Source organism: Bufo gargarizans, chromosome 5 (genome assembly GCF_014858855.1).
Source record: "Bufo gargarizans isolate SCDJY-AF-19 chromosome 5, ASM1485885v1, whole genome shotgun sequence".
Taxonomy (NCBI): domain Eukaryota; kingdom Metazoa; phylum Chordata; class Amphibia; order Anura; family Bufonidae; genus Bufo; species Bufo gargarizans.
Window position 1 is genome coordinate 480,069,369 of NC_058084.1, and position 103,171 is coordinate 480,172,539.

Below are 103,171 nucleotides of genomic sequence, written 5' to 3' on the forward strand. Positions count from 1 at the left end.
CAATAGGAGGGTGATGCAGAACGCAAGTCAGGAGTATTCTGATTTTCTCCTGGATAAGGCCCAGCAGAGGCTCTTTTTAGGGGACAAAAAAACTTCTGCGAATCTGGACGTCCAGGAAAACTCCTAGCTAAGGTGATATCGAATCAGGATCCAAAAGAAGAAGTAGCCAGCATTCGGTTAATTGACGGTACAATTATTGAAAATCTGGAAAAAATAAGGGGAGCTTTTATAAATCACTTCTCGGAAATATATAAAACTAGTAATAATATTACCGATGAAATGGTGGATGACTACCTGGACTCCATCAATTTTTCGGTTCTTACAGTAGCACAGAGGGAATCCCTGGAAGTGGAGTTTTCCCTAAGGCCTGTTCGGGAAACTCCTCTCCGGGTTTGGATGGCTTTCTCTATGAGCTTTATTGTAAGTATGGTGATGTTATTCTCCCACGTTTTTTGAGGGTAATTGTCGAGTCCTTGGTGGATGGTACCCTATCTGAGTCAATGGCAGAAGCTGTAATTGTACTAATATAAAAAAAAAGGAAAGGATCCCCTAGATATGGGGTCATATAGACCAATATCGCTCCTGAATACTGATGTTAAGCTTCTGTCAAGGATGTTGGCCACAAGGCTCTCTAGAGTTATCTCTTCGATTATACACTCTGATCAAAACGGGTTTATCCCCAACAAAGGCACTCATTATAACCTTCACCGTCTTCTTGCGAACATACAGTCAGGTCCATAAATATTGGGACATCAACACAATTCTAACATTTTTGGCTCTATACACCACCACAATGGATTTGAAATGAAACGAACAAGATGTGCTTTACCTGCAGACTGTCAGCTTTAATTTTAGGGTATTTACATCCAGATCAGGTGAACGGTGTTGGAATTACAACAGTTTGCATATGTGCCTCACACTTGTTAAGGGACCAAAAGTAATGGGACAGAATAATAATCATACATCAAACTTTCACTTTTTCATACTTGGTTGCAAATCCTTTGCAGTCAATTACAGCCTGAAGTCTGGAACGCATAGACATCACCAGACGCTGGGTTTCATCCCTGGTGATGCTCTGCCAGGCCTCTACTGCAACTGTCTTCAGTTCCTGCTTGTTCTCGGGGCATTTTCTCTTCAGTTTTGTCTTCAGCAAGTGAAATGCAGCTCAATCGGAGTCAGGTCCGGTGATTGACTCGGCCATTGCATAACATTCCACTTCTTTCCCTTAAAAAACTCTTTGGTTGCTTTTGCAGTATGCTTTGGGTCATTGTCCATCTGCACTGTAAAGCGCCGTCCAATGAGTTCTGAAGCATTTGGCTGAATATGAGCAGATAATATTGCCCGAAACACTTTGGGATTTATCCTGCTGCTTTTATCAGCAGTCACATCATCAATAAATACAAGAGAAGCAGTTCCATTGGCAGCCATACATGCCCACGCCATGACACTGCCACCACCATGCTTCACTGATGAGGTGGTATGCTTAGGATCATGAGCAGTTTCTTTCCTTCTCCATACTCTTCTCTTCCCATCACTCTGGTACAAGTTGATCTTGGTCTCATCTGTCAATAGGATGTTGTTCCAGAACTGTGAAGGCTTTTTTAGATGTCGTTTGGCAAACTCTAATCTGGCCTTCCTGTTTTTGAGGCTCACCAATGGTTTTTATCTTGTGGTGAACCCTCTGTATTCACTCTGGTGAAGTCTTCTCTTGATTGTTGACTTTGACACACATACACCTACCTCCTGGAGAGTGTTCTTGATCTGGCCAACTGTTGTGAAGGGGTTTTTTTTCACCAGGGAAATAATTTTTCGGTCATTCACCACAGTTGTTTTCCGTGGTCTTCCGGGTCTTTTGGTGTTGCTGAGCTCACCGATGCGTTCCCTCTCTTTAAGAATGTTCCAAACATTTGTTTTGGCCAGGCCTAATGTTTTTGCTATCTCTCTGATGGGTTTGTTGTGTTTTTTTCAGCCTAATGATGGCTTGCTTCACTGATAGTGACAGCTCTTTGGATCTCATCTTGAGAGTTGACAGCAACAGATTCCAAATGCAAATAGCAGACTGGAAATGACCTCTGGACCTTTTATCTGCTCATTGTAATTGGGATAATGAGGGAATAACACACACCTGGCCATAGAACAGCCGAGGAGCCAATTGTCCCATTACTTTTGGTCCCTTAACAAGTGGGAGGCACATATGCAAACTGCTGTAATTCCTGCACCGTTCACCTGATATGGATGTAAATACCCTCAAATTAAAGCTGACAGTCTGCAGATAAAGCACATCTTATGGACCTGACAATCCACTGGGGGGGGGGGGGTTCCCGCTCCATCCTGTCTTTGGACGCCTCTAAGGCATTCGATAGGGTGGAGTGGAAATTACTTTGGAAGGTGTTGGGAAGGATGGGATTTGGACCGAGACTTATAAGTGTGGTTAGGCTTTTGTATAATTCCCCTAGTGCGAGACTGAATCTTAATGGTAGTCTGACCCCCAGTTTTATGTTGACCAGAGGTACCCGTCAGGGTTGTCCACTCTCGCAATTACTGTTTGACATCTATATTGAGCCTCTAGCACTTAATACTAGGCAAGATACAAGTATTGAGGGTTTTGGAGTATTGGGCCCGACGATCGGATCTCTTTAAGAGTTGCTTGCATAGTTAATTCCTTTGGGGAAGTCTCTGGTCTAGATGTTAATTCATCAAAAACGACCGTTATGTTAGTGGCTCATTTCGAGTATTTGAGTGATGGGTCTTTGACAATGTTAACGGTTGTTGATTCTTTTGAATATCTTGGTATGATGATATCGCCTAGGATTGAGGATTATATTCAGTTTAATTTGATTACATTGATAAGGAAGTTGAGATAAAAAATTACTATATGGCTTTGATTACCGTTATCTAGAAATGATAGAATATCTTTGATCAATATGGTGATTTTACCCCAGCTCCTTTATACCATCAGGAATTCCCCAATGTGGATCGAGGATACGTTTTTAAACTCATTGAGAGGATGATCAATGATCTACTTTGGGGAAGAAAGCGACTGAGGCTAAAATTGGACCATTTTTATAAACCGCTGGAGCAGGGAGGGTTGAATCTTCCCTACTTCTTGCATCTATATTTATTTATATAAGGAGATATATAACTCGAGTTTGACCGCGACGCGTGGTTGCGTAAGTGTGTGACTTAAGAGTAAGTGACTTTAGATTCAGGGACTTCAGTGGGGGACTGTAATTAGCCAGTTTCTTAGTACTACATTATACTGTATTTTTTACTTTGCTGGTGTAATCCCCATTTAGTATGTGTTGCACAATTGACAACACAGTCCAGTGCACATCTTGCATGATGTATGCAGTCCTGGAACAGCCGTTTGCATATCTTTGTTCAAGATGTGAGCAAATTACCCGTTTGGAATCGCTAATCGAGTCTCTAAATGGGCAAGTTGCAACACTGAGAGGCATTGACAATTTGCAAAAGAGTTTGCTTCTCACCGAGCAAGCACTCTTTGGGGTAGATGAGGGGGAGGGTGACAGAGAGGAGGCTGAGGAAAGTGCGGTAGCTAGCTGGGTAACAGTTAGAAAGCGGGGTAGAGGGAAGAGTGCCAGGGAGGCTAGCCCTGATCTGACACACCCCAACAAGTTTGCACGTTTGGCAGATGAGGGGGATGTCAGTCCAGGGATGGCACTGCCGCAGCCGGACACTTCCTCTGCCAGTCAGGGGAATGCCAGCACCGGTAAGCAGGGGACCAGGAGAGCAGGGCAGACAGGTGCTGGTAGTGGGAGACTCAATTATTAGGGGAACAGATAGGGAAATCTGTCACAAAGACCGTGATCGCCGAACAGTGTGCTGTCTTCCTGGCGCTAGAGTTCGACACATCGCGAATCGGGTTGACAGATTACTGGGAGGGGCTGGAGAAGATCCAGCGGTCATGGTCCATATCGGAACCAATGACAAAGTTAGGGGTAGGTGGAGAGTCCTTAAAAATGATTTCAGGGATTTAGGTCAATAGCTGAGGGCAAGGACCTCAAAGGTAGTATTTTCCGAAATACTACCTGTACCACGGGCCACACAAGAGAGGCAGCGGGAGATTAGGGGGTTAACAAGTGGCTCAAGAACTGGTGCAGGAAGGAGGGGTTTGGGTTCCTGGAGAACTGGGCCGACTTCTCTATCGGCTACAGGCTCTATCGTAGGGACAGGCTGCACCTCAATGGGGAAGGGGCAGCTGTGCTGGGGGAGAAGATGGCTAGAAGGTTGGAGGAGTGTTTAAACTAGGGACCGGGGGGGAGGGGAATTATGTTATAGGATGGGAAGATAGTGCAGATAGAGACCGGGGGCGAGGTAGTGGGACTGGGGGAGGAACGGAAGGAGGGACTAGAACAGTTCAGAAGGAAAGGTGTAGAGTAAAAAATATACATAAACCTCTCAAATGTATGTATACTAATGCCAGAAGCCTGACTAATAAACCGGGGAACTGGAATTAGTGATGTGTGAGGAGGACTATGACATAGTGGGAATAACTGAGACACAGCTGGATGATAGCTATGACAGTGGGAATAACTGAGACATGGCTGGATGATGGCTATGACAGTGGGAATAACTGAGACACGGCTGGATGATAGCTATGACTGGGCAGTTAATGTACAAGGTTACAGCCTGTTTAGAAAGGATCGTCAAAACCGGAGAGGGGGGGAGGGGTTCTGCCTTTATGTAAAGTCCTGTCTAAAGCCCACAGTCCGGGAAGATATAAGTGAGGGACATGAACATGTGGAGTCACTGTGGGTAGAGATACATGGCGCTAAAAACAATAATAAATTACTAATAGGAGTTTACTATAAACCACCTAATATACCAGAGTCCACTGAAAATCTACTACTAAACGAGATAGACAAGGGGGCAAATCATAATGAGGTGGTTATTATGGGGGACTTCAACTACCCAGATATAGACTGGGAAACTGAAACTTGTATATCTCATAAAGGAAACAGGTTCTTGGCAATAACCAAAGACAATTACCTCTCCCAACTGGTTCAGGACCCGACTAGAGGGACGGCCATTCTGGACTTAGTATTAACCAATAGGCCTGACAGAACAACAGACGTGCAGGTTGGGGGACACCTGGGAAATAGTGACCACAAAGTAATAACCTTCCAATTATCATTCAAAAGAGCGTTTCTACAGGGAGGAACAAAAATACCAAACTTCAAAAAAGCTAAATTTAGCCAACTAAGAGAGGCCATAGTCCTAACTAAATGGGATAAAGTCCTCACAAATAAAAATACAGCCACAAAATGGGATATCTTTAAAAGCATCCTAAAATCTCATTGTGAGAGGTACATACCGTATGGGAATAAAAGGTTAAGGAACAAAAAGAAACCAATGTGGATAAACAGAACTGTAAAGAAAGCAATAAAGGACAAAAAGAAAGCATATAAAACACTAAAACAGGAAGGTAGCACGGAAGCACTGAAAAACTATAAGGAAAAAAATAGAACATGTAAAAAACAAATAAAAGCGGCCAAACTAGAGACCGAGAGATTAGTTGCCAAAGAGAGTAAAACTAATCCTAAAATGTTCTTCAATTATATAAATGTTAAAAAGTATAAATCTGAAGGTGTCGGCCCGTTAAAGAGTAATGAGGGGGGAGTCGCAGAGAGCGACGAGGAGAAAGCAAAGCTGTTAAATATTTTTTTCTCCAATGTATTCACTGAGGAAAATAAATTGTCAGATGACATGCCGAATGTTGAAATAAATTCCCCATTAAAAGTGTCCTGTCTGACCCAGGAAGAAGTGCAACAGCGACTTAAAAAGATTAAAATAGACAAATCGCCAGGACCGGATGGCATACACCCCCGTATCCTAAGGGAATTAAGTAATGTCATAGCCAGACCCTTATTTCTAATATTTGCAGATTCTATATTGACAGGGAATGTCCCACAGGATTGGCGCATGGCAAATGTGGTGCCAATATTCAAAAAGGGTCCAAAAACAGAGCCTGGAAACTATAGGCCGGTAAGTTTAACATCTGTTGTGGGTAAACTGTTTGAAGGTTTTCTGAGAGATGCTATGTTAGAGCATCTGTACGGAAATAAGCAAATAACGCCATATCAGCATGGCTTCGTGAGGGATCGGTCATGTCAAACTAATTTAATCAGTTTCTATGAGGAGGTAAGTTCTAGACTTGACAGCGGCGAATCAATGGATGTCGTGTATCTGGACTTCTCCAAAGCATTTGACACTGTACCACATAAAAGGTTAGTATATAAAATGAGAATGCTCGGACTGGGGGAAAACGTCTGTAAGTGAGTAAGTAACTGGCTGAGGGATAGAAAACAGAGGGTGGTTATTAATGGTAAATACTCAGATTGGGTCCCTGTCACTAGTGGAGTACCTCAGGGGTCAGTATTGGGCCCTATTCTCTTCAATATATTTATTAATGATCTTGTAGAAGGCTTGCATAGTAAAGTATCAATTTTCGCAGATGACACTAAACTGTGTAAAGTAATTAACACTGATGAGGACAGTATACTGCATATATATACTACAGAGGACAGTATACTGTATATATATATATATATATACACTACAGAGGACAGTATACAGTATATATACTACAGAGGACAGTATATGGCTACAGAGGGATCTGGATAGATTGGAGGCTTGGGCAGATAAGTGGCAGATGAGGTTTAACACTGACAAATGTAAAGTTATGCACATGGGAAGGAATAATGCAAGTCACCCGTACTTATTAAATGGTAAAACACTCGGTAACACTGACATGGAAAAAGATCTAGGAATTTTAATAAACAGCAAACTAAGCTGCAAAAACCAGTGTCAGGCAGCTGCTGCCAAGGCCAATAAGATAATGGGTTGCATCAAAAGGGGCATAGATGCCCGTGATGAGAACATAGTCCTACCACTTTACATATCACTAGTCAGACCACACATGTAGTACTGTGTACAGTTCTGGGCTCCAGTGAACAAAGCAGACATAGCAGAGCTGGAGAGGGTCCAGAGGAGGGCAACTAAAGTAATAACTGGAATGGGGCAACTACAGTACCCTGAAAGATTATCAAAATTAGGGTTATTCACTTTAGAAAAAAAGACGACTGAGGGGAGATCTAATTACTATGTATAAATATATCAGGGGTCAGTACAGAGATCACTCCCATCATCTATTTATCCCCAGGACTGTGACTGTGACGAGGGGACATCCTCTGCGTCTGGAGGAAAGAAGGTTTGTACACAAACATAGAAGAGTATTCTTTACGGTAAGAGCAGTGAGACTATGGAGCTCTCTGCCTGAGGAGGTGGTGATGGGGAGTACAATAAAGGAATCCAAGAGGGGCCTGGATGTATTTCTGGAGCGTAATAATATTACAGGCTATAGCTACTAGAGAGGGGTCGCTGATCCAGGGAGTTATCTGATGCCTGATTGGAGTCGGGAAGGAATTTTTATTCCCCTAAAGTGAGGAAAATTGGCTTCTACCTCACAGGGTTTTTTTGCCTTCCTCTGGATCAACTTGCGGGATAACAGGCCGAACTGGTTGGACAAATGTCTTTTTTCGGCCTTATGTACTATGTTACTATTTCAAGGGTTATTTTATAGCCGGGCAGCTTTGGTTATATTGTCATTGGGAGAAAAGTGCTCTGTGTAAGACTTTGTTTAATTGATCCCCATATACAAGAGTATAGCGTGACTGGGAAGTTATTCTTTAGATCTTGGACTACCATTAGAAAATGGATGGGGATAAAGGGATCCTTTTTGTGCACTCCTCTTTGGCAGAATTTTTATTTACAGGAGGTTGATAAATTACTTGGGGATAGGTTTTGGCAAAAAAGTAATATTTTGTATCTTTCACAGGTGGTGAAGAATGGAGAGGTATTAGCACAAATGGGGAATTTAGGTAATTTAAGTTGGTTTAGGTATTTTCAGATAGGTTCTGCTCTCTTTAGTGTAAAAGAGGTTTCACTTTTAGAGATAGACTTTTCTTCACCTTTGAATGTCGTCTTGGGAAGTTAAGGCCATAAGGGAAAGATCTCCCAATTATATAAATTATTAATCAAGGCACTTTTTGATAAGGTGGTCTCTCCGGGTCAGAGGGCCTGGGGAATTGACTGCCGAATGGTTATGTCACAGGAGTGGGGAAATATATTTAGTAATTTGAAATTAGTATCGCACAATTTCAGTCATATATTGATACAGTTTAATATTTTACATCGAGTGTATATCATGCCGATATGGCTTAATAAATGTGGTTTATGAGAATTTTTGAATTGCCCTTGGTGTGTTTCACAGTAGGCAGATTTTTTGCATATCTTTTGGTTGTGTCCAGATCTAACACTCTATTGGGGTTCAATTCATAATTTTATTGCTCAAAAACTTATAGTAATGTCACGGCTGTGTCACGGTTTTGTTGCTGTACGCTGTAACATGTTTGCCGTGCATGCTGTTGCCAGGGGAAACGTGTTGTTTTGCTGCATGTTTGGCACTGCCCCTCATATTATGGTTCCTCTATGTCTGGTGCTGGAGGAGTTAACTACCTGGCTGGGTGTGGCCACGAGGTTTATTTAGCCTGGGGCCTTTAGGCTGGAGTCAGTTGTCCTCCAGCTTTTTTTGGTGCTGGAGCTTTGCTTATGTCCGGCTTATTCCATCTGCCCAGTGCTTGAGGGCCACCTTGTGGAACATCAAGGTCTTTAGCAATGTCTCTCCCATGTTATCCCAGTATCTCCTTCCCTTCACTACCCTACGTTATGTGTGGTGTCGTTTGTATGGGTTGGTATTATGTCTGGTTGTTGCTACATATCTGGTGGTGTTAGTTGTCCAGCAGGTTTGCTAGACATTCCCCTGACTATCTGTGTCCTCCAAAAGGGGGTGTCAGGGTTCCCCGGAGGGGAAACTACCAGTCTGTATGAAGCTCTGCCTGTGGCCGCCATGCGTCCTGTTTGCATGGGGGTCCAGGTGGTAACTGGTGTGCTAGATATCGGAGTGTGGTTGTTTGTACTGTGTCCTGTATGTGTGTGGGCACCAGTACTGATGCATGAGTTCCAGTTGTGGTGGCTGCGGCAGGTGTGTTGCTCGGTGTGCTTACCTGCCGATCCAGTTGCTGTATACGGTCTCCACAGTTTCCTTGCAGCTAAGCCGGTGGGAACTCCTGTTCATCTGTGTCTGGGATGAACAGGTATTCTCAGCCCTTTCTCTATCTGACGGATTATCAGGGCGACTAAGGGTCCTAGGTTCCTGGGTATGAGCCGTCCTACCAACCAGGTCCGCTCATACAGGTAGGAGTTAGGGCAAGGAAGCATTAGGAGGTGACCTGCTCCCTTATCCCATCCTCAGGCTTAGTTGTTTTCCCATCAGGTTCACATTGTACGGTGGGGAGTTTCCCCCACTCCCCACAGTGACAAGTAATCCCGCTTATACCAGAGTGCTGGATATTGAGTTACATATCTAAGGTAAATTGTCATAAATATCAAAAGATCCTTTGGGGTAAAATTATGTTTTTAGCCAGACTCTTAATTATTCGAGTCTGGATTTCACATAACACTCCCAAGTTAAACAAGTGGCTACATCTGGTAAACAAGGTTAAGAGATATGAGAATGTTTTATATAACCAAAGAAATTCCAAAGAAAAATGGTCTAGGACATGGGGAGATTGGAAGTGGTAGACTTTTTTTTTTTTCAGGGACAGGGATCCCCCCTCTTTCCATTTTATTATTTTTCTTCATTTCTTATTTTATTTTTTTTCCTCCTGTTTTTGGAGGGATTAGAGACACATAGCTAGTGAGGGAGGGTAGAGTTGGGATGATTGGGTTGGGAATGGGGAGGAGAAAAAAAAAGGGGGGTAATAATTATGTATTATGTTGAATTTTTAATAAAAATTGTTATAAATAAAAAAATCAATGGCCACAGTAGTGACCAGTCTCAGCCGGTGAGTGGCTAAACAGTCATTTCCTGCATGTCGAGCGGGATCAGAGGGTAGGACCTGGAAACCAGTGGAATGAGAGCCATCAGTAAGATGTTGCATATTTTAATCCAATCTGGGGTACGTAACTCCTACTTGGACTGTAAATGCAAGAGCGTGAACAAGCATAAAATAATTAAATAGGAAAACCACACAACAAAATAAAGTTGTCACTTACAGCAAATTTTCAAATGTAGTTTTTATTTTGTCAAATAACTTTTATAGCTACTTAAAAATGAGAACTTTTTTTTTTCAGATTGGCAATAGGTAAGTGGTTTAGATTCCAAAATCCCCACATACATCTGTCTAAAGTTGTGCTCTGGACATAGAGTTGATATCACTAACACTTTCTACAGCTACGTTGCGGATCTTCTACCTCTTCTAAATGTCTTTCCACTTGATAGCACTAGAAGACATGAAAACCGTAATGTCCAATAATACAGTGAGACAGCAAAAAGCTGTAAATATAAGCATACGATATAGTGGGGGGAAAAAAAGTTCCGTACAGTAGGGAAATATTGACAAAATGTCTTTTCAACCATATCTAGTGTTGCTGAAATTTTTTTTTTATCTACAGGAGAGCAAGTCGAAAGCTGAAACTCCATGCCGTGGTGCGTTCCTTCTGCACCTATTCCCAGAATGCTTTGCATTTGGTAAGGCCAAGAGTCCAAGGACCAGCTTCTCAAGCTCTGAAGGTGCGGAGTGTCGATGCTCAGAAGTCTGCTTGTCGCTTCCAGTCCATATGAAACGATGCTAAGAAAACATTTCGCCCACCCAGATTGGCCTGCATTGGGCAAGGCACGGTTACGCAGGATAGGATCGGACCACCTGGGGCGTGCGCACTATCACAACTGTTCTACGAGATACAGGACGGACCTCCAACATGCACAGGCTCATGGATAAAAGTTCCCGAACAGAAGAAAACTGTGGTGGCAGATCCAATTGCTGAATTGTAAGTCTGTCCCTTTTTAGTGATCGGGAAAGAACAAAAAAAAAAAAAAAGCAAAAACATCATCTTCAATGACCTTTAATCCTAGCAGCGTAAAGCCAGGAACACATAATATGAATTGACAAGACAGAGAAAGAGGAGGGAGAACTCACTTTCCAGCGCTGCTGTGGTAACAAGAGGTGAACCAAATATAGGATATTTACACGGGAAACCTGACACCAACATCACGGCATCCCCAAATACATATAGCTATACCCCAAATACATTAGTGCAATACAGATTACAGCTCTCTTTAGCGGAGTTACCAACCCTGGCTCCATGGGGTGTCAAGAAATATAACCAAAAAGTTCATGTATTGTAGGGTCTCCTTTCATAAATTTTATGGGGTCACGGTTTTGACCGATAAAACATATATTTGCCCTAGAACACTGAATGTATAAGACGTTACATTTTTGCATTCTCATTTTGGAGACCATGGGTGTTTCGCCACCATCGAAAGTGATGGCATATGCTAGCTGTACCCCCACCAATCTTTATAACGAAGGGGCCACAGCCCTAGTTAATCCCGCAGCTCCAACTGTTCCGTACACAGCGATATTCCCAACCGCCAGATGTTCAGGGACTGCAGCACAGCCTCACTTACTTGAACATAGTCGTGGTGCAGGTGACCAGGAGACACAGGATTAAGCAGAAGTTACAGGGTCTCAGAGTTCAGACCTCCCCTCTCAACGATTATTATGGGAAAGAATAATTTGGACTGCTTACTCAAATCAAGACCAGCCTCCCACAGTTTTATAATCAGTTTCACAATTTTAATTTTCCACATTTCTAAGAGCTTAAGAGAAAAAAAAATTGTAGTACCTCTAAATGCCTGCTGGCGGTGTAGTGTACTTAATCTACGGGCAGCTTTTTGGACCAAAATTTCATTACAGATGTGAAAAACAAAAACTACATTGAGCGTGAACACAATGAATGGAGAGAATGAAGACATTCACAATATAACTGAATGATATAGTTACAACGCACAGCCTAGTAAATGTACTTAAACGAAGTCAACAAGAGAAAGCAAGCCGGGAACTCTGCTTTTGGCCGATCCTTCTTATATCTATATTACAGCCACAGCACCCCCTTCCATCATCTAGTTCTACTAAATTGAACTTAGATGATCCCCATAAAGTTCAACAGTTTGGCAGATCAGCAGGGGTGGAGGTTTTGGGGCCACACAAAATGTGAGCTTATTACAGACGCACAAAACCGGCCTTTTAAAGTGACGTGTGACAAAAGCACTGTGGTGATTCCTACAGAGAGGGTCCCCTTAAAAAACACGACTCAATACCCAACTCCATGTCCTTCCCGCTGGACCCAGCCACCCAATAAAGACAGGAACTGGACACACACACAAAAAAAATGATAACAATACTAAACAGAATGTGCGTGATCACCATGTAACCAAGGGCCATGAAAAATGAGTGGAAGATGGAAGGAAGTACAACTCGGTGGCAACATCTACCGAATACTTACCGCCTAAACTTAAAGGGGTTGTTCAGTGGATTAAACAAAGTCTCAGAATGGTGTAAAATTGGTCACACCTTACCAATCCTAAACCACTCCATTCCCGGTTCTCCGCTTTGCACAGGAAATGCCTGCTGCTGAGCCAATCACTGGCCACAGAGATGACCCGCCTCAGTCAGCGATTGGTTGAGAGGTCATTTCCTGTGCATTGAGAGGGAACTGGAAGTGTCAGAACAGGAGTTTTAGAGATTAGTTTAAAAAGCTTCTCAACTAAAGACGACTTCAAAACATGCTAAGAACATCGAGGGTCAGTGATGTGAACTGCCCCAAAAATGTCTGCATGGCGCGAATAACACGTGTAATGAAATATCAGTAAAAGATACCAGAATTCCTCTTTAAGGGGCTGTAGAAGATTAGAAAAACATGGCTGCTTTCTTCCAGATACTGAGCCACTCCTGTCCGGTACTGCAACTCGACTCCTTAAAGAGGTTGTTTCATGAAAAATATTCTAGTTTTTAAACCAGCACCTGGATCTGAATACTTTTGTAATTGCATGTAATGAAAAATTTAGAATAGCAACTGAGTTATTCAATAAAAATGTATCCGTATGGCGCCACCTGCTGTTAGTTTTTTTTTATTATTTCTTTGACTATTTTGATTATTTCATTGACAAGGCCGCACATGCTCCGTTTCATACTTCAACTGCTTCCTGAGCTGTGATAAGGACAGCTGGGACCAATGTAAAAAGCTAAAATCGGACATCATATAGGGCATGACAACCAAAAAAAGCCAGAACCAGCCCTGTACCTCACAGGGATCCAGAGATTTCCACATTAATTGCTCTGCTAGATTTATATCAAGCTGACAGTTCAAGGGGAGTGTCTTTTCTGCTGGAGCTCAGGGGGCGTGTCTCAGCTCTCCCTATCACAGTTCAGGAGGCGTGTCTATGCTCTGCCTATCACAGTTCAGGAGGCAGTTGAAGGCTGAAACTGAGCATGTGCGGCCTTCTCAGTGAGCAGGTCAAAGAAATATGAAAAAAAACAAGCAGCAGGTGGCGCTATACAGATACATTTTATTGACTAACTAAGTGGCGATGCTGAACTTTTAAATACATGCAATTACAAAAGTATTAAGATCCATGTGCTGTGGTTTTTTTTTCGTGGGACAACCCCTTTAAAAGGGAGTCTTTCACCTAATCTGAGCGTTTTAGACCGCTCAGATCAGGTTATAGACTCTTTGACCCTCATTACAAATCGCCGGCCGGCTGTCTTTAGTTGGCCGGCGCATTCGTAATATGAAAAGCTGTTCCTCTGCTCATAATGGGCAGAGCAGTGCGCAGGTGCGGGCCAGTTCCCAGCCCGCCGTCCTCTGGTGCCGCTCGTGACATCCACCGGCTGGAGGTGTGTTTTTCTGGGCACATGGTCCAGTATCGGCGCCCCTGGGCACCTTCAGAGGCTCATTGGCATAAGTTTAAAAAGTGTTATTTTCATGATCTGGACGAGGGACGCAGAAGAGAAAGGTACGATTGTAATGAGGGTCAAAGAGTCTATAACCTGATCTTTCACGCTCAGATTAGGTGAAAGACTCCCTTTAAGTGCAGGTTCCACTTTTGATTTATACCGATCTCACACCTCCAAGTATCCTCCTGCTGCTTCAGTGTCTTATAGACAACACTCTTCTACTTTGCGTTCTAAAAGGCATAGTCCTTACAAAGCACACTAAGGTTTGGTTCACATCATGTTCATGGCCTCTGTGTAACGTATATGCCGCTATGTTGAATAGATGCGATGGAGGCCATACGGTGACATCTGTCACTAATAGAGTCCCAATGGCGAAAAAAAATAAAAATACATTTGGACACTAACTAGATATCAATGAATGAATAGTGAACGCTCTACTACGCTATTACATCCTCTTTGTTTAGCGGTATTCCAGGGTATACCAACCAGACGGAGGCAAAGAGGACTGTCTTTTGCTTTCAGTCCGGCAAAAGTAGTCCTATGGACACACTTAGCGTGTATGTCAGGAGCTGAACATACATGAAAAACATGATGTCAACCAAGCTTAACCTGCCGAAGGACCCGCCCCCGAGGAGCTCATCAGCTCCCTCTAGTGGTGACTGACAGAGCTCTGCACCATGAAAATACATAAATACATTTTTGTAGTGGAGAACACTGCACCATGGGATATGGGCTTAGTTTTCAGTGGGGTAAGGGAGCACGCAAATATATATAGAGTTTAAAGGTGAACCTACACTTAGGGTGCCTCCTTGACGGATTTATTTTTTATTTTTTTAAAGAAATTTAACACATTGTACAACAGAGAAAGAAAAGAGTTCATTAAGTGCTGTCTATCTGCACGTCTCCTCCAATCTATAAGACATCTCCCATAAGATCAGGTCCCCCCTTACATATTGTACAGCTGAAGGTCATACATCATTCAGCCCCTGTATCTGGGCCCGCAGAATGGCACATAACACCCATTATTGCAAATATGTTCCCTGAAAAACATTACAATAGCGAAAATGGGGACTTTGGCATTTATTCATTTTTGTGAGAGCGGCACACGGTACAAAAGGTGCTTGGGAGGGGGCGGAATTGTTCAGTTCTCGGACTGAGGGAAAGACAACGCTATGGAAGCTTATTAGAAAAGGCCTGGGGGCAAGAGTCATGGTGTCAATCTAGACTGTGATACACCACCTATAAAAGAGCAGCTGCCATATTAACCCAATGCTTAAAGGGTGTGTATGCTATAGGAACCGGCATTATTTACTGCCTCAATGCATCAAAAAGCAAAAAAAGTGCAACTTTGCAAAAAAATCTGCTGCTTTATGCATGCAGCTCCTATGTGAAACTGTCTCTTAAAGGAGTTTTCCAACTTTTATACTGATGCCCTATCTTCAGAACAGGTCATAAGTAACTAGTCAGCGGGGGGTCTGACACTCAGGACCCTTCCCCATCAGCTGTTTAATGAGGCCGCAGCCTTCTCATAGCTTACCTTGAATAGGGCAGAGCTGTAGGATCCGACTACACGGGGATTGTGTGTAGTCTGTAACCATGGAGATCTGTACAATGGAGTTTTCATCGGGACTACTTTCACAGTTGTTTTGAGACACACCGGAGCAGGTTGCAAAAGTATATACACCCTTTAAGGGGGTCCATCTGTGAACCATGTACAACTAACCTGTCATAAGTAAAGACTCCGCCCCCCCCAAAAAATGGCTAGATGAATTGAGTTGGCAGGTAGTCATCCCGTCATTTTACAGAAACACGTCTACTTTACACAAATTCAGATAACAGATCTTGCACGTTGTTCACATGGTGTATGCACAGCACTAATGATCAGGTCACTATTGATTCCATATTTGTGCTGGATAAAAAAAAAAGCAACTTTTTTAAATAAGGTCAGAAAAACCCTCGCTTAATAATTTTTTGTATAATATTATGGACAGACATATCTAATAATGATAAAACTGTGACTACCTACAGCCACCACAAGGGGGAGCTTACAACATCCTGTTTATACATTGATCTCTACAGTAACAGTATGCAGTGAGCTCCCCCTGGTGGTGGCTGCAGGAACATCAAATTTTATCATGTATATCTGTGTAGGGGATTTGGGGTTCTGTATCCGAAAAGAAACAGAGCTCCAGCGCCTATAAAGATAATATAAAGGGCAGAATGCTGGATGTTTTATAGGAGATTTGTTTTAATGACAGCCAAGAAAAGAATGGACAAACCTATTCTATATGCTGGCAGAAGGAAGCATGCGGAGAAAAGCAAAACATGGAGAAAACTTCCATTTGCATTTTAACAGGAAGTAGTTTGCGCATCGGCAAATGCTTCCTCCATGTTCCACCTCAAGTAATTGTATTCTGAGTTCCTGTAGATTTCTGAATGATAAACTTGTATTTCTGCAATACTTCCCAAGGCCCTGTTCCCATTACATTTGTGCCTACCATTAGAGATGCATGTTGGGAGGATTTCGGGACACACACCTCCAATGGAAGGCCGAGACAATATGGCGCTGTACAGGCTTACAGTGGCTGCCCAAAGAACATGCAAGACAAGCATGTCATAGCATGTAAAATGAACACGCCAACCCCAATAAGAGGAGGAGAAGTATCGGTAGGCCATGTACTGATCAGATAGGGAGGCACTTCCTGGGCGAGGGGGTTACAAATCCTCTCACGATCGATAGGGTGGAGTCTATCCAGGAAGTGGGAGGTGCCCCTTACCGATTTCTGCCCATCCTATTTTCCAGTCATTATTCTATGCTACATTCACACTGGAGAAACTTTTTGATAAATTTTGGGCCATAAATACAACACCCCCCCCCCCCATTTATATAACAGGAATAGCCTCCATCAATCACATATTGTAAGATACTAGGAAGCAACCAACGTAAGTCATGATGAAATGTTGCGGACACAGTCAATATGGCGGCCACCTTCATGAACCATTATTTTTTGTGTTTTTGGGGGTGCACTGGTTTATTAAACCAACATACAGACTTGGGGGTGAAACAGCTTCTATATTACTACTTAAAATATATCTCTGCTTCCTCGACGGGGGATTCGCCGCCACCCGATAGATTTAGGCAGGGTAGCCTACAATTCCTGATCGTACTTTTTCCGCATCTGCCAGGACGTCCACGTCTTCCATGAGTCTGGGTGGCGACCCTACACCCCACACAACTGTGTGGCCGGGGGTGGCTGTGCATATATAGGACCTCTGCGCTACGGCGCAATGGGCTTAGTTGGGCAGCTTTAAATAAAAATGATACAAAGTTAAAAGATAATAAAAATCGGAATTTCCCATATTAACATTAATATGTACTAAAAACAAAAAGAGCACAGTAGTGAGAAGTCTGCTTGTAGCGGTGTCCTCACCACTGTATCTTAATGCTGCAAGCATGTGCAAGAGCGCAACGATGGCGGAGAATGAGCCGGGACGTCCACCTCCTTCCCCCTCCACATCTGAACAGAGACGGACAAAATGTAGAAAAAAGGAAACTATTCGGCCATGATGCCACAGCGTTGTCTTGGAGGGAGCACTTCTGAGCGGTTGGGCCAGTCTTAGCTTGGTCTAGTTGATGTTAGAGTTTATACGGCCGGCGGGGAAGAGAGGGGGCGGAGGCGGCAGATGGTGCGATGGCGGAGGCATGCTGTGTGGGAGAGAGTGCAGGAGGGGCAGAGAGAGAGGATGCTGGGGCAAAGTGGGGGAGAGGCCGGGGCTGGACTGGCTCGGTGAGTTGCCGCTTTGTGATGAGGCGGAGAGACTCGCTGCTGTTCCAGGACTCCCGGGAGTAGGGGGGTTCCCGCCTTGGAAGCACTTTTCCCTGTGAGCTTTGAGCATGTTGGAAAACCGGAAGCGCTGTCCGCACACGCTGCAGGGGTAAGGCTTCTCTCCAGTATGCGTCCGGCGGTGGCGCTTCATGTTAGGCCGACTGGTGAAGCTCTTGCCGCAGATCTCGCAGATGAAAGGTTTCTCTCCTAAAGTGAAGAAAACAGGGGGATAACAAAACCCTGGGAAGACCATCACAATCGGTGACCCCCTACACCCAAAGGTGGAGAAGTTAAAATGTACAAGAAAGGGGTTAAATAAAGTAAATTAATTACAAAAAAATCTAAAAGAAAATAAACCTACATCCAGAGCTGCATTCAGAATTCAGTGCGTTGTGGGATCTCAGTTTGGGTCAGTTTACTGACTTCAGAGTAGTCTACATTGGTCACATTTATTGTTAGTGCAGCTCTGGAGCTGACTGGAGTAGAAGACAGAATGAGACTCATTTACAGCGGTGGTGTTAATTCCGGGTTTGAGATCCGGGCCATTTAAGGCTACTTTCACACTAGCGTTCTGAACGGATCCGATCATAATAATGCAGACGGAGGCTCCGTTCAGTACGGATCCGTCTGCATTATTTTAGCATATAAAAGCTAAGTGTGAAAATAGCCTCGTACGGATCCGTCCAGACTTTCAATGTAAAGTCAATGGGGGACGGATCCGCCTGAAGATTGAGCCATATTGTGGCATCTTCAAACGGATCCGTCCCCATTGACTTACATTGTAAGTCTGGACGGATCCGCACGCCTCCGCACGGCCAGGCGGACACCCGAACGCTGCAAGCAGCGTTCAGCTGTCCGCCTGTCCGTGCGGAGGCGAGCGGAGCGGAGGCTGAACGCCGCCAGACTGATGCAGTCTGAGCGGATCCGCTCCATTCAGACTGCATCAGGGCTGGACGGCTGCGTTCGGGTCCGCTCGTGAGCCCCTTCAAACGGAGCTCACGAGCGGACCGACGAACGCTAGTGTGAAAGTAGCCTAATACATCAGTTTCGGACGGATCCGGTTGTGTTAAATCAGAGATGCAAAACCTGCAGCCCTCCAGCTGTTGCAAAACTACAACTCCCACCATGCCTGGACAGTATACAGCTATTAGGACATGCTGGGAGTTGTAGTTTTGCAACAGCTGGGGGGGGCGGCAGGTTGAGCATCCCTGTGTTAAATGAAAACTGAACAAACCAGATCCAGTATAAAAATCATTAAGGCAATGGCCGCAGGTCCAGATTTTTTGGCAACAAAATGGATCAGATTTGTTCCGTTCCGCAAATCGGACACAAAACTCGCAGTTTGCATAAATTTTGTGTCCAGCACCAAATCAGATGCATATTTACCGTATGCGTTCCTGATCAGTCTTGTCCCCATTGACAATGAATGGGGCGGACAAAACTGATCTGTTTAATTCCAGTTTTGAGACCCTCAGCCGGATGTCCAAACCGGAATTGACAAAGCAGATGTGAAAGTAGCCTCATCTGCCAGGGTCAGCGATGACTTCCAACTGAGAATCTGAAGCAAATATAAAAAACAGTGGCAATTTTCCAGAGCCCTGGTCTCACACTTGTGGCTTTCCATCTATTACATAACTACATCCCCTAAAAGACCCTGACAGCTGCAGGCTGAGAGTCGTAGTTTTATAGTTTGGACACTACTCCCTAGGTAGACATTTGGTGCACGCCGCTCTGCTAGCGCCTTGCATAAATAGTACAAGGAACGATGTGAAAAGATTCTAGCTTCCTGCAGCCACCACTAGAGGGAGCTCACTGCATAAAGTTTATCCATTAACCCCTTAGTGACCAGCCTGTTTTGGACCAAGCGTTTTTCTTCCTTTTTTCATCGTTGCGTTCCAAGAGCTATAACTCCTTTTTTTCTGTCTATATAGCTTTATGAGGGCTTGTTTTTTGCGGGAAAAGTTGTAGTTTTTAATGGCGCCATTTTGGGGTACACAACTTTCTGATTAACTTTTATTAACTCTTTCTAGGAGGGAGATGGAAAAAACAGCAATACTGCCACTGCGTTTTTACGTTTACACATTTTATGGTGTTAATTTTTGGGTATAAATAACATAATATCTTTATTCTCTGGGTCACTACGATTACAGTGATACCAAAGATATCTTTTTTTTTTTCCGTTTTACTACTTTTTTGCAATAAAACCCCCCTTTTTTTTTTAAAAGAAAAAAAAAAAAGGTTTTTGCATTGCCGCTTCCCAAGACCCATAACTTTTTTCTTTCTATGAAGTTGTGTGAGGACTTGATTTTTGCGAGACTACTTGTATTTTTCATTGGTATCATTTTGGAGTAAATGGCGCTTTTTGATTGCTTGTTATTATGTTTTTTCGGTGGCAACTAAGAATAAATGAGCAATTCTGTCTTTTTTTTTTTTTTTAAAGGCGTTCACCGTAGGGGATAATTTACGGGATATTCATGTAGTCCGGGTCGTTACGGATGCGTCAATACCAAACATATGGAGGAGATTTTTATTTTGCTGGTGCGAGCTGTTAGAGCCGGGCCCCCGCTCCACGCAAAAAAGCGGCGAAATAGCCTAATGCCCCTTAGTGACTGCCGTAAAAAGGCGTATGGGTGGTCACTAAGGGGTTAAAAGGGAACCTGTTGCAATGAAAATGCAATGTAAGCGACAGGCAGCATGTTACAGAGCAGGAGGAGCTGAGGAGATTGAAATATAGATTTATGGGAAAATATTCAGTATAAGTTTAAATTTTAATTCCTGCTCATTCTGCGCTTTGAAGTCCAGGAGGCGGTCCTATCAGTGATTGACAGCTCTATCTGTATACACAATCCTAGAGGGCAGGCTGTCAATCACTGATCGGACCGCCTCCTGGACTTCAAAGCCCAGAATGAGCAGGAATATAAATTAATAAAATACCAGTTAGGGCTCCTGCATACGACCGTATGTATTTTGCGGTCGGCAAAAAACGGATCCACAAAAAATATGGATGACATCCGTGTGCAACGGAACAGCTGGCCCTTCATAGAACAGTCCCATCCTTGTCCGGACAATAATAGGACATGTTCTATTTTTTGCGGAACGGAAATATGGACATACGGAAACGGAATGCACACGGAGTAACTTCCATTATTTTTGCGGACTCATTGAAATTAATGGTTCCGCATACGGTCCGCAAAGAAAAAACAAAAAAAAACAACGGAATGGAGCCCTTATACTGAATATTTTCCCACAAAATATATATATCTATATGATAGTAAATCTACACGGTAGGGAGTAGAAGACAGCGGGAAGGATGTTACTGAGAGGAGGGTGATGAAGGTGAGAAGGCGGCCATCTACAGGGTGAGATATGAGAATTAGGGGAGGGCTAATGAGAGGAGGGGGAAGGATTTTGGAAGGTGGGGCACCAGATGGACAGAGTCACATAATTATGCTAGGAAACAGAAGGATGTACGCTGGTCTCTGTACAGTTATAGGGACATTCTGGTTGGGAGGAGTTATCCCCTATCCACAGCATTGGTGGGGGTCCTACTGCTCACGAAAACCCCTCGGGGCCCCCCGAAATGAATAAGGAGGCAGGTTGGGCATCCACATGTTTGCACAGAAAGAAAAGGTTTTGTGCCAGCGACTTGCGAGTATGACGTCTATTGCTCACTCACGTACAATACTGGCACAAGTGTGACAGACTGTCAGCGCTGGGGGAAGCGTGGACGTGTAGCTGCTGCAGGCGACTGAAGTGCTTCATATTACATGGGCATGCACATTGCCACTCCATTCATTTCTATACGGCAGTGATGGCTAACCTCCGGCACTCCATCTTTGGTGAAACTACTACTCCCAGCATGCGCCATTCATTTCTATAGGGGTTCTGGAGACAACCGAGTACAGCATAGCAATGAATGGAGTGGCAGCGCACATGCCCGACCTGACGCCCCATTCATTTTAGGAGGTACGGGGTATCCATTCTTGTGATCGGTGGGGGATAGAAGATAACTGGAATACCATTGTAATAAACATTTCTATAGATGAAGATCCTCCTCCATCCTCCATACACTTTCTAGATAAAATAAGCAAGAAGTGACGCAAGGACGGCGCGGGGCAATATACAGAATCTGCCACCGCTGCCCTAGAAAGCTCCTCCAGAGCCTAGGAAATGAGCCGCGATATAACAAAACAGGAGATGAATGGGGGTTATTAAGATCATATTTCTATATAAAGGTCACGCTAATCCCCCCCCTCAGGCGATTCCCTGTCCTCATTAGACAGATGCTCGCTCTCCACCGACTGCGCCGGAGTGCTCCATACTGCAAGACGGGGGGTGTACAGAAAAACGCAGCACTTAGAACATGTATCTCACATTATTACCAGAAGATGCAGCATAAAGGATACAGAAGGAGACGGAGGGACAGGGTAAAGATGGCGATGCAGAGGTGAGGGGGCAAATACTGGGAAGAGAGGACAAATGAGCCCTGCTGTACAGGGGTAGGAATGGGGCAACAAAACGGACAAGGGCACAGGGCTGGAGAGCGGCATCTATCACTCAGGTGTGACCTGCGGGGTGAGGAATGGGGCTGTGTATGCAGAGTAGGGATTACACAATGATTATGCATGATACTGATCCCTATGGTGTTTATACAGGCAGTGCACACGGCCACCCATGAGGAGCGGCCAGCGCTCACGGCCACCCACAAGGAGCGGGCAGCATGCAAGGGCACCCACAAGGAGCGGGCAGCGTGCAAGGGCACCCATGATGAGAGGACAGTGCGCGCAGCAACCCACGACGAGCGGGCAGCGCACACAGCCACCCACAAGGAGCGGGCAGCTCTGGACGAGCTCTGCAGACATGTCATGAGGGCGGATGGTCCCTTCTTGGCAGGGGTGCAGTAATAATTTGTATCAGGACACTTCTTACCGGTATGGGTCTTCATATGTTCATCAAAATACTGTTTCATGTTGAAGTCTTTGCCGCACCACTGGCACATGAACTGCTTGTGCCCGATGTGTATGCTCATGTGCGACCGCAGCTGGTACTTGTACTGGAATCGCTCATGGCAGTTCTGCAGAGAAAAATAAAAATAAAGAAAACAATATTGTAAGGTCCCAAAGACGCAGTGAAGTCACAGCACAATAGACGCGGAGCCTCTGAGCTAAGAAAAAAATTCTAATAGAAAACTCTTCCAGAAACAGTGCCATTCTTGACCATAGGTCATGTTTGGTACTGCAGCTCAGCCTCATTCAAGTGAAAGTATATGAGCTTCCACACATGACCGGAGGACAAGAGTGGCCCCATTTATGGAAGAAAGCAGCCATGTTTTTCTATCCTCACAAAACATGAAAGAAAACCGCTATCTCCACCTTTGCAACCATTCTTTATCGTTTCAATCCATCTAAAATGAAGAATGGAGCACCTTCGCACCCAGTCTTAATGCACTGGCCTATGCATCTCCGGTGGTAACAGAAAAAGAAACCCAGTGAAGTTCTGACCCTGTGGTCATCTATACGTCCCCTACATGACTTCAGGATCAGACTACACAGGGTATGTTTGTAGTCTGTTACCATGGAGATGCATAAGACTGCAGAGCTGTTGCAAATGCAAAACAATTTTGTGCTCCGAAATTTTTTTTAATTTACACAATTTTTCTAAGCGGATTCATTTTTCTTTCAATTATTTTTACAAGGACATAGTAGGAAGGACTTCATAGAAAGGGATGTTTCAGTGGCATGAACTAGATTAATAAAAGGAGGAGAAAAACTGGGGTTGACAGTCTCCACAGCCTCCTCAAACAGCTGATCAGTGGGGGTCCCGGGTGTCAGACCCCAACCAATCAGATACTGATGACCTATCAGTTTAAAAATAGCTGGAAATCCCCTTTAAAGGGATTGTCTTTTTTACATTTTTAACTTTTCACTCAGACACCGGTAGCTGTGAAAAATCCCTACTTACCTGCCCCCCCTCCCCCACACCGTTCCAGCTCCATGGCTTCCAGACTCTGCCAACTTCTGCACAGTCCGCTACACTGCTGCAGCCAATGACTGACCTCAGTGGTGACCTGACCCCAAGCGGCACATCACTGCTGAATCAAATGCTGCTTGGGAACACGTCACCACAGAGGCCAGTCATTGGCTCCAGCGACACCGGTCTGTGCAGAAGATGACAGACGGGGACCGGAAGTCCAGTGAAGAGGGGTAGAATAGAGCAGCAGGGAGCGGGAGAGTATGGATTTCTCCACAGGTACCGCTGTTTGGGTGAAAAACCTAAAAAATAAAACTTGGAGAACTCCTTTAATGTAGAGTAATGCCCATAGGAAGACGTACACAACAGTAGGATCAATAACGCTGTGAAATACTCTGTATTTTTTGCGGACAGGACACAGTGTGCTGTCAGCATCTGTGTGTCTGTTCTGCAGCTCTGCATGTCCTATTCTTCTCCGTTTTGTGCACAAGAATAGGCATTGTTACAATGGGTCCACAAAAAGAAGGATCCCACACGGATGTCATCTGTGGACCACAAAATGCATATGGTCGTGTGAATGCACCCGAATCCATATGTTCTAGGTTGTAAGAGCAAACAAGCGGAGGAATCCTCATAGGAAGGTGTTCTGTCCGGTAAGAGGTAACTCTTTAAGAACAGGCGCTCAACAGTAAGAGTGGTACCGCTCATTGGAAGGGTTCTTTACAGTACTGTCATTCTGAGGAATACCTTCAGGAAGAGTCCGATTCTAGCCGCAGATTATCCCTAGGAAGGTGTTCTTTACTGTAAGCGCGCAATTCATTAAGTAATTATTGCAAAATCACCACAAACAACCGCCCTTCTGGTGATGTCTTCAGAAAGCTCTCGCCACTGAAGTGAACAAGCGTCTATAAAATATATTAGCACAAATGTCAGATACTTTGGAGTCTCACCTCACATTTAAAGGGTTTCTCCCCGGAGTGCTGCAGAGAGTGGACCTTCAGAGACATGCTACGTTTAAAGGATTTCCCACAGGTTTCACAGGTGAAAGGCATGTCCTTCGTGTGAGCTGTCAAAGCAGAAACAAGACCATCACTGTCATATTTATTGGGTTAGATCAGCAAAATTCTTACATTTTCTCAAAATCCTCATCCCTCTTATAGGTTGCAGATTTTCACTGAAGGCTAGGTGGCAAACGGAGAGGGCAGCCGGAACGGTCATCTGTCCAAGTAGGGGTATGGGGGGGGGGGGGGGTAAGTGGTGCATTAATGAGCAGTTTATGGAGCGCTGACCACAAACAATAGATGGAAATCCTATCTATTCACCAGAAATGAGTCCAGCGTTCTCGGGTGAGTCAGGTCTAACCACGCCCACGGACATTTGATTGACATATCGCCTGACCTGCCCACTTCCTTCCGAATCCCGCGCCTGTGCAGTATATACATTTCTTTGCATTGTAATATAATGAGGCTGGAAAGGAGAGAGCGTGCTGGGATGAAAGCGTGCATGCGCAAAATTAAGGGCTGCCATCCTGCCTACGTTGTAAAGGAAATGTATCGTAAAAAAATAAATAAATAAAATTACCTATTGTAGGTCAAGTTTTTGTTAAACATTTTCTTCTACAAATATATGGCTATTCTTTTTAGTTTCCATGTAATTATAATAATAAAAAAAAAAAAAAATACTGAAATCCTGCAGTTTTAATTCTGACCACTGAGCCTCAATCATAGGCCGACACTTCCAGCCCGTAGAGATCACTGGCAGCACTACAATAACAAACAACACCTATATATAGATAACACAGGATCTACCATTCACAATAGGTGATGTCAGAGCGTATGTATTCTCACTCCCTGCACACTGACCTCTACACAGGTCACGCAGCCTGCCCACAACACCCTCTGCACAGGTCACGCAGCATGCCCACAACACCCTCTGCACAGGTCACGCAGCCTGCCCACAACACCCTCTGCACAGGTCACGCAGCATGCCCACAACACCCTCTGCACAGGTCACGCAGCATGCCCACAACACCCTCTGCACAGGTCACGCAGCATGCCCACAACACCCTCTGCACAGGTCACGCAGCATGCCCACAACACCCTCTGCACAGGTCACGCAGCATGCCCACAACACCCTCTGCACAGGTCACGCAGCATGCCCACAACACCCTCTGCACAGGTCACGCAGCATGCCCACAACACCCTCTGCACAGGTCACGCAGCATGCCCACAACACCCTCTGCACAGGTCACGCAGCATGCCCACAACACCCTCTGCACAGGTCACGCAGCATGCCCACAACACCCTCTGCACAGGTCACGCAGCATGCCCACAACACTCTCTGCACAGGTCACGCAGCATGCCCACAACACTCTCTGCACAGGTCACGCAGCATGCCCACAACACTCTCCCAAAGTAGCGAGTGAGTCCTCTCCAGAACACAGATGTCTGTGGTCCATGTGACTGCTGTAACGCAAATCTCTGAATGCTGCTCACAACAGCTCACACCCCCATAATCAGGTACAGAAAAAAAAAAAATAAAAAAAAAAAAAAAAAAAATCTACCATCAAAATATAAAACAGATTAGAAGAAAAAGTGTGTCACTACCTTGTTTTAGCTGGTAAAAAAAAATAAAAAAATGTAACCTTTAAAATGCATTTGTAAAAGTAGATTCAATTTAGAAAGAAAATAAAAGATGGTGTTCTTTTTAGGGTACTTTTACACTAGCGTTAAAGTTTTGCGGTATTTTCTCCGGCCAAAATTCTGGAACACTTGCCGGAATGTCGGATCCGGCATTATTTTCCATTGAAATGTATTAATGCTGGAACCGGTACCAAGTGTTCCAAAAAAACTGATCAGTTTTTCCGGCCTGCGCATGCGCAGACCCTCAAAAATTTTAAAAAAGTCAATATCGGATCTGTTTTTCCAGATGACACCGTAGAGACTAGGGATCGACCGATATTGATTTTTTAGGGCCGATACCGATAATTTGTGAACTTTCAGGCCGATAGCCGATAATTTATACCGATATTCTGGGAATTTTCATTTAAAAAAAATAAATAAAAAATTCCCACAAACCTGCTGAAAATTAATGTTTATTGTTAATGTGTATTTATTTTATTTTTTGTAAATCTTTCTTTTTCATTTATACTTAATATTTTGGTGTTTTATTTTTATAACTTTTTTTTTTTTTGTTTGTTTTTTTACAAACTTTTAGCCCCCTTAGGGACTAGAACCCTTGTCCTATTCACCCTGATAGATCTCTATCAGGGTGAATAGGAGCTCTCACTGTCCCTGCTGGTCTGTGCTTTGTGCACACAGCAGCATGGAGCTTACCATGGCAGCCAGGGCTTCAATAGCGTCCTGGCTGCCATGGTAACCGATCGGAGGAGCAGGGGAGAGGGGATCCTGTGGGGGAAGGGGGGGGCGCACTGCGCCACCAATGTTTTTAATACTGGGGTGGGGGTGCGCACTGCGCCACCAATGCTTAATACTGGGGGGAAGGGGGGGGGGACTGCACCAATGTCTAATACTGGGCTTGGGGGGGCGCACTGCGCCACCATTGAAGCTTAATCTCCAATTTATTCATATACAGGAGGCGGGAGCTGGCTGCAGTATCACATAGCCGACTCCCGACCTCTATGAGCTGTAGCTGCGATCCGCGGCACCTGAGGGGTTAACTACCGCAGATCGCAGCTACAGCTCATAGAGGCCGGGAGCCGGCTATGTGATCCTGCAGCTCCCGCCTCCTGTATATGAATAAATGAGAGATTAAGCTTCATTGGTGGCGCAGTGGCCATAGCTCCTCCCCTCCTCTTGTCCCCTGTCCTTTCATTGGCGGCAGCGGCACAGGGGGAGGAGACACTGCTCCTTCTCCCCTGTGCTGCTAAGGGGAACACGGAGAGCGCTGTCAGCAGCGCGATCTGTGTTCCCCATACGCTATCGGAATATCGGCAAAATAAATGCCGATACCGATATCGTTCAAAATCCTCAATATCGGCCGATAATATCGGTAAATCCGATAATCGCCTGCCGGATTCCTCTAACGCAAGTGTGAAAGTACCCTTAGCAGAATTTTCTAATTTCAAAGAATTAAAAGGAGTTGTCCAGAATGTCACCATTGATGGCCTATCCTCGGGACAGGATATCGATACTTAACCCTTTCACGTCTGCAATCTGTATATATACGTGATAGTTGCACATACCCCGTGCAGCTACCACGTATATATACGTTCTGGCAGCTCTTTAATCCAAGCGCTGCAAAACGCTTGGATTAAAGCTTCTGCCCCTGCCCTGTATGCTGTCACGGACAGCATACAGTGCAGTAATGCCGGCAAGGGACCAATCAGAGTGGCCCCTTGCCGGCAATCGATCCGATTGGTTAGTCTGTGCAGACTAACCAATCGGATCGCGGCAGCGTTAAAATGCCGGTTTCAGGCTCTGATCTGCGCTCTGCAGATCAGAGCCTGAAATCGGTAAGGTGTCCTCGTGCCCCCCGATCCTCCAAGCCTTTGGTGTGCCTCTCTGTGGTCCCCCCCATCTGTGCCCCGCTGACCTGTGCCACCATGGAGATCTGTGCCTCCTGCGCAGCTGCGCTGATCTCCTTCCTGCCCTGATGCGGTCCACCCCCTCCCCGCCCCCTGCATTAATTTTCTGGCCGCCCCCCCCCCCCAGCGCTGCCCCCGATTCCCCATTCTGTGTGCGATGGCGGCGGCTCCATTCCTGAGCCGCCGCCATCAGCAGAGAGTGTCAGCTCTATGCTGACACTCTCCTGTAACCCGATAGATGCTGCGGTTGCGGCATCCATCGGGTTAACAGAGGGAGGGGGCTCCCCCTCTCCACCATCGGGGCTGCAGCGCTGTGATTGCAGCGCCCGATGGTTGCCATGGCAACCGGACGCTTTGCAAAAGCGTCCGGTTGCCATGGCAAAGGCGTCCAGTGCTGCCACCTACAGGCAGTCTGGAAGTATTATACTTTGCAATGCAAGAGCATTGCAAAGTATAGTACAACTATCAGCCCCACTGGATCTTCAAGATCCAAGAGGGAACTGATAAAAAAAAAGTGAAAATAATAAAAGTAAAAATAAATCAATAAATAAATAAAAATGTAAACAAAAAAAAAGACATTGCCTTTTCCTATAAAAAAATGAAAAAATAAAATAAAATACACATATTAGGTGTCACCGCGTCCGTAACGACCGTCTCTATAAATATATCATGTGATGGACCCCATCCGATAAACACCATAAAAATAAATTTAAAAAAAACTGTGCCAAAAAAGCTATTTTTGTCACCTTACATCACAAAAAGTGCAACAGCAAGCGATCAAAAAGGCTTATGACCCCCAAAATAGTATCAATCAAACCATCACTTCGTCCCGCAAAAAATGATACCCTATTTAAGACAATCGCCCAGAAAATAAAAAAGCTATGGCTCTCAGACTATAGAGACACTAAAACATCATTTTTTTGGTTTCCGAAATGCTATTATTGTGTAAAACTTAAATAAATAAGAAAAAGTATACATATTAGATATTGCCACGTCCGTAACGATCTTCTCTATACAACTATCACATGACCTAACTCCTCAGATGAACGCTGTGAAAATGAATAAATGAAAACTGTTCCAAAACAGCCAATTTTTGGGTCACCTTGCCCCATAAAGTGTAATAATGAATGATCAAAAAATCCTATGTACCCAAAAATGATACCAATAAAAACCTCAACACTTTCTGCAAAAAACGAGCCCCTGCACAAGACGATCGGCAGAAAAATAAAAAACATATGGCGTTCAGAAAACCAATCCAGCACAATCTGCCTTCCAAAAACCGTATGGCATTCCTTTCCTTCTGCGCCCTGCCGTGTGCCCGTACAGCAGTTTACGACCACATGTGGGGTGTTTCTGTAAACCGCGGAATCAGGGTAATAAATATTGAGTTTTGTTTGGCTGTTAACCCTCAATGTGTTAAAGAAAAAAAATATATAAAATGGAAAATCTGCCAAAAAAGTGAAATTTTTAAATTTCATCTCCATTTTCCTTTAATTCTTGTGGAACGCCTAAAGGGTTAACAAAGTTTGTAAAATCAGTTTTGAGTAACTTGAGAGGTGTAGTTTCTATAATGGGGTCATTTATGGGGGTTTCCACTATGTAAACCCCACAAAGGGACTTCAGACCTGAACTGGTCCTTAAAAAGTGGGTTTTGGAAATTTTCTTAAAAATTGTAAGAATTGCTTCTAAACTTCTAAGCCTTCTAACGTCCTAAAAAAATAAAATGACATTTCCAAAATGAGTCCAACATAAAGTAGACATATGGGGAATGTTAAGTAACAAATATTTTATTAGGTATCACTTTCTGTTTTAGACGCAGAGAAATGGAAATTTGGAAAATTGTGAATTTTTCCTAATTTTTGGTAAATTTGGGATTTTTTCATAAATAAAGGTGAAATATATTGACTCAAATACATGACTATCATGAAGTACAATGTGTCACGAGAAAACAACCTCAGAATGGCGTGGATAAGTAAAATTGTACCAAAGCTATTACCACATAAAGTGACGCATGTCAGATTTGTAAATTTTGACCTGGACACTGGGGCATCAATGACCCTTGGTCATGAAAGGGTTAATTGGCAGGACCCACAGATCATCTGTTTCAGGGCATCACAAGTGCTGATACAGTGAAGCGGATGGAGCTGGTTACTGTAGTATGCGTTTCCGTGGGGGCAGCGCTGCAGTACCCAGCTCTGTCCACTACAAATAGATGGAGCTGTACTTCCAGCACCAAAGCTACTGCAAAACAGCTGATGGGCAGGGGGTGCGGGGCGTCGGACCCCCACCAATCAGATATTAATGACCTATCCTGAGGATAGGCCATCAATATTAAAATCCTTTATAGGGCTAGTCTCATCTGAGACACTGGTGGCATATCGCTAGGATACACAACCAATGTCAGGTATGTGCAGTTCCCAGAGGTGGGACCTACACCTATCCCAAGAACTGGCCCCCGAAAGTGGAGGAGAACGCACAGCACACGTGCGGTGTTCTTTCCAATTCTTTTCTATGGGAGTTCTGAAAATAGCCGAGCAAGCGTGCTCAGCTATTTTCGGCAGTGCCATAGAAGTGAATGGAGAGCGCACTGTGCAAGCGCTGAGAACGCTCCATTCACTTTTACAGGACTGCTGGAGATAGCTGAGCCAGTACCCGGCTATCTTCGGCAGTCTCATAGGAATGAATGGAAAGCGCACTGTGCAAGCGCTGAGAACGCTCCATTCACTTCTACAGGACTGCTGGAGACAGCTGAGCCAGTACCTGGCTATTTTTGACAGTCCCATAGAAATTAAGGCAGGGCGGCTGGGCATGCACATCTGCTCTCCGCTGACTTCAGGGGTCTCGTTCTGGAGACAGGTGCTGATCCCAGAGGTAGGCATATCCAAGCTATGAGACTACAACTATACCTTTAATTGTAGGCCCCCTCCCACCCTTTTCTTCTCAGAGAACACCCCAGTTCACCGCTTATATAGATTCCTTTGCTCTGAGATCGAGAACTAATAGGTGACAGATTATCAAATATTTTCGATCTAGGAAAAGTATGTAAACCTTACTTGTGCGAGTTAAGAACGCTCATGTAGAAAGCCCAAAAATAAAACGTCAGCACAAAACCTATATAATTTCCTAACTGCTTCCCTCTGCTCCGTCTTCCACAGTTTATCGTAGGGCTGGATTATCAGATGTCAGAGTAAAGGAATTCTGCCCCCAGCAGCACCGAGCACTCAGGAACTCCTAGCGCTGTACAGGAATGAGCACCCGATCACCCATCAACCCCGGGCAGGAGACGCAATGCTGCCACACGGGTCACAAGCCAAATGATTCACGTCATATGTCCAGGAAAATGGGATCAGGCCTCAGGGTGACGGTTCCCGAGGTCATTACTCACCGACAAGGTGCTTTCGTACGTGAGCCATCGTGTAGAATTTCTTCTCACAGATGTCACAAGAAAATTTTTTCTCTGCGTAGCCGTGGACGATCTTATTGTGTTCATGGAGGGACCAGAGCTTCTTAAAGGTTTTCCCGCATGTTAAACACTGCAAGGCAAGGAAGACTGTTGTCACACTACTTCACAAGCAAGAAAAAAAAAAAAAAATATACTATATAAAGAAAAAAATAAAAAATAAATTAATTATATATATTATACACACACACATATATATACACACAAATATAAAAATATAAAATTAAATTATAGATTACTAAAAATTATATATAAAATTATAAATACTAAAATGATAAATACCGTAAGTATAAGAAAAATGCAATATTAAAAAAGTTAAAAAATAGCAAAAATCTAAAATTATATGGAATAAAATTGTAAATAAGTTGTAATATATAATTTTATTTGGTTTATATTTTCGAATTATAATGTAAAAATAGAAAAAATCTGATCTAATAAATTTATAAAGTAAAAACTATATAAACTGATCTATACAAGTATAAACTGATATATAATAGTATGAAAATATATAAAATTAAAAGCAGAAATCGAAAATTATAATATAACTAAACAAAAATTTATATTAAATTATTATATTAATAAAATAGGAAAATAATATAAAAATGTAAAACGTAATAGCAAAAACTTTTTCTTCTACTTTTTGTAATTTTTGCACATGGCTGCAGTTCTCTCTTGCATACACAGAATACACACAAATATTATGGAATAACACAGTCCTGACGCCTTCTGTCCATTTTGCACCTGAAGTACATGTTTTGTGACCAAATACATTAAATCCTGGTAAGAATTATTTGTACAGAGGTCGTATTGAGGTCGGCCAATTTGCAAAGGCCTGGAAACAAAGGCGCCTAAGTTTTGGGTCTATTTTTATTGATGTCTATACAAGGTCGTTTCAGAGTCTGCCCATGTATATACCAGATTCCTACTTTTTAACCATCCGTAGGATTTTTTCGGGGTTCATTTGGAAGCGGGCGAAGCCTAGACTGGCCTATTCCTTGCTCACACTCCCTAAAAACAAAGGGGGGCTTCGGCTTACCCGATTTAAAAACGTACTACAAGTCAACTCAACTGACCCTCCTCATTGAATTAAAGAATCCTAATGTCACTAAATTAGGTTGCCAAATAGCCCGACATATCCTTACACCATCTGAGCAGGCCAAACTTTGGATCATAAAACCTGGTCTTACTTGGGGCGTTGATTTCCCTCTATCACTTAGCAGCGGCCCTTTCATTCAACTTCCCAACTACCCCATCTCCCCTCCTGCGTCTGCGTCTCCTGCCTTACTTTTTTTATTTAAACTATTCAGGCGTTTTGGGTGTATCCTTAACGGGTGATATGCTGAAACTTCAAGAACCTCCTTCTCTGCAGGACCTCCAGACTTCACATTTAGCTATTAACTGGACATCCATACATTACTCTCACTTCTCCCTAATATGCCAGAAGTATACACAAGTTGCGCCTAGGAACTACACCCCTTCTTGGTTGGATGTATTAACTATTTCAGATAGACCGATTAAGAAGATTTTATCCTTTATCTTAAGCTACTTAGTCTTGGGGCTACCAACAGACCGGCTTTTATACAGAAATGGGAGAAGGATCTGGGCTTAACGCTGTCTGACGAAACGGTATCCATTATTCTCAAGAACTCCCATGGGTTCTCTAGGTGTATAAGAGTGCAGGAGAACTCCTACAAGCTGTTAACTAGGTGGTATCGATCTCCAGATGTCATCCAGAGAATGGATCAAAACTCATCTGGGGTGTGTTGGAGATGTCAGGAGGAGAGGGGAACATTGTACCACATTTGGTGGTCTTGTAGGGAAATAACCCCATACTGGTCTGTTATCGCTGACGCCATCCTACACATATGCCCTCTTTCGACGCCTATTAATCCCTCCTCTTGAACATCCCTACCTGTGGTTTTCCTTTACACAGACACTCCCTGTTAGCCCACCTGGTTTCAGCGGCGAAGCTAATAATCCCTATGCACTGGTTGTCCCAACAAGCCCTCTCCATGGAAGAATGGGTACAGAAGGTAAATGAAATTTACAGATTTGAAGAACTATCCAGCTGGGAGACACTCTCCCATAATAAATTTGTGGCTATGTGGAAGCCATGGCTGGAATGGTTGGGCAATAACAGGGCCTGATTTTAGCACGGATTGAAGCTCTATTGACCTGTGACTTACCTTCTCTACCCTAGCGATTGTTAGCTTTGCCCTCTCCGTCATTGCAGCTCTCCATTAGGGGAGTCTTTTGTATGCTTCTTGCTGATCCGTAATCTAATTTTTGTGCTTATGTCTACGCCGCGCACATGTCTTCTCCTGTTATGTAATGTTAATGTAACTCATTTCTCATTTCTGCTCAAATTGTCCTCATGATTGTTAAGGGCGTGTTGCCCTGCTTTGCTTACAATAAACAACGATTTGAAAGATGTCTATACAAGGTCTTATTTCCGGGCCATGAAGAGGTCCCACTGGCCCGATGGACGGTACGCCCATTCCCAAGCTAGTCACTTGTGTTTCACATACCCTGGGCACCATAGCCTGTGTGCTACCTCTATGGCAGACCTACATATACTCTCTGGATGGATTTATATAGACCTAAGATGCAGACTGGACCCAACAGATATATTTTTTAGATATCCATGCTGTAACGCCGTATTAAAAACTTTTCATTACGCCATATTTATTTTATTTTATCAAACTGGGGCCTCATTACAGATAGGAGGAAAGTGAGCTGCCTCTGTAGTGCCACCTAGCGGTGACAAAGGGTGTCTTATAGGACAGGCTGCCTCCTAATATCCAGGGCAGCAACCTCAGGCAGCAGTTGTGAAACTACCACTCCCAACATGGAAACTTGTTCGGTCTATCTTGGAAGTGCCACACAAGTGATTGGAGCATGCTGGGTGTTGCAGTCTCCTGACAGATGGAGCACTGGTGGTTGCAGATCCCCGTCTTAAGTCAAGTTGCAAGTCCTGTTAAAGGGATGGACACAGATTATAAGGTAGCTACTTCCACTAGGTGGCGGTATAGAGACACAGCTAATTTGCATATCCCTTTCCCAGGGAGCACTGCATGGCCTATAAGACTCTACAGGAATTCTGGGCCTCTCCAAAAGACAAACAGTAGTCACACCACCACCGAGCCCTAGAGGGGAACATGGCAGACAATGATGCGTGTAAGGCACCCCTCCCCCATTGTGCTCTATCAATCAAAAATATCATAGTGGTACCGTCACTAGCTCAACGTATCACAACTTGTGCTACTCCGCTAGTCAAACCCAAGAGCGCTGCCCCAACCATGAAACAATCGTTAGATATCTTTAGGCAAATATATAGAAAACATTACAGATTGGAGAGCACTGGTCTTAAAGGGAACCCGTCAGTAAGTTTTCATCCTTAAAGGGAACCTGTCATGTGGATATTTGATTATAATCTAACTAATTATATACAATCATTGACTACTAAAACGTGCCTTAGATGTATTCACTTACTGGTGTGACAGATGGTTACCTCATAATATACACACAAAGATGCCGCATGCTAATGAGCTGATTTGAGTCCAGCGTTATGTCATTGAGTCCAGCGTTTAATTCAGAGCTAAAGCCACTCCCCTGCCCACCTGCTGCTGATTCATACGGAAAAAAAAACTGTCAATCAGCAGCAGGTGGGCGGGGAGTCAGGAGTTCATGAATATTCATGACTCATCATTATCAGCTGGAGCTTCTCAATACAAGATGTTGGCAGATTGACTGGGTCAATTAAAGAAAGTGACCCAGCATTTTGCTAAGAGAATCAGTCACTTATTTATGTTGCCCTTAGTTAGGACACCATAAAACTGGTGACAGGTTCCCTTTAAACTGACGCCGCTTGCTTCCGCGCTTTAGCTTTCTGAAGGTGTTTTTACATTCTGTAGGATAAGCAGTTTGTCACAAACGAGCGGGTGTGAACCCACTGTGCCATGTGTCCTACCTCCTCTAAGGGCGTTGTCTAAGTGAACCCCTGGATCTTCACAGGGGGGGAATAGACTTTCCCGAGGGGAACACCAGGTAGCTACTTCTTGAAGAGGATAGGTACACGAGGCAGCTGGTCCAGGAGGTACCTGAGAAAGGTACCAGAGGTACAGGCGTTGTCAGCAGGCTGAGTCGTAACCAGGAGCAACAGTGCAGGACCGAAGGATGAGGCAGAGGCGAAGTCAGGGCAGGCGGCACAGGTCAGGCAATCCGGATCGGCAACAGGAGAGTGAAGGCAAGCAGGCATGGATCAAACAGGTAGCAGAGTCCAGTAACACCAGCAGATATCAGGAACCTTAGCAGGACAAAAGGACCTTGACACAGAGGCATCTGGGAAGGGGGCTGAGCCACTTATATAGGTGCAGGAGGGCTAGGATTGGTCAGCGAGGTCACATGACCTAACCCATAAAGCACAGGAAGTGACGCACGCCGGCCCTTAAAGGGGGTCTGCACTTTCATTTAACTGATGATCTATCCTCTGGATAGATCATCAGCTTCTGATCGGCAGGGGTCCGACACCCGGGACCCCCGCCGATCAGCTGTTTGAGAAGGCAGCGGCGCTAAGCTCCATTCCAGTGAACAGCGCTTAGCCCCGCCCACGCTAGTTGATGCTAGTCGTGATGTCAGTGGGCCGGCGGTAAACAGTGAGAAGGCCGCAGCCGCTACCTTCTCAAACAGCTGATCGGTGGGGTCCAGAAGCTGATGATCTATCCAGAGGATAGATCATCAGTTAAATGAAAGTGCAGAACCCCTTTAAGGAAGTGCTGCAGGAAACCAACAGCAAGCATGCTGTGGCCAGGGCTGAGAAGAAACTGTGGAGCAGATGCCAGAACCACAGCACCCACACAGACAGCACCCAGGAGTGCAGCGGTGAATGGGAAGCACTGGCAGCAGATCACCGATGAACACGGCGCCCGAGACTGCGGCGGTAAGCAGGGGAACAGTGGCGCACAGCAGATGCTGTTACACAGTTTAATCGCTGCATACAAATGACCTGCCAGGAGTCCAGTAGGTGGAGCCGCTGAGCAGAAGACTCATGGCGTCTATTCCATAAACCTGCTTCACAGTCATCCATGAGGACAGTATGGCCCCTTGCAGACGAGTGTGTGCGGATTAGGTCCGGATGCGTTGCAAATGCGTTCAGTGAAAAATGCACAATTTTGCAAAGTCATTCAGTTTTGTATGCGATCGCGTTCAGTTTTTATCACGCGGGTGCAATGCGATTTAATGCAACAATCCGTGAAAAACACATCGCATCAGCACTTGTTTGCGGATGCGATTTTAACGCAGCTCCATTCACTTCTATGGGGCCTGCATTGCGTGAAAATCGCTGAATATAGAACACGCTGCGATTTTCACGCAACGCACAAGTGATGCGCGAAAACCAATGTACATATACACAGACCCATTGAAATGAATGGGTCTGGATTCCATGCGGGCGCAACGCGTTCGCATCACGCACTGCACCCGCATCTCATCTGAAGCCCTCTTGAAATCCTGCAGTGTTTTGAAGCGGCGGCATTTGCTCAAAGTTTTGGCAATAAAAAAAATATATTTTTGACTCTCTATTTCATGCGTCACGCAAAAAAACTGCAGTGTGGAAATTTAATATACATCAGGTACTCCAGCTCCCAGCATGCTCCACTCACTCCTATGGGATTTTCGACAAGAGCTGAGCAAGTTTCCACACTGGGAAACGTAGTTTCACCAGAGCTGGAGTGTCGGAGGCTGCTGACCCCTGATATACACTCACCTAAAGAATTATTAGGAACACCATACTAATACGGTGCTGGACCCCTTTTGCCTTCATAACTGCCTTCATTCTACGTGGCATTGATCCAACAAGGTGCTGATAGCATTCTTTAGAAATGTTGGCCCATATTGATAGGATAGCATCTTGCAGTTGATGGAGATTTGAGGGATGCACATCCAGGGCACGAAGCTCCCGTTGCACCACATCCCAAAGATGCTCTATTGGGTTGAGATCTGGTGACTGTGGGGGCCATTTTAGTACAGTGAACTCATTGTCATGTTCAAGAAACCAATCTGAAATGGTTCGAGCTTTGTGACATGGTGCATTATCCTGCTGGAAGTAGCCATCAGAGGATGGGTACATGGTGGTCATGAAGGGATGGACATGGTCAGAAACAATGCTCAGGTAGCCGGTGGCATTTAAACGATGGCCAATTGGCACTAAGGGGCCTAAAGTGTGCCTAGAAAACATCCCCCACACCATTACACCACCACCAGCAGCCTGCACAGTGGTAACAAGGCATGATGGATACATGTTCTCAACAGAAATCGAGACTCATCAGACCAGGCAACATTTTTCCAGTCTTCAACAGTCCAATTTTGGTGAGCTCGGGCAAATTGTAGCCTCTTTTTCCTATTTGTAGTGGAGATGAGTGGTACCCGGTGGGGTCTTCTGCTGTTGTAGCCCACCCGCCTCAAGGTTGTGCGTGTTGTGGCTTCACAAATGCTTTGCTGCAGACCTCGGTGGTTATTTCAGTCAACGTTGCTCTTCTATCAGCTTGAATCAGTCGGCCCATTCTCCTCTGACCTCCAGCATCAACAAGGCATTTTCGCCCACAGGACTGCCGCATACTGGAGGTTTTTCCCTTTTCACACCATTCTTTGTAAACCCTAGAAATGGTTGTGCGTGAAAATCTCAGTAACTGAGCAGATTGTGAAATACTCAGACCGGCCCGTCTGGCACCAACAACCATCCCACGCTCAAAATTGCTTAAATCACCTTTCTTTCCCATTCTGACCTTCAGTTTGGAGTTCAGGAGATTGTCTTGACCAGGACCACAACCCTACATGCATCGAAGCAACTGCCATGTGATTGGTGGACTAGATAAATCGCATTAATGAGAAATAGAACAGGTGTTCCTAATAATTCTTTAGGTGAGTGTAGTGTACATTAAAGGGGTTATCCAACCCCAATGTCTGGGCCCCTTGTATACATTATACTTATCTGCACGCCCGCCGATGCATCTTCCCGTTGCTCCGTTCAAAACATCCAGCGACGGGGGGAGCAGCCAAAAGCAGGCCGCGATGGGGATCAGCCTCCCTACCATCGCGGGTGACGCTAGAGAGGCTCGTCCCCATAGAGGCCTGCTGTTGGCTGCTCTGTCAGTCGTGGAGGGATGCGGGTGCCGGGTAGCAGGCAAGTATGCTCTAGAGGAGTGGCCTGGGCATTGGGTGGTCATTATAGGGGTTGGATAACCCCTTTAATATACAAGTTGCTACATTAAAGAGGTTACCTGATACACCCCCTTTACTGAAGGTTCTTGTGTCAGACACTCCGGGGCGTTCAGTGGTTATAACTACGAGAAGCTTCCGCTGGTCTGATATATAGCTGGGCCTGGCTATTAGACGGCCGGTCTGTAGGACCTATCTGATCCTATAGGGTGGACAGAAACCAGCAGCGCCAGAGAGGTTATTCCCCCCCCCCCCCCCCCACCAAAATATTCATCCAGCTGAGGACTAGGGCAAGAATAAAGCGAGATCTGTGCTTGATCAAAGATTTCTTCAAGGAATATCAAGACAAGGAGACGTGACAGAAAACCCGCTGGTAACATGATATATACCAGGAGAACCTCCATATGATGAGGTGGCACCTTGTGTGGAGGCATCATACCAAGACTGAACCTTTAGGATCTGCCACCAGGATCATATCATCCCCTTCCCAGAGGAGAAGGAGGCTATAGGAAAATATCTACAGACGTCACTTAAGAGGGTTTATCCAGAAATTTATTGGGGAAGATCCATCCTTAGATTAGGTCATCAACATCTTATCTGTGGGGATCAGACTCCTGGCACCGCCATTAATCAGCTATTGGAAGGGACCGAGGTACTAAGGCACAAATGGGTCTGAGTTGCAATACAAAGCACGGCCACTATACAACGGATGGCGCTGTGCTTGGTGTACTATGAAGAGGCTGCAGCGCTCGTCCTATCGCCACAGCCCCATAAATAAAGTGCACAGTGTCACAAGATGGATCAATACATATAGGAGACAATGCGGTAAAGTATACAGACCAAAGCAGTCCTGAATCCAGTCTCTTTCTCAAGGGATTCCCTTGAGAAAGCGACAGCGAAACACGTGTCGGGATTCAGGACTGCTGTGGTCTGTATACTTTACCGCATTGTCTCCTATATGTATTGATCCGTCCTGTGGCACTGTGCACTTTATTTATGGCCGAGGTTACTGATATCCTTAGCCTATGGGAGTAACTGTTACTTCTATGCATCATGAATGGCAGTCCTGTGGGTATTATTCCTGTGAATGTAATGCTGCTAATATATATGGGATTCCATTTAAAAACAATTTGTTTGATAAAATTTGTTACCTTTGTATCATACAATTGCGGTCCTGTTCTTTAGTTGTTTTGGGTGCATCATCCGTAATACAGGCATAAAAAATGAGGCCTACTACCCACAGTAGCGCCTGTATCAACCAATCAGATGGAGCTTTGATTTTCCAAAGGGTTTCCGGCGACTAAAATGGACACCAACTGGTTGCTATGGGCAACATCATCATTTATTTATTTTTTTTATCTCCAAACGTCTGCCAACAAAAGATTTTGGTTTAATTTTTTTTTTATCGTTCATTCGTTCCGTGCAAAATAAAAAAAATCCTGAATTGAGGAAACCTGACCCGCGGCCTGATTACCAGGAGACATATGGAAACAGATGGGTCTAGGAGGAGGTTTCATGGGACATTAGCGATTCCTCTACACAAAATGAATCTGCTCAATGAGGCGCGAGCCGGACGGCAGATTGTGACCGCAGCAGAAAGTCATCTGTAGGCAGCGCTCATGTCCTTGAGTGAATCGCAGGCTGGAGCGGGAGCGTGACCGGCCCGAGGACGCTGCAATATGATGAATACAAGTCCATTTACCTCTTACACCTATTACAAATCATATTTTTTTACATTTTAGGTGTTTATTATATTTTTTTATTAATAACTATTGAAATATAAAGCCAAAATACCAGAACTCAATTTTTTTCTTGATGGACACTGAGGCGCGCACACACTGACAAGGTGCCTCCAATATGGGGCCGCACCGCCGCTGATTAGCCGTTTCCTTGTTGTGCCTAATTAATTAGTTCTCACCTCTGCTGTCCTTATACTACACACAGTGATAAGCAGGGTGTCCTAGTGGTGATAGATACTCAGTTCTCACTGCTCCTGTCCTTATACTATACAGTGATAAGCAGGGTGTCCTAGTAATGATACTCAGTTCTCACCTCTCCTGTCCTTATACTACACACAGTGATAAGCAGGGTGTCCTAGTGGTGATACTCAGTGCTCACCTCTCCTGTCCTTATACTACACACAGTGATAAGCAGGGTGTCCTAGTGGTGATACTCAGTGCTCACCTTTCCTGTCCTTATACTACACACAGGGATAAGCAGGGTGTCCTAGTGGTGATACTCAGTTCTCACTGCTCCTGTCCTTATACTATACACAGTGATAAGCAGGGTGTCCTAGTGGTGATACTCAGTGCTCACCTCTCCTGTCCTTATACTATACACAGTGATAAGCAGGGTGTCCTAGTGGTGATACTCAGTGCTCACCTCTCCTGTCCTTATACTACACACAGTGATAAGCAGGGTGTCCTAGTAATGATACTCAGTGCTCACCTCTCCTGTCCTTATACTATACACAGTGATAAGCAGGGTGTCCTAGTGGTGATAGATACTCAGTTCTCACTGCTCCTGTCCTTATACTATACACAGTGATAAGCAGGGTGTCCTAGTGGTGATAGATACTCAGTGCTCACCTTTCCTGTCCTTATACTATACACAGTGATAAGCAGGGTGTCCTACTGGTGATAGATACTCAGTTCTCACTGCTCCTGTCCTTATACTATACACAGTGATAAGCAGGGTGTCCTAGTAATGATACTCAGTTCTCACTGCTCCTGTCCTTATACTATACACAGTGATAAGCAGGGTGTCCTAGTAATGATACTCAGTTCTCACTGCTCCTGTCCTTATACTATACACAGTGATAAGCAGGGTGTCCTAGTAATGATACTCAGTGCTCACCTCTCCTGTCCTTATACTATACACAGTGATAAGCAGGGTGTCCTAGTGGTGATACTCAGTTCTCACTGCTCCTGTCCTTATACTATACACAGTGATAAGCAGGGTGTCCTAGTGGTGATACTCAGTGCTCACCTCTCCTGTCCTTATACTATACACAGTGATAAGCAGGGTGTCCTAGTGGTGATACTCAGTTCTCACTGCTCCTGTCCTTATACTATACACAGTGATAAGCAGGGTGTCCTAGTGGTGATACTCAGTGCTCACCTCTCCTGTCCTTATACTATACACAGTGATAATCAGGGTGTCCTAGTAATGATACTCAGTGCTCACCTCTCCTGTCCTTATACTATACACAGTGATAAGCAGGGTGTCCTAGTGGTGATAGATACTCAGTTCTCACTGCTCCTGTCCTTATACTATACACAGTGATAAGCAGGGTGTCCTAGTGGTGATACTCAGTGCTCACCTCTCCTGTCCTTATACTATACACAGTGATAAGCAGGGTGTCCTAGTGGTGATACTCAGTTCTCACTGCTCCTGTCCTTATACTATACACAGTGATAAGCAGGGTGTCCTAGTAATGATACTCAGTTCTCACTGCTCCTGTCCTTATACTATACACAGTGATAAGCAGGGTGTCCTAGTAATGATACTCAGTGCTCACCTCTCCTGTCCTTATACTATACACAGTGATAAGCAGGGTGTCCTAGTGGTGATACTCAGTTCTCACTGCTCCTGTCCTTATACTATACACAGTGATAAGCAGGGTGTCCTACTGGTGATAGATACTCAGTGCTCACTGCTCCTGTCCTTATACTATACACAGTGATAAGCAGGGTGTCCTAGTGGTGATACTCAGTGCTCACCTCTCCTGTCCTTATACTATACACAGTGATAAGCAGGGTGTCCTAGTAATGATACTCAGTGCTCACCTCTCCTGTCCTTATACTATACACAGTGATGAGCAGGGTGTCCTACTGGTGATAGATACTCAGTGCTCACTGCTCCTGTCCTTATACTATACACAGTGATAAGCAGGGTGTCCTAGTGGTGATACTCAGTTCTCACTGCTCCTGTCCTTATACTATACACAGTGATAATCAGGGTGTCCTAGTGGTGATACTCAGTTCTCACTGCTCCTGTCCTTATACTATACACAGTGATAAGCAGGGTGTCCTAGTGGTGATAGATACTCAGTGCTCACCTCTCCTGTCCTTATACTATACACAGTGATAAGCAGGGTGTCCTAGTGGTGATACTCAGTTCTCACCTGTCCTTATACTATACACAGTGATAAGCAGGGTGTCCTAGTAATGATACTCAGTTCTCACCTCTCCTGTCCTTATACTATACACAGTGATGAGCAGGGTGTCCTACTGGTGATAGATAAGTTCTCACCTCTCCTCACGTTGCTACAAGGCCCTTAGTTACAATGAAACTGTGCTGCCCATGTTCAGTAGTAAGTTCCTCCCCTAAAGACCAGAGGATATTCACTACTTGGCATGTCTACAGTCTTCTCAGAACTGCTAGCCAGAACAAGGAGACAGCTTTAAAGGGGTTGTTCGTGAATGAGGCTAGTTTCACACTAGCGCTTCAGAGCTCTGGCAGGGTGGACCCGGCATTGCTGTTACTGCCTGAATGCGCCCCCCCTCCCCCACAACCCATTAACGGGGACTGGCGGAGATCCGGCCGCAACTTGGAAAATATGCCGAGAATGGGCCGGACAGATCCTGCTGCACGCAGGAACAGATAGACACATGGACCCTGATTTATCATACCTTCACTCCAGAATTCCGGCATCAAAATGACGCAAAATAGGGCTTTTGCAAATTTTAAGCTCTTGCGCAAAAAACTGCGACTTATTACAGTCACTTGCGCCAAAGTTTGCAACTTTTAGAATTTTTACACCACTCACTTTAGTTTTGTAATATGGGTGGAAAAGTGGGTGTGGTTAGCCATGTTAATGAGCTTCACTCCAGATTTATCATTGCGACTATTTAAAAAGTTGCAAAAATGTTGCAATCTCACGCCAGGAGGAGGGTGGAGTAGGTTTTTCACTGTAATAATTAATTAATCAATTAAAGTTATTCAACGAAGTCTCACGCGACTTCGCGTATAACTTACTTCGGCTCATCAGAGCCCATACATTCTAAGGCCTCATGCACACGACCGTTCTGTTTTTTGCGGTCCGCAAATTGCAGATCCGCAAAACATGGAAGTCGCCCGTGTGCCTTCCGCAATTTGCGGAACGGAACAGGCGGCCCATTGTAGAAATGCCTATTCTTGTCCGCTAAACGGTGGGGTCCGTATCTTTTGCGGCCCCATTGAAGTCCGCACCTGAGCGGCAAAAACTGCGGCTCGGATGCAGACCAGAACAACGGTCGTGTGCATGAGGCCTAATACTGTACGGAGACGAATCTCCGTGCAGTATTATAACAAATTTTTTTGCGAAGCGACTTTGGATGTAGCATCCGAAGTCGCTTCGCTCATCTCTAGTAGGTATAATAGCACCACATATCAGAAAATCCAAATTATAGCAAGAAGCCGCCATATTGTTATTCCCCACAAAAACGTACAATGTTCTTGCACCTGGTTGGGCCCCTCCAACCTCTGGGCCCCATGGCAAGTTCTATGGCTGATGTGTCTATAGTTACACTCTCGGCAGCTCCACTTTTTAAATGTTTCTCTTATATTATTTCAAATTGGGAGTGCGAGTTAGGGCGGGTAATCTGCTGTGTGAAAGGGACCCAAGCCCCGTTCCGGACAGCAGAGACACGGAGCATTCACATGATTGATAATGCTCTGTGCCTCTCTGTGATCAGTGAGATTAAGTTGTCACCGTGATTTTGTAGTAAAAAGGTCACAGAGAGGCTCGGAGCATTATCAATCATGTGAATGCTCCGTGTCTCTGCTGTCCGGAGCGGGGCTTGGGTCCCTTTCACACAGCAGATTACCCACATGGGATCCGCTTGTGTAAATGAGCCCTTACAATCCACCACAGAACCACGGGACCGTCTCTTAGAAATCAGTGGATTATTGCCCCCCCAGGTAGCGCTCCTCTCCTTTCTACCGGGCTCTACTCAAAAGAAGAGCCTCTTAGGCTTTTGTGGCACTAGGTCAGTAGTACCACGAAACTGGCACGCGTCAAGTCCCTTCTATGTTGCAATGGTGCAAAGAGATACTGCATTTCCGTCGCATGGAATCACTTACTGCGGAGTCTCGAGGTCAATCTTTCAGATTTCTAAAAGGTTTAGACTGGTTTAGGTTTTGAGAAACTCACGATTTTCAAACCTTGTTCCTTTGATTTTTCACCCCTGGGCACCAATGGCCTTCTTTTTGGTATCCCCTGGGGTCCAGGATGGAGGGGCAACCCCTGTTTTCAACTTTCCGTTTTTTTTTTTTTTTCTTCTCCGCTTTTCTCCTGTCTTATTGTTGGATATTACAAAAGTGTTCTCTCTGCCAATATCCTTCACTTTTACGTAATTGTACGTTTACTGTGATGTAATTATGTGCGGTATTACGTCTACATTTTGTATCTGTACACAGACCAGAGTTACGTTCCACCTGCCGCCAAGGGACGGTAAATTGCACTTACAGGTCATGCTTTGGTCTGAAGGATCTTGTGCGATTCTTTACTATAACTGCTATTGGTTACTTTATACATTGTTAATAAAAGCTGATTAAAACAGAAAAGTTCATTTTGTTCCCATTAAGACGTGCGCCGGATTCTCTGCATTTCCAGGACGTACAGATTGAGCTTTTCTAGCTTTTTCCGGAGGACGAACACATAGATGTCTTACAATTGTGAAGCGTACAACTGTGTTTTCCAGTTATTAAAACGTAGTGTTGAGGAAATCGTGTTCGGCTGTATCCAAACCCAATAACAATATAGCCTCCGTCCTACCGTAAAATGTATGGGCTCCGCAGAGGTCTTTGAGACCTGTTTCGTCTCTCGTCTATGACGAGACTCTTTGGTTATGCGCATAAATTAAAGTGTCAAAAGCCAAAGCTGGACCCGGCTTTGTGCCTCATTAAAGAAGCAGAGTTCAGCTTCGGATTTTGACAGCGTAATTTATGCGCATAACTGGCGTGTCACGTCATGGGAACGACACAAAGCAAGTTTCGTGATATTTGCAGCAAGATCGCAAAGACCTCCACGGAGCCCATAGATTTTACGGTAGAACAGAGGCTATATTGTTAAAGGGGTCCTCTCACTTCAGCAAGTGGCAGTAATCGGGTAGAGAAAGTTACTACAAGGCACGTCCTAATGTATGGTCATGCTCTCCTTTGCTTGCTAGATTAATATCAATCACATTATACACTGCTTGTTTCCATGGTTACAACCACCCTGCAATCCAGCAGCGCTGGCCGTCCTTGTACAGTATAGGAAAAAGTGCCGGCCTCCTTGGTGTCCGCGGGACACACATAGGCTGGTGCTTTTTCCTATAGTATACAAGCACAACCACCACTGATGGATTGCAGGGTGGTCGTAACCATAGTAACAAGCAGTGTATAATGCGATGGAAAAATGTATCCAGCCAGCAAAGGAAGCAATACGGATGATCACTATACATTAGTTTGTATTAACTTTCTCTACATAATAAATGCTATTTGCTGAAATGAGACAACCCCTCAAACTAATCAGGTTAGGGGGCCCGACACCCGGGACCCCCGCCGATCAGCAGTTTGAGAAGGCAGGAGCGCCGCGGCCTTCACGCTGTTTACTGCAGACCCAGTGACGTCACAACTAGTATCAACTGGCCTGGGCGGGGCTAAGCTCCATTCAAGTGAGCAGAGCTTAGCTCCGCCCAGGCCAGTTGATACTAGTCATGACGTCACTGGGCCTGTGGTAAACAGTGAGTAGGCCGCGGCGCTCCTGGAGCGCCGCTGCCTTCTCAAACAGCTGATCAGCGGGGGTCCCAGGTGTTGGACCCCCGCCGATCAGATACTGATGATCTATCCAGGAGATAGATCATCAGTTTAAACAAACTGCAGAACCCCCTTTAACACTAAATTAGGGTTATCCTCAGAATAGGTCATTATGACACTGGCGGGGGTTCCGAGTCCCAGCACCTCCGCAGATCAGCTGTTTCAGGAAGCCCCCGCTCTGGGTAGCATGGTGGGCTCCTGGCAGCTCACCAAGCACATAGTATAGTACAGGTGCTTTGCATTGCAGCTCTGCCCCATTCACTTCAATGCAGCCGAGCTGCAACTAGGCCATGTGACCTATGTACGGTGGCATCACATGGCCTAGGAAGAGTCACTGGAGCTCACGGAGCACCCTGCCTCGCCTAATAGCTGATTGGAGGGGATCCCAGGTGCTGAGGATAGGATAACCCCTTTAAATGCACAGTGCATTGCATATTTACTTACAGAAACGTCAGGAATTTCAGAAATTGGATTCCAATAAATCTGGTTTAAGCTCAATCTAATGCGATTGTGAGAAATAGCCCAGCGTTACCATTATACTACAGGAAATGAAGGAGTCGGAGCCAGAACTTTGGCTTACCGGCTCCACAGCCCTGGTAGGACACTGGACTATCTGATATTGATGGCATATCCTGGCGATAAGTCGTCAGTGTCTAAGATGGGAAAACCCCTTTAAAAGAAGGAAGACATTTGCACATAAAAAAAAAAAAATAATATAAAAAAATTCCTTGAAAAGCAGACTGGCTTTTTCTTTTTCTTCCAAATGGGCTAAATGTATTAAGAGCCGTGCGCCTTTTATTAAATTTGCTGTAACACACCAACTATCTCCCGAGAGAGGGCGGAGGGAGTAAAACCGCCACTGATCCGAGACTGATGACCTGTCCTATAGGGAAGGCCGTCAATACAGCCCTCTCCGAAAACCGGTCGGAGTTTCTTCCCACTTGAGACCTTTGTGCATTTCGTCCAGGCTGCACTCGCAGAAGAAGTGTCAAAAGTAGCTCAGATGATTAAAAAGAAAAAAAAAATCTGAAAATGGCGATTGGTTCTGTACAAATGGTCATCAAGGAGTGGAAGATGACGGATTCCATGGGCAGTCAGGGAAAGAGTGACTTTACATACAACTGCCAGAAGAGAGCAAAGAGAAGACCCCCAGCAACTCCCCCGATGTCCTCTCTCAGACACTGCCCAAAGCTGCACTGCACACAGCCATGTATGTGCCGGGATCAGAGCCATCTCCCATCCCAGCAGTTCAATCCCCGTGATCAATGTGTCCGACTATTGGCACCCTGAGATGTGATGCTTCCTCATCGGACTGCGGGGCTATAATTCTATGTATTCTAGGGCATTACACAAGCGAAGAAAGGATCACTGCAGAGGGGAACAAATGGAAAAAAATTTTACTGTATGGGGATGCCTGTAGGGGGCATCGTACAGGGGGCACACGGAGGGGCATTATACTGTATGGCAGCCACACGGAGGGGCATTATACTGTATGGCAGCCACACGGAGGGGCATTATACTGTACAGGGGGCACATGGAGGGGCATTATACTGTACAGGGGGCACATGGAGGGGCATTATACTGTACAGGGGGCACATGGAGGGGCATTATACTGTACAGGGGGCACATGGAGGGGCATTATAATGTACGGCAGGCAAAAGCAGGGTGCATTGTAGTATACAGAAGGCACATGTAGAGGGCATTATACTGTACAAGTGTCACATACTGTGTTGCAGGCACATAAATGGGCATTATATTTTGTGGGAGGCACACATAAGGGGGGGGGGGGTCATCCATATTAGCGTTGTGTCAGGACGCTCCAAACATCAAATCTGCCCCTACCTAGTGACAACAGCGAGACCTAGCCAGAGGACGGATTCTGACAGTATTTTAGAGTGTTTGCCCCCCTATTTTGTACAAGTTTAGGAGAACCCTTTTAACAGGACAGAAAGGTGGTCGTCCGAAGCAGATTCACAAAAGGAAAATGTAACCATAGAAAGAAGAGGAGAAACACTACCCCACATTATCATCACTTCAGCAAAAAGTATGCTCATCAGACATATCCGATTTACAAAAAAAACAACACGTCGGCATATCCGGACATGTTGGGCATTGCAGTAGGTAACCCTCTCCCTGCTGTATACATCGTACAGACCCCAGGTCTTGCCCGCAGCTATATACGTGAAGTGGAGTATCACAGAAAATGACCTATTGTTTAAATCATGTTTTTATGATACACTGATTTTTTTTTGCGGTTTTTGTTTTAAATTGTCCATGTCACCATCTACATTTAAACTAAAATACCTAATATTGGGCAGTTTCTGGCCACTAAGCCTAATAATATCTGAAGATCGCTTCTCAGCAGTCATCTCACTATTATCACAGGCAGAATTACAATGACCGATGTCACCTTTGTATAAATAACACAGGACCTGCCATTCACAATAGGCGATATCACAGCTTATCAACCGTATTTTTTGCCCCATAAGACGCATTCCATTCTCCCCCCCCCCCAAAAAAAGTGGGGGGAAAATGCCCCTGCGTCTTATGGGGAGAATACTAATGAATGCTTCCATTATGGAAGCGCTCATTAGTACCGGAGGACCAGGAAGCGGTGAAGGCTCTGTGTGACCTCACGCTGTGCACGCCAGTTCACAGCACAGGCGACAGCAGGAGGAAGAGGATCGTGGGCGGCGAGGAGTGGCGGCGTCCAGGAGCAGAGAGGTAAGTAGTTTATTTATTTTATTACACATGAGGCGCTGGGGGCCAAAATGATAGGCAATAGAGGGCTACAGAGGGCTCCTATGAGGCAATGGGGGCAATATGAGAAGCAATGGGGGGCTACAGAGGGCTTATATGAGGCAATGGGGCCTGCTGGGGGCTAATATGAGAGGCAGTGGGTGCTGATATGAGGTCTGATTGGGGAGTCATTCACATTGGGGTGTGAGCTGAGGTCTGATCTGAGGTCTTGTTGGGGTCTTATTAACATTGAGGGTCTGATTGGGGCTGTTAGCTGAGGTCTGATCTGAGGTCTAATGAAAAATATTTTTTTCTTATTGTCCGCCTCTAAAACCTAGGTGCGTCTTATGGGCTGGTGAGTCTTATAGGGCGGAAAATATGGTACTCCCCCTATCTGTACAGTGACCTCTTCACAGGTCAGAAAGCAAGCCTACACAAATCTTCTATAGAAGTCAATTACTGTAGGTCTCCTCGTGTCATGGCGTCCATGTGCTGCCATTAAAGGGCTTCTCTCTCCCCACAAATTTTTTTTTGTGTAGTTATAATCCCTATACTGCGATTTATCCATACATAATGTGATTAATCATTTTGGTTCAGTAGATTTTGCTAAAAACGTACTTTTATAATATGTAAATTACCTGTCTACCAGCAAGTAGGGCGGCTACTTGCTGGTAGCAGCCGCATCCTCCCATCATAATGACGCCCCCTCCGCATGTTTGCATTCAAAATCTGGCGCCTGCGCCGTACCTGTCTTCAACCGGCACAGGCGCACTGCGCCGGGTGTAGATGTGACGTCATTGGCGCAGGCGCATTGAGGATGGAGCGGCCGAGCGAGCGTCCGCCTCTCAGTGCGCCTGCGCCGATTGCATTCAAAATCTGGTGCCAGCGCCGTCCCTGTCTTCAAACAGGGCGAGCAGAGAACGATCCCGTTCCCTGGCTCTGTCAATCAACATGCGGAGGGGGCGTCATTAAGATAGGAGGATGCGGCTGCTACCAGCAAGTAGCCGCCCTACTTGCTGGTAGACAGGTAATTTACATATTATAAAAGTACGTTTTTAGCAAAATCTACTGAACCAAAATGATTAATCACATTATGTATGGATAAATCGCAGTATAGGGATTATAACTACACAAAAAAAAAAAAAAAACACACCAGTTTAGTGGGGTGACAGAAGCCCTTTAAACAACAGAAAGTCTTGGCATATTTTAGGAGTACTAACCATTGTGAAAACTGCATGATTTAGGCATTGGTTTATTTTTAACATAGAAAATAAAAATTCAAAAAAAAAATCTTGTGAACTATGCACGGTGATGTCACATGGACTACGAAGGGGGATTTTTTGTGGGATACATTTATTTTTTAGAGAGACATTTTTTTAGAGAGATCAAAACTATGAATTAACACATGTGGAATTATATACATAACAAAAAAGTGAGAAACAACTGAAAATATGTCATATTCTAGGTTCTTCAAAGTAGCCACCTTTTGCTTTGATTACTGCTTTGCACACTCTTGGCATTCTCTTGATGAGCTTCAAGAGGTAGTCACCTGAAATGGTCTTCCAACAGTCTTGAAGGAGTTCCCAGAGATGCTTAGCACTTGTTGGCCCTTTTGCCTTCACTCTGCGGTCCAGCTCACCCCAAACCATCTCGATTGGGTTCAGGTCTGGTGACTGTGGAGGCCAGGTCATCTGGCGCAGCACCCCATCACTCTCCTTCATGGTCAAATAGCCCTTACACAGCCTGGAGGTGTGTTTGGGGTCATTGTCCTGTTGAAAAATAAAGGATGGTCCAACTAAACGCAAACTGGATGGAATAGCATGCCGCTGCAAGATGCTGTGGTAGCCATGCTGGTTCAGTATGCCTTCAATTTTGAATAAATCCCAAACTGTGTCACCAGCAAAGCACCCCCACACCATCACACCTCCTCCTCCATGCTTCACGGTGGGAACCAGGCATGTAGAGTCCATCCGTTCACCTTTTCTGCGTCGCACAAAGACACGGTGGTTGGAACCAAAGATCTCAAATTTGGACTCATCAGACCAAAGCACAGATTTCCACTGGTCTAATGTCCATTCCTTGTGTTCTTTAGCCCAAACAAGTCTCTTCTGCTTGTTGCCTGTCCTTAGCAGTGGTTTCCTAGCAGATATTCTACCATGAAGGCCTGATTCACACAGTCTCCTCTTAACAGTTGTTCTAGAGATGTGTCTGCTGCTAGAACTCTGTGTGGCATTGACCTGGTCTCTAATCTGAGCTGCTGTTAACCTGCGATTTCTGAGGCTGGTGACTCGGATGAACTTATCCTCTGCAGCAGAGGTGACTCTTGGTCTTCCTTTCCTGGGGCGGTCCGCACGTGAGCCAGTTTCTTTGTAGCGCTTGATTGTTTTTGTGACTGCACTTGGGGACACTTTCAAAGTTTTCCCAATTTTTCGGACTGACCGACCTTTATTTCTGAAAGTAATGATGGCCATAATACAAATTCTAACAATCTATTCAGTAGGACTATCAGCTGTGTATCCACCTGACTTCTCCACAACGCAACTGATGGTCCCAACCCCATTTATAAGGCAAGAAATCCCACTTATTAAACCTGACAGGGCACACCTGTGAAGTGAAAACCATTTCAGGTGACTACCTCTTGAAGCTCAATGCCAAGAGTGTGCAAAGCAGTAATCAAAGCAAAAGGTGGCTACTTTGAAGAACCTAGAATATGACATATTTTCAGTTGTTTCACACTTGTTTGTTATGTATATAATTCCACATGTGTTAATTCATAGTTTTGATGCCTTCAGTGTGAATCTACAATTTTCATAGTCATTAAAATAAAGAAAACTCTTTGAATGAGAAGGTGTGTCCAAACTTTTGGTCTGTACTGTACATCTATCTATCTATATTAAAAAAAGCAGCATTACTCACCTCACTGATCCCTTATTGGGTCCTCACTTCCTGGCACGGGCTTGACACATAGGAAATGCCAGGAGAGGCCCACTCAGCCAATCAATGGCCGCAGCTATGACCCGCATCTCCTGCCGATTCCTGAGCATAAAGTCGTGACCAGGAAGCAGAGAACCAGTATGCATTAGAATGCCAGGGTTAGGAGATCAGTGAGGTGAGTAATGCTTCTTTTATTTCCTTGCATAATTCTGCCCCTTTTCTAAAATAAAAGTAAAATATCCCACCAAACAACCCCTTAAACCTACAGAGAGGTCTTTCAGGCCTAACCCTACACTTATGTAGACAAGAAAAGGCTAAAGAAAACTACTAACAATATGCAATGGCAACAATTACAATGCTAGTGTATGGGAAATAATATTGGAGAAAGGGGTGGAGCTTAGTGGAATTACATTTAGACAATGGAGTATAAGCTCCTCCCCCAACTTATTGTTTCATATGCATTAGCACTGGAGGGAGGGGGGAAAAGAATCTGCATTTCTCAAAGATCCAGGAGAGGCAACTGATTAGACACAACATCCGTCCTCTTCCAGTCATAAGAAATCAGACTAAAAACCATTCCATGCCGAATCGGGATGCACGCAAATCCCGCAGAACAGATCTGTGCAGATCTGAGGACAGGTTGTGGACTTACTAATCTGCAGCAGATTTCAGGCCTTCTCCAAACCGATGATCTAGCACAAAGCTACACTGTGGCTCATACTCCAGTCACATCCAAAGCTGCACGCACAATTTTGATGGCTGCAGATAGACTCCAACAGCTCAGTGCCGCCTGACAAACCGTCCGACAGTTTGGCTGAGCCACTGAACTCCATTCTGCCTCACAGCAAAATGCGAGCACAGCTTTGGATGTGACTGGAGCATTCACCTACATTACCTATAGTGTTATGTTCACATGGAGCTGCTCAGGTCAGACACTTCTCATACTCTACTGGCTTACCTTCCGATAGATAAGGAAACGGCAAACAAACCATCAGCTATGGCGGAGCGAGGGACTTACTTGTATATTCTTTTCACAGTCTGTCTGGTGGTGAAGCATCAGCTCGCTCTCTAGAAGGAACCTCTTGCCACATTTATCGCAAATCCTCATGCGGCTGTGGGTGACGTTCATGTGCTTTTCCAGATACCACCTATTATTAAAAACTCTAGGGCACTTCTTACATGGGAAGTGCTGCTTGTCATCAAATTTGGCCTTTTGCCCCAAAGCATCCTGTCCTTTCTTCTTCCGCCTCGCACCAGCTCCTCGGTTACGTGAACCTTTTGCACCTTTAGACAACTTGGTGGACTCGTTTTCGCTCGGCGACTTGCTCCCGTCTTCCGGGGAGTTTTCATCTTTGGCTGTCTCTGCTGAATCATCATTGTCCTTCTCCTCGTCATCCTCTTCCTCCTCTTCTTCCTCCTCGCGGGGTTCTTCTAGGTCTTCTTCTTCGCTTGGCAAGATGTCATCTTCCTCGTCCTCCAGCATGTCGAGAAAGTCCTCCTCCTCTTCCAGGCCACCTTCCTCTTCCTCGTTCTCGTCATCTCCGTCTTCTTCCGATCCCCGATCGTCCCCGTCCGATCGGTCCAGAACAGCTACTGGATCGGTCGGGCCCCCCTTCCCCTCAGTCCCTTTAGAAACATTTAGTGTCTGGTTATTTAAGTTGACCTCTACGATGATCTGCTCTCGGTTATAGGACTCTTGGGTCTCCAGGTCCTCTTCCGAGTCAGGCCCCTTCGATTTTACAGACCCGGGCCCCGCTCCTATCCTCATCTTTAAAATACTGTTTTGGTGACGCAGCGTTGGATGAATGTCCTTTAGTTACACTGTCCTCTACTCGAACAGAGTAGGGATCATTTCCCTCCCGGGCATAAATTTTTGTCGGAGGTGCGTCCACCTCCTGTTTTATCTCCCTATAGAACTGCGGCTGCATGACCGTGGTGGTATCATTTCGAGTGTCCTCCGTGTCCAAAATGTCATTAGCCATGGACAGGTTCAGTGACCTGCTGTGAATGAGCTCCTGGCACGACGTCACAATTTCGTTCATCTGTAACACGGCAGCGGCGTTTAAGACATCCTGGACGTTGCAGCCGTTGACTAACAGCTTGGAGGTGTAGATGAAGTTGAGGATCTGCTGGAAACCTCGGGACGTCAAGGCCTCCAGGGACAGTTCCACCCGTTGCAGCTGCTTGTTTTGGGTGAAGAGAGAATGGAAGAATTGGCTGTAAGCAGCGAGGACGCCCTTGTGAGCGGGGAAGGTGCTTTTCTGTTGGACCAGCACGATGTCCACATCGCAGAGGTCAGGCTGGAACAGACGCTGTTCGTTGAGTCTGTCCATTAGACAGGTGAAGTGAAGGGCGACATCTTCCACTAGAGAATACTCCGTGGAGGGGTAGTCCGTCGTCTTCTCAACTATCAACTGCGGAAAGAAGAAAAGAGAGAGGACAATGAAAAGTTATGGGTAAAATAAGACTATGAAGACCTAAAATGATCTGTCCCGATAGACGGAACCTGATGCTGGAATCACACTGGCAGTTATTCAGGCAAAAAATTTTTTTTTAACTAAAGCCAGAACTGGACCAAAAAGTAAGATTAAAAAGTTTTCAGATAATTTTTTACGAATTACCTATACTCTGAAAGGTGGGGGTCCGAAACCAGGGAACCCTACTGATCAGCTGTTTGCGAAGACACCAGTCCTCCTGTGAGTGCTGCAGCCTTCTCGCAGCGCCGTACATTGTATAGTGGTTGTGCTTTCTATTGCAGCCCAGCCCCATTTACTTCAATGGGCCTGAGCTGCGCCTAGGAAATGTGACCGCTAAACATGACATCACATGGCCTAGGCTGAGCTGCGACAAGGCCATGGGCAGCTGATCAGCTGGAGCCCCGGGTGTTGGACCCCCACAATCAGTTAAAAAGTCTCGGAAAACCCCTTTAAAAAGGGGTTGTCTCTCTTCAGCAGATGGCATTTATCATGTAGAGGAGGTTAATACAAGGCACTTACTAATGTATTGGGATTGTCCATATTGCCTCCTTTGCTGGCTAGATTCATTTTTCCATCACATTATACACTGCTCGTCTCCATGGTTACGATCACCCTGCAATCCATCAGTGGAGGTCGTGCCTGTACACTATAGGAAACAGGTGCTTTTTCCTATAGTGTGCAAGCACAAGCACCCCTGCTGTACTGCACGGTAGTCTGTAACCATGGGAACGAGTTGTGTATAATGTGATGGAAAAATTAATCCAGCCAGCAAAGGAAGCAATATGGAGAATCAGAATACATTAGTAAGTACCTCCTCTACATAATAAATGCCATTTGCTGAAGCGAGACTGATATTGCAGCGTATTTGCTAGAAATGACTAGACACTCTTGAATAGACGCACACACCTGTTCATGGATTCTGACTGGTATTTTATCATGACTCAACTGAAGGGCATAAGGACGAGCTGCAATACCACCCACAACCTACAGACGGGGATGGAGCTGTTTCAGGAAGAAAGCAGTCATATCTTTCCAACGCTGTACAACCTGTATGGTGGAAGGAAGAAGAGATGTTTGACATCTAAGGTCTACCTATCGCCCCAGGTTCACAGTCACGTCCTTTTAGGCCCCTTTCACACGGGCGAGTTTTCCGCGCGGGTGCAATGCGCGAGTTGAACGCATTGCACCCGCACTGAATCCAGACCCATTCATTTCTATGGGGCTTTGCACATGAGCGGCGATTTTCACGCATCACTTGTGCGTTGTGTGAAAATCGCAGCAAGATCTATTTTGTGCGTTTTTCACGCAACGCAGGCCCCATAGAAGTGAATTGGGCTTCGTGAAAATCGCAAGCATCCGCAAGCAAGTGCGATTTTCACGCACGGTTGCTAGGAGACGATCGGGACGGGGACCCGATCATTATTATTTTCCCTTATAACATGGTTATAAGGGAAAATAATAGCATTCTGAATACAGACTGCATAGTACAATAGCGCTGGAGGGGTTAAAATAAATAAATAATAATTTAACTCACCTTAATCCACTTGTTCGCGCAGCCCGGATTCTCTTCTGTCTTCTTCTGTGAGGAATAGGACCTTTGATGATGTCACTACGCTCATCCCATGGTCCATCACCATGGTAAAAGATCATGTGATGGACTATGATGAAAGCAGTGACATCATCAAAGGTCCTATTCCTCACAGATGAAGACAGAAGAGATGCCGGCGGCGCGAACAAGTGGATTAAGGTGAGTTAAATTATTATTTATTAACCCCTCCAGCCCTATTGTACTAGGTGTTCTATATTCAGAATGCTATTATTTTCCTTATAACCATGTTATAAGGGGAAATAATACAATCCACACAACCTTGAACCCAAACCTGAACTTCTGTGAAGAAGTTGGGGTCTGGGTACCACAGTCAGTTTTTTATCACGCGCTTGCAAAACACATTGCACCCGCGCGATAAAAACTGAACAACGAAACGCAGTCGAAACTGACTGCAATTGGGTACCTACTCGCGAGGGTTTTGCCGCAACGCATTCGTACATGGCTCGTGTGAAAGAGGTCTTATGCAAATCAGATTTTAACACCAACATAGATTGCCAGCCATGGACCAAAGGCAATCGGACAACTCGTAGTTGCCCCACCCGCCGTTTATAGACTCGATATTCAGTCTACATCAGGTAAATTATAACTCCAGTATAAACTCTGATGCGGCAACCCAGTCCAAAATGGAGAACTACACAAAAGGCTGCTCTACGAGATGCAACCCACCGACCTACAGTTCTCTATTCAGAATGCATGGGGATAAAACTGATCAGTTCTTATCCGGATTTGAGCTCCTCGCCGGAAAATAAAAACACTAGTGTGAAAGCAGCCTTAGCTGTAGTCTTTTTTTTTTTTTTTAACCAAAGTCAGGGGTGGATAGAACAGGAATGGCAACTACATCATGAGGACTTCTAGATCTCCATACTGCTGGATCCACTTCTGGCTTTAGCGTAAATAATTTGCCTCAAATACAGCACCTGAACGGCATAATAAACTGCATGTATGACCGGAGCCTTACTCTTGTCCATGGGACACGTCTAGTATAGGAGCTCTAAACTAACGGTCTATAATGTATGTGCACAGTAACTCCAGTAGGAGAATAGTGAGTGCAGCTCTGGAGTATAATACAGGATGTAACTCAGGATCAGTACAGGATAAGTAATGTATGTACACAGTGACTGCACCAGCAGAATAGTGAGTGCAGAAAAATAAAATTTCAATAATTTTAGGGTCACTTTGCAAATTTGAAGAGGAGAAATAAAGACTTTCCTTATTAGATTTTGTACGGTTTACCCCATACAAAACCAAAAATAAAAAATATTAGTAATGTTATATTTTATTTTTTATTAAACAACCCTATGACTCCTGAAAAGAAAAAGAAAAATCACAAAATTTCGCAGCCTCCTTGCACACCCCTCTGCAGGGGTCGGCTTTATTAGCCGTCTGATTTAAAGTGCGCTGCTCATGTACAGTTCACAGATTTCATTTTGCTATTAAACAAGCCATTTGCCTTTATTACCGCAGAGAACAAACCTCTCCCACCCCCCATCCTCCGACACTTCATCTCCCAGCACTGCTCTAATTAGACGCCTCGGTCAGCAGGTCACCAGTGTAAGAGAAGACCATTCATCAAAACTTACACTAGAGGACGGCAGTTCATGGAGCAGACCAGGGAGGGAGGGACAGCTCCGGAGACACAGCACAATAATTCTGCACTGGAGGGAACACAGAAACAATGCAAAGTGATGCAATGAAATTCATGACGGGATACAGAAACATCCCTAAAGGAGAAGAGAGTCCTGGGGGGACTGAATAATGGGTAGGGGTACTAGTTATGGGGCTCTCCTCTTTGGTGGCAAGGTGACATTGAGGATAATGGGAGTTACAGTCATCGCTCCAGGGAGCTGCCCGCATGTGTGCCCACCTTTCACCCTGGTCTCCTCTAATCCAGAGTGCAGAACCTATCGGACATGGCATTTCCCAGTGATTAACCAAAAAACATTGGAATTCCGCCTCAAAGGGGTGGGCCTATCGCTAGGATGTGGCATCAATGTCAGATAGAGGTGGGTCCCACCTACCTCCAGAATGGGCCACCTTCCGTTCACATCTATGGGAGCCCACACAGCTATTTTTTATAACTCCCAAAGCAACGAATGGGGAGCATGCCACATCAGCACAATGTGATCTATATCATTTCGGGGGGCCCATCTGTAGGGATAGGAGTGTGTCACTGAGGTGGGACCCACACCTATCTGACACTGATGGCATATCATAGATGGACAGACCCCTTTAAAGGTGGAGGAGATTAGCAGACTGATATATAGTTTTATGGGAAAAGATTTGGTTAAAATGGTACCGTAATTCATACAATCTAAATCTCTGCTCCAGTGACCGACAGCCTTCCCCATATAAGGCTACTTGCACACTAGCGTTCGGGCGGATCCGTTCTGAACGGATCTGCTCATAATAATGCAGACGGAGGCTCCGTTCAGAACGGATCCGTCTGCATTAAAATGGCAAAAAAAAAGCTAAGTGTGAAAATAGCCTCGGACGGATCCGTCCAGACTTTCAATGTAAAGTCAATGGGTACGGATCCGTCTGAAGATTGAGCCATATGGTGGCATCTTCAAACGGATCCGTCCCCATTGACTTACATTGTAAGTCTGGACGGATCCGCACGCCTGCGCACGGCCAGGCGGACACCCGAACGCTGCAAGCAGCGTTCAGCTGTCCGCCTGTCCGTGCGGAGGCGAGCGGAGGCTGAACGCCGCCAGACTGATGCAGTCTGAGCGGATCCGCTCCATTCAGACTGCATCAGGGCTGGACGGCTGCGTTCGGGTCCGCTCGTGAGCTCCTTCAAACGGAGCTCACGAGCGGACCAGCGAACGCTAGTGTGAAAGGAGCCTAAGCGTGCATACAGAGGTGGCTGATAAGACGGTATAAGGCAAGGTTCACATCTGCAGCAGAGGTTCTGGCAGAACGCCAGTATTCATGTCAGAAACCTGGCTCTGGCGTACATAGAGTAGTAAGGGCCCCATAGCAAGGATCAAACCGGGCCCGCACACAGGACAGAAGGGTTTCTGCCTAAACCCCTTTCAGTGACCATTAGGCCATTTTTTCTACTGCCTCATTTGCTAAAAGTTGTTTCTTTAGAGGGTAGAGTCCTGACCAAGTTTTCACTTCCAGTAGAAGAGAAGATGATCCCAACTGGGACGCCTCTTGCCATGGGCCCCACAGAAGTCGCACGGTCTGCCGCTATGGTAGTTATGCCCCTGCTCCACGGTATAGTGAATGGGAGGTCCATCTTATCTGCTCTATAACCTGCTGTTGGCAGACTGCGCACCATTTTCATGGTGAGAAGTTCTCTTTTTGAGGAAATTTAAATCTACACACCCCACAGTTCCCCCAACACCAGCCTCAGACATTGCACCCGCTCAAGTGCCACTCTGATGGTTGGGGAAGGGGGGGGGGGCACACAGGTCTTCATGTATCCTGTACTGATCTTACATTATATTCTGTATTGTACTCCAGAGCTGCACTCACTATGTACTAGGGATCGACCGATATTGATTTTTTAGGGCCGATACCGATAATTTGTGAACTTTCAGGCCGATAGCCGATAATTTATACCGATATTCTGGGAATTTTCATTTTTGGAAAAAAAAAAAAAATTCCCACAAATCTGCTGAAAATTTATGTTTATTGTTAATGTGTATTTGTTTTTTTTAAATCTTTCTTTTTCATTTATATTTTGGTGTTTTTATTATTTTTTTTGTTCCTTTTTTTTTTTTTAACTAACTTTTAGCCCCCTTAGGGACTAGAACCCTTGTCCTATTCACCCTGATAGAGATCTATCAGGGTGAATAGGAGCTCACACTGTCCCTGCTGCTCTGTGCTCTGTGCACACAGCAGCATGGAGCTTATCATGGCAGCCAGGGCTTCAATAGCGTCCTGGCTGCCATGGTAACCGATCGGAGCCCCAGCATTACACTGCTGGGGCTCCGATCGGAGGAGCAAGGGAGAGGGGATCCTGTGGAGGGGCGCACTGCGACTGGGGTGGGGGCCCTATGCGCCACCATTGCTTAATACTGGGGGGGAGGGGGGCGCACTGCGCAACCAATGCTTAATACTGGGGGGGGGGGGGGGGGCGCACTGCGCCACCAATGAAGCTTAATTTCATATACAGGAGGAGGGAGCTGGCTGCAGGATCACATAGCCGGCTCCCGACCTCTATGAGCAGTAGCTGCGATCCGCGGCACCTGAGGAGTTAACTACCGCAGATCGCAGCTACAGCTCAAAGAGGTCGGGAGCCGGCTATGTGATCCTGCAGCTCCCGCCTCCTGTATATGAATGAATGAATGATAGATTAATCTTCATTGGTGGAGCAGTGTCCATAGCTCCTCCCCTCCTCCTGTCCCCTGTCCTCTCATTGGCGGCAGCGGCAGCAGCAGCACAGGGGGAGGAGACACTGCTCCTTCTCCCCTGTGCTGCTAAGGGGAACACGGAGAGCGCTGTCAGCAGCGCGATCTGTGTTCCCCATACACTATCGGAATATCGGCAAAATAGATGCCGATACCGATAGTGTTCAAAATCCTGAATATCGGCCGATAATATCGGTAAATCCGATAATCGGTCGATCCCTACTATGTACATACATTACTTATCCTGTAATGATCCTGAGTTACATCCTGTATTATACTCCAGAGCTGCACTCACTATTCTGCTGGTAGAGTCACTGTGTACATACATTACATTACTTATCCTGTACTGATCCTGAGTTACATCCTGTATTATACTCCAGAGCTGCACTCACTATTCTGCTGGTAGAGTCACTGTGTACATACATTACATTACTTATCCTGTACTGATCCTGAGTTACATCCTGTATTATACTCCAGAGCTGCACTCACTATTCTGCTGGTAGAGTCACTGTGTACATACATTACTTATCCCAAGTTACATCCTGTATTATGGAAAGATGAGTGGGTAAGGTGCCACATTTTACAATTCTGTATTAACTCTGTCTCGGACTAAGCCGACAGTTGGTACAGAGTCAGAGATAAGCGTCTGCAGCGCATGCATCATCAGCCGGGGCCCCTGTGATAGATCTGCTGCAGGTCTACAGAGCAGGTCCAAGGTTACTCCATCTCCAGGATTAGTAAATCCGCTCCCTTGTGTTTTAAATGATCAAATTCTATGCTTGCAGTCAATAAAGGACTGAGAACAGCACCAACTTTAACAAACCCTCTCTGCTGTGTGAGCAAGGACAATAAAGCAAGCAGAGATCTTTCTGAGGAAAGGAATATTTTAGCTGACAGAAGATCTGGTGCCGAGAGATCCCCCTTTTTCTGCAGCGGTGTTTAATCAATCAGAAACATTCCTCAGCCCTGGACCGATGGGTCATTCCGCATTACTGCCTCGGCTTTATGTAACACACGGGACGCCGAAGATCGGAACGAGACACGGGAGGAACTGCACAAGAAAAGTCCATCAGTTACCTCAGACCATAACCTTATCAATGGCTCCATCGTCCTGGGCTGGGGCTGATGCTCTGTCCCACCGCCATGCTTTAGGGTACAGCTTTGATAACAGACTCTAAAGCACCCGTAGGATAAAGTGTGTAATACACTTAGGCCCCTTTCACAAGTTCCACGCATCGGACTCTCAGCACGAGTATGCAGCAGCTCCCGTCCTGACCTCCCAGCACTGCCGGGGTCGCATAGCATTATATTGATTTATGATGCTATGTAACCCTTAATGGTCTGAAATGTATTGGATAACACTGACTGTGTTATCCAAAACATTCCAGAACTGTATAGGTTACATAGCATCATAAATCAGTATAATGCTATGCAACCCCTGCAGTGCTGGGAGGTCAGGACGGGAGCTATAAGGCCAATGTGGGGAACTCGCTCGTGTGAAAGGGGCCTTATTCCGAAGCTGGGTGAATGGGTCTCTCGGGAACCCGGTCACATGAAATATCTGTCCTGCTTCAGCCGACGTCACTTCCTTTACCAGGTTTCCAGCTCGGGCTATGGACTGGACGTCACTTCCGCTGTGGACCAGGTCAGAACTAGTATCCCGGCACAAACTCCTGAATTCACCTCATGTGTGCATGCTCGTTCCGACTGCTGGGGCCATACTGATGACAAAAATTGGGGTCCCACCCCTCATCTGAAAGGAGTGTCACATCAAGCATGCGGCTGCAGCTCCTTTCGCTCTCTATGGGACTGCAAGAGATTGCCGGGCAATGTACCCCGCCACTTCTGGCTGTCCCATAGAGGGACCATTCAGGCACGGGAAGGGAATCGGACCGTCAACGATTACCTACAAAATGTTTTGACTTTTACAATCCCTTTAAGGAGGACCATACAAGGCCTGAGTGTGACAGCGGCGCCGCACTTATCCTAAATATGGTGTCGGTGGAGGGAGGATGGGCGTCAGGAACTGTTTATATTTACAGCAGTCACAAAGGGGGCTGACGGCGAACCTCTCTCCGTCATACAGGCCTCACAGAACTGGGCCTCCATAGCAACCAATCAGAGTCCAGCTTTCATTCTGTAGCCTGTGCTGGGATAATGAAACAGGGAATCTGATTGGTTGCTATGCAGTCACTTCACTTTTTGCCTGCAATGGTTTAAATCAACTTTATTATACATTGTTTTAAATGAACAACGGACAATGTGGAATTAAAGTGCCCCTTGCCCGAGTCCTTGTTGCCCATAGCAACCCATTACATTTCAGCTTTCACTGAGTTTTACAGGGGATGTCCCATGACAAACACTTATCCGCGGAGAGCTGAATGGAACGGCAGCACGCATGGGTGACCACCGCTCCATTCGACTCTGGGGAACGTGGCGGCCCTATTCTAGGGATCGGCTGGGGCCCCAGACAAACACTCATTCAGTATCCTTTTGATAGGGGATAAATGTTAGTCCTGGGACAACCCCTTTAAGGGTCTATTCGTCAGCAGTGGTCAAATCGCTGAAAAAAAGGATGACAAAACACGATTTGACTGCTCTGTGTGAACAGACCCTCACAGTGCACAGCTCTGTTAGCTTGAGGCCTACAGAATTTTGAATGCAACTCTGGATGTGACTGGAGTACAAGAAATGCACGTATTACAGACACAGACTCCATTATGTTGCGTTACATCCGTGAGGCTTTCCTGCCAACACGATATAGATACCATAGGACACAAGGATGCACTTACCTGCTGACTCCATTCTGGCCCAACAACCCACCTCATCACAATCACATCATGGCAGTACGGCTAGGCCAGGAGGGAGACAACAGGTCCTGGTTGCGTTGGCACCGCCGTGCGTAGGCCGTACACTAAACTGGGTGAAGGCTCGTTTGGCAGGCAGTCATTAACCCAAAGCTCCCCATTAACGTCCATACAACACTCTGCCAGATGTGCAATGGGGAGAGGATCATACAACGGTTAACAAAGGGTAAGACATCTTGGATTTGCATCTCATTACCCTGGACAATCTCTGCCCAATATCAAGGGGCACTCAGAAGCCCACCCTACACATAAGATCATGGTGCATGCCACCAATGTTAAAAGGAGATGTCAATTTTCCCAATTCTTTTCTGTCCCGATGCCCCTGAAATGGGAATGTTTTTTTCTGTCTACAGTACCTATGCAGACTATGTGTCTCCATGGCAACGGACTACCAACAAACTTTGGATAGTCTGATTGTGCCATCATAACCCTCCCGACCCCCAAAATCTTGTGATAACATAAAATAGCAAGACACAAAGGACACACAGAAGGCACGATCAGACTACACAGGTTTTGTGGTCTGTTACTATGGAGACGCATAGATTATATAGGTGCTGTATATACAAAACAGCTGGAAACATAATTAAAGGGGCTGTCCACTTTTTAATAAATGATGGTCAATCCTCAGGACAGGCCATCACTATCTGATCGGCGAGGGTCATACACCCAACACACCTGTCCATCAGCTGTTTGGCAAAAGTGGGACAAAGGGAAGGAACTGTAAAGGGTACCTCACTGGGCGAGTATCACACTCTGCCAATGTCCGTCACCGCTCCAGACATGTCTATTTTTGTAAATAATTGTATTCTTCATAAAATAATTCCGGAGCTTTTTTAACTCTACATTGTGCCATTCCTCCGTTACTCCTCTTGGAATCTTAGGAATAAATTGACGACTGGGCGTTACCAGCTGGAGGTGTGTCCCATCGATGGTGACACAACCCTTACGCTGGGTTCAGACCTGAGCGTTCGCGATGGAGCGCTCTGTATGCGCGATTGTACGGGCGTTTGCAATCGCGCATACAGAGACAAGCAAACGCCCATTGTCGCGCGTTCCCGCTGAAGTCTATGTACGGGAACGCGCGACAAGACGCCCCAAAGAAGCTCATGTACTTCTTGGGGCATCGGGCGTTTTACAGCGCGATCGTACGCGCTGTAAAACGCTCAGCTGAGAACTATTCCCATAGGGAATCATTGGTTCTTGCCTGTTGAGCGTTTTACAGCGCGTAGGAACGCGCTGTAAAACGCTCAGGTCTGAACCCAGCCTTAGGCCCCTTTCACACAAGGGAGTTCCACACATTGGACTCGCAGCGTGTGTCACTGTGCACCCATCCTGACCTCCCAACACTGCCGGGGTCGCATAGCATTATGTTGATTTATGATGCTATGTAACCCTCAGGAGGTCTGGAATGTATTGGATAGCATCAACATAATGCTGTCAGTGGAATACAATCCAGAACTGTAAGGCCTCTTTCAGGCGGGCGTTGCGGGAAAACGTGCGGGTGCGTTGCGGGAACATGCACAATTTTTCCGTGCGAGTGCAAAACATTGTAATGCGTTTTGCACTTCACAGAAGTTCTGGCTTGGGATCGGTGTTCTGTAGATTGTATTATTTTCCCTTATAACATGGTTATAAGGGAAAATAATAGCATTCTGAAATTAATACAGAATGCATAGTACAATAGCACTGGAGGGGTTAAAAAAAATTAATTTGAAAACAATTTTAACTCACCTTAATCCACTTGCTCGCACAGCCCGGCTTCTCTTCTGTCTGTCTTCTGTGCTGTGTGCAGGAAAAGGACCTGTGGTGACGTCAATTCGGTCATCACATGGTCCATCACATGATCTTTTACCATGGTGATGGGCCATGTGATGACCGGAGTGACGTCACCACAGGTCCTGTTCCTGCACACAGCACAGAAGACAGACAGAAGAGATGCCGACTGCGCGAGCAAGTGGATTAAGGTGAGTTAAATTATTATTATTTTAACCCCTCCAGCCCTTTTGTACTATGCATTCTGTATTCAGAATGCTATTATTTTCCCTTATGACCATGTTATAAGGGAAAATATTAATGATCGGGTCTCCATCCCGATCGTCTCCTAGCAATTGTGCGTGAAAATCGCAGCGCATCCGCACTTGCTTGCGATTTTCACGCAGCCCCATTCACTTCTATGGGGCCTGCATTGCGTGGAAAACGCACAATATAGAACATGCTGCGATTTTCACACAATGCACAAGTGATGCGTGAAAATCACTGCTCATGTGCACAGCCCCATAGAAGTGAATAGGTCCTGATTCAGTGCGGGTGCAATGCGTTCAACTCACACATAGCACCCGCGCGGAATACTCGCCCGTGTGAAAGGGGCCTAAGGGTTACATATCATCATAAATCAAGATAAAGCTATGTGGACCCCGTCACTGCAGGACAGGTGCTCTGCTGACAAACGCTGCGAGTCCAATGCTGGAAATCACTAGTGTGAAAGGGGCCTTAAACAAGGGAAACATCCAGTTGTCAATAAATGTGTACATATTTAGGAGGAATAACAGAAGAACGGCACATGGCAGAGCGCTGATATGCTGTTATGATGAATACGAGTATTTAATAGCCAGGTCACGAAAGATGACAGCTCCAGTCTTCTTAGTATATTTTCTGCATCAATTCCTCAAAGTTTAAGATCTCCGATTGCGGTCATTGAATGGGAACTTCACTGTTTACTTCCTTCAGATGAAAGACAACTTTGAGATATTCTATTTGTGCATCAATTTACAGCTCTCTGTGGCAGCCGGCAGTGTAAATAATGGGGACCTCTATCTCCGTGATGTTCAGAAATCGTATCAGATGTAACCATGGTTTTACCTATGGAGGATGGACAATAAGCGGCTGACAGACTGCTCGGGCACCGCTCATCTCAGGAAACCAATAGAATGAACCTCTTACTTTTATGTCACAGTCCACACAGCGGGGTCATCACTGCCACCATCACACAGTGCCGGGCCTGTGTCACTGTCACCCTCACCCACTGCAGAACCTTCACACAAGCCTCCAGCACAAAAGGGGTTAATACCCAGAAATGACAGGTCAACAGGAGAAACAGTCCAGATATCAGGGCACAGACTGTACCCCAAATCACAGCGGCTGCTGCAGGGTCTATGCCAGCTATGCACAAAGTGAAGCCCTCCAAAAACCACTTGCATCCCAATAGCAGGATCAGCTTGCAGCCCCCCCATATCCAGTGCACTACCCTGCAGTCGTCCCCCCATATCCAGTGCACTACCCTGCAGTCGTCCCCCCATATCCAGTGCACTACCCTGCAGTCGTCCCCCCATATCCAGTGCACTACCCTGCAGTCGTCCCCCCATATCCAGTGCACTACCCTGCAGTCGTCCCCCCATATCCAGTGCACTACCCTGCAGTCGTCCCCCCCATATCCAGTGCACTACCCTGCAGTCGCCCCCCCCATATCCAGTGCACTACCCTGCAGTCCCCCCCCCCATATCCAGTGCACTACCCTGCAGTCCCCCCCATATCCAGTGCACTACCCTGCAGTCCCCCCCATATCCAGTGCACTACCCTGCAGTCCCCCCCATATCCAGTGCACTACCCTGCAGTCCCCCCCATATCCAGTGCACTACCCTGCAGTCCCCCCCATATCCAGTGCACTACCCTGCAGTCCCGCCCCCATATCCAGTGCACTACCCTGCAGTCCCCCCCCCCATATCCAGTGCACTACCCTGCAGTCCCCCCCCCCATATCCAGTGCACTACCCTGCAGTCCCCCCCCCAAATTCAGTGCACTACCCTGCAGTCCCCCCCCCATATCCAGTGCACTACCCTGCAGTCCCCCCCTATATCCAGTGCACTACCCTGCAGTCCCCCCCCCCCATATTCAGTGCACTACCCTGCAGTCCCCCCCCCCATATTCAGTGCACTACCCTGCAGTCCCCCCCCATATCCAGTGCACTACCCTGCAGTCCCCCCCTATATCCAGTGCACTACCCTGCAGTCCCCCCCCTATATCCAGTGCACTACCCTGCAGTCCCGCCCCCATATCCAGTGCACTACCCTGCAGTCCCGCCCCCATATCCAGTGCACTACCCTGCAGTCCCGCCCCCCTTATCCAGTGCACTACCGTGCAGTCCCGCCCCCATATCCAGTGCACTACCCTGCAGTCCCGCCCCCATATCCAGTGCACTACCCTGCAGTCCCGCCCCCATATCCAGTGCACTACCCTGCAGTCCCGCCCCCATATCCAGTGCACTACCCTGCAGTCCCGCCCCCATATCCAGTGCACTACCCTGCAGTCCCGCCCCCATATCCAGTGCACTACCCTGCAGTCCCGCCCCCATATCCAGTGCACTACCCTGCAGTCCCGTCCCCATATCCAGTGCACTACCCTGCAGTCCCGCCCCCATATCCAGTGCACTACCCTGCAGTCCCGCCCCCATATCCAGTGCACTACCCTGCAGTCCCCCCCCATATCCAGTGCACTACCCTGCAGTCCCCCCCCCATCCAGTGCACTACCCTGCAGTCCCCCCCCCATATCCAGTGCACTACCCTGCAGTCCCCCCTCCATATCCAGTGCACTACCCTGCAGTCCCGCCCCCATATCCAGTGCACTACCCTGCAGTCCCGCCCCCATATCCAGTGCACTACCCTGCAGTCCCGCCCCCATATCCAGTGCACTACCCTGCAGTCCCCCCCATATCCAGTGCACTACCCTGCAGTCCCCCCCCCATATCCAGTGCACTACCCTGCAGTCCCCCCTCCATATCCAGTGCACTACCCTGCAGTCCCGCCCCCATATCCAGTGCACTACCCTGCAGTCCCGCCCCCATATCCAGTGCACTTCCCTGCAGTCCCCCCCCCCATATCCAGTGCACTACCCTGCAGTCCCCCCCCCATATCCAGTGCACTACCCTTCAGCCTCCCCCATATCCAGTGCACTACCCTTCAGATCCCCATAATTCTATGTATTCGCTAGTATCCTACGCATTACACTGCAACCCCAGAAATCCAGTGCACTCCCCCTGCAGCACCCCCCACATCCAGTGCACTCCCCCTGCAGCACCCCCCACATCCAGTGCACTCCCCCTGCAGCACCCCCCACATCCAGTGCACTCCCCCTGCAGCACCCCCACATCCAGTGCACTCCCCCTGCAGCACCCCCACATCCAGTGCACTCCCCCTGCAGCACCCCCACATCCAGTGCACTCCCCCTGCAGAACCCCCACATCCAGTGCACTCCCCCTGCAGCACCCCCACATCCAGTGCACTCCCCCTGCAGCACCCCCACATCCAGTGCACTCCCCCTGCAGCACCCCCACATCCAGTGCACTCCCCCTGCAGCACCCCCACATCCAGTGCACTCCCCCTGCAGCACCCCCACATCCAGTGCACTCCCCCTGCAGCACCCCCACATCCAGTGCACTCCCCCTGCAGCACCCCCACATCCAGTGCACTCCCCCTGTTCCCTCACACCCCAATGCTGTACCTGACACCGCCACCCTGTACCACCTCTGCAGCCCCCCCATTCCCGGAGCCTTTGCATTATTCTGCACACACCCCTGGCAGCAGCTGACATGCAGGCTGCCTGACACCAGAGCAGCAGGAGGCACATCTCCCGGTGCAGGCCGCACACAGGCTGCCGTGCTCACCTACCATTTTGCAGTGTTGTGGGCGCACAGAGAGGCGGAATGGCGCTGCTGGACTGGCTGCTCGGGGGGCTCCGTCTCCGGCCCCCCTGCTCTGCTGCTCCGGCCTCTTATTGTCCTACATGCTCTGCCGCTGCTCCGCATCCTCCGCCTGCGCCATGTTACATTCCCGGCTCTGCTGTGGGGGGTGCTGCCCGGGGCTCACACGCCATTGGCCGGCGGAGATCACGTGAGACGCAGCCCTGGACACCCCTCCCCTCCCCTATGCTTAAAGAGACAATGTGAGGGGGAGGGGCGGGACGAGAGCCAGGCGGACGGGGGCAGAATGGGGGTGACTGAGGGGGCAATAGTGACAGGAGGTGACACTGAGGGAGGAATAGTGACAGGAGGTGACACAGAGGGAGGGATAGTGACAGGAGGTGACACTGAGGGAGGAATAGTGACAGGAGGTGACACAGAGGGAGGGATAGTGACAGGAGGTGACACAGAGGGAGGGATAGTGACAGGAGGTGACACAGAGGGAGGGATAGTGACAGGAGGTGACACAGAGGGAGGGATAGTGACAGGAGGTGACACAGAGGGAGGGATAGTGACAGGAGGTGACACAGAGGGAGGGATAGTGACAGGAGGTGACACAGAGGGAGGGATAGTGACAGGAGGTGACACTGAGGGAGGGATAGTGACAGGAGGTGACACAGAGGGAGGGATAGTGACAGGAGGTGACACAGAGGGAGGGATAGTGACAGGAGGTGACACAGAGGGAGGGATAGTGACAGGAGGTGACACAGAGGGGCAATAGTGACAGGAGGTGACACAGAGGGGGGATAGTGACAGGAGGTGACACAGAGGGAGGGATAGTGACAGGAGGTGACACAGAGGGAGGGATAGTGACAGGAGGTGACACAGAGGGAGGAATAGTGACAGGAGGTGACACAGAGGGAGGGATAGTGACAGGAGGTGACACAGAGGGAGGGATAGTGACAGGAGGTGACACAGAGGGAGGGATAGTGACAGGAGGTGACACTGAGGGAGGGATAGTGACAGGAGGTGACACAGAGGGAGGGATAGTGACAGGAGGTGACACAGAGGGAGGGATAGTGACAGGAGGTGACACAGAGGGAGGGATAGTGACAGGAGGTGACACAGAGGGGCAATAGTGACAGGAGGTGACACAGAGGGGGGATAGTGACAGGAGGTGACACAGAGGGAGGGATAGTGACAGGAAGTGACACTGAGGGAGGGATAGTGACAGGAGGTGACACAGAAGGAGGGATAGTGACAGGAGGAGACACTGAGGGAGGGATAGTGACAGGAGGTGACACAGAGGGAGGGGCAGTGACAGGAGATGACACAGAGGGGCAATAGTGACAGGAGGTGACAAGGAGGGAGGAATAGTGACAGGAGGTGACACAGAGGGAGGGATAGTGACAGGAGGAGACACTGAGGGAGGGATAGTGACAGGAGGTGACACTGAGGGAGGGATAGTGATAGGAGGTGACACAGAGGGGCAATAGAGACAGGAGGTGACACAGAGGGGCAGTAGTGACACAGAGGGGTGGATAGTGACAGGAGGTGACACTGAGGGAGGGATAGTGACAGGAGGTGACACAGAGGGGGGATAGTGACAGGAGGTGACACTGAGGGAGGAATAGTGACAGGAGGTGACACAGAGGGAGGGATAGTGACAGGAGGTGACACAGAGGGAGGGATAGTGACAGGAGGTGACACAGAGGGAGGGATAGTGACAGGAGGTGACACAGAGGGGCAATAGAGACAGGAGGTGACACAGAGGGGCAGTAGTGACACAGAGGGGTGGATAGTGACAGGAGGTGACACAGAGGGAGGGATAGTGACAGGAGGTGACACAGAGGGGGTGATAGTGACAGGAGGTGACACTGAGGGGCAATAGAGACAGGAGGTGACACAGAGGAGCAATAGAGACAGGAGGTGACACAGAAGGAGGGATAGTGACAGGAGGTGACACAGAGGGAGGAATAGTGACAGGAGGTGACACTGAGGGAAGGGTAGTGACAGGAGGTGACACAGGGAGGAATAATGACAGGAGGTGACACAGGGAGGAATAATGACAGGAGGTGACACTGAGGGAGGGATAGTGACAGGAGGTGACACAGAGAGGGATAGTGACAGGAGGTAACATAGAGGGGCAATAGTGACTGGAGGTGAGAAAGTGTGACAATATTAACAAATGGGTGACAGGCAATAAGGTAAATGTGAGGGGCAATAATGACAGGAGGTGAGAGAGAGGGACAGCAATAACAGTCATTAACTGAGAGGTGCATATAGAGAGAAGTGACAATAGTGACAGGAGGTGAGACAGAGTGACAGTAATAACAAATGGATGATGGGTGATAACATACAGAGAGGGGCAACAATGACAGGAGGTGAGAGACAGGAACCATAACAGGAAGGTGACATAATAGTGAGGTTACAGAGGGGCAGTAATAACACAGGTGATATAATAGTGGGGTTATACACTCGCCTAAAGAATTATTAGGAACACCTGTTCTATTTCTCTTTAATGCGATTATCTAGTCAACCAATCACATGGCAGTTGCTTCAATGCATGTAGGGTTGTGGTCCTGGTCAAGACAATCTCCTAAACTCCAAACTGAATGTCAGAATGGGAAAGAAAGGTGGGCTACAACAGCAGAAGACCCCACCGGGTACCACTCATCTGCACTACAAATAGGAAAAAGAGGCTACAATTTGCACGAGCTCACCAAAATTGGACTGTTGAAGACTGGAAAAATGTTGCCTGGTCTGATGAGTCTCGATTTCTGTTGAGACATTCAAATGGTAGAGTCCGAATTTGGTGTAAACAGAATGAGAACATGTATCCATCATGCCTTGTTACCACTGTGCAGGCTGGTGGTGGTGGTATAATGGTGTGGGGGATGTTTTCTGGGCACACTTTAGGCCCCTTAGTGCCAATTGGCCATCGTTTAAATGCCACGGGCTACCTGAGCATTGTTTCTGACCATGTCCATCCCTTCATGACCACCATGTACCCATCCTCTGATGGCTACTTCCAGCAGGATAATGCACCATGTCACAAAGCTCGAATCATTTCAAATTGGTTTCTTGAACATGACCATGAGTTCACTGTACTAAAATGGCCCCACAGTCACCAGATCTCAACCCAATAGAGCATCTTTGGGATGTGGTGGAACGGGAGCTTCGTGCCCTGGATGTGCATCCCTCAAATCTCCATCAACTGCAAGATGCTATCCTATCAATATGGGCCGACATTTCTAAAGATGCTATCAGCACCTTGTTGAATCAATGCCACGTAGAATTAAGGCAGTTCTGAAGGCAAAAGGGGGTCCAACACCGTATTAGTATGGTGTTCCTAATAATTCTTTAGGTGAGTGTAGAGGGGCAGTAATAACACAGGAGATATACAGGTCCTTCTAAAAAAATTAGCATATTGTGATAAAGTTCATTATTTTCTGTAATGTACTGATAAACATTAGACTTTTTATATATTTTAGATTCATTAAACACCAACTGAAGTAGTTCAAGCCTTTTATTGTTTGATCATCTGAATCAACTAATTAACTCTAAACACCTGCAAAAGATTCCTGAGGCTTTTAAAAACTCCCAGCCTGGTTCATTACTCCAAACCGCAATCATGGGTAAGACTGCCGACCTGACTGCTGTCCAGAAGGCCATCATTGACACCCTCAAGCAAGAGGGTAAGACACAGAAAGAAATTTCTGAAGGAATAGGCTGTTCCCAGAGTGCTGTATCAAGGCACCTCAGTGGGAAGTCTGTGGGAAGGAAAAAGTGTGGCAGAAAACGCTGCACAACGAGAAGAGGTGACCGGACCCTGAGGAAGATTGTGGAGAAGGACCGATTCCAGACCTTGGGGACCTGCGGAAGCAGTGGACTGAGTCTGGAGTAGAAACATCCAGAGCCCCCGTGTACAGGCGTGTGCAGGAAATGGGCTACAGGTGCCGCATTCCCCAGAAACAGCGGCAGAAGCGCCCGACCTGGGCTACAGAGAATCAGCACTGGACTGTTGCATGTCATTCGGAAATCAAGGTGCCAGAGTCTGGAGGAAGACTGGGGAGAGGGAAATGCCAAAATGCCTGAAGTCCAGTGTCAAGTACCCACAGTCAGTGATGGTCTGGGGTGCCATGTCAGCTGCTGGTGTTGGTCCACTGTGTTTTATCAAGGGCAGGGTCAATGCAGCCGCTATCAGGAGATTGTGGAGCACTTCATGCTTCCATCTGCTGAAAAGCTTTATGGAGATGAAGATGTCATTTTTCAGCACGACCTGGCACCTGCTCACAGCGCCAAAACCACTGGTAACTGGTTTACTGACCATGGTCTTACTGGGCTCAATTGGCCTGCCAACTCTCCTGACCTGAACCCCATAGAGAATCTGTGGGATATTGGGAAGAGAAAGTTGAGAGACGCAAGACCCAACACTCTGGATGAGCTTAAGGCCGCTATCGAAGCCTCCTGGGCCTCCATAACACCTCAGCAGTGCCACAGGCTGATTGCCTCCATGCCACGCCGCATTGAAGCCTCCTGGGCCTCCATAACACCTCAGCAGGGCCACAGGCTGATTGCCTCCATGCCACGCCGCATTGAAGCCTCCTGGGCCTCCATAACACCTCAGCAGTGCCACAGGCTGATTGCCTCCATGCCACACAGCATTGAAGCTTCCTGGGCCTCCATAACACCTCAGCAGTGCCACAGGCTGATGGCCTCCATGCCACGCCACATTGAAGCCTCCTGGGCCTCCATAACACCTCAGCAGTGCCACAGGCTGATTGCCTCCATGCCACGCCGCATTAAAGCAGTCATTTCTGCAAAAGGATTCCCGACCAAGTATTGAGTGCATAACTGAACATAATTATTTGAAGGTTGACTTTTTTTGTATTAAAAACACTTTTCTTTTATTGGTCGGATGAAATATGCTAATTTTTTGAGATAGGAAATTTGGGTTTTCATGAGCTGTGGCCAAAATCATCAATATTAAAACAATAAAAGGCTTGAACTACTTCAGTTGTGTGTAATGAATCTAAAATATATGAAAGTCTAATGTTTATCAGTACATTACAGAAAATAATGAACTTTATCACAATGTGCTAATTTTTTTAGAAGGACCTGTAATAGTGGGGTTATAGAGGGGCAGTAATAACACAGGAGATATAATAGTGGGGTTATAGAGGGGCAGTAATAACACAGGAGATATAATAGTGGGGTTATAGAGGGGCAGTAATAACACATGAGATAATAGTGAGGTTATAGAGGGGCAGTAATAACACAGAAGATATAATAATGGGGATATAGAGGGGCATTAATAGCCCAGGTGATATAATAGTGTGGTTACAGAGGGGCAGTAATAACAAGTGATGTTATAGAGGGGCAGTAATAACACAGCGTGATATTTTGCACACTGCTCGTTTTGCAGGATCGAACGGCATTATAATGATTTATAATGCAGTGTGTCTCTGCATGACCTTACATACTGCTGTCAGTATAATTCTGTAGAAGTAAGGTTGTGCAGAGACACGCAGCATTATAAATCATTATAATGAGCAATGTCCATAATAGGAAATCGCGCTCACAGCGCAATAGAGAAAGCCTGTGAGTCCTGCTTCCCCTGCTCACTAATAGAGAAAGCCTGTGAGTCCTGCTTCCCCTGCTCACTAATAGAGAAATCCTGTGAGTCCTGCTTCCCCTGCTCACTAATAGAGAAAGCCTGTGAGTCCTGCTTCCCCTGCTCACTAATAGAGAAAGCCTGTGAGTCCTGCTTCCCCTGCTCACTAATAGAGAAAGCCTGTGAGTCCTGCTTCCCCTGCTCACTAATAGAGAAATCCTGTGAGTCCTGCTTCCCCTGCTCACTAATAGAGAAAGCCTGTGAGTCCTGCTTCCCCTGCTCACTAATAGAAAAAGCCTGTGAGTCCTGTTTCCCCCTTCTCACTAATAGAAAAAGCCTGTGAGTCCTGTTTCCCCCTGCTCACTAATAGAGAAATCCTGTGAGTCCTGTTTCCCCTGCTCACTAATAGAGAAAGCCTGTGAGTCCTGCTTCCCCTGCTCACTAATAGAGAAAGCCTGTGAGTCCTGCTTCCCCTGCTCACTAATAGAAAAAGCCTGTGAGTCCCGCTTCCCCTGCTCACTAATAGAAAAAGCCTGTGAGTCCTGTTTCCCCTGCTCACTAATAGAGAAAGCCTGTGAGTCCTGCTTCCCCTGCTCACTAATAGAGAAAGCCTGTGAGTCCTGCTTCCCCTGCTCACTAATAGAAAAAGCCTGTGAGTCCTGCTTCCCCTGCCCACTCATAGAGAAAGCCTGTAAGTCCTGCTTCCCCTGCTCACTAATAGAGAAAGCCTGTGAGTCCTGCTTCCCCTGCTCACTAATAGAGAAAGCCTGTGAGTCCTGCTTCCCCTGCTCACTAATAGAAAAAGCCTGTGAGTCCTGCTTCCCCTGCTCACTGTATAGAGAAAGCCTTTCTCTGTTAGTGAGGGGGTAATTAGGACTCACAGGCTTTGTCTATTACTGAGCAGAGAACGCAAGACTCACAGGCTTTCTTTGTAAGTGGCTGGGATTTGCAAGACACAGATTTTCAGTGAGCAGGGGAAGCAGGACTCACAGTCCTGCTTCCCCTGCTCACTGAAAATCTGTGTCTTGCAAATCCCAGCCACTTACAAAGAAAGCCTGTGAGTCTTGCGTTCTCTGCTCAGTAATAGACAAAGCCTGTGAGTCCTAATTACCCCCTCACTAACAGAGAAAGTCTGGGAGTCCTGCTTCCCCTGCTCACTAATATAAAGAGCCTGTGAGTCCTTCTTCCCCCTGCCCATTAATAGATAAAGCCTGTGAGTCCAGCTTCGCTCACCAACTGAAAGAAAACCTGAGAGTCCTTTTAATATCTATAGGACTGGGGGACATATGCAGGTGTTAAGTGGCGTGGAAAAGTCTGTGTAAGTCATCTGCGGCAATGGTCAAGAACAGGCATGCTCAACCTGCGGCCCTCCAGTTGTTGTAAAACTACAACTCCCATAATGCCCTGCTGTAGGCTGTTCAGGCATGCTGAGAGTTGTAGTTTTGCAACAGCTGTAGGGCCGCAGGTTGAGCATGCCTGGTCAAGAAGGTCCTCTCCTCCTCAGAAGAAGAACACCCAAAATTAGATAGAAAAATGATCTTCTAGAGCAGGCATGCTCAACCTGCGTCCCTCCAGCTGTTGCAAAACTACAACTCCCAGCAGGCTCGTCACATTCTCGATCTTACCACCATGCTTTACACTGCAGCTTTTTTTAGATGGGCTCTTAATAAACATAGAAATGTCAATCATTAACCCATTCATTAATGGATAACATAATGTCCTACTGATCTTCCAAAGCGGTTCCTGAAGTATTACAGAGCGCTGCCGGCCATCACATGACGTCTTCCTTCGTACTGCTCCAGTTTTTATCGCTCAGGGTGATTATTAACCTCCTGCAGAAATTGTGTGGCTGCTGCGGATTTACTGAAAATGTGGAACTTCATAATAATCACTGCTACGGTATATGATGCCAACACAGTTCTCTGCTCCAAATTCACTGTGGCATCTATGATCCAGACATCGGTTGGTCCCAAAGCTCTATGCCACCATAACTTCCACAGTTTTACAGCATTTGACTTCTTTTGCTAATGTTACATTATGTCTTATACTCTAGTCCTTCGGCACTCCAGCTGCTGTGAAACTACAACTCCCAGCATGCAAACATGCTGGGCTGCTCTTCTAACTCCCATAGAATTGAAATTAGCATTCTAGGAGTTGTTATTTCTGAACAGCTGCAGTGCCGGAGGTTGCTGATCCCTGCTCTAGTCACATCCAAAGCTGCCTTTAAAATTCTGCTGGTTTCCTGTTACCGGAGAGAATTAATCTCCTCAGCTCCCCCTGGTGGTGGCTGCAAGGGATTGTATAAGAGAAAAATGGACCTCTGACTGCTACATTATGTGGTAAAAAACATCCATTGTTTTCAGGTGGATAAAATCGACATCAGCACAAGAGCTGAGCCTCAGGAACTTCATGAAATTGATTCCATGGTGGAGGAGCTGCACACAAGTCCAAGACCAGCATGCACAATGCCAGGTGTTGGCTGGAGTGGTGCAAAGCTTGAACAGACAGACAGATTTTTGATTTGTCAAAAAGTTTCAGTTTATAGGCTTATTTCCAGCAAGTAATAGCATACATTCTGCTGCAAACACTGAGGAATTGCCACTTAAAAAAAAAAAAGTTTCCATTTACCATTTGTAATTGGTATTTTAGTGCATTATACCCATTACAGAACACATTGTATATTACTGCATGCATTCTGTGTAATGTCAACTGCAATTTACAGTAAAAAATGCATTATTACTATTGTAAATTGTCAATACCAGTGTGCAGTGTGTTTGTAGAAAGGGGAGGCATGCGGGACATTTAATTGCACCTCTGTCTTTAATTTACAGAAAGATTTTGGTGTTTTTGTTTTTCACTCCCCGCCTTTCCATAGTTCGAACCTTTTTATTTTTCCATTCACATAGCCTTATGAGGGCTTATTTTTGCGGGACAAGTTGTACTTTCTAATGGCATCATTTACGGTTGCATACCATGTAGTAGGAAGCAGGATTTTTTTTTCAAATGGGGTAGAATTGGGAAAAAACGCAATTCTGATAAAGTTTTTTTTCCACTGTACCTTATGCAGTAAAATTGACCTGTTATCTTCATTCTCCAGGTCAGTAAGGTTACAATGATACCACACATATCATTTTTCCTGCGTTTTAATACTGAAAAAAAAATTAAAACCTTTTCAGGAAATTATTTTTTTAAAACCATATTCTGACCCCTATAACTTTTTTTGTAGTTCAGTGTACAGGGCTGTGTGAGGGCTCATTTTTGGCGGGACGATCTGTTCTTTTCAGTGATACCAATTTGAAGTGTGTGCGACTTTTTGATCACTTTTTATAAAAAAAATATTGGGTAGTCGGGAAGGAATTTTTATTCCCCTAAAGTGAGGAAAATTGGCTTCTACCTCACAGGGTTTTTTTGCCTTCCTCTGGATCAACTTGCAGGATGACAGGCCGAACTGGATGGACAGATGTCTTTTTTCGGCCTTATAAACTATGTTACTATGTTAGTTCAAGTGACAAAAAATGGCAAATTGGCTGTGTTTATTTTTTTTCCGTTACGCCAGTTGCCGTATGCCATTAATATTGTATGGGCATTTTCCCACGCGGAAATGCCCATGATGTTTAAGGAAAGGGGGGTGATTTGAACTTTTAGTTAAAAAAAATATATATATATATATTTGTATTAGTTTTTTTTAAAGTCACCTTGGGTGACAATAACTGGCAATCATTAGATTGCCCATTGTCTTCATTGATGACTATATAGCCATCATTGAAGACTTCATTTGCACTATACCAATACAATGCTGCCATCTAGTGGCCTGTATTGGTATAGTCATCTAGTAGGCTCTGAAGCTTGCTTGAGGCTTCAGCCTATTAGCGCAATGTAACAGGTTCCCCGATCTCAGTCGGAAAGCGCTTGTTACCGGAGCTGAAGCGCGCAACTTTATTTGACCACAGCATTATGGCTGATCGCATACATGTGCTGTGGGTCTCTGCTATTTAAAATAGCAGAAACACGGCGGCTATGGCGCCTGCTGCACTTGCGAGCGGGTGCCATGTTTGGGGATCGGACTTCAGACGTACAGTTAGGTCCATAAATATTGGGACATGGACACAATTCTAACATGTTTGGCTCTATACACCACCACAATGGATTTGAAATGAAACGAACAAGATGTGCTTTACCTGCAGACTGTCAGCTGTAATTTGAGGGTATTTACATCCAGATCAGGTGAACGGAGCAGGAATTACAGCAGTTTGCATATGTGCCTCCCACTTGTTAAGGGGCCAAAAGTAATGGGACAGATTAATAATCATAAATCAAACTTTCACTTTTTAATACTTGGTTGCAAATCCTTTGCAGTCAATTGCAGCCTGAAGTCTGGAACGCATAGACATCACCAGACGCTGGTTTCATCCCTGGTGATGCTCTGCCAGGCCTCTACTGCAACTGTCTTCAGTTCCTGCTTGTTCTTGGGGCATTTTCCCTTCAGTTTTGTCTTCAGCAAGTGAAATGCAGCTCAATAGGATTCAGGTCCGGGGATTGACTCGGCCATTGCAGAACATTCCACTTATTTCCCTTAAAAAGCTCTTTGCAGTTTGCTTTGGGTCATTGTCCATCTGCACTGTGAAGCGCCGTCCAATGAGTTCTGAAGTATTTGGCTGAATAGGAGCAGATAATATTGCCCGAAACACTTCAGAATTCATCCTGCTGCTTTTGTCAGCAGTCACATCATCAATAAATACAAGAGAACCAGTTCCATTGGCAGCCATACATGCCCACGCCATGACACTGCCACCACCATGCTTCACTGATGAGGTGGTATTCTTAGGATCATGAGCAGTTCCTTTCCTTCTCCATACTCTTCTCTTCCCATCACTCTGGTACAAGTTGGTCTTGGTCTCATCTGTCCATAGGATGTTGTTCCAGAACTGTGAAGGCTTTTTTAGATGTCGTTTGGCAAACTCTAATCTGGCCTTCCTGTTTTTGAGGCTCACCAATGGTTTCCATCTTGTGGTGAACCCTCTGTATTCACTCTGGTGAAGTCTTCTCCTGATTGTTGACTTTGACACACATACACCTACCTCCTGGAGAGTGTTCTTATCTGGCCAACTGTTGTGAAGGGTGTTTTCTTCACCAGGTAAAGAAGAAAAGTTGTTTTCTGTGGTCTTCCGGGTGTCACAGATGGTGTTGCAGAAAACTAGAAGTCACAAATAAAGATCCAACTGACTTGATCCCAAACTAAGGAACATATGGGTGAGCCCTATAAAAGCCCTAGAGCTCTCCCTAACTGCTCAGCCCATGCAAAGATCTTAATGATAGAAAATTGCATGCCCTCGTACCTAGACTGAGTGACACCTGAAAACCCTACAATAGTGAGGGGACACGACCACCGGCTCCCTGGACTTAATACGGAGGGAGTCAGGGTCACCTAGAATCAAGCCAACAGGAAAACACAAATAAAGGAAAAGACTTATCTGAGGAACCAGCAGTTGCAGCATCTAGCAGTGAGCACAATCCAGGAAGTTGTATAAACCGCAAAGTGATGCAGTATGGGAGGAGATATAAAGGGATGCAATCAGTGCAACTAGATGACAGCTGAGAGAGGGAAACGAGATGACAAAATGAAACCAAAACAAAAGAACCTCAAGCAAGAGGTACTGAAGAATGTCTGTCAGAGCTTCTCAGAGATCTGTCGGTGACACCGGGTCTTTTGGTGTTGCTGAGCTCACTGGTGCGTTCCTTCTTTTCAAGTATGTTCCAAACAGTTGTTTTGTCCAGGCCTAATGCTTTTTGCTATCTCTCTGATGGGTTTGTTGTGTTTTTCAGCCTAATGATGGCTTCACTGATAGTGACAGCTCTTTGGATCTCATCTTGAGAGTTGACAGCAACAGATTCCAAATGCAAATAGGAGACTTGAAATGAACTCCGAACCTTTTATCTGCTCATTGTAATTGGGATAATGAGGGAATAACACACACCCGGCCATGGAACAGCTGAGAAGCCAATTGTCCTATTACTTTTGGCTCCTTAACAAGTAGGAGGCACATATGCAAACTGTTGGAATTCCTGCACCGTTCACCTGATTTGGATGTAAATACCCTCAAATTAAAGCTGACAATCTGCAGGTAAAGCACATGTAGTTTGTTTCATTTCAAATCCATTGTGGTGGTGTATAGAGCCATAAATGTTACAATGTCGATGTCCCAATATTTATGGACCTGACTGTATATGTGTGGCGGAGGTCCTTAAGGGGTTAATAATCTGTGTATCAAATGACTTTTTTTTTGTAGACCTCATGATAAAATGTCTGGTAAACGGAAGAGTGGAAAATGAAAGACCCAGGCCTCATCATCCAAGAGGCAGAAAGTGGGTAGCTGTAGTAGTGCAAACATCAGTAACAGCACCATCCAGCCAGTAGTAGGTCAACATTTCTCCCTGGCGCCACATTATTAACCACTACAGGACCGCCGTACGCAGGATTGCGTCTTTGCGGCGGCCCTGTTATTCCGAGTGGATGCCCCGGGGCGTCACCTCGCGAGGCGCGAGATTTCGGGCAAAGCCGGCCCGCGCATGCGCATAGCGGGCCGGCAAAAGTTAAAGCACAATTTCGTCATCAGCCTGCCAGCCAATAATCGTTGCTGGCAGGCTGATGATTTTCAAAAAATCAAATCAGAAGCCATATAACACATTATATTTATAAATATAAGGTGTTAAATGGCTGCTGTGCTCCTCTGCTGGTACTTTTCGTCGGTTGGTTCCAGCAGAGGAGCACAGTTCACAGTGAGTACACCCAACTGTGAGTACACTAGCCCCCAGATCACCCTCCATCACCCCCAATTAACCCCTTGATCGCCCCTGTCAATCACCTAGTGAAAGGGAAAAAAGTGATCAGTGTAAACTGTCACTTTTTTTTTTCCACTGGTATTGACTGTTAGGTTTTAGGATAGTTTAGGCCCCTTGGTTAGGTAGTTTAGCGATCATTTAGCGCCCAGCCCACCGCACCGCAGTCACTGATTCGCTGATTAGCGTATCACTAATCAGCATTTGTACTTTTATAGTATCTGTAAGTGATCAAAACTGATCACAGTCAGATCTATAATAGTATTAGTGTCACCTTAGCTCGCCCTCCACCCAAAACGCAGTGTTTGCCCGATCAGGCCTGATCGGTCGCCCACACGTGCGTTCACCCACGCCCGCCCCGCCGCAGTGACAAAAAAATAATAATTTTTTTTTCATCACTGCACAATCACTTTACACGCGCTGCGGCGATAAAAAAAATCAGTTTTGACATTTTTTATCAATCGCAGCGGCCTCCGGTACTTCGCTAGCCTCCCATTTGTAAGACAGGCTTGCTTTTTTTCTTGGGTAGTCTCAGGGAATACCCCCTAAATTTAGTTGCCCACATGTCAAACAAGGGGTATTCCTCTGAAGAGGCCTACAGGCTTCTGACCCAGTCGGATGAGGAATGGGAACCCTCATCTGACGAATCCATCGGGTCAGAATATGAACCTGTAGAAAGCAGTGGCTCTCTGACCCAAAGTTCGAACGATGAGGTTGAGGTCCCTGATACCACCAGGCGTACCCGGCCCCTTGTCGCTAGACCACAGGTTCTGCAGGATCTGCTTCAAGGGCAGCAGAGTGGGGCTGGCGCTGTCGGATTACGTGGTGAGGCATATGCAGCGCAGCGCAGCCCATCCTGAGCCTAGTACCAGCACTGCCGTACAACATGGTGAAGTGGCGAGCACCAGAAGGGCAGTTGAAGCTGGTACGGTGGCACGTGCAGTAGTTCCCCCGTCGCAGCCACCGCACAGACAGGCCCGTAGAGCACCTAGAGTCCCTGAGGTGTTGGCAAACCCTGATTGGCAGCCCCCAACTTCAGCCATACCAGTAGTTCCCCCTTTCACCGCCCAGTCTGGAGTTCGGGGTGAGACAGCTCAGATCTGTTCGGCACTGGGGTTTTTTGAGCTGTTCTTGACTGCGGAGCTCTTGGACATAGTCGTGGCAGAAACAAATCGGTATGCCACTGAATTTCTAGCCGCCAACCCGGGAAGCTATTATGCCCAGTCTTTCCGGTGGAAACCCGTCCAAGTTTCCGAATGTAAAATTTTTCTGGGCCTTCTCCTCAACATGGGCTTAACCAAAATGCATTAATTGTGGTCATATTGGTCCACGAACCCAATTTCTCACATGCCCATGTTCTCTGCTGCCATGTCCAGGACACGATTTGAGACCATCCTGCGTTTCCTGCACTTTAGCGACAACAGCACCTACCGTTCCAGAGGCCACCCAGTTTTTGACCGGCTCCACAAAATTCAGCCCCTCATAGACCACTTCAACAACAAATTTGCAGATTTGTATACCCCTGAGCAAAACATCTGCGTAGACAAGTCCCTTATACATTTTACCGGGCGCCTTGGCTTCAAACAATACATCCCAAGCAAGCGCGCCCGGTATGGGGTCAAATTGTATAAGCTCTGTGAAAGGGCCACATGCTATACCCACAAATTTCGGATCTATGAGGGTAAAGATCAGACCCTGGAGCCGGTTGGTTGCCCTGACTACCTGGGGAGCAGTGGGAAGACAGTCTGGGACTTGGTGTCACCCTTATTTGGCAAGGGGTACCATCTTTATGTGGACAATTTCTACACAAGTGTGCCCCTCTTCAGGCATTTGTTCCTAGAACAGATTGGCTGCTGTGGCACCGCGCGACCTAGTCGCCGGGGCTTCTCCCGACGGCTCATTACCACCCGTCTTGCAAGGGGGGAGAGGGCTGCCTTGTGTAACCAAGAACTGCTTGCGGTGAAATAGAGAGACAAGCGTGACGTTTACATGCTCTCCTCCATTCACGCAGACACGACAATCCAAATTGAACGAGCAACCAGTGTCATTGAAAAGCCCCTCTGTGTCCACGACTATAATTCGCTCATGGGAGGAGTGGACTTCAATGAACAGATGTTGGCTCCTTATCTACTTTCCCGCAGAACCAGACGCTGGTATAAGAAGGTGTCTGTATATTTAATTCAATTGGCTTTATATAATAGTTTTATTCTCTACAGTAAGGCTGGGAGAACAGGATCCTTCCTCAAATTTCAGGAAGAGATCATCGAGAACCTCCTGTATCCAGGAGGTTCCGTGGCCCCATCCCCCAGTGTAGTGAGCCGTCTACACGAGTGACATTTCCCCAGTGTCGTTGCTGGTACCTCAAACCGACCGCCACCCCGAAAAAAATGTTGTGTCTGTAGCAGGAGTGGAATAAGGCGTGACACCCGCTATTTCTGTCCTGACTGCCCTGACCACCCTGCCCTATGCTTAGGGGAGTGTTTCCGGAAGTACCACACACAGGTACACCTAGCATAAGGATCACATCTCACCAGGACAGGCACACAGGGCTATTAGGGCCCATTCACTCACACAGCTGCTGCAAACCTCTCCTTTCACCTGGGACAAAGTGCATAATGTACTTCGCCACATATTTGGGCGATTTGCGCTCTGCACATTTCCCATGGGGAAGGAGAGGTTTGTCCTATAAAGGTTAAAAATAAAAATAAATCACCGGTAAGCAAAAAAGTTAACGTTCTGTTCAAAAAGTTTAATAAAGTTTATATATTCCGTTCAAATGTTATTATAAAGTTAATAAATTTATTGCATTGCGGCCTGGTTTTTTCTTTTTTACCTTCCAGGTGGACCAACCGATCGACTAGCTGCCGTACTGATGTGCATTCTGACAGAAGCATTGCGCTGCTTTCAGATTACACAAAAGTCGGTGTATGCGGCGCTGCAAGACGAGATTTCTCCTCTGCAGTAAAAGATACGTTTGCCGAGGCTTATAAGCTGAGGGGGCGGCGGTGTTCATATGCTTTGGCAAACACTTTGTATATAAAAAAATAAATAAAAAATCCCGGCAATGATTTATTCATCCACATCGATTGATGTGAATGGAGAAATCTGGTTTGCCAGGGCATACGAGCTAAGTGGGTATGGATGTTGGGGGGAGCTCCTATGTCCTGGCAGACGCCTTTCCCCTCCTTTTTTTTTTTGGGCAGAGATTTTTTCATCCACATTGATCGATGCGAATGAAGAAATCTGTGCCGTTCATTTTTTCTTTCAGCCCAGAGGCTGAACGGAAAAAAAAAATATCATTACCCTGTATGCTCAATATAAGGAGAATAGCAGAAACTCCTAATGCCTCAAATGCCAGGGCAGTACAAACACCCCACAAATGACCCCATTTTGGAAAGAAGACACCCCAAGGTATTCGCTGAGGGGCATATTGAGTCCATGAAAGATTGAAATTTTTGTCCCAAGTTAGCGGAAAGGGAGACTTTGTGAGAAAAAAAAAAAAAACAATTTCCGCTAACTTGTGCTAAAAAAATTTTTTCTATGAACTCGCCATGCCCCTCATTGAATACCTTGGGGTGTCTTCTTTCCAAAATGGGGTCACATGTGGGGTATTTATACTGCCCTGGCATTTTAGGGGCCCGAAAGCGTGAGAAGAAGTCTGGGATCCAAATGTCTAAAAATGCCCTCCTAAAAGGAATGTGGGCCCCTTTGTGCATCTAGGCTGCAAAAAAGTGTCACACATGTGGTATCGCTGTACTCAGGAGAAGTAGGGCAATGTGTTTTGGGGTGTCATTTTACATATACCCATGCTGGGTGAGATAAATATCTTGGTCAAATGCCAACTTTGTATAAAAAAAAAATGGGAAAAGTTGTCTTTTGCCGAGATATTTCTCTCACCCAGCATGGGTATATGTAAAAAGACACCCCAAAACACATTGCCCTACTTCTTTTGAGTACGGCGATACCAGATGTGTGACACTTTTTTGCAGCCTAGGTGGGCAAAGGGGCCCACATTCCAAAGAGCACCTTTAGGATTTCACAGGTCATTTTTTACAGATTTTGATTTCAAACTACTTCTCACGATTTAGGGCCCCTAAAATGCCAGGGCAGTATAACTACCCCACAAGTGACCCCATTTTGGAAAGAAGACACCCCGAGGTATTCCGTGAGGGGCATGGCGAGTTCCTAGAATTTTTTTATTTTTTGTCACAAGTTAGCGGAAAATGATTTTTTTTTTTCTTACAAAGTCTCATATTCCACTAACTTGTGACAAAAAATAAAAACTTCCATGAACTAACTATGCCCATCACGAAATACCTTGGGGTGTCTTCTTTCCAAAATGGGGTCACTTGTGGGGTAGTTATACTGCCCTGGCATTTTAGGGGCCCTAAATCGTGAGAAGTAGTTTGAAATCAAAATCTGTAAAAAATGGCCTGTGAAATCCTAAAGGTGCTCTTTGGAATGTGGGCCCCTTTGCCCACGTAGGCTGCAAAAAAGTGTCACACATGTGGTATCGCCATACTCAGGAGAAGTTGGGCAATGTGTTTTGGGGTGTCATTTTACATATACCCATGCTGGGTGAGATAAATATCTTGGTCAAATGCCAACTTTGTATAAAAAAATGGGAAAAGTTGTCTTTTGCCGAGATATTTCTCTCACCCAGCATGGGTATATGTAAAAAGAAACTCCAAAACAAATTGCCCTACTTCTTCTGAGTACGGCGATACCAGATGTGTGACACTTTTTTGCAGCCTAGGAGGGCAAAGGGGCCCACATTCCAAAGAGCACCTTTCGGATTTCACAGGGCATTTCTTACACATTTTGATTTCAAACTACATCCCACACATTAGGGCCCCTAAAATGTCAGGGCAGTATAACTACCCCACAAGTGACCCCATTTTGGAAAGAAGACACCCCAAGGTATTTCATGATGGGCATAGTGAGTTCATGGAAGTTTTTATTTTTTGTCACAAGTTAGTGGAATATGAGACTTTGTAAGAAAAAAATAAAAATTCATCATTTTCCGCTAACTTGTGACAAAAAAAAAAAAGTTATCTGAACTCACTATGCCCATCAGCGAATACCTTAGGGTGTCTACTTTCCAAAATGGGGTCACTTGTGGGGTAGTTATACTGCCCTGGCATTTTAGGGGCCCTAATGCGTGAGAAGTAGTTTGAAATCAAAATCTGTAAAAAATGGCCTGTGAAATCCGAAAGGTGCTCTTTGGAATGTGGGCCCCTTTGCCCACCTAGGCTGCAAAAAAGTGTCACACATGTGGTATCGCCGTACTCAGAAGAAGTTGGGGAATGTGTTTTGGGGTGTCATTTTACATATACCCATGCTGGGTGAGATAAATATCTCGGCAAAAGACAACTTTTCCCATTTTTTTATACAAAGTTGGCATTTGACCGAGATTTTTATCTCACCCAGCATGGGTATATGTAAAATGACACCCCAAAACACATTGCCCAACTTCTCCTGAGTACGGCGATACCACATGTGTGACACTGTTTTGCAGCCTAGGTGGGCAAAGGGGCCCACATTCCAAAGAGCACCTTTAGGATTTCACAGGCCATTTTTTACAGATTTTGATTTCAAACTACTTCTCACGCATTAGGGCCCCTAAAATGCCAGGGCAGTATAACTTTTTATTTTTTATTTTTTGTCACAAGTTAGTGGAATATGAGACTTTGTAAGGAAATAGAAAATTCATCATTTTCCGCTAACTTGTGACAAAAAATAAAGAGTTCTCTGAACTCACTATGCCCATCAGCGAATACCTTAGGGTGTCTACTTTCCGAAATGGGGTTATTTGTGGGGGTTTTCTACTGTCTGGGCATTGTAGAACCTCAGGAAACATGACAGGTGCTCAGAAAGTCAGAGCTGCTTCAAAAAGCGGAAATTCACATTTTTGTACCATAGTTTGTAAACGCTACGTTTTACCCAAACCATTTCTTTTTACCCCAATTTTTTTTTTTTTTATCAAAGACATGTAGAACAATAAATTTAGAGAAAAATTTATATATGGATGTTGTTTTTAAAAAAAAAATTACAAGTGAAAGTGAAAAATGTCATTTTTTTGCAAAAATGTTGTTAAATGTCGATTAATAACAAAAAAAGTAAAAATGTCAGCAGCAATGAAATACCACCAAATGAAATCTCTATTAGTGAGAAGAAAAGGAGGTAAAATTCATTTGGGTAATAGACGGTGAAAGTAGTGTAGTGCAGAATTGTAAAAAGTGGTCTGGTCATTAAGGGTGTTTAAGCTAGGGGGGCTGAGGTGGTTAAAGACAAAGAGGATGAGATTGAGGACTGGATGTCTCACTCTTCCTCTCAATCACATGCATTCTGAATGGAAAAGGATCTGTCCAGAATGCATCAGTTTGCCTACGTTCCGCCTCCATTCCGCTCTGGAGGCGGACACCAAAATGCTGACGATGTAGAGGCAAACGGATCCGTCCTGACACACAATGTAAGTCAATGGGGACGGATCCGTTTTCACTGACACAATATGGCACCATAGAAAACTGATCCGTCCTCCATTCACTTTCAATGGTGTTTAAGACAGATCTGTTTTGGCTATGTTACAGATAATACAAACGGATCCGTTCTGAACGGATGCATGTGGTTGTATTATTGTTGCGGATCCGCACTAAACGCGAGTGTGAAAGTAGCCATAATGGAAGCGCTCGCTAATATTCGCTTTATAAGATGCACAGCCATTTCCCCCCCACTTTTTGGTGGAAAAAGTGTGTCTTAAGAAGCGAAAAATAGGGTAATTTTTTCCCCAAAAAATGCTTTATTATGTAAAACTGAAACAAAGACATATTTTATATTATCGCGTCCGTAACAACCTGCTCTATAAAAATAGCACACGAGCTACCCTGTCATATGAATGTTGTAAAAAATAAAAACAGTACCAAAAGCCATTTTTTGGTTACCTTGCCTCACAGAAAACGTAATATAGAGCAATTAAAAATCATATGTACCCCAAAATAGTACCAATAAAACTGGCACCTTATCCCCTAGTTTCCAAAATGGGGTCACTTTTTGGAAGTTTCTACTGTAAGGGTGAATCAGAGGGGCTTCAAATGGGACATGGCATCTAAAAACCAGTTCAGCAAAATCTGCATTTTACAAACCTTGTTAACCCTTTAGGTATTCCACAAGAATTAAAGGGAAACGTATATGAAATTTCTAAATTAAACTTTTTGGGCAGATTTTGCTTTTTAATCAATTTTTTTCTTTAACACATCGAGGGTTAACAGCCAAACAAAACGCAATATTTATTGCCCTGACTCTGTCGTTTACAGAGTCACCCCACATGTGGTCGTAAACTGACTGATATAAGGGCACACGGCAGGGCGCAGAAGAAAAGACACCATGTCCCATTTGAAGCCCCCCGATTCACCCCTACAGTAGAAACAATCAAAAAGTTACACCATTTTGGAAACTACGGGATAAGGTGACAGTTTTATTGATACTATTTTGGGGTACATATGATTTTTAATCGCTCTGTATTGTTTTCTGTGAGACAAGGTAACCAAAAAATGACACTGTTTTTCTTTTTTCTTTTTACAGCGTTCATCTGACAGGGTAGATCCTGTGCTATTTTTATAGAGCAGGTTGTTACGGACACAATGATATCAAATATGTCTACTTTCTTTGTTACAGTTTTAATGAAAAAAAAAGTATTTTTGTGTCTCTATTTTCTGAACGTCATACTTTTTTGCCGATCGTCTTGTGCAGGGGCTCTTTTTTTGCAGGAAGAATTGACGTCTTTATTGGTACCATTTTTGGATACATATGATTTTTTGATTATTCATTATTACACTTTATGGTGCAAGGTGACCAAAAAATTTATTGTTTTGGCACAGTTTTTATTTATTTATTTTTATGGAGTTCACCTGACGGGTTAGTTCATGTGATATTTTTATAGAGCATGTTGTTACGGATGTGGCAATATCTAATATGTATACTTTTTCTTATTTATTACCCTGCCACAGCAGAGCAGTGGCCCGATGGGAGGGAGCTTCCTCCCTCCGCTATGATCAAAGCATCGGACGCTGCCACAGCAGCGCAGCGCCCGATGGGGCAGGGAGCTTCCTCCCTGTTAACCACTTCCATACAGCGGTCACTACAGACCACGGCATGGAAGGGGTTAAACGGCCGACATCAGTGCCAGCTGACACTCTACTACGGCTCGGCCATCCTGAATGATTGTGGGGGTTGGGAGGGGTGGGGGGTCCCGCTCAGTCATCCTGAATGAGGAAGATGATCGTGGCAGAATAAACTTAACAGCGCAGCCCCAATCTCCTCAACACTCACTGAGGAGATCGGAGCTGCGCTGCTGAATGCTGCGATTGGTCAGTCAAATCTGACTGACCAACCACAGCGACTCAAAGGCAGGGACTGCACTGATTAGTCCCCTGCCGGGTGCCCAGACGGCTCTGCTGTCCGTGACACCCGTTTAGATGCCGGTGTCACCGCAAGTGTACTTGAGGTGACACTTTGATCTCATGACGTACTGTGTACATCAAGATGCGGTAACTAACACTACATCATGACGTACACCATACGTCATTGGTCAAAGAGCCAAAAGTGTATGGCCAGCTCTGAGGATTCCATTCTGTTGGCCATACACTTGTATTATGTCGGCATGCAAAATGGAACGCCTCTAAAGGCCTTCCGTTTGGCATGCCGGCATTGAACTACATTATTGATTCATTGAGAACGTAATCCATCACGTAATCCACAAGAGGCAGGTTCGCTCAACTCTAGTTCTAACGATTCCATGACCTTAGAAGAAGTGTTACCTATATTGATTTATTAACCTGTGAATGCTAGCCCGCATAGTGAGTTGTACTGAGTGTACTGGGTTGTTATTTAATGTAAGGTGTCTTGTCAGCCTGCTAGGAGGATTGGATGACTTAGTGCTGACAGAGGGAGGTCCAGACCTTGCAGGCTCCCATCATGAATCTAAGTCGGTGATCCTGACACTGGGCCTGCACAGTAGCTCTTCTGTTACCCAGCCATAGAGTCACCCACACTCCCTGCCAGCCTACTTCCACAACTGGCAAGCCCCAGGCTCAAGCCTATACGTCCAGACTCAACAGAAGTTCGTCAGCCTAAAGGGTTGCCCCTATCTGATCCTGTCCAGGTGGGGGACCTGGTCCTTCTCTTTCATCATTTCTGACGTTCCCACATACAAGACACTTGGGTTGTCAAGACTGTCCTCCAGTTACAAGATTAATTTCTCTTCCATGACCCCTAATCTTTTATTCAAGTCCCACCCACCGAAATAGGTCTCTAGGGCTTCCACCTTCTTTCCCTCAGTGGACAATTATTCTCATTAAGTGGTCATTGCTGCCATTTTTCCAGCGGAAAGCTTTAGAGGTTTCCTTCTGATTTGTTCATGGTTCCCAGAAATCTGACAAATCTGTCCGCTCAGTCCTGGACCTGAAGCTTCTCAACCGTTGCATTCAACATTTTCAATTGGAATCTCTCCTCTCTGTAATCACCTCCATGTCTAGTAGACATAAAGGATGCCTATCTTCATGTCCTGATTGTTCCTGCTCACCAGCACTTTCTTTAGTTTGCAGTTTTCTCTCGCCACTGCTATTCTGTGGCATTGCACTGCTATTCTGTGGCATGGCAACTACAGCTCCTGTTTCTTTTTGTTTTGTTTTTTTACAAAAGTTCTTCACTGGTGTGAAGAAAATCATATAGCCTTCTCCTCACAGTAGGCTCTTCCCCTCTCATATTCTCATGCTCTCTGATTTTCATGCTGATACTTGCATTTTTACATAACCTCTACATAAACATGGCAGTTCTTGAGGCCATGAGGATCCTGCTTATTCCTTACCTAGATGAGATTCTGGAGAAGACCACATCTTACTCACCAAATCTGGACAGCATCCAACCAACTTTGGACGGTTTAAATCACTTTGGATGGGTTTGCTATTGCCAGAAGTCCTGGCTTTCAACCAACCAGACGGATCTCCTTTCTTGGAATGGAGTTCAACACAGCATCTGCCCAGATTCTTGTCCCTCAGGACAAGTGGTTGTTCCTCCAGTAGAATATCAGGATTCTTTTTCTCGTATCTTTTCTTGTATCTGCATGACGGTCCTGGGTTTCGTCGAAAGAGGTGATTTCATTCACCGAGTTTCACGCGTGCCCCCTCCACTGGGAAATACTGGCAAGATAGGATGGTAAATCGTAGGGCACCTTGGCTCCGCTACCTGATTTCCAGACATGTATTTTTGCCCTGGGTGCCACTGTCACTACCAGTGCCCCTACTGCCACCACTGTGGCTACAGGTGCCACTACTACTACCACAACCAACACAGTTCTGCATGGGGTCCCCATCTCCTCCTGGACCTCCTTTCATAGGAGTCCAAACTCTGACAAAAGTCATCAACAGGGACATTCTCTTGAGTATATTCCATGATGTGTGGTGGGGTTTTGGCTCCAAGGCATGGTGTCGGACTCATGACGTGACATCATCATTAGGGCAAAACTGATCCGTTTTGGACCGCTTGTGAGAGCCCTGAAACTGATCTCACAAACGGAAACCAAAACGCCAGTGTAAAAGTAGCCTTAAGTGGCGGGGAAGAAGCGCAGCAAGCGCTTCCGGTACTCACCCTCCTTGGTCTTCTTTAATGGGGCCGGCACTGCACTGTCCTGACCCCGTATAGCGTCAAGACGTAGTGCGCGCACTATGACCTGATGCTGCACATTGTCAGGTGCTAGTGCAGCGTGGGCCGGAGAAGACAGGGGAGCGAGATGCCGGACCCAGAGCGGAGCCACGGCGCAGGAGAGGTAAGAGAAGTTTATTTTTATTTTATTCTGATTTGAGGTCCGATGGGGGTTAATAATAAAGGGCTGATCTGAGGTCTAATAGGGGTTAATAATAAAGGGCTGATCTGAGGTCTGATAATGGTTAATAATAAATTACTGATTTGAGGTTTGATAGGGGTTAATAATAAAGGGCTGATTTTAGGTCTGATAGGGGTTAATAATAAAGGGCTGATCTGAGGTCTGATAATGGTTAATAATAAATGACTGATTTGAGGTTTGATAGGGGTTAATAATAAAGGGCTGATTTTAGGTCTGATAGGGGTTAATAATGAAGGGCTGATGTGAGGTCTGATGGGGTTAAAAATAAAGGTCTGATTTGAGGTCTGATGGGGTTCTGACATGTAGGACTGATATGGGGGTCTGATATGATGTCCTGATATGGGGTCTGATCTGAGGAAAAATATTTTTTTTCTTATTTTCCTCCTCTAAACTCTGGGGTGCGTCTTATCATCGGGTGAGTCTTATAAAGCGAAAAATGTGTTTTTTGTGTCTCCATTTTCTGAACGCCATATTATTATATTTTTCTGCCGATCGTCTTGTGCAGCGGCTCGTTTTTTGAAGGAAGAGTTGACATTTTTATTGGTACCATTTTTGGGCACATATGATTTTTTGATCATTCATTATTACTTTTTATGGGGCAAGGTGACCAAAAAATTTGTCGTTTTAGTACAGTTTTTATTTATTTATTTTCATGGAGTTCACCTGAAGGGTTAGGTCATGTGACCTTTTTATAGAGCAGATCGTTACAGATGTGGCAATACCTAATATGTATACCTTTTCTTATTTATTTAAGTTTTACACAATAATAGCATTTTTGAAACAAAAAAATGATGTTTTAGTGCCTCCATAGCCATAGCTTTTTTATTTTTTTTACTTAGGTAGGGTCTCCGTTTTTGCAGAATGAGGTGACTGTTTGATTGATACTATTTTTTTAGGGGGGGGGGGGGGCATACGCCTTTTTGATCGCTTGGTGTTGCAATGTTTGTGATGTAAGGTGACAAAAAATTGCTTTTTTGGCACTGTTTTTATTTTACTTTTTTGCGGTGTTCACCTGAGGGGTTAGGTCATGTAATATTTTTATAGAGCTGGTTGTTACAGATGTGGCAATACCTAATATGTATACTTTTTTTATTTATTCCACTTTAACACAATACTAGCATTTTTGAAACAAAAAATGATGTTTTAATGTCTCCATGTTCTGAGTGCTATAGTTTTTTTTTATTTTTTGAGCGATTTTCTTATGTAGGGGCTCATTTTTTGCGGGATGAGGTGATGGTTTTATTGGTACCATTTTGTGGGACATACGCCTTTTTGATCACTTGGAGTTGCACTTTTTGTGATGAAAGGTGACAAAAATAGCTTTTTTTTTTGACAGTTTTTATAAAAAGATTTTATGGTGTTTATCAGACGGGATGGATTATGTGATATATTTATAGAGCCGGTCGTTACGGTCGTGGAAATACCAAATATGTCTATTTTATCTTCTTTTTTTTATTTTTTATTACTTAATTGGGGAATTTTTTTTTTTACATGTGAAACCTTTTTTTATTTAAGTTTTTTTTAAACACTTTATTTTTTTATTATTTTTTTTTACACTTTGCGTCCCCCATAAGGTCGTACAAGACCTCTGGGGGACATTTAACTTAACTTTTTTTTTTTTTAACTATTAATTTCTCCTGTAACTGGGGCTGACACAGTTACAGGGGAAATCAACCCCCTAGAGAGGCTGTACAGCAGAATACAACGCTGTACAGCCTCAGTGCAGGGCTGATTAAGGTCTGTGGAAGACCCGGCAGCTCCTGCACTCCCTCGACCACGGCGATCACATGACCGCCGGGTCGGGACAGGAAGCGCATAGTATTGAGCACTGTGCATACCACGATGTAGAAGGCAGGGACACCTGGGAACTGTGTCTACCTTCTCCCTGGGGTGCCCTGCCATCTCTGAAAGGACGTTCCAGAACGTCTATTGAGAGATGAACATCCACCCATAGGACGTTTATATCCTATGGTCGGATGTGAAGTGGTTAAGTATCACTTTCTGTTTTAAAAGCAGAGATTGAAATTTTGAAAATTGCTAATTTTTGATTTTTTTTTGTAAATTTGGTATTTTTAATAAATAAAGGTGAACTATATTGACTCAAATGAAGTACAATATGTCACGAGAAAACAATCTCAGAATGGCTTAGATAAGTAAAAGCGTTCCAAAGTTATTACCACATAAAGTGATACATTTTCAACAAAAAGCCTGGTCACGAAGGTGCAAAATGGCCCGGTCATTAAGGGTTTAAAGTGAAGTTTTAATATAAAAAGGACAGTGCGTACAAACAATGGGGTTATCATAGAAAATATAACATAAAATACACAGACATATACATACAGTGCAAAATAACAGTGGAAAACAAAAAGGATAAAAACATAACTTTATACGTTACGTGGCGGTTCAGTTGCCCGGGGAAGCAGAAATATCTGTCAGTCCATCAGCAAGGGATCCCCGAAGAAATTAGTTTTCTATCCTGCACATGTGTTAAAAAGGATCTGCAGGTTCCCCCCCAAACCCCCCGGCCTGTGATGCGAGAGGAGGCCAGGGAGTATGGTAACGAGCAGTGTTTACATCTTCTGTACAGCAGGTCTGCCTCAAAATCTTTGTCTTAAAATATTTTTCGGTCATGCATCCTGGCAATTTTGTATTACCTCCATCCATCCGTCCGAATGTCTGTACTAACCATGGCGGAGGTAATGGCAGGATGGCTGGAGTTATCTAATTGCTCCCTGTTACTGCTCCCTGTTTGATACCATAGAAGCATATTCATGGCCGGAGTTCTCAGGAGGAAGCACCTGGACCAAAGATGGATTAGGACACGTATTTCTTTGATGTATATCGCAAGGTAGGGGTTTCATGTGACCTCGGCTGGAGAGGACGCTAGCCTTTTCCTGGTCCCTCTAATGGTTCTTGTCTATGAAAGATTTGTGTCGGACCCTAAGGCCCCTTTCACACAAGCTTGACGGATTAGGCCTGGATGCGTTCAGGGTGCGTTCTGTGAAACTCACACCATTTTGCAAGCAAGTTCAGTCAGTTTTATCTGCGATTGCGTCCAGTTTTTTCAGCACGCGTGCAATGCGTTTTGATGTGTTTTTCACATGCATGATTAAAAACTGAAGGTTTACAAACATTTCTTAGCAACAATCAGTGAAAAACGCATCGCATCCGCACTTGCTTGCGGATGTGATGCGTTTTTCACGCAGCCCCATTTACTTCTATGGGGCCAGGGCTGCGTAAAAAAACCGCAGAATATAGAACATGCTGCGATTTTCAGAGAACGCATAAATGATGTGTGAAAAACAACGCTCCTGTACACAGAACCATTGTAATAAATGGGTCAGGATTCAGTGCGGGTGCTATGTGGCAGGCGCACCACTATGAAGTGCCTTTTGCGCTGTGGCATTAGAAGAATTCTGATATCTCTGACTTTTTTAGTCTAACCAGACTGTCTATTACTCTGTAATTCCTCTAGTGCCGTTCTATGGAAACAGTAGGTTTAAAGAGCACACCAAATGCTTGAAATAACTTCTTTATTAACTTCAACAATTTTCTTCCTATATAACACTGCCGCCTCCGCAGCAGATAGTCCATGTACAAAACACGTGTTGAAAAGATATTACAAAATGGCGGTACGCATAAGATGGTGGTTCAACTGTTCAATCTTGTCATTCAACATAAAATGGTGGATATATTTCTCTCTTGAGTAGCTGTACTCTCACTTTAAGTTATTTAAGCACTTTATGATCTCTCTGAGAGGTATATCTGAGGTTAACTAATAGTTCACTTGCTGAATTTGGTCGCAATTTGCAGTATGCAGTTAGCAGTATGATCTGGTCATTTAAATTTGGATTGTGACCTTTGTAGTTTGCAATTGGTGGAACTGTAAGTAAACACACATATAACTGGTTCAGTATACAGTTCTAATCACTATATTAACAGTAGGAACATTATATAACTGTTATAAATACCTATTTTGGCCTCTCTGCTTCCATAAAACACAGCTCTTAGCGGAGTGAATGTCTGTTCAGCTTTTCTCCTCTGGTGTAATGATTCTAGCAGCTCCTGCTAGGGGAATTTCCCACACAGACTGTGTGTGAGGCTGGCTGTAATTGGTCAAAGCTCTTGCTGTGTGTGAGGCTGGCTAGGATTGGTCAAAACTCCTGCCCAGCAAAAACTGTTTAACTCTGTGCTTTCTGTTGTTTCAGCTGTGTCATTGAGCTTACCTTACATTATATAATGAATCTTAAAGGCATATTATAATTTCTGCTTCTGTAAACACAATATATAACAGTTTTATGACATCCAAACATAAAGTCACTGTAAATAACGCTTTTGTCTTTAACACACAAACATAGGAACTGTATTAAGGTTATTGGCAGGTCTAGCTGTATAAACATATAAAGCTGTATTAGCAACCTAGGACAAGTCTTAGCTGGCCAGCTACATACTATGCGTCCACGTCACGCATTGCACCTGCGCAGAAAACTCACTCGTGTGAAAGGGGCCTTACACTATCTTCAGGTTTTATGATAGGGGTCTCTGTGAAGTGGTTCCATCTTACTGATTTTATAGCTACATCTCCTGACCTGGCTTTGGGAAGGGGACACAGATGGTAATATTGTGTAAAACGTAACCCCTTTAGGACCCTGCCATTTTTCACCTTAAGGACCAGGCCATTTTTTGCAAATCTGACCAGTGTCACTTTATGTGGTGATAACTTTAAAACGCTTTTACTTATCCAAGCCAATCTGAGACTGTTTTCTCATAATATATTGTACTTCATAAGTAGTAAATTTGAATCCAAGTATTTCATTTTTATTTATAAAAAAAATACCAAATTTACCCAATATTTTGAAAAATTCTCAAATTTCTATTTCTCTACTTTTAAAACATATAGTGATACCTCCTAAAATAGTTACTTTACATTTCCCATATGTCTACTTCCTGTTTGGATCATTTTGTAAATGCCATTTAATTTTTGGGGGACGTTAGAAGGCTTAGAAGTTTAGAAGCAAATCTTGAAATCTTTCAGAAAATTTCCCAAAAAACACTTTTTAAGGACCAGTTCAGGTCTGAAGTCACTTTGTGAGGCTTACATAATAGAAACCACCCAAAATGGCACCATTTTATAAACTACACCCCCTCAAGGTATTCAAAACTGATTTTACAAACTTTCTTAACCCTTTAGGTGTTCCACGAGAATTAAAGGAAAATTTAGATGAAATTTCAGAATTTCACTTTTTTGGCAGATTTTCCATTTTAATTCATTTTTTCCAGTAACAAAGCAAGGGTTCACAGCCAAACAAAACTCAATATTTATTGCCCTGATTCTGTAGTTTACAGAAACACTGCATATGTAGTTGTAAACTGCTGTACGGGCACATGGCAGGGCGCAGAAGGAAATAAACGCCATATGGTTTTTGGAAGGAGGATTTCACTGGGATAATTTTAAGTTGCCATGTGACATTTGAAGACCCCCTGATGCACCCCTACAGTAGAAACTCCAAAATATAGACCCCATTTTGGAAACTACGGGATAAGTTGGCAGATTTGTTGGTACTATCTTAGGGTACATATGATTTTTGGTTGCTCTATATTATACTTTTTGTGAGGCAAGGTAACAAAAAATAGCTGTTTTGGCACAGTTTTTATTTTTGTTATTTACAATGTTAAAGAGGACCTTTCACCGATTATTACACTGTGAACTAACTATACAGACATGTAGAGCGGCGCCCGGGGAACTTAGTGAGCGGAGATACCGGAGGGCATAACGGGAGAACGGAGCGGCGCCCGGGGATAATAGTAAGTGCAGTGAGATCCCCGGGCGCCGCTCTACATGTCTGTATTAGTGATGGGAAGTTCGGATCTTTGAGCTGAATCGGTTCATTTGAATCAGCTCATTCAAATGAACCGATTCATGAATCGGATCTTCGGTTCACTTCATGAGCCGGCAGAGGCAAGTGAACTGAAGATCAATGCGCATGCTCAGCTCATCGAATCTTCGGTTCACTTGCTGAGTCGGCTCTCAAGTGAACCGAAGGTCAGGAGGGACTGGCTTCTGGCAAACACAGCTCTGCTGCAGTGGAGCAGACTGTGATAATTGTCTGAGAGTGTTAAAAGAATCGTGTCACCGAGTCCCTACCAGACTTCCTGCTCTGCTACAGCATGTAGCAGAGCTGTGTGTGTACAGGGTGCATATCGCATGATGCTACACTGCTGCATGCACCCTGTACACACACAGCTCTGCTACATGCTAGATTAATGACTCGGTGACTCACGGTTCTTTTAACTCAAAAGAATCAAATGAGTCTCTGACTCATTCGATTCTTTTAACTAATAGACTCAGCCGATTCTCTGAGTCCCTGCGACTCCCCCTGTGCTGGGAGTCAGTGCTGCGGCCTCTGATTGGTTGGAGGGCGGGGAGGGGCGGGGCTAGCGTCCACTGCCGACTCCTATTTCACTGCCTGCTGCTGCCTCTGTGCTGATCTGACTGAGCCGTTTCATTCGGATCGGCTCAGTCAGAGGAACCGACTCTTCCAGATCAGTGAACTGAATCGGTTCAAAAGAACGATTCGTTCATGATCCGGACATCACTAGTCTGTATACTTAGTTCACATTGTAATAATCGGTGAAAGGTCCTCTTTAATCTGACAGGTTAGATCATGTGGTAGAGCAGGTTGTTATGGACATGACAATACCAATTTGTTTTGCTTGTTTGTTTCAGTTTTACATAATAAGGCCTCATGCACACGACCGTTGTGTGCATCCGTGGCCGTTGTGCCGTTTTCCGGTTTTTTTTCCACGGACCCATTGACTTTCAATGGGTCCGTGGAAAAATCGGAAAATGCACCGTTTGGCAGCCGCATCCGTGATCCGTGTTTCCTGGCCGTGAAAAAAATATGACCTGTCCTATTTTTTTCACGGCCAACGGTTCATGGACCCATTCAAGTCAATGGGTCCATGAAAAATCACGGATGCACACAAGATTGTCATCCGTGTCCGTGATCCGTGTCCGTTTTTTCCTATCATTTCAATGGCAAACTTGACTTCGATTTTTCTTTCATTTTTCATGTCCGTGGATCCTCCAAAAAACAAGGAAGACCCACGGACGAAAAAACGGATCACGGACCTACGGACCCAGTTTTTGCGGACCTTAAAAAAAACGGTCGTGTGCATGAGGCCTAAAGCATTTTTGAAAAAAAATTGTTTTTGTGTCTCCATATTCCGAAAGCCATATTTTATGGGCTACTGTCATATGTAGGGGTTCATTTGTGACGGTTTGATTGGTACTATTTTAGGGTCCATATGACTTTTTGATCGCTTGGTATTACACTTTCTGTGATGTAAGGTGACAAAAAAATGGCTTGACATCATTTTTATATATATTTTTTTTTTTACGGCGTTCACCTGAGGGGTTAGGTCATGTGATATTTTTATAGAGCCGGTCGTTACGGACACGGCAATACCTGATATGTCTACTTTTCTTTTTTCCCCTTTTTTTACAATTTAGTTTTTTTACTTTATTTTTAAAAAAAGACGCCTAACAATAATTTTAATAGCTGGATCCCTCTATCACCACACCTCCTTCTTTTAGATATGGCCTGGGATTATTGATACATCCATCAATATCCCAAGCCAGTTTCAATCATTTCTTCCTGGCGGGACAAGCCATCAGCATTGCCATCATTGCTCCCTTTCTTGTGCTGAGTTGTGAATTCATATTTTAGAGTTGCCAGATATTGTTCACAGTCTGGAGTCCAATTGACTATTTGTGACAATTTCTTTTTCGTGAGGTTCGTTAGTGGTGTTGCAAGGGTGCTATAATTAGGAATCGACTTTCTCAAACGTCATAACTAACCACCCTTGGATCCACTGCTGGCAAGTGGTGCTCAGTCCATCTACTACATCTTTTGCGATACACTTCTGGGGGGAGGTTATACTTCTGGATTAAGGCTTGCTTAAAGGGGTTTTGCCATCACAGACAATGTGGTCATTTCACTAGGAGAGCAGAGGAGGGAAAGTAGTGAAGGGCGCACTGCGCATGTGCAGCCGCCCTCCATTCATTTCTATGGGGCCGCCTGAAAATAGCTGAGTGTCGGCCCCATAGAAATAAATGAGAGAAGGGGCCGCGCATGCACGGTGCGCTCCCATTCACTTGTATGGGAACAGCGCTTGGTGGTGGCCAGACCCTGGGGTCCACCAGCTACAACTCTCCCCACTCCGTTCTCATTGTAGGCACAGGTCCCAGAGGTGGGACCTGCACCTATTAGACACGGGGGGGGGGGGGGGCATATCCTAGTGATATGCCCCCATTGTCTGTGATGGGAACACCCCTTTAATGGCCTTGTAACCCTCTTTGTCTCGGGGGAAGAGCTGTAAACACTTCCAGGGCTCACAAGGCAGCTGCTACTGTCTGCAAATTTTCTCAAATCCTCTAAGAAAGGTGTCCACGTCCCCATCAGCGGGAAGTGATCCAAAAGGGGTTTAAAGGGCACTGTCTAACTGGACTCATGGTTTGGTGGTGTCAAACTGGACATCTGGATTCGTGCCTGCTGCTCTGAAAATTCACGCTCAGCCTAGCATTGTTTAAATACGAACTCCACATTCGCAGGTTAGGGTCACATCCGCCCATCTGTTACAGCAGGCATGCTCAACCTGCGGCCCTCCGGCTGTTGTAAAACTACAACTCCCAGCATGCCCGTACAGCTATCAGTCTACAGCAGGGCATTGTGGGAGTTATAGTTTTACAACAGCTGGAGGGCCGCAGGATGAGCATGCCTGTGTTAAAGAATCAACGGTAGAGGAGACTCCATACCATTCTAGAAACTGGACTCTCTGCTGAATCTGATGGCGGTGTGGTTACCAAAGACCATTATTGCTGGGCATCCTCTTCCACCAGTGTTCGGATCCGCTCCTCTTTCATTCGGCTCCCTCCATCAAGCTCTCTGAGCTCACTTAGGCTGAGTAGCTCGGCTTTCTTTTGACTCCAGTATGCATCTGCCATCTTAGCAGGTGCTTGCCAAATAAAAAATAGAAAAGAAGAACAGAGAGGGGGAAAGGGACAAACTGTTTGCACATATTTCTACACTATTTACAAAAAGTTAACGGGATTCTGTCACCAGGTTTGGGGCTATAGAGATACGGACATGCACGGCTAGATCGCCACTAGCATGTCCGCAATATATGTGTCCTATAGGGCTGTGTGGTTTTAATTTCTTTAAAAAAGGATTTTATAGATATGTAAATGAGTGTTAAATGTGTCCAAGGGGCTGTACGAATCTTACTTGTGCCCAGCCATGCCCGCCTGCGAAGGAGCCCAGCACCGCCTATGTCTCCTCCTTTCATCAACTATAGATAGCCGTAATCTCGCGATGCGCGAGCTCGCGCATGCGCAGTGCCGGTATAGTGTTCCTTCCCTGTGCTGGCATCAGCCTCAGGGGAAGAACTGCGCATGCGCGAGCTCGCACATCGCGAGATTACGGCTATCTATAGTTGATGAAAGGAGGAGACATAGGCGGTGCTGGGCTCGACGGGCGTGGCTGGGCACAAGTAAGGTTCGTACAGCCCCTTGGACACATTTAACACTCATTTACATATCTATAAAATCCTTTTTTAAAGAAATTAAAACCACACAGCCCTATAGGACACATATATTGCGGACATGCTAGCGGCGATCTAGCCGTGCATGTCCGTATCTCTATAGCCCCAAACCTGGTGACAGAATCCCTTTAAGGCTATTTGGCTTGTGGGTGAAAATGTCAGGATGAACCTAAAATGCCCTCTAACCTTTACAGGTGAACTTAATGTGGCCTTATCGAAACTCTTGAATGCACGTCCAGCTGTTCAGTGTTTCAGTACTTTTTGCACAACTTGCTGTTCTCTAACAAGGAGCTTAACGGAAAAATTCACAACAGGCGTTTGATCCATGAATCGCCCAATACATTTCCTGATTCAATTAGAATTGGAATTTAAACAGTCCTCCTCATCATGCTGTTCACATTTTGACATCATGAGACCAAGACGACACCTAACAATTGATCAGCAGTACCTCGCCATTGCGAGGCTTCAAGCAGGATGTTCCCAGACAGAAGTGGCCACTGAGCTTAGAATGTCACAGAGTGTCATCAGCAGGTTGTATCAGAGAGACTGGAAGAGTCACAGAAAGGCAGAGAAGTGATGACCGCTTCATTGTGAACAATGCCATACAGAACCGGATGATGAAGCCACACAACTCCAGGCACATTGAGGGGAGGTGAGAAGCACCAAGTGTCAGGTCAGACCATTGGAAACCGTTTACATCAACGTGGTCTGCTTGCTAGACGACCTGCGAGGGTACCTGACCATAGGTGTCATGGCCTTGCATGGGCCAGGGAGCATCTAGGCTGAACGAGGGACCAGCGGGCCACAGTGATGTTCACTGATGAAAGTCGATTCACGCTGAGCAGAAATAATGGCCGCTAATGATGTTGGAG

The 103,171-nt window shown here is 45.5% G+C and overlaps 1 protein-coding gene across 1 annotated transcript; it reads right to left on the reverse strand.

The window, feature by feature from the left end:
* Window positions 1–13,934: 13,934 nt before the first annotated feature.
* On the reverse strand, window positions 13,935–69,516 carry ZBTB47 (zinc finger and BTB domain containing 47). The gene is given in 7 exon segments (XM_044294571.1): window positions 13,935–17,914; window positions 22,637–22,781; window positions 24,628–24,743; window positions 31,609–31,756; window positions 53,375–54,079; window positions 54,081–54,770; window positions 69,332–69,516. Coding segments are annotated over 7 exon segments (2,214 nt in total). The 5' UTR covers window positions 69,335–69,516; the 3' UTR covers window positions 13,935–17,507.
* Window positions 69,517–103,171: the final 33,655 nt, after the last annotated feature.